The sequence below is a fragment of the Dermacentor andersoni genome, chromosome 8 (assembly GCF_023375885.2).
Source record: "Dermacentor andersoni chromosome 8, qqDerAnde1_hic_scaffold, whole genome shotgun sequence".
Classification (NCBI taxonomy): Eukaryota; Metazoa; Arthropoda; class Arachnida; order Ixodida; family Ixodidae; genus Dermacentor; species Dermacentor andersoni.
Window position 1 is genome coordinate 82,754,426 of NC_092821.1, and position 144,179 is coordinate 82,898,604.

Genomic DNA, 144,179 nt, shown 5'->3' on the forward strand with positions numbered 1-144,179 from the left:
GATTTTGATGAAGGCCGGACCTCGGCCGGAGGAACGTCAAAGGAACGTCAATAAATCGTTTCATACGCGCGTCTAGTTCACCATATATATATATATATATATATATATATATATATATATATATATATATATATATATATATATATATATATATATATATATATATATCACTTCTAAATGCTGGCAGCCCGCCTCATTTGGGACTTAATTTATGATTACGTGTAAGTTTTGAATAAGCATGACCCGCAACAGGGCGCTTTTTTTTAAAAAGGGAAAGACTACAACATAAGAAAAGTCACAGGCTTACCCGACACGTGCAGAATTGAGAATGAAATCCAGCCATTCATCTAATACACAAAGTGAGGCTCGTAGTGTTACGTGCGCTATATTTACAGCAAATATTTTCAGACTAAACAAACGCAATTTCATGCACCAGTAGTCACACATGACGCGAGTACAATCGATGGCGGGGAATATTCCCTTTACAACACTGGGATTCAAGGACAAAAACACACAAAAGGGCAAATAAAAGCTATTAACTTTGAAAGTGAGATGCACCCGCAGCCAAACTGCTTTGATATTGAGAACTGTACGGAAATTGGTATTTAATTGGATTTTATTTAACTTTCTTCTCTTTATCGATCCCTCATGATGACAATTGCCTGCAGTTCAAGCACTTGGAATGGATAGGCATCGCTAGCCAAATTAGAATTTTTTTTCTTGCTGTTAGTTCCCGCATCAAGGTCACAGGATCGCTCGTCCAATTGTTGTGAAGATCGCCGACAATTCTTGTCGCAAATAGGGAAGTAAATGCTCCTTAGTCCCCGCACTAATATCTGAACAGCAGAAAGAACGGTTCAATTTTTTTATTTCGCCGCTGCTTCTCAAAAACCGGCAGTTTAGACCTCAAGCCTTTTATGCCCATGTACAAATTATGTATGAGGAGTGCATTTCCTTGCAAAGAGAGACAGAAACTAGAGGCATGGATGGAAGCCTCTAGTTAAACTAGCAAAGTTTAACGACCCGGGCTCAGGTCTCCCATGAGGGGACTTCGATACCTTGTCTCGTCGCCGCCACTCGAGCCTGCTGGAACCTGGAAGTAACGCACGGTAGTTAACCAGATGCGCGTCCGATTTGGTTTCCTGTACCAGGGAAATGGCTCCGAGTTGAAAAGAAGGGAACAAGGAAAACAGCAGTTGCGCACACACTCACAGGAGCACACCGAGTCTACAAGTTGTTTAAAATACCTGGCGACTTCAACTATTGTAACACCTTCCTTGCTTTCTCCGCCAGTAAAGCGAACTGCCAAGATCCAAGGATCTTGACATTGAAAACGGTATTTAGCCTCGTGGGTTTAATGCTGTCTAGAAAACGTGGCGATCGACGTCATTTCGTGAACAAAAGCAGAGGCGGTGTTCAATATTTTCTCCAATGTTGCAGGAGTGACCACGCAGGCGTCTCATACATACCGATGCCGAACAACTATAGTTTCGCGAATGCAACAACGACCCAACGGCAGCTAAACGAGGTTGCATTAGAGCGGGGAACTCTTGATAGCAGTTGAAGGGAGGTTTAACGTTTCCTTGCAGATTCACATTAAGCTTAATGATGCGGTTCGTTATGCTGACCCAACAGGCCAGTTTGCAGGGCAAGTCGTGTCAGGGCAGCAGTAGCTCAGTGCGATCTGTCTTTGCAAGGAACTCTTTATTTATTCTCTAATTATAAAGAAATGAGACAGAATATTTTAGTGCAGTTCTGTTATCGCACTACTTGTAGCCTTTAGAAATGTACTGAACTGGTAGTGATTGAGCCTACGTCAGCTCATACCAATCCCACATATATCCCACAGAGTGCCTGCTCGTAAAGTTGGTGCAGCAAAAACACTGGTTTCGAGAATCCACCAATTTGAGAAGCTTTTGTAAAGTGAAGGTTTCTTTGCCTCTTTTTTCGACTTGCCTGCCAATGCGTGGTACAGTTTGCTTTCCTGCCGAATGGCCCTTGCCGAATACGTGGGTCATTCTGAAAGCAATATCATCACCGCACTAGCATTGTCATACCATTGTCTTTCCCGTTAGCTCCTGCCCTCATTCTCTGACCATTTGCTGGTACCGGGCTTTGTGCACGCAGACATGCGATATAGTGCAAAACAAGGAGGATCTTGCCGAAGGCGTGAACATACCGAAAGTTGTGTCACTACGCTGTCGTCATCGTGCCACTGTCATTCCTATTCGCTGCTGGCTACAGTGTAGCACGATTGGCTGGCACCGGGCGTATTGTACTCACACACCGGATAGAATGTGAATTAGGGCGGACCGATTAGCCGGCACCAGGTATAGTGCAAACACCGGGTATAATGTTAATGACGGTGTCCCACAGTACGTGTCATTCTGTTAACACATCATATAATGTGAAATAACCCAGCTTGATATGCCGGCACCACATATATACAGTCAACAAAAAACACCGTGAAACTTAGGGTGGTCCTACTGTACCGGACCTAGGAAAAATAAACAAAGGATATAGCTAGAATGAGGGCGGATGACTTGGAGGGTACCAAATATACTATCACAGCTGACTTTTCGCGTAATGGGCAAGACTGGTTTGATGGCCCGAGAATCGTCCACGCGACTTTTAAAGCCTTAAGTCAATCGCCAAGTCGCCTCACCTGTCTTATTATCAAAGTCCAGTGAGGGTTCGAACCGACAAGCATGACAACTTTGGATTTCACGAAGTTGTCAGAATCATCAGCTAACATTTCGTTCGTCTTGACACTGCTGGTTTAATGCTGGCTATAGTGATGACATCATTTTCTTTGAGATTAGATCAATCAACACCACCACTGTTCTGTTTTCTACTGTTCCCGTTGTGCACTCAGACACTGTGCAGATAATTTGTGCATAAACGTGTTTTATCAGGCTGATCAAGCTCGTGTTAGCAGAATTAATACTTTCTCGGAAAAGAAGAGAGCAACAGCAAATAAAATCAGTCAAGAGAAAAGGGGCTAACCTGAATGTAGGCAGAAGAAAATCAGATTTCAGGCTAACGTTCGCATACAAATATGCAGTTGTAGAAGAGAAAAATGCAGTAGCGTACATATAATAAATAAGACCATAAGTACAGGCGCCGACAAAAGTGGTATACTCCACGCAGATTACTACTGTAGCGGCGTCGCTCAGAATTTTGGCGAGCTGAAGCACGAAACATTGACAAGAGTCGAGCGACATGCCTGCAGGTAATAAAGGGCACCCATTGGCTGCCTCGATCCCAGATGCTGCCTGCAGATGGCGTTGCAATGCAGTTTGCCGTTTCTCCGGCTCCCGCTGCGTGGAGTACACCACTTTTGTCGGCGCCTGTACGTAAATTTCACGAAAGACAAGTTACCTTGAAGCTAAAGCATCCAGATCGTGAATAGGCAAGATCATCCAATTGACAATTGACCTAAACAAACAAAGGTCTAACAATTCAGTTTAATTGGCTGAGCTGTAAAAGTTTCAAGCAAGTAATATTAGAATTTACACTACCGCAAAAAATGAGATGCAATAACAAATAGGGACAGCATAAAACTTAGTAGAGAACACTGCTATCGGAGAGAGCGAGGTACATGCAAAAAAAGATAAGCATGCCAATGTACTCAGAGAGCTATACGAAAGACTACAGGCACCAGGCGAAGTCAATGCTGAACTTTACAGCACCTAGATCACACATGTAACATTGATTGGAATTAGTTAGGAGAAGTATGTAGAATGTCAATGTGTTATTAGCATAATAATAAAAGGGGCTTCGCAACTATGCTCCTGATGAAAGCGGCGGGGGAAGATATGATAAAAGTGGTTTATGAATGTTTACTTTCAAACACTGTTGTTTTGGTATGCAGGCTAGCCTCGTATATTTTTTTAGAAGCATCGAAACAACCCAAAGCAATCTCACGGAGTCACAGTGGTTTGCATTGTTATTTCAAATGGCCAACTACGTTGATGTGAGATGTTTTATACCATCTTCTCAGGGACATGTAATATCGGCCACCTAAATTTCTCAATTTATATAACTGCCAAGTAAAAGTGGAGTTAGCAAGCACGTCCCTGCTCTCTGTGGAAACAGCTAAGGTCACTTTTAAAAAAACACTTATTCATCAAAAAAGTCAAGCTCCTCAAGGACAGAACAATTCAATTGAAACTGAAGGTGGCGATAGCGAGCTTCCATATAGGATTGTTTTAAAATCACGGAGCTTCAACCATGCTTGTTGTGAAGCCACCTCCTTAATACGCCTCTAAATTCGGGCTACATTTACCAAATGAACACTACTTATTTTCTAAATTGTTCGGTGTTCTGAAAGGGAAGCGACCTTTCACTGCGTCGTAGATTATCGAGGATTGAAAATTTACTGCAAAAATGCTACCTCTTCTTCTCCCTAAAATTTCAGGCGCTGGGCGAAAACAAAACCCATATCTTCAACAGAGTTAACCAATATAAATATTTGGGAGTTCCTTTTTAACACGATACGTCTTCGTCTTCGCACATTCAACTAACTTGCAAAAAAGCTCTTCGACGCCTTGGTTATTTGCAGTGCACCCACCCATCCGAAACAAAACGCACTAGATTGTTAACTTACATACCCTATTACGTTCAATATTGGAGCACGCCTCTATCATATTGGATCCCCATCATAAAACAAGACGTCAAATTCTTAGACACACTACAGAAAAAAACCTGTCAGATTTATCTGTCGTCGTTATGATAGATAATTTTCACCCTCTTTCAACTTTTCAAACCTGAAGTTATTCACACTCCGGAAAAGTGACCACTTTGACTGCTTGAAGTTTGTGCACATTAATGTAAATTCACCACGTACTTCTTGGGATTATATTTCATTTTCAGCACCCTCAAATAATCGTCAATATCATCCACTAAATATTCTTCCTTTTAGTTCTTGTTCAGACTTGTTTTTGTAGAGTGCTTTTTTTCTTCGTACCATTCAGTGCCAGAATGTGTTGCCCGGGAATGTACGCGAATGCACTTTAGATGAATTTCTTACTGCTATTTATTAGTCGTAATGTATCTGTGAAATTCGTTGTTCTTTTCTTACTCCTGCAATAGCCATATGTTGGCGGCAGCATGTACAAATAAGTAAATAAGTAAATAAACACATAGGTATTCATTGTAATATTCCTCCGCGCTGTACGGTAATTTTATCGTCTTTTGTTTCTCCAATAAGTCTCATGGGCATGAACCTAGATTTTAGGGTACAAAAAGAAAAAGAAAAGCTGCCACAGAGATGTTTGTTCAGCCGTGAGGGAATGTATAATTGGTTCGGGGAGATTTTCTTTAGTTCTTCATAGGATATGTTTATTCATCTTATTCAGCCAATTTTACCAATTTTAATAATAATAGCAGTTACGGAATACTATCCTAATCTTAGCCGATCCCGCACCGTGGATGTGCGCCACCATTGAAGGAAAATGAAAGTTAATCCAAATCTTCGTGAGTGAAGTGCGATAGGCGTTATACTTCACCTTGATTTACTTTTTCTATTAGGCATTCCTCGTTCCCTTTGTACATTTCTCTTCAACCGCCGGATTTTCGCCAATTCCGCTTAGTGGGTAAGCGCCACCAATGAAGAACAACCAAGCAAGCAAGTGCCCGGCTATCAAAGGAGAAGAAGAAAAGCCACTAGTGCGCGAGGTCTGAGCCACGACGTTCGCTCAAGGTTCCTCCTTCTTCTGTCCTCTTTCCAATCGCTCAGGTGAATATTTGCGGTTCCGACGCCAAACATGGGTAAGTGAATGTTTAATTCAGAGTTTAGTTTGCTTCGTCTTGTAACCCACGACTGCCCGACAGGTACGAAATCGACCCATACCAGTGTCGTACTTGGCGTTGAGCTTTTAAAGGCACTGAGGCGCGCTGTGCTGGGCAAACAGGGGCTACAATACTTTCTTCCTTGCCCCCCCCCCCCCCCCTTCCCCTCCCAGTGCAATCACTACCAAAAAAAAAAGAGCAGTGAGATGTTTTCTGCAACACGGCTTGGCTAGTTTACGTTGAGGCCTACGCACGCGCACTGAACGCATGTCTTGCGCCGTACAATCAATTCCGCTTGTCCGCGAGCAACGATTGCAGCTCATGAACTAGAAACGGCTTCCTTATTGCGATACACTGAAATAAAGCTTGCCGGAGGAAGGAAACAGGTCGCGCCAAAAAAAATTTATCACAAGAGCTACCTTTAACCCAAAGACGATGGCAGCTATGGTGTTGCTGCTTTTAAAGGGTTCTTGAAGATCCGCTAATAATGAAAGAAAATGGGGCTCCAGTCCACGCTATGAAGGTGGTTGGCCAGAAGCTGTGGTATAACGTGATCCAATAGAACAATGGGACGTAGCCTTGAACTGGGTTCTGCCCCGCCTGAGCACGACACTGTTCTGCATACTGACATTGCTGTTTTTTCGTCACTCATGGTATTCGCGCTGCTCTTCGGGAGTCATGCAAAGCGCTTCCATAGCGTTATCACAACACAAATGAAATCAAATGCTAGGCGGGTTCTTTTTTCAAATATGAAAGTAGTAACGTCACCCTCTGCTTCCTGCGCTAAACTTGCCACTTCCTTCCAAGTTACTTGGAAGGCGCGGTCCTTGCTCTTTCACAAGGAACGCCGCGCTTGCGTTCCGCTGTAATTGGTTAAGTTCTTGGTGGCGTGGAGGAAGAAATCCCGGGATCCAAGTGATATGCGGCTTCCCTGGCTAAAAGGAATGGCGCACTCTTCTCCGAAATTTATTGGTTTCTCTCTTCACGCACCATGACTCCAACAAGGTGAAGCGTGTGAGGTCATCAAACCTTAAAGATGCCGAAGTTATCACATACAAGGGACATCACTTCCAATCCGCCTGCTAGCACACATTTAGCATACATTTCACACACCCACTTCTGTTCGTCGTCTAGCTTTGTCAAAATACTTTGTCACGTGTCCGAGCCGAGGCCAGTGAACTTGCCTCTCAACATCGGCTTCAACGCCAAACAATCCTGGTGGTTCTCTTCTGTGTAGTTTGGTGCCCTGAATACCTCGTTGCGGTCCTCCTCATGTTCGCGTCACCCTTGTTTTGTTTTTTAAATGCGAAGCTTTCTTTGCCTTTTCCTTCGACTTTCCCATTGCTGGTTCTGCTGCTGCTGCTGTTCGCCACGCCGCCAACGCCGGTCACGTCAGGACGTAGTTGAGACGCACGTCACTAACGCCGGCCGTGTCAGGACGTGGTCGAGACATGGCTGTGTCACAAAAAAAAACACAAAAGGCATGCGCTGTTCGTGTTTTGTTTCATGACATTTGTTTATGAGCTGTCATTCTCAAAATTCCGAGGAATAACTTCATAAAGAATGTAAATAGGGTATGCTCCAGATGGAGGGCCTGCACGGTTGTGGTTCAGAATGATTATTCGCCAAGCAATGCCCGCGGCGTCGACACGGAATATCCTGCGACACAGGGCCCTTCCCGCTATCGCGGTAAGATCGCCCCACATGCAGCGTTTTCCCGGCGCTTACTGGCTTTCGAGCGTAAGCCAATCAGAGCTGGTCCACCTGCCGCTCGTGCGGCTGGGCGCCTTCTGTGGTGGCGTACATGCGTCGACGCCGAGAGACGCAACGCCAGAAAACGCTGGTAAAAACGCTGAATGTGGCGCGGCCTTTAGTACATGCCAGTGGTGTGGCACAAAGTAAACACGACCAGAGAAGCTCATATCAAGATTTACACCGCGTCGCATTTGCACAACGCCTTCTGGACGCCTTCATAGGCGTGACCCCTCTCAAATGCTGTGCAGAAGCTGCCGCGCTTTTCTCCGTGCTCACCTGGAACAGCAATGGCATTAGAGGAGTAGAGTAGTGGGAAGAATGTTAGCCAGGAAATAGAGAGAGAGAGGGAGGAGGCAGTTTTGTAAGCGAAAACCCACAATGGTGCCGAAGCTAGCACTTAGTGCCGACCAGATGAAGGCTTGCATAAAGCGTCGAGCGGAGCAAGAACAACAAACACAAGCGTAGCAGGCATGGTAACAATTCACGTCCCGTGACGACTGTTGTATGCCGTCAATATATCACCGCCAAATAATGTCAATAATACCTACAGTGTGTGGGATCTGCGTCTTTTTTTCCGCTTCAGATAAGCCATTGAACTAGCACAACTGCAGATGGTAGGTAATAAAGCTGTCCACCTGGGAAATAAACGGCACGCTTTAACTATTCCTCTAGCTAAAAACAAAACGTCTAGCTAAAAAGAAACTTAAGGCCTCTGTGGTTTCAATTCACCATGTCACACCTTATATTTTTATCGTCCGACCAAACATCTGGTGCTGTGGATATCAGCACAGCCGTATGCTGCGACTCAAGGATTTCCATGCCACCATGTATTGCCCTTAATATACGAAGCAAGTTTACTGAATCGAGTCATGGCCTTCGAGACCACACGTGCTGCCAAATCTCGGAGGTGATGCTCAGACTATTCGCAGCCCACATTTGGAACAGTACCTTTACGTGCCAGTATTCAGGCCAATTTCCTGCTTTCGTGATCCTGTCGTGAATACAAGGCAGTCAGCAATGAAATGATCGCCAAGCCGACACCTAAGGATAAATGGAGATTAGTATTGAATATTTTGACACGTTTGATTTACGATCATGGAAAAATTGCATGTTTGCGTAATGTACATCAATATATATATATATATATATATATATATATATATATATATATATATATATATATATATATTGTAACGGATACGAAAGGCGCGCACATGAAGAGAGAAGGAAAGACGAAGAGAACGAAGAGCCGGAGAGGCCGGGCTGCGCTACGATCACGCTACGACCATCATCAATCGCCTGTAAATAAAACCATTTCTTCGCAACTCGTCGTAACAATATATATATATATATATATATATATATATACAGTTCTCATAAGGCTAAGGTGAACCTAGGAAACGTTTTACAAAAAGCTAAGGCAACGAGTTTTATGTGGTTCAGAAAAAGCTGGGCATGATAGCTGTTAACATCAACTGAACATTGCCAATGAATTATTGATGAGCTCTAAGAAATCGTCCTCAACCACTTCAGAGGAGCTTAAGGAGTTGCTCTCCCTGCAAATAAAAGAAGTAATTTTGCTTCTTCATTAAGAAAACCTATATTTACATATGAGGGCGAGTTAAAGTTAAAGTTACTTCCGTATGAAAAAGTACTAGATAAAATGTAAAAAACAACTGAATAAAGAATTTGGGGCTGGGTGCTGGACGCGGAATACATTGGAATGGTTTCCTGTTTTGTGTGTTCGGGGGGTCCTGCCGCTATCTGGTAAAATAAAAGCCTTACAGCTTGAACGTAGAAAATAGAACGCCTAAGAAAGATTAAGTGTTGGTACTGCTCCCGGCATTTAGATTAAACAGTGCAGCTGGCCAAATTCTCAACCAATGCTTCAAGATGTGTATAAAGCGCGAATCTATGATGTTTTACAATTCAGTAAATTTCCCGCTATTTCTTCCCTTTACAGGGGACGAAACTGAAAGTGGTAAGTTTTGTGCGTATGCAACGTAATATAAACCGGTACCACGCATTGTCAACAGAAATAGGGTTCTGTATTTCCAAACGCCTTCCCAAACTTATTCCACTGGGTTTTGTGCAGCATCAAGTATGTGCATTTGAAATCTGAGGTCGGGGAAATTACTTTCCAACTTCAATGATGACAATTTAAATGTAAATTTTTTAGAAAAATGTACAAAAATCTTTCGGCCTTAAATGCATTATTTACAAGCATCACGCAAAGTGTTTGCATATACTACTGTCCACGTCAGCCGCATTCCTTCCACCAGGTAATAGCGCAAATACGTCACTTTAGTTAGCTCACAAATGTGTGCTCAACACCTTAGGCGTTTCACTGTTCTCGCTAAGGAAACACGCATTAAAAGTTGTAATAAATTATAAACTCAGAATAAACAACGATTTGATTATTGGACACGCCGTAGCGGAGGGTTGCGGAATAATTTTGGCAACTCTGTGATCTATCAAATGTCTCCAATGCACGGGCCACGGGCGTTCTTGGATTTCGCCCCGGTCGAGTTGCAGCCGCCACGGCGGGGATTCCATCCCGCCACCTCGCACTTAGCAGCGCAACACCGCAGCCGCCAAGCCACGGCGGTGGGTGATTGAAAAGTTCCGTTAAGCCAGTGCATATATACTGGCTGATGCAGTTGTTCTAGCGCCAAACGAAGCTTCTCAGAAGCACGAGAGCCGGGAATCTTGTTAAAAATTCGCGAAATTAACGTGATTTTGTTTGGGGACATTTGTTTCTTTATATCATGCATGTCATACCTTTCAGCTGTTTATACAATGTGTTTCCCCCGTTTGAGAAAAAAAACTAGTTTTCTCACCGACGTAAATTCTACAACCACCATCATACTGAGCCTGAAGACGCATCAAGCACCATCTTGATTTTATTGTGGGAAGTGCTAGTGATTCCTGAATTGGTTGCCTTAAATTGCCCAGCTTCAGGCGTATTTTTCCGAAACATCGAACGATTTTTGCAAAGCAGTGTTTGTCCACGTTACCTGCTAGAAACGGAACTTCAGTGTTCATGCCAAGTCTGACGGCGGCTGCATATCTACGTTATGTAATTTCAGCCGCAGCGTTTTTTTTCTTGCGACACTATAAATCCTACCATGCGAAGAATTTTGTAGTATACGTATAAAGGAAAGAAAAATGATGATGATCACAAGCATAATAGTTTACGTTATCAAGATGAAGGGTGATCAAGAGGAAGGGTCCGACGGCAGTGCAGCAGCCATCATAAATTCTAGATTTCGTCTGAAACAGCTCGACCGCTTCAAGCAGAAAATCTTCAAAGCGTGCGAAAGACCGCTTTTAGGACGCAATGAGAGAGCTTGTGTTGATGCGCTATAGTGCATCAAGTCCGAGGACAGCCACACCGAGCTGTAGCCTGTATTCAGTGTGACAGAATTTCTTGTGGAGATGCACCCATTAGTTCGTTAAATCGCCGACGAATGTATACTCCGTTTTGAACAAAGAGCGCCACTTCTAACCTCGGGCCTGCGCAAAACAGTCTAGGCAAGAAAATGTGTCTTTTTAAAACTTATTTGTTTATTTTTCACAGTTGCAACAACTCATGAAAAGAATTCAGTGATCTATATTACTTTCTGCAACCGTAAAAAATTTCTGCAAATGCAGACACAAAATGTGAAAAGGCCTCGTGAGCTACTCGCAGGCATTTTTTTTTTAATGGGCACCTCAGCCAACATGGGGCGTTCTCCTTTGTACTTGGCTTTGAAAAGTGTACTTGGCTTCAGAAAAAGTGTCCACAATCGTTGACAATGGAAGTGAACACAAGGATTTGCGAAAACGTTTGCAGCAGTATTCTTTTTTTTAGCGGCCGCCCGGGCCATGTCATGGTGTTCCCCTTTGGAAGTTGAATACACTGTCGCCACGGATCAAGATAGCTGCGGGGGGAGTCAAACTCCACGCGCCAGCGCGCGTGAGCGGCGATTGAGCGTCACACATATGGCGAGGAGGAAGCAGGTTTCGAGCACCCTGCGATAAACAGCACGATGGTGATATCGGTCATATTGAGGCACCCTAGTCGAGCACCGCTCGCGGTGCAGTGCAAATGTCGTCCCCGAGGCAAGATATCGAGCGCTCCGCCACACGCCGTGTGCTCGCCTAGTCAGTTGCTCAGACACATTTGTTTGTCGAAGCGACACGGATAGTTATATTGTGCCGCGTTCGTCACCTCAGCGCTTTGCACATGATATTGACGAGCTTCGGCACGTGGGCTACGAAGCCCACCCGCGAGCGCGAAGCCCCGGTCTCTGAGACTGCGCTGTCGCACCAGGTATTCTCGGGAGCCTGACTGGAGTTGAATGCACAACGTTTTTAAATGCCTGCGACAAATACCGCATCCTGCAAGCCAGATCGCGGAGCGCGGGGCGTGTATTAATCGTGACGTCATCTGACCTTGAGGAACGGGAGAGTTTCCCCTCCGGACAGTGGCGTAGCCAGGGTGGGCCGACGGCACTTGAGCCACCCCCCCCCCCCCCCCAACCATACCGTTTTTCCGGCGTGCGCCCTGCTCACTTTTATCCCTGGCAAGTCGCTTCTGAACAAAGGCGCATATCCTTAGAACGCCCGCCCAGACAACTACAGGACGGTACACGTCTTCAGGCAGACCAGCGGCTCGCTCAACGTAATGCAACTAAATCTCGATCTAAAGAAACCCGATTTTATGAAGTTCCCGATCTTACGAAGAAATTTCCATTGCCCGGCAGGTACTCATGGGGTTCAGTGTTTCCATCAACCCGAATTAATGAAACAAACTTGGCCGAACTCGATATGAAGACGTTTCCCATGAAACAAATGTCTAAAAAAGCGGTGATTCCTTTCTAATTTCGACACAGACGGGTTCTTCTTCGAGCACGCGTTCTAAAGTTATCGCGTTAAAACATCTAGGGTGCCATGGTCACATCCCTAGCTTTAATTTGACGAGGCTGCGCGATGTGCCAATTCACGGAACCACCGACTCAACACCACCTTGGTAGGAGCACTGGTGGTTGCTTTCGTTATTTGATGGTTTGTGTGACAGATGGCTAGATTAGCGGCAAATGCGATTCCGCGATAGCCTTTTCGGGTGCGCTACGTTACAGTTTTAGATTTTGAGGGACCAAAAGTTCTTTCTCAATATTGCAAACTTCCTCATTTAATGAAATAATTCTTGCGAGGTCATCCCTTCGCTAATTCTAATTTCAACTGTAGTTGTATTATGATGCCCCATGAATGAGAAACATAATAGAGATTAATCGAACCCTATACCCTCCCTCAACCCCCCCCCAAGAAAAAGAAATAGTGCTGGCTACGAATCTGCCTCCTCCGTTATCTCGCTCCTTGACCATATTCCAGGCTAAATAAGGCGCGGGATTTTAATGAACCGCTAGTTTTCTCTCAAGAGTACCTGGCATTACAATAAGTATCAACAAATGTGGCCACTGGCACCAAAGTGGTTAAGAACACTGCAAAATAACGAGGAATCTTCTTTTATCGACACTCTATCGGGTAGTGCGAAGGTTTTTCCTTGCGTTAACGGCGGTAAATTGCATTATGCATCGTTGAATCTGAGACAAACAGGTTTCTCACAAAGAGTTATCAGTTTCATGTGAGTGGCTACATAATATTAACAATAGAACCTTTTCATAGTTCGCATGTGAACGTCTCGGTACCACATATTTGCGAAACAAGTGGCGGTATTTTTCATTGTCGAAATGATATCGATGTGTTAGATGCTCATCCTCGTACTTCTCACTTGCAAATGACTTGATGACGGGAGCCACGTCTTTATGTTGCCTGCCATAGCAGAGGCCAACTGTACTCGTATGTTGTACATGCAAAATTACTAGGCTGCCAATAGTTGTGCAAACTTGTCACAGGTAAGCTGGCTTTACTAATCTAAAATAAAGAAAGTATAAAGTACTCAGTAGACGTTCAGAGTTCTACTGTTACAATGTACTAATTACATTTGAAATCATGAAATAAGGTCACCCACGAAAAGGGAGCAGTGTCTGTTCAACCTGTTTCATAACTAGAACCAGGATGACTTCATTACACAAGAAGTAACTGTTCCCACCCACATAAACCCGGAGCGTTATGACGCGTTGTACGAAGTTGTCACATAAATCATCATCATCATCATCAGCCTAGTTACGCCCACTGCAGGGCAAAGGCCTCTCCCATACTTCTCCAACTACCCCGGTCATGTACTAATTATGGCCATGTTGTCCCTGCAAACGTCTTAATGTCATCCGCCCACCTAACTTTCTGCCGCCCCCTACTACACTTCCCTTTCCTTGGAATCCAGTCCGTAACCCTTAATGACCATCGGTTATCTTCCCTCCTCATTACATGTCCGGCCCATGCCCATTTCTTTTTCTTGATTTCAACTAAGATGTCATTTACCCGCGTTTGTTCCCTCACCCAATCTGCTCTTTTCTTATCCCTTAACGTTACACCTATCATTCTTCTTTCCATAGCTCGTTGCGTCGTCCTCAATTTCAGCAGAACCCTTTTCGTAAGCCTCCAGGTTTCTGCCCCGTAGGTGAGTACTGGTAAGACGCAGCTGTTATACACTTTCCTCTTGAGGGATAGTGGCAACCTGCTGTTCATGATTTGAGAATGCCTGCCAAAGGCACCCCAGCCCATTCTTATTCTTCTGGTTATTTCAGTCTCATGATCCGGATCCGTGGTCACTACCTGCCCTAAGTAGATGTATTCCCTTACCACTTCCAGTGCCTCGCTACCTATCGTAAACTGCTGTTCTCTCCCGAGACTGTTAAACATTACTTTAGTTTTCTGTAGATTAATTTTCAGACCCACCCTTCTGCTTTGCCTCTCCAGGTCAGTAAGCATGCATTGCAATTGGTCTCCTGAGTTACTAAGCAAGCCAATATCATCAGCGAATCGCAGGTTGCTAAGGTATTCTCCATCAACTTTTATCCCCAATTCTTCCCACTCCAGGTCTCTGAATACCTCCTGTAAACATGCTGTGAATAGCATTGGAGATATCGTATCTCCCTGTCTGACGCCTTTCTTTATTGGGATTTTGTTGCTTTTTTTGTGGAGGATTACAGTGGCTGTGGAACCGCTATAGATATCTTCCAGTATCTTTACATATGGCTCATCTACACCCTGATTCCGTAGTGCCTTCATGACTGCTGAGGTTTCGACTGAATCAAATGCTTTTTCGTAATCAATGAAGGCTATATATAAGGGTTGGTTATATTCCGCACATTTCTCTATCACCTGATTGATAGTGTGAATATGGTCTATTGTTGAGTAGCCTTTACGGAATCCTGCCTGGTCCTTTGGTTGACAGAAATCTAAGGTATTCCGGATTCTATTTGCGATTACCTTAGTAAACACTTTGTAGGCAACGGACAGTAAGCTGATCGGTCTATAATTTTTCAAGTCTTTGGCGTCCCCTTTCTTATGGATTAGGATTATGTTATCGTTCTTCCAAGATTCCGGTACGTTCGAGGTCATGAAGCATTGTGTATATAGGGCGGCCAATCTTTCTAGGACAGTGTTCCCACCATCCTTCAACAAATCTGCTGTTACCTGATCCTCCCCAGCTGCCTTCCCCCTTTGCATAGCTCCCAAGGCGTTCTTTACCTCTTCCGGTGTTACTTGTGGGATTTCAAGTTCCTCTAGCCTATTCTCTCTCACCTTATCGTCGTGGGTGTTACTGGTACTGTATAAATCTCTATAAAACTCTTCAGCCACTTGAACTATCTCATCCATATTAGTAACGATATTGCCGGCTTTGTCTCTTAACGCACACATCTGATTCTTACCTATTCCTAGTTTCTTCTTCACTGCTTCACTCCGTTCCTGAGAGCCTGTTCGATTCTATCCATATTATAGTTCCTTATGTCCGCTGTCTTACGCTTGCTGATTAACTTAGAAAGTTCTGCCAGTTCTATTCTAGCTCTAGGGTTAGAGGCTTTCATACATTGGCGTTTCTTGATCAGATCTTTCGTCTCCTGCGATATCTTACTGGTTTCCTGTTTAACGGCGTTACCACCGACTTCTATTGCGCACTCCTTAATGATGCCCATAAGATTGTCGTTCATTGCTTCAACACTATGGTCCTCTTCCTGGGTTAAAGCCGAATACCTGTTCTGTAGCTTGATCCGGAATTCCTCTAGTTTCCCTCTTACCGCTAACTCATTGATTGGCTTCTTATGTACCAGTTTCTTCCGTTCCCTCCTCAAGTCAAGGCTAATTCGAGTTCTTACCATCCTATGGTCATTGCAGCGCACCTCGCCGCGCACGTCTACATCTTGTATGACCCGCCGTGGTTGCTCAGTGGCTATGGTGTTAGGCTGCTGAGCACGAGGTCGCGGGATCGAATCCCGGCCACGGCGGCCGCATTTCGATGGGGGCGAAATGCGAAAACACTCGTGTACTTAGATTTAGGTGCACGTTAAAGAACCCCAGGTGGTCGAAATTTCCGGAGTCCTCCATTGCGGCGTGCCTCATAATCAGAAAGTGGTTTTGGCACGTAAAACCCCATAATTAAATTAAATTAAATTACATCTTGTATGATGCCAGGGTTCGCGCAGAGTATGAAGTTGATTTCATTTCTAGTCTCACCATTCGGGCTCCTCCACGTCCACTTTCGGCCAACCCGCTTGCGGAAAAAGGTTTTCATTATCCGCATATTATTCTGTTCTGCAAACTCTACTAATAACTCTCCTCTGCTATTCCTAGAGCCTATGCCATATTCCCGCGCTGACCTGTCTCCGGCCTGCTTCTTGCCTACCCTGGCATTGAAATCGCCTATCAGTATACTGTATTTTGTTTTGACTTTACCCATCGCCGATTCCACGTCTTCATAGAAGCTTTCGACTTCCTGGTCATCATGACTAGATGTAGGGGCGTAGGCCTGTACAACCTTCATTTTGTACCTCTTATTAATTTTCACAACAAGACATGCCACCCTCGCGTTAATGCTATGGAATTACTGTATGTTACCAGCTATGTACTTATTAATCAGGAATCCGACTCCTAGTTCTCGTCTCTCTGCTAAGCCCCGGTAGAACAGGACGTGCCCGCTTTTTTGCACTGTATATGCTTCCTTTGGCCTCCTAACTTCACTGAGCCCTATTATATCCCATTTACTGCCCTCTAATTCCTCCAATAGCACTGCTAGACTCGCCTCGCTAGATAACGTTCTAGCGTTAAACGTTGCCAGGTTCATATTCCAATGGCGGCCTGTCCGGAGCCAGGGATTCTTAGCACCCTCTGCAGCGTCGCAGGTCTGACCGCCGCCGTGGTCAGCTGCTTCGCAGCTGCTGGGGACTGAGGGCCGGGGTTTGATTGTTGTGTTCATATAGGAGGTTGTGGCCAAGTACTGCACCAGGGTGACCAATCCTGCTCTGGTGAGAGAGTGCGTTACCGGTTCTGGTCACCGGGATCAGGCCGCACTCCAGGCCTGTTTGTGCAATTTTCTCAACACACGGTATTTTTTTTTGTATTTTGCGGTGAAGAATTGTGCGGCACCGGGATTTGAATCACGGTCCTCTTGCACGGGAGGCGGATACTCTACCGTCCCCGCAGGAGTTAAATTAAAAATTAAATTATGGGGTTTTACGTGACAAAACCACTTTCTGATTATGAGGCACGCCGTAGTGGAGGACTCCGGAAATTTCGACCACCTGGGGTTCTTTAACGTGCACCTAAATCTAAGTACACGGGTGTTCTCGCATTTCGCCTCCATCGAAATGCGGCCGTTGTGGCCGGCATCCGATCCCGCGACCTCGTGCTCAGCAGTCTAACACCATAGCTACTGAGTAACCACGGCGGGTCCCGTAGGAGTTGTACGCCTCATTTAACCTACAGTGGTGCCCTATTTGATCAGTCAAGGTGGACCAATCTGAGCTCGGGTAAACCGCGCGGATGGCACTCGGCTAGAGAACCTGGTATTTATGACCTGCACATGTGTGGCCATACATAATTGAAGATATATATCTTTCTCCTTTTATTTTAGGAGGGTTCGGGTACAGTGATAAAATAAAGGAAAAGACATCAAAAAGAAAGAAAAAAAAGAAAGAAAAAGGAAAAAAAAGAAAAAGGAACATAACAGGTGATTTGAACTCGTGACCGTTGGATGTTGCCCGGAAAGATAGCTCAGTCGGTTGGTTCGTCAGGCCCCACATTACTTTAAAGCGCCATAGCTCCTGCTTCGAGCCTCATACTTACGTGTCGACTGGTTGGAAGGCATACATTCTTGGAAAAATGGCTGCCCGAGGAGAAGAGCGAACTCGAGCGGCTTTAGAGACTAGGAAAACTGCCTTAATATATTTAGACTTGAGGGAAAGCTTCGTTAACAAACTATAACACGGCAATCAGCACTCGAATACGACTAGAGAAATTATTGAGACGTGGAAAATTTCCTTGAAATAAATATGGTTTGCGAGACAAATGCTTGTAAGTATTGAACCTCTTAAAAGATGAGGGGGAAATATGCGCTCACCGAGAGGGCATCGTCTGCACGGGACCAACACCAGGCACCTTACTGAGATGGGGAGGGCTCTGCGGGCCGGACACAAAGCCTCCCCTCTCCGCCGGCCAAGAGGGGAAAACGCGCTTTGCGATCGCTCAAGGTTGCGCTGACATAGTATAACTCTAGCGTCTAGGAACAGCTTAACCAGGTGCGCGGGCGGCACGCATAGCGTGGGAAGCTAGCCGCCGGAATAACTATCTCAAGGACTGCTGCTGACGAGGGCGAAATACCTTCGTGTAATTATAATAACCCTAATAGGACTACGTTCGAAAGAAACAAAAGGAAACGGCCCAGAGGGCTATACTACGAGAGCTATGACTGATAATTCTCTCTCTCTCTCTCTCTCTCTCTATATATATATATATATATATATATATATATTTTCATCTCATCTATGGGATCGCATGCGCGCGCTGTTCCTTTGTCTCTGCGTGTAGTAGTTAAGAGAGCCAGTTTAAGGGCGGAGAAGAAGGAAGGAAAGGAAAGCAATATTGCAGCGCCGTGGTTTTAAAGCGCACCCGTGGTAGAGAAACGGAAGGCGATATAAGCGTGCGTGGCCATGATACGCACACGACAAACTGCCTTAAAACCTTTAGACTTGAGGGAAAGCTTCGTTAACAAACGATAGCACAGCATTCAGCACTCCAATATAATTATAACCCTAATATTAATTGTAAATATTCATCTCATCTATGGAATTAATGCGCGCGCTGTTGCTTTGTCTCTGCGTGTAGTAGTTGAGAGAGCCAGACTAAGGGCGGAGAAGAAGGAAGGAAAGGAAAGTCTCTGAAGCAAAATTGCAGCGCCGTGGTTTTAAAGCGCAACCGTGGTAGAGAAACTGAAGGCGATATAAGCGTGCGTGGCCATGATACGCTCACGATAAACTGCCTTAAAATATTTAGACTTGAGGGACAGCTTCGTTATCAAACGCTAGCACGGCATTCAGCACTCGAATACGACTAGCGAAATTATTGAGACGTGGAAAATTTCCTTGAAATAAATATGGTTTGTGAGACAAATGCTTGTAAGTATTGAACCTCTTAAAAGATGAGGGGGAAATATGCGGTCACCGAGAGGGCATCGTCTACACGGGACCACCACCAGGCACCTTACTGAGATGGGGTGGGCTCTGCGGGCCGGACACAAAGCCTTCCTTCTGCGCCGGCCAAGAGGGGAAAACGCGCTTTCCAATTGCTCAAGGTTGCGCAGACATAGTATAACTCTAGCGTCTAGGAACAGCTTAACCAGGTGCGCGGGCGGCACGCATAGCGTGGGAAGCTAGCCGCCAGAATAACTACTCAAGGACTGCTGCTGGCGAGGGCGAAATACCTTCGTGTAATTATAATAACCCTAATAGGACTACTAAATATATGCACATTAAAACTATGAAAGTGGCGTCCTCTTGTCAAGGAATTTTATTTCTTTTAATGAAAGGTCACCTTCCAAATTAGATGGTAATGAGGGGACAGGAAAGTACAAAGTTGGGATTTTTTTTTATACGGACAACGCACCCATAAAATGATTCTATAGACAACTATTACCATGAGCACGTACCATTTAAATATGGTTTCAACTCGAGCTTCGGAACCACACTTCTGCAAAGACGTACTAATCAAATAATGTACGACAACACCCTTGCATTGTATTACCTACATCAAATGGCGGCATGTTAGGGCAAAAGCCTTACGTGGCTCGTTACAATGACTCATACTCGAAAAAAGCGGCGTTTAGTCGAGTGATTCTGAAATACCATAAGCCATGAGCAATGGCTCATATCCGAAAAGGAAATCATAACCTGAAATGGCTCATTCCCCCTAAGCAAGCAGAGATGCAATGGCTAAATATGAAAGGACAAAAAAAAAAGAACGAAAGAAGGAACGAGAAAAGGAACTAAGTAAAGAATTAAAGAGCGATGAAAGAGCAAAGAAGGAGAAAACAATGAAAGAGAGAACGAAAGAAGGAATATAAAGTACCTTTAGTTAGTGTGTTATGTGCTCACAAGCGTTGTTGAGGAAATCAACCGACAGCACAATGCGTTTACTTCACACTGCAGCTCATTATGCCGTTCAACAATCTGACCTCTCCTATCGGATAACTTGATGCGTTACCACTTGTGCCAGCAGGGCTTCAGCTTCACGTGTTACAGGAGTGTAACATACTGGCGATTTTTGTAGACTGTGCAGCATGGTGTCTTGTAATTCATTTCGATATCGCAGTTCAGGCCAGAAACCCGGTATAAGCAAAAAGTATTTGCGCTTGAGGTATTAAAAACATTCTGTTCACCTAGTGAATTTCAGCAGCCGCTGTGTTCAAGCAATGTATGCACATTTATGTACGGGCCGTTGCTTGTAGAGAGGCATCATGCTGTTCCTTTTCATCAGCAACTCCGTAAAACCAGTTCAGTGTATGAACATGATACTATGATTTTGATCAGAGAGGCAACTAGACGCCCCGTGAATTGTCATTATTCCAGAAGCCTGCGTTTAGAAGGATGTTAATACTTTCGCAAACAACCTTTACATGAGATCTTAGATCTTTATATCAGTGTATTACATAATTTAATTTACCAGTTATACTAGTGAAAAGGTAAGCTTAATAAAAAAGAACTGAAATTTATATTTTCTTGACCTCTGTGCACTGAAATTCGCTGTAGTAAAATTTTCACCAAATATTGCAAGTTTATCTTCTCGCACTGGTTCTTTTGTTTAAATGGCTAGCCCGAACAGCGAACGTTTTTAGCCTGAGTTGCTTTCACTGGCTGCCTAAGCTTTTACCTTTCTTAAAAATGCTGGCTTCTATATATTTTATTTACCTACTACTTTATGTTAAATTTTAACATGCGTCCTAATTTCACGTTCCTTCCCGCTTCTTCCACCCCCCCCCCCCCCCCCCAAAAAAAAGAAATACGAAGGATCTGGTTTGTGCGCACAACAACCTAAGTATTAAAAATACGTGCCGCATTTTCAAGTTTATGGTGCGAGGCGGAACAACTACAATCAAAACAGAATTCGATGAAATGTGCGGAGTCTGGGTTTCTAACACCAGCTTATTGCGTAAGATGCACACCTGAGACACTTCGTTTTCATGGAAGCTTCGCACAGACCCTCGTGCAATACCTTTGCTTCAATTCCATGAATGAGACGCCGGATTTTAGTGGCAGAGTGAAGGCGTTGCTCGAGTTTGGTATTTCACATTTTTTCACTTTTTGCTGTTTGCCGTTTCAGAAGTCGCCTCAACTGTGGGTACAGGTGAGTCTCACTAGTAATTTTCGCAATTTCAGACACCCCACAACTTTACACCTAAGAATAGGTTAAGAAATGTTATACTTGCGTTCAAAAATTCTCAAGAGAATTGCTGACTGCAGCAAGACTAAGGCAATGTCCGCTTACTTCATACTGTAAACGTAAGCATTCGTGTAATATTTCCCCAACAAATGAAAACAAAGAGACAAGGTAGATACCTTCGAACTTCGATTTGTGATAAATCTCGTAATCCGTTATTTTGACGGTATTTTTCAAATGCTTTATCGAAGTTTTTCCTGTTATTATTACAGAAATAAAACGAAGGTAAGAACAACGCGCCTGCATTTATTCGTGTGCGTTACCTTATTATGCACGTCTTTTGATTCTAAAGAACAATAATTGCATCTGTGCCTCTCATCTCAACCTAACACCGTCGATTCCATTGAAGTGAAGCGCTGTTTCAATTAACGTATGCAAGCCCTACAACAAAATAATAAGCCTGTGGTATACCTATGCACCCAACGCTTAAGCTTTACTGTGGCACTGAAAATCCCGAAGTACGTTCTTCTGAAGTATATATATATATATATATGTAAACTGACTTTAATAATTTGGGTTTCCAACGGAACGCCCACTGATAGATTTTTATGGCTCACTGCGAAATATTCTAACGGTCGCTCTAAATACAGATTGAGCTTGGCGTTTCATTTTTGGGGTGCACTAAAGGATTCGGCGATAGAGACGAATCAAATTCCGTTTACTTTTGGGTGCTTGCACTCAAGGCCATGTGAGTACTCACGCATGCTTGAAACGAAAGGTCAATAGTACACGCAGACGTGTAAAAGCCCGGACCAAAGGAGACGAAAGAAAGACGACGGTCCTTAGTTGCTGGACATGATAAATGGGCTATAAAATACTTGCGTAAATCTGTTGCATGGATTACAAGGGCATTTCAAGTCCCGTATTTGAAAATTACAGGTAGAATTGAGGGTCGTGCATCTTAGCCAAATTTCGGTATGCTTTATATGTATCAATTGCTGTTGACGAAATTAGAATATTGCTTTTATTGGTGCTTTGGAGAGTTTGCAAAATTATATGTAAGGTTTGTTTTATTTTGCAACGATCTATTTATAAAAAAATAGTGCAATATATTCGTAACACCGTTCTTTAATGACTGTGAAGGAAAACCAGGCAGAAGCTGGTCTCTGCGTCCACGAATTATATTTTTAAACAAACCCCCTTTATCAGGCTGGAGCCTGATTCCGCCGATTCCACTGCTCGCACACAGTCATCGTGCTGGACGTGTCGTCATCGTCTTTAGTGACCGGACCATTCTGGCACGTACTAGTCCAGTACAACTGGACTAAGTTCCTTCTTCCTAATTCAACAAGTCTCATCAAATTTGGTGCACGAGTTGCGCGCGGAAAAAGTCATCGTTTTAAATTAATTTAGATGGAAGCTCCCAATATAAAACTTCCTCGTAATGGAAACAAATGCAATCCAATGGAAATGTTTTATGAAATCGCTTATTCGCGTTTCGGTTATCGCATATTACCGCGCATTGTTGGCGCGAATTTTAGAAAATCTGTTGCAATAGCGCAGAGAGAGAAATATATTAGTTGAATAGAGAGAGGCAAGCATGCAGAGCCTATTAATCCGAAGGAATATTTTGATGGGGCATTTGTCGTTCGCAGTGACGAAGCAGACGACACAGGCAAGAAAGTACTTCTGTTCTGCTGCGCCGTTTGCCTCATCGCACTGCTCATAGGTCTGTTTTTATGGACATCCAATTTGAGTCAGGGTGAGTGATGCTGTTTTGATCTGTATGAGTGTTTCTTATCTAAGGGCAATAAAATGCGATGAAATGTGGATAAGTGTTACCGTTAGGTCACAGGAAGCAGCGAATGGAAAACCAAGCTCTAGACGACAAATGCCCGGCCCTGCGCGGTTTCTATAAAGGTAACATTGCGGTTTGATGGTCCCATCCGACAATATTCTGCGAGTACGATAGGATGAATATTTAGACTCGTCAGAATAAATTTGTTTGCACTGATTTTGTTACGGCTGAATATTTCATAAATAAACTTTTACAAGGGCATAAACGCCGCGGTAATTGACGAAAGCATCATAAGTACTGTTGCCGCTTAGGATGTGAGTAGTCGTCATGTTTTACTCTAAATGTTGCTTAGCACAGAATTATTGCTCTTCTTAGAGCAGGGTACCAAGGCATCACTCATTTTCGCGCGAGCTAACCTTTAAAAGGGCACAGTTTTTTTTTAACTGCCACATTCCGTGTCGTCCGTTCACTCAGACGGTGGTTATGTCACCTGTTAGGGCACAAAAGACCAGCTGGTAGTGCGGAGAATTGATCCACAGAACATTGGGAGCGATCTAACCTTCCATGCGTGTAAACAAAAAAAAATGTGAAACCATTACAGGATTGCATAAAAATAACGTCGGCTCATACAAATATTGAAGAGCCCAGGTGTCGTAATGAAAACGTGGTTATATCAACGGCTTTATGTTTCTTTATGCATCGCATCAAATTTGCTTTTTCTCGACTACACCTGTTTTGTGGAAATGATTATGTGCCACCGAGTTCTCCGGCCTAAATAAGACGAAAGCTTGAAACATTTTTAATGCCAGTGAGACCTCCTTTCTTCTTTGTACTCAATTAACCCCTACGTGAAGCATGAAATATGAAGCACAATGTCTGTTTAAATGTATCTCTAATCCTCACCGATAATAAGATAAAATGGCGTATATGATATGCAATTATATGTACATATTGGCACGTGTACTTGTTTATCTTGTTCGGGTGACCGCATTTCACCGTCTAAACAAATGTTCTCACTCAGCGCAGAACGTGCCTGCATCTGCATGTATCGGAAGTTTCTGGAATAATGTTTTCGATGGTTCTATCCACTGTCTGGTGAGGGAGGGGGTTGCTAGCGAATATTGGGTAATATGATTATTACATGTATTAGCGAAGGGAATTGTGTAGAACTTTCTGGAACACACGCGGGCACTTGCGATTATTATGAAACCTGAATACTCTGGAATTCGAAGCTGGTGTGCATCTGTTGTCATTGTGAAGAAAAAGAACGGAACCCTGCGCGTCTGCGTCGATTAGCGTCGACTGAACAGTACAACAAAAAAGGGAGTGTACCCCCTACCACGGATAGACGACGCATTGGATCAGCACTGCAACGCTAAGTACTTCTCGTCGGTGGATGTCAAATTTGGCTACTGGCATATACTCGTCGACGAGTGGGATTGCGAAAAGACCGCCTTCGTTACGCCAGAGAGCCTCGATGAGTTCAAGGTCATGCCATTCGGACTGTGCTCTGTACCTGCAATGTTGCAGGCGCCGAGCACTCTTCAACACCGTGTTTGCATGGTTGAAGCGGCAGACTTGTTTTCTCTACTTAGATGAGTCGTCTTCTCCGGGAATTTCGACGATCACCTTAGGTGGCCAGGGACAGTACTAGAGGCCATCAAGTCACCAGGGCTCGCACTGAAGCCGGAAAAGTGCCGCTTTGCCAATGACGAGTAGTGTAGTAGTGGGGTCTGTGTGCCTCTTACTGGCGCCCCATCAAGTAGCTCTCACGCTTCACCTAGCCACTGACCCATCGCGCATAATCCGACGTCAAGTATAGCTGCAGTACGCCGCGAGCTAAAACATTTCAAGAACTCAAACGATGCCTCCATTCCCACCGATGCTTGCTCAAGTTTACGATGACGCCGATACGTAAGCCCGTACCAAAGCTAGTCGCGTCGGGCCCGTTGCAGTGCTTGTTCAGTAAAATGACGGACGAGAAAGGGTCGTTGTTCATGCTAGCAGAACGTTATCGAAACAGCAGGCCAAATATTCACCAATGTAAATAGAATGCCTTCCCATTTATTGAGCTACTGTAAAATTTGGCCAATATCTAAAGGGCAGGACTCCTCAAAATCGTAAGCCAACCTCACCCATGTGGCGGCTGGCAAACTGCAAGGATCCTTCAGAACACATTTGACAGAGGTGCTTGAAACTGCAAGAATGGGATACCACAGTGATTTAGCAGTTCGAATGTTAAAAGTTTCATGCTGGCTGCCTCTTTCGCGCCCCATCGAGCTGCCATTGCAAGACGAACAAGACAAACAAATTCCTATGAACAATACACGCAAAAGAACTCACCGAGCATCAACACGCTGAAGCGGAAATAAGAAGCCTTGTCGAGTACTTCGAAGACGTGACCGACTTCGCCGAACGGTGTGTAATCGTGGATTCTCATCGTTTCCAAGAAATTCGTAACACGGCCTCTTGCGAGAGGCCACGTTTGCGATGTCAACCGTTGTTACAGCACATGCCTCCGGGCCCTTGTACTCAAGGCACCCGCATGAGGCTGTTGTGCTGCTTGCCATCAACAATCACTTGTTCATTTTTATTCATGTAACGCTAATACACCCATTGTTCTACATTATATAATTGCAGCATACCCTACTTCACTCATTCTCATATTCTTTATTCCTTTTGTATTTTAAGCAATTGATTGCTTTTAGTTTTAGGCCTCTCTACAGCCACGTCACATCAGCCATTAGACCATTCCGTACTCATAACCACTGCCTTGGCGTTATTTTGCCACACTTGGCCCTTGCGCTATTAAACAGTACATATCATCATTCTTATCATTTGCACAGCAGAAATACGCCCTCGTATTTAAGATCTTCTCTGCAGTACATGCAAACTGCCTTCTCTTGGTGATCTCAACACTACGGCCACAAAAATCGCACGCCCTGCTTGATGATCACACAGCCGAGCCCCTATCTGTTCCCCTATGCTTGCGAGGATACAAAAGTTGCATTATCGGACACGCACCGCCAATTATGTTATTTGCTACTTCAGGACATGCCGAGACTGTCAGCGACGCAAGACGCCACTAACAGGACTAGCGAGATTGCTTCAGGCAGTCAAAGTGGGCCCTTGCTGAGATGAATTTATTGGCGCACTTTGTCACGTCAACATACGGAAATCAGTGGGTTGTCGTGCGGATGGACGACCTTACCTACTTCGCTGAAACGAAAACTCTGCCGACACGCAGTGCGACCGAATTGGTGAAAGTCTTCATCGAGGGCATACCAATGTAACATGGTGCCCCGGAAGTCCTCATGACCAAAATCATTGGCCTTTGCAGCAAAGCCCACCCAAGCCATTCTGCAATACAGCCAGACAAGCCACAGCAGGACAACTGCCTGCAACCCGAAGGCGAATTGTGCTGCAGGAATGCTAAACAGATCCTCACCGACATGTGAGCAATGTGTGTCGACGCCTAGCACAAGAGGGGGGATGCCGACCTTCCATACAGAACCTTCGCATGCAAAATTGCAGTGCAAGAAACAGCGCACATCACGCGGTTCAAGCTGGTTTACGGAAAGAACGCGACGACGACTCTGGGTGCCATCCGACTACGCATCACCGACGAAGAGAATCTCGACGTAGCCTCATTCTACAACGCACCGGAGCAGCACAACTCGCGCATCTACGCCTCAAAGCCAGCAAAACACGAGCAGTCGATACCACAATTCTCAGCAACGCTACATGGAATACCAGCCCGGTAACATTAGGACCCAAATGCCGATTAATACCCAGTGATCGACCCTATTTCAGGTCCTACCGGATCATCCGGCGTACTGACGCACTGGCGTATGAGGGGTTGCCACGTGACATCATGCAATACAGCTGCACAGCTCGTGGCCGGAAATCGTCGATTATTGGACCTTAAGCCTTTCTGACACTGCTAACGATGTGTAAGACTTTCTGTCTATTTTTGTCAATTGTTTTTGTCTTATACGGTTGATTAAGTTTTTTGTTCTCGTACTTGTAGTATTACGACGATGCTGTGGATAAGGGCGGCATTACCATGCGCACAAACTTCTCCTTGTTATGGGGGCTCCATCTGACCCACTTCCTACTTTATGTTATCGCTCGGAGTGCTAGCGTTGATCCTATCATTTGTGTAGGCTCTCAACGAATCTTGTGTGGTAAGATTGCAAAGCCGCCGCGAACACTGGTATACTTTCTGTAAAGTATTCGAGACTAGCGATTACTCTGCACAGTTTGACGAGTCATGCATAAATGTCGACGCGCGGATCTAGATTTTCGAAGATCGCCAACAGGGCTCGCCACTATTGTGTTGCTTTGAGTCTTACTCGCTTTTCATTTAGGAACCACACCAAAACAGAATGTTATGATATACAGTTTTGGTACTGTGCTTGTCACCGTCACCACAGGGTTACAAAGCAGTAATTATTCAAACTTAGTTTTACCAGGAATATAGGTCGGCCGCCACATACTGAAATTGTCAAGAGATAAGAACATGTAAATAGAATATAGGTCAACCCATATATCTTTAGAAAACATAAGAAAAACGTTAAGCATGGCACACTTTTATTACCATTAACCTCTGCTAGTTAAAATCACATGCGAACGCTACAAGCTACGTCCTCGCCAGAAATGCCAGAAGCGTAGCCCTGCTGGGAGGTTTCGCAGTTGTCCTCAGCTCCGAAATGACGTCGTCCTCAGTGCTGAAGGTGCGTCGGAAATCCAGCATTTCTTAAAGCCAGCGTAAACATTCTCGAAACTGATTTTACTGCAGGCGTAACGGAGAAATACTTTTGGCTCCGTGACTTGGCTGTATTTGTTCACGAAGATAGGTGGATATTCTGTTGTCACGAATGTATGCCGTTAGCTCATTGTTGGCAATATCTCCAAGAAAAAAGCCTGGCCGTATTCGAAAAATGCGCCACTAACAATACATTGAATGCAAGGCGGGTTGGCTGACATCAATAACATTGCAGTAAGTAATAAAACAAGGCGTGAAAGCCGTCGCATTCACTAAAAAGGTCGCAGTATCGCCCAAAGCTGAAGCATTGATAAGGAAAACAGATTATTAGGCAGCTACACAATAAAACGAATGCAGTTTTATCATCCGTATAAGCTCGTAAGCATTTCTTTGCAAAATAAATTAAGCATAGCGTCGCGTGTGCATAGGCAAGCATCAACACATCTCACTCGATGAGTGCGGACCCTCCCTGTCACAACGCTGTCGTGAGGAAGAGGGGCCGCAGTGAGCGGCATTGACCTCTCGCTTCAACCCGCACTAAGTGGCGGGAAGGCCGCGAGCACGAAGCTATCAGCCCTTGGTACTTCCACACTCTGTAATCATTGCAGCTCGCTTTCTAGGTAGTTGCGGCGCGGCCGCGCTCAATCGTGCTATACGCAGCCGCCGCCGGAGAAGACCCCCTCCAGGCCCCTGGCTTTGCGCGCGTGTGGAGGACGGCGCGCTTCCTCCACACCTATCGCCCTTGCGCGCGCGAGATGATGGCGCCGTACTCGGCTAACCCTCGCCCACTCTCACATGCACCTACAGCACATGCCGTGCGGTGTTGCCGCACGTGGATTTTACACAGAACATCACGGCTGCGCCGACGGTCGCAGCGGAAAGGCGCCCGTAGTGTCCACGTATTTCTTAATGCAATAAAAAAAAAAAGCCAACATATATAGGGGGGGAAGTAAACGACCCTTGGCACACTGTTAGCGAAAAAACACGCAGAAAGCTAGAAGAAATATGTTGTATAATATGTGACAGCGGCCGTCGCGCGATATCACCTTCTGTAGATTCACACAGCCAAATTGGCGTCTATAAGGCGACTAAACACTGGCAGAAGCACGAAAAAGCTCATGCGTGGGGTGACGTAAAAGGACAGATTTATATGCGAAGGTCAGAGCACAGTCGATGTATCCCGAACATCTACGTTATTTTTTGTGCTCATCTCTAAATATATCTACAGATTGACAGGCAACCGCCTCTGCAGGTGGTACATTCAATTATCGATTGGTTCGAGGGAAATATTGAATCCCTAAGCCTTGCGTTTTACAGTTGTACACTTTAATGTTTTATTCGCAATTTAATCGGGTGGCCCAACGGCTTCTAGGCTTATTGCAGCACTAAGCTATTCAAACGCGATACTTGAAGCTCATGGCTAAGGGCACTTTTCGTAGCACTGCAAAGCGCTAGGTGCCAAATGCAGTCACAATGCGCAACAATGACCACCGTTTTAATTGTATGACATAACGCATTAGCTCGGTGTACAGGCACACACCGGTGGCGTAAAAATTCCGCAGCCATGCTGTCCATGTATGTCATTTCAATCGCAGAGAATTTACATTTTCTTGTTTATGCACACCTACCATTCTATAGTGAGTGCGTGTGTTTTATTATGTTATATCGCCTTTGCTGCTCGGTATTCTGATATTGCAGCACCGCAGTGGATCCACATCTTATCGCCTTCCTATAAATTTTTGGAGCACTCTTAACTCACTGGAGTCATTATTCATTAGAACAGCGGTGGCGAAAGGCAGAGCATCTGCCTCGTATTCGGAAAGTACTTGGTTCAAATCCCTGCACCGCTGGAAATTCACTGGTGTTTGAATGGGTAGATATGTCCCATGGCCATGCGCTGAACTATTTGTTCAAATCTCGTAAAGGGGTCTCGTAGATACTTCAGCCCTGGTCTCTATGCACCCCTTGTCCAACCACAGACGACCTGGCTCCAGAGAATCTACCGTGCCTATCGCTCGATCATCATTAAAAGCCTTTTCTAAGTCCACTGAAGGACGAAAGCATCTCTAAGCAATCTGCTTTTACGCCTATCTTACGCCAGCTGATTCATGGTTAAGAGTGAAAACTGTCGTCAGACAACATAATTGTCTTGCAGTCTCGACTGCGTTTACGACAATTTGGCATCTTTTCTGTAACTATAAAACACGAGCCATTATCATACCCCACACATTACATGGCCTGCCCCACTGCATTGTTTTTCTTTTATTGTTAATGAAAACATTGGCTGCCCTTGCTTGCTCTAATCAACTGCGATATCATTTTCTCTATTAACTTTGCGACTAACATTTTACGTTCCATTTATCACCACGTGCAGCTTTTATCCATTCGGCGAAATTTCTATTGATAGAAGCAACGTCAAATAGGTTAAAGCCGATCAAGAATATTTAAGCCTAATGAAGATGACTTCACTCTAGTTATGAGTATTGACATGTACTTATTACTTTTCACCTGAATGAATAAATAATTAGTCATTTTTAAGAAATAATCAAAGAAACCGTGCAAACGTTTGCATCATACAACCAGGCTCATTCGGATGGTTCACAGAATATGCGTCCGAGATGAGCCACTGGAAGGTATTCTTACGCACTCTTTGATAAGTCCGACGAGGAAGTATTGGCAGTAATTTATTTGTGGTTCGCTAGGTTTCTCTCAGCATTGGAAAAATTTCTTGTGTAAAACGTATCGTAGTAATAGAAAAATGGCTGAGGATTTTTTCATGATGGTCTGCAATGTTCTCGTTGCTCATTTTGCTCTAAATATGCATTGGACCAGTTATAGACAGAATAATAAATAATTATGCAATAGGGCGAAATACATAAAGTAACCAGCATGATCAAAGTGACTGAAAACACAATTACCTTATTTCTGTCGAGCTACGTGGCACGTGCATATCTTTTATTTCTCGGACATGTTCATCTGTGCGAGATAAGATTATATTATCTCTCTATATATCTGTAAGTGGCTGCTATTTTCCGTAAGTGATTTCAGTGCACTTCTAAATGACATGACTTTGAACGGGGAATGTTTTCTGTGCCTAAGGAGAATCGATGCGCTGTACCTATTAGGCTGCTCACGTAGTAGCGTACAACTAATTGGTATGTATGACAACGGTGTATATCAGCAATTTCGCTACTACAGCGATATATCAATCGGTGCTCAATGACCATGAATTCGCAGAGGAGGACATCGATGGTAACGCCACCTACAAACCACCGAAACACAAAGGTCCAGAAGGCAGCGGCGCAGCAACTACAGCTCAGGACCTCGGAACAACTGCCGCGTTTACGACTAAAATACACGTTACAGTTCAGCCCCACAGATCTGAAGAGGTATGCTACATAACATAAACATTGTTAGATATGTGTAAATATACTTTTGATTTGTGCTGTTTCTAAAACGCAATTAGCGTACGTATCATCTGTATGTCCGCCGTGCAGGTTCTACTCGCGAAAGTCCATTATACGCAACTGTGCCACTTTTCTCAAGTACCCCTTCTTTGTTTTACGCTTCTATGGGACATCCATGACGCTTCAATTCACATATTTCAAGAATAATAAAATTTTATAAATACATGTTTCCATAACAGTAGCAATTCTGGTGTGTGTTTAATTTTGTGTTTATATGTATGCCTTTCTTGCTCATACCGTACGCTGATGTTCTAGAACGGAATTAAAAGGCACTGGAATAACGTGCAAAAATCTAATATTCAAGTGGCTTCATGCCTGCAGTGCAGGGGACGGACTAAATTTCAAGTACCTACCTACGCTACCATAGGTTTTTTTAAAGAGTGCTGGCAGCGCCATCACTAAATCAATCAGCACTATTAACATAGCTTATGTGTCCTCACACAGAGTGCCCTGCGATTGCGACACTAAAGAAATCGAAGTGTGATAGCACACTTTGTAGGTAACTTTACTTTAACCGGTCCAGAGCTGCTCGGAAATTTAAAGTGAGCTTATTATTTGAGTGACACTATATGGAGGCTCATATCTCGTTAGGATTAATTTACTCATGTTATTCGATTGGTTTGTCCAGTCAATCAAGATCTGCAATCTAGACTAAGCCCAAAGAAGTACAAATTTTCGACGACTGCTTTCTTTTAAGTGTTTTGTTGGTGGGCATACTTGTACAGATGAGTTCTGTGGCCTCAAAAACCACATTGAACGAGAGCCTTCGTCTATAGTATGGTATGGCGGGTTGTGCATCCGAAACTACGTTGCTACTCCATAAACACTCACAGTGTAGCGTGTGAATAACTCATAATGCTACACACATACGCTAACACGTATTTTTTATATAAATTGAAACCAACATGTTGCATAAACCTCTTTCTTCACGTGTAATACTTGATCTGGTACGCAGTGCTTCGACAATCAAATATACAGCTCAGATAACAAAGTAAAGTTCTAGAATTGGTAAATTTGAGAGCGCAGCTCACAGGCGCACATTTCTGCGGTGAGCGCTGGTGTGCCTCGGCGTCGTACTTCGGCGTAACCGAGTGAACAAGCACAGCCAAAGATGAAGGCCAACGCAGAGCGCAGCGGGGTAAGACGAGAGGAGGAAAGCGGGAAAGACGGGAGGAGGAAAGCGGAGAGAAGGGTGCAGCGGAAGCATGAGGTGGAAAGCGGCGGACGGTACGGCGAAAGCGTGAGCAGAAAAGCGTTGTGAGGTGACAGATGGCGCCAGAATAGCGCGCGTCGTGCGTGAGGTCTCTCGACACCGGCTCCTGTGAATCGCACCCACGCATCACCCACGCGTTGGCGGTCGCGATCTCCAGATTATCGAGGCAGTCGCGCCGCACTTCGCTGCATTTGCAACCTGCAGCAGGAGACAAATTGTCCGCTCCAGCGAATACATCGCGAAATGAAAACGCTCATAGACTTGTGTTGAAATGTTCGCATTAACTAGTGCCGTAATGGCCTGTGATTTTTTTATTCAGGTTAATTTGCATTATGTAACTGCTAATTTCATCATCGCGTGCCGGAATCTTAACTACCTCAAGGGAAAACTTCTCAGCAGGCGAGATCCCGAGTGCTCGTAGCCTAGGAAGCAGCCTTGTTTTTCATTTGAGACATCACTGATTTCTTCACAAGATCCCTCCTCGGTTATTCCATCAAAAATGATTGTATTCATGATCTGAAGGTCCAGAGTCTCACACCAGCCCATCTCAATATTTTTAATGTGTCAATAATACTGAAATCGTACCTGTCGCAAACCTGCAGCACAGCATGTGCCTTAGTAAGGGCCATGCAACACTTCTTATTATGGCAAATAAATTGGACTGCACTCGAGCAAATGCTTCGGTGAACACCTGAGCCGAGTATAAGTCCCATCAAAGCAGTGCAAGACACGTAAATTACCGCGTCAGCATGTCGGCAAGGGACCCATGTCGCAGAAAATGCGGCGCTGGCGCCCAGCACGGACCGCCTCTGGACGGGTAATTCATTCCGAACCACGCATACCCATGCACGCAGGCCCTCTGTGTTGGGCGAAGACGTGGCTGAACTAATTGGATTCAGGAGAGTAAAATGCGTCAAGGAAATCTTAAATACCACTTACACACAACCGACAGACATGATCCCAGCGGATTGTAATTTCAATGTACCAGAAAACGTGATATTTCTATGCGGAAACTCAATCATGAACCCATTTTCCAGCGTGTCTACCAATCACTGAGCGGCGCGCCGAGCTCGGTTCCTTTCACAGCCCCATGCAGATGGCGATCAGCTCCGCGCATTCGCAGCGCATGCATGAAGCCGTGTTTCTACGGGAAAGCTCGCCTTCGTGCATAGCGTTCGTCTCCAGCACTTCCCGGAAAACATTAGGTAACATAAGCGCCAGTTGCCGGGAAGCGTAACAAACGCAGATCTCTGAATGCTCTCGCGTTCCAGTCTAAAAGGCTAGCTTGAGCGCCCTCCATATTTTGTACTCTAAAGATAGGTCACACTTTCCTTCGGCTCCTTCCAAACCCTGTCCTTGGCACAGTATCACGTAAAGGCTACTGCGCATAACTGTTAGTGGAATTTCGTCAACTAATAATAAGTTTGTGAACATGCACAATATTATATCCAACACTTGAAATACTCGCAATGTTTTATGTATTAGGAAATCGCAAAATACTAGTGTGTTCGAACTGTTGATAAAAAGTTAGTTTCTTACCTGCGGCATTTCACGTGCTTTGTCTTTTCCACATTGGCCGGATCTTGCACGGCGTAAGATTGTGGCGTCGTTGAAGTTTGTTAAACGCTACCGATACCGCTATCTGCCCCTGCGTGTGAAAGCGTATCTTTGTTCTTATGCAGAATTTCTACGCACATTGACATTCATACCAACATAGCAACTCGGCATTTTCTATGATCGCAGAGCGCGAAACTGCGAGACTACTGTGCACTTCTGCAATGCAAAGTCAGTGACAACGTAAAAAAAAAATGTCGGTAAAAAAGTGAATGCAAAGTAATTCGCAACTGCACAAAGTAAGCTTCGTTGTTTTATAGGCCATATAAATTGCGGTACACATTTACTATATCAAGCTGGGAATCACGGTATCGCGCCCGCCTCGGAAATATAAACGGCTATCGCTCGATCACCACATATACTTTCTGTCACAACACTTCCGCGATTAAGAGTGCCAGCATCGGGGAGAGATTATTGCGGGGTCCCTGTCGCTTTAACGTGTGTCCTCGGTTGAGATAACGTAGACCCGTAGTGTAGGTGCGTCAGCAGACAGTTCACGCAGGGCGACCCGCTCTCTCGGCTGGAACTGCCATCTGCGGGAAGCGCTATCTGGAAGTGTTTCAACGAAGCGGGCGCGCTGTTCCCTGGACTCCGAGATACGTACGCACCGGCGTCCGCATGTGGCGTCCGCCCTTTGAGCGAATGCGGTCTATGCATTGTAGAAACGCGGTAAGAGGTGTTTGATTTTTTGCTCAACAGAACATTTAAATTACAATCTGAGACCTGTCATGTCTGTAGGTTGTGTGTAAGTCGTAATTTACGATTTTGCCACGTATTTTAGCTTGAGAAATTCAATTAGTTGAATGAACGCCTGAGTATGTGTGGTCCGAAACCCTTTGACGCCGACGCCGGACAGCTGACGCCGGATTTTCTGCGACACGGGCTCCTTAACGATGTCGCGTTCAAATGCTCACCGCGGTGATGTTCTGTGGGCGGAGCTTTGTGCCCACCTCTCCGCTCCAACCATTGCCTCCACAATGGAATCTTTTGAAGAAGGAGCGGGAGCACCACGAAGCGAATGAAGAGGGAGCTTTCATTGCTGATAACTCCGATTCTAATGAATATTTCAAATATTTCTAGAAAAGCACACTTTACATTCAAATGCATTTCACGACTCCGATTAACTGTGTTAGTGCCCTTTCAAAGTCGATATCGTGGTAAGATTGCGAAACATGGTAACTAACCACCTGAGTAATGAGTCTCGTCAAGGCGATGGTCTGATCACTCGCAGTGGTCTACTTAAACACCTCTGCTACGTGGGTCGGAGGGTTAATAACAAAGAAGGTTTTGATTCAAGAAATGTCTGTGGGATTTGTTTTACATTTATGCTAAATATATGTACTTCTACAGGATTCAACCCAGAGTGTAACGGAATCATCAGAAATGAACACAGCAGCCACTATTATAGCTACTTCCAGTTCACCTGAGCCAGCATCAAGCACCGAGACCCCGACTAAAGCAATAGCTACGACCCCGACTAAAGCAATAGCAACGACCCTGACTGTGACGACAACACCGGCCACGACCATATCAACGTTACCACGTGAGTGCCTCCAGGATTAGCAGCTGGTATTCATGATGAGGCCGTTTTTTTTCTCATGTCATATGTTGGAACTGAAGAGCGCGTAGTACGGGGTCCGGGGCAGTTATCTCTTATTGTCCATTATAATAGGTGCTAAATAGGCGACAATTGAAGACGCGTGCGTAGGATTATATCTATAATGTTATATTATGTAGACATGCATGGAATAAGAGATAATGGATGAGAGAATGAAAATGCATTGGATCGCATACGGCAGACATTGCCAGCTCTTGACTGCAAGCTTACCATTATCATTGAAAAGGAAGGCGTACAATTAGTGCATTTTGCCAGTGCTGACATATGGGGCAGAGGTTTGGAGACTGACAAAGAAGCTTGAGAACAAGTTAAACACAGTGCAAATAGCGATGGAACGAAGATTGCTAGGCATAAAGTTAAGAGACAGAAAGAGAGTGGTTGGGATAAGAGAGCAAACTGATATAGACGGTATTGTAATTGACATCAACATGAAATAATGAAGCTGGGCAGGTGATATAATGCGCCGGTTAGATAACTGTTCGTCCATTAGGGTTACAGAATGGGTATCAAGAGAAGGAAAACGCAATCGAGGACGACAAAGACAATAGACGTACTCGCTATGGACTATAGACTTACTATGATAATATACTTACTGGCTAGGAACTAGGAAATGTGTTTAGAGGTCTGGTGCTCCATTTTCACGAATGCTTCACAATGACATTGCAAATGGTCCTTCGCCTTCTCTTTCAAGCCATCGTTTACAGACCCCCGACCTTGTACTCTGTAGTGTGCACCGTGGACTGCAACATCAGGATGGTGGTCCCGCCGGACGGTGTTTGCGACTTTATATTTTTCGACTCTCTATATGTGACTTGCGGTGGCGGAGTCGGCGACGCGCAAACGACGCCCAAGTTACAGCGTTTCTTCGACCTGGCCGCTCAAGGCAACGACACGCAGTTTGGATGCTCCATCGACGCATTGTAAGTTGTGAGATGCACTGTGCCGAGTTCATAAGTTTGGGCGAGCGACAAAATATAGCACACGTATGTCATAATAATCCAAAAATATGTCACTGGCTCATGCAAGTTTATACTAGTAAAATTATGAGAGAGTTGGCCCGAACTGATAACTGGTAGCTAGTTAACTTTGTTCTTGTTTCCAGTTACGTGACTTTGAATTGAAGGGAATTAGCCTCCCGGCCTCCTGTAAGCTGGTGACAATCTTAAACCGTAAGGAGTGGTAGGCACTCTCAGAGGCAGCCACGAGTACTCCTCGAAAGAGCGGTATTCTAAGCTGCAAAATTGGTTGTGTGGAAACTAAATCAAGGTACTGTATGGCAATAGGCTTGCATGAGGGTAAAGGCGAATTCGTTATCGCTGAAGCGATCTCAATCATAACCTTGTAGGCTTCCTAATTTGCACAAATTAGCAAAATGTCATCTTATTGACCTTGCACACACAAAAAAATTTCTCGTTTTTTTCGTTTTCGTGGTACGACCTGCGAGAATGATGTATATCAAGCGATAATAACCAAAGTCGCTGCATCTCAAACAACATGGGCCACTCATTTTCATGGCTTTAAAATAAGTCATGAAGACTGCAGATGTATTATTTTGTTCTGTATCTTGGGCGCTGCCCGGTCCTCGAAATAATGGCTCTGCTATATTGTTTCCTTGTTCGCAGACAGCTTGGCGAGTTTGTCACTGACATCGGGAAATCAGATTCCCTGAAATGGGCTCAGGAGAAACTGTGGGCAAACAACGTGTACCACTGGGGCGTCATGAATATCTATCACGTTCTATTTTTTCAAGACCCGGATATCGTGAAGAAAGCGCTCGAGGCCTTGAAGGTAAATTCATGACATTTGATGTGCTGTCTAAAACTTCACTTCAGCTTGAATGTTTAACGAGATGCTTCGACTCCAATGGCAGGTTACTAGGCGGTGACTTGAGGTAAGGGCGCTACATTCATACACCAATACAAAACTCTACAATGTCAAACGCCTTTTTGACAGTGCGGTGGCGGCCTTCAACTTCTACGAACTTCATAGTTAATATAAAGATTGCGCGCTCGATCGGGAATAATGAAAGCATATTCACCAAACCAAAGGAATTGTTTAATAAGTAGGCGCAGTTTTACCAGAAATGTGGAGCCTTCGATTGCGATAACAAATTAGTTGACAGGTGTACCAAGTAGGGAGAGTAGTACTCTCAACTGTACAAAATTACAGCCATTCGCTCAATTACCAATATAACAAGCATGTTGTCGCGCGCGCACAAGCAAACATGAACACATCTCACTCGATGACAGCTGAAACGAGCTGCCGAAATGTTCGAGTGGGGAAGCGCGGCAGCGGCAGCGAGCGAATTGACCTTCGCGCTGCCTATAGCTTGAAGACGAACTAAGCGGCGAAAACAACGCGGACAAAGCTATCAGCACTCGGCGCCACTCTTTCATCACAGATCGCGTTCAACATGAATGCCGGAGCAGCCACGCGATACGCTTCAGCCGCTGGAGTAGAAGACCCCTCTCTCCCTGCGCACGGTGCCTTTTGTGCTTGAGATTGAGCCGCCTTTGTCGGCACAGAACCTTTCGCACACTGTCAGCGCGCAAACCTTTCATGCTGTCCCGCGGGATGTGCCGACCAGGGCAAGCTGGAATAGGCGACATTGTTTCGAGTTCCCATTGGATTTGTGCAATAACAGCTGCTGCACCCACCAGCTTTTTGGCTGTGCTTCTTGTTCACAGCGTTCACCCATACTTTGTTTTCGCGGCCTTTTCGGTATATTTACCGCTGCTGCGGACCACGTGCATAGACCACTGCATCTAGTGCCTGTTTGATTTTTTAGGCAGCAGCCATGAAACTACCGCCCGTCAGAGCTTTCGGCCTTTCCGCCGCCAGTATTTTGTTTTCTTTCGTTCCATTGAAGTGTGTTCGCGGTTTTTATGCCTTCTGAACAGTCCTTCGTCTACAGCCCGGTGTTTCCTCGGCTGTCAAACAGGGCTTCATATTCACATCTCCTCCCATTACCAACTGATGATGAGTTAGTTGCTGAATGCGACAACTGTTCGGCCAGGTTTAGCCGTTGTTGAACGCCGGTATTACCTGCTTGTATTGCAAAAACTCAGTCCTGTACAAATGGTTATATTACCAGCTTGTACAGAACATTTCAGTGTTGTTCTCAAAGTGGAAGACCTTTATTTGTAGGGAGATTATAATATTACATCCGTAGGCAAAAATTAACGGCGAAAAGCCTGCCGAGGTCTTGCCCGCTCACAAAAGATACCGCCCGTAGCATTGCCTAAAAGAGAAAGAAAAAAATATGAATGGAAAGTAACTATAAGAAATTTCCATTGAATAAATGCACATAGCGCGTGCTTGTCTTCAAGTGCTATCACATTCAGAAATCTACACCCACTCAGGACGTACAAATATCGTCGAACAAATCTGTTTTGAAACAGAAAAAGAGCACATGCCGTAGTTTGTACACCCGTCCACCAAATATTGCGGACCATGAAATCACAGAAAGAGCTGAATGTCTCCGCAACCTCACAATGAAGGCTGGTATTTGTATTTCGGGCCTCGGCTAGAATTTGCTAACAACATTGTCGCTTACAGTTTTACTGGCTACTGCTACAGTCTGCTCGGGGATTGAACGTTTTCTGAGATCCCGTGGTCTGTAAACTTTTGTGGCCGCGTGTACATGAGCATAAAGTGCTTTGAGAAATAATTCTGGTATGTAATGAATAAACAGTTGAACAACGAGAAAAACTATTGAAAAAAGGCTGAATTTTAGTTCAGTTAATGCAAGTGTTTACGGATATGCTATGAAGTTAGTAGAAAGAGGGAACGATTGTTAATCCCGTTTCAATGGCTTACTGTTTAGTGTACAATCAACACTCAATTCAAGAGAGCTTAATAATTCGACAACCTTGTACTGAATAGCTTGCTTTCCATACCTAGTGCGGATTTTCTTTGCTTTCCGAATGGAGCTTCTGGAGCCATGTCTCGTGCAGACGGTGTATCGGTAGGCCGTCTGTAACATAAGGTCAATGGTATGCTCTGTCAGATTGGAATTGTACACTTTTCCATGGGCTAAAATTTCACATTTAATAAGAAAGGAACGGGTTCAGCGGCTACCTTTACAGCATCCTCATTATTTTCTAGGATACAAAGTAATCTATTTTGCAAAATTATCATCCTGGCCTAATTGGCTTCAGTTGTGGTTTCCCGTGCCAACATATAAAAGTTTAGCTTAAAACAACGTATAATGCATTAATTTAGGTAACCACACAGGAAGCAAAAAGCTGTATTACTCAAACATCCTACAGAAGAAGCTAAATCAATTACGAGGTGATTCACATGCGGCGTTCACGAAATGAGTTCATTGAACCACACCTTCAAGAACTTCTGCGTGTACACTTGCAAAGTTCAAGCCGGTTGTCCCCATGATAAGTTCGCATGATTTTACATTCTAGCGGGTATGCTCCTTATTAACCTGAAGAAAAAAACAAGTCCAGCTTTTTATTCAGTTTTATTGGTTAGTTGTCAGGCAGCCAGAAATGTATTTAGCCGTATAATTTTGCTGATGCTTCTACTTTCCGCATTGTGTAACCTGTAAATTTATTTACAGATATTTTAGGCCCTCGCCGTGCCCAAGCAGGAGTGGGTACTTCAATAAACATGAGAGTGGTACAAACTATAAATATTAATAAAGGCAAACTCAGTGATTGTTGAAAGGCAAACGTCATAGAAATAGTATTTTTTACAACGAAGAAACGAGAGAGAGAAAAAACTCAGGTAATCGGGCATGTAAACAATTAAACCTCGGAAAATGTCATTCTCCCTGTTTTTTTACTAATCAGTCAAGTGTCGTGCAACTCACTACAGTGCTCTGTAATTTGTTCCATAAAATATGGCCTGGTGGAAGGACAATTATTTTGGGAGTTTACCCTGTTAAATGGATGGCGGATGGTTTTACAGTTGTTAGATCACATATACCACGTTCGCACGTTCACGGACATAGATCAGCAGCTCGACAAGTTATGACATATCGCATCGTTTGCCTTGTCAGTGCATTAAGACCATATGAACTTTCTTGAAAATTGTAGCAGCCCATTTTTACATAGAGCTGCTACCTCCTCCAGAAACTATGGGTTTAGAAGCGTAGACTGTTGGGCCGGTTGGTGCATCCTGTAGTGTGGTTGAGCAGAAATTCGGGTGGGAAGAAGCAGAGTGGTCAGAACAGACGCTCCAATGAGCGTGTATACCACGAGCGTCTGTCCTGTCCGCACCATTTCTTCCCACCCGTATCTCCGCCTAATGACACTACACCAAACAATAGCTTGATCGCTTCAAACTTTCGAGCTCTAAAGTCATCGTTGTAGTAAATGTCCTTGCACCTAACCAACTGTTGCTTGGCTTTAAAGAGAGCGTAGAAAAAAATTTTAGTTTTTCGCTAACCCTCTCACGAAGTACGACTGATAATGGATATCAAAAAGTAATATAGCTCAATTTTAACGTATAAGAACGAATCATGGCTATACCTTCTTCGGACTCGTTGCAATGGCCTTCACGAAAACGTCACTGTTGAGACCGATATAGTTTACCATTCAAGACACTGATGACGACATATATTCGCACCGGCAGGACGTCCCTTTGCCGAAACACAGCAGGCAGTCACGGGAGCGCAACCGGCGTCGACGAACGTGGGCGCACGTGTGAAATTCAGTAGACGGACAAGTTTACTGCGGTCAACGCAGTGGTGGTTCACGTGAGCTCCGTGACCTTGGCCAGTCCCGTGGGCACTCATGATTTGCATCATTCAAGCATTATTCTCCTTTACCGGCGGGAATTTAGTAATCTGGAATTGTGCGATGCAAGCCGTAATGAATTGCGTGGGACACGATTGCGCAATAGGCGGTCGTTTTATTGACCTCTAAATATCCGGACAGGCCGCCATTGGAATATGAACCTGGCAATGTTTAACGCTAGAACATTATCTAGTGAGGCGAGTCTAGCAGTGCTATTGGAAGAATTAGAGGGCAGTAAATGGGATATAATAGGGCTCAGTGAAGTTAGGCGGCCAAAAGAAGCATATCATCATCATCAGCCTGATTACGCCCACTGCAGGGCAAAGGCCTCTCCCATACTTCTCCAACTACCCCGGTCACGTACTAATTGTGGCCATGTTGACCCTCCAAACTTCCTAATCTCATCTGCCCACCTAACTTTCTGTCGCCCCCTGCTACGCTTCCCTTCCCTCGGAATCCAGTCTGTAACCCTTAATGACCATCGGTTATCTTCCCTCCTCATTACATGTCCTGCCCATGCCCATTTCTTTTTCTTGATTTCAACTAAGATGTCATTAACGCGCGTTTGTTCCCTCACCCAATCTGCTCTTTTCTTATCCCTTAACGTTACACCTATCATTCTTCTTTCCATAGCTCGTTGCGTCGTCCTCAATTTAAGTAGAACCCTTTTCGTAAGCCTCCAGGTTTCTGCTCCGTACGTAAGTACTGGTAAGACACAGCTGTTATACACTTTTCTCTTGAGGGATAATGGCAACCTGCTGTTCATGATCTGCGAATGCCTGCCAAACGCACCCCAGCCCATTCTTATTCTTCTGATTATTTCACTCTCATGATCTGGATCAGCAGTCACTACTTGTCCTAAGTAGATATATTCTCTTACCATTTCCAGTGCCTCGCTACCTATCGTAAACTGCTGTTCCCTTCCGAGACTGTTAAACATTACTTTAGTTTTCTGCAGATTCATTTTTAGTCCCACCCTTCTGCTCTGCCTCTCCAGATCAGTGAGCATGCATTGCAGTTGGTCCCCTGAGTTACTAAGCAAGGCAATATCATCAGCGAAGCGCAAGTTACTAAGGTATTCTCCATCAACTTTTATCCCCAATTCTTCCCACTCCAGGCCTCTGAATACCTCCTGTAAACATGCTGTGAATAGCATTGGAGATATCGTATCTCCCTGTCTGACGCCTTTCTTTATAGGGATTTTGTTGCTTTCTTTGTGGAGGACTACGGTGGCTGTGGAGCCGCTATAGATATCTTCCAGTATTTTTACATATGGCTCATCTACACCCTGATTCCGTAATGCCTCCATGACTGCTGAGGTTTCGACTGAATCAAACGCTTTCTCGTAATCAATGAAAGCTATATATAATGGTTGGTTATATTCCGCACATTTCTCTATCACCTGATTGATAGTGTGAATGTGATCTATTGTTGAGTAGCCTTTACGGAATCCTGCCTGGTCCTTTGGTTGACGGAAGTCTAAGGTGTTCCGGATTCTATTTGCAATTACCTTAGTAAATACTTTGTAGGCAACGGACAGTAAGCTGATCGGTCTATAATTTTTCAAGTCTTTGGCGTCGCCTTTCTTATGGATTAGGATTATGTTAGCGTTCTTCCAAGATTCTGGTACGGTCGAGGTCTTGAGGCATTGTGTATACAGGGTGGCCAGTTTTTCTAGAACAATCTGCCCACCATCCTTCAGCAAATCTGCTGTTACCTGATCCTCCCCAGCTGCCTTCCCCCTTTGCATAGCTCCCAAGGCTTTCTTTACTTCTTCCGGCGTTACTTCTGGGATATCGAATTCCTCTAGATTATTCTCTCTTCCATTATCATCGTGGGTGCCACTTGTACTGTATAAATCTCTATAGAACTCCTCAGCCACTTGAACTATCTCATCCATATTAGTAATGATATTGCCGGCTTTGTCTCTTAACGCATACATCTGATTCTTGCCAATTCCTAGTTTCTTCTTCACTGCTTTTAGGCTTCCTCCGTTCCTGAGTGTTTGTTCAATTCTATCCATGTTATACTTCCTTATGTCCGCTGTCTTACGCTTGTTGATTAACTTCGAAAGTTCTGCCAGTTCTATTCTAGCTGTAGGGTTAGAGGCTTTCATACATTGGCGTTTCTTGATCAGATCTTTCGTCTCCTGCGATAGCTTACTGGTATCCTGTCTAACGGAGTTACCACCGACTTCTATTGCACACTCCTTAATGATGCCCACAATATTGTCGTTCATTGCTTCAACACTAAGGTCCATATACTAAGAAGCATATACTGAGAAGCATATACTGTGTTAAGAAGCGGGCACGTCCTGTGCTACAGGGGCTTAGCGGAGAGACGAGAACTAGGAGTCGGATTCCTGATTAATAAGAATATAGCTGGTAACATACAGGAATTCTATAGCATTAACGAGACGGTGGCTTGTCTTTTTGTGAAACTTAATAAGAGGTACAAAATGAAGGTTGTACAGGTCTACGCCCCTACATCCAGTCATGATGACCAGGAAGTCGAAAGCTTCTATGAAGACGTCGAATTGGCGATGGATAGAGTGAAAACAAAATACACTATACTAATGGGCGATTTCAATGCCAAGGTAGGCAAGAAGCAGCCTGGAGACAAGGCAGTGGGGGAATATGGCATAGGCACTAGGAATAGCAGGGGAGAGTTATTAGTAGAGTTTGCGGAACAGAATAATATGCGGATAATGAATACCTTCTTCCGCAAGCGGAATAGCCGAAAGTGGACATGGAGGAGCCCGAACGGCGAGACTAGAAATGAAATAGACTTCATACTCTGCGCTAACCCTGGCATCATACAAGATGTGGACGTGCTCGGTAAGGTGCGCTGCAGTGACCACAGGATGCTAAGAGCTCGAATTAGCCTAGACCTGAGGAGGGAACGGAAGAAACTGGTACATAAGAAGCCGATCAATAAGTTAGCGGTAAGAGGGAAAATAGAGGAATTCCAGATCAAGCTACAGAACAGGTATTCGGCTTTAAGTCACGAAGAGGACCTTAGTGTTGAAACAATGAACGACAATCTTGTGGGCATCATTAAGGAGTGTGCAACAGAAGTCGGTGGTAACTCCGTTAGACAGGATACCAGTAAGCTATCGCAGGAGACGAAAGATTTGATAAAGAAATGCCAATGTATGAAAGCCTCTAACCCTACAGCTAGAATAGAACTGGCTGAACTTTCGAAGTTAATCAACAAGCGTAAGACAGCTGACATAAGGAAGTAGAATATGGATAGAATTGAACAAGCTCTCAGGAACGGAGGAAGCCTAAAAGCAGTGAAGAAGAAACTAGGAATTGGCAAGAATCAGATGTATCCGTTAAGAGACAAAGCCGGCAATATCATTACTAATATGGATGAGATAGTTCAAGTGGCTGAGGAGTTCTATAGAGATTTATACAGTAGGAGTGGCACCCACGATGATAATGGAAGAGAGAATTGTCTAGAGGAATTCGATATCCCACCAGTAACGCCGGAAGAAGTAAAGAAAGCCTTGGGAGCTATGCAAAGGGGGAAGGCAGCTGGGGAGGATGAGGTAACAGCAGATTTGTTGAAGGATGGTGGGCAGATTGTTCTAGAAAAACTGGCCACCCTGTATACTCAATGCCTCAAGACCTCAAGCGTACCGGAATCTTGGAAGAACGCTAACATAATCCTAATCCATAAGAAAGGCGACGCCAAAGACTTGAAAAATTATAGACCGATCAGCTTACTGTCCGTTGCCTACAAAGTATTTACTAAGGTAATTGCAAATAGAATCCGGAATGCCTTAGACTTCCGTCAACCAAAGGACCAGGCAGGATTCCGGAAAGGCTACTCAACAATAGATCATATTCACACTATCAATCAGGTGATAGAGAAATGTGCGGAATATAACCAACCATTATATATAGCTTTCATTGATTAAGAGAAAGCGTTTGATTCAGTCGAAACCTCAGCAGTCATGGAGGCATTGCGGAATCAGGGTGTAGACGAGCCGTATGTAAAAATACTGAAAGATATCTATAGCGGCTCCACAGCCACTGTAGTCCTCCATAAAGAAAGCAAGAAAATCCGAATAAAGAAAGGCGTCAGGCAGGGAGATACGATCTCTCCAATGCTATTCACAGCGTGTTTACAGGAGGTATTCAGAGACCGGGACTGGGAAGAATTGGGGATAAGAGTAAATGGAGAATACCTTAGTAACTTGCGCTTCGCTGATGATATTGCCTTGCTTAGTAACTCAGGGGACGAACTGCAATGCATGCTCACTGACCTGGAGAGGCAGAGCAGAAGGGTGGGACTAAAAATTAATCTGCAGAAAACTAAAGTAATGTTTAACAGTCTAGGAAGGGAACAGCAGTTTACCATAGGTAGCGAGGCACTGGAAGTGGTAAGAGAATAAATCTACTTAGGACAAGTAGTGACTGCTGATCCGGATCATGAGAGTGAAATAATCAGAAGAATAAGAATGGGCTGGGGTGCGTTTGGCAGGCATTCGCAGATCATGAACAGCAGGTTGTCATTATTCCTCAAGAGAAAAGTGTATAACAGCTGTGTCTTACCGGTACTCACGTACGGGGCAGAAACCTGGAGGCTTACGAAAACGGTTCTACTTAAATTGAGGACGACGCAACGAGCTATGGAAAGAAGAATGATAGGTGCAACGTTAAGGGATAAGAAAAGAGCAGATTGGGTGAGGGAACAAACGCGCCTTAATGACATCTTAGTTGAAATCAAGAAAAAGAAATGGGCATGGGCAGGACATGTAATGAGGAGGGAAGATAACCGATGGTCATTAAGGGTTATGGACTGGATTCCGAGGCAAGGGAAGCGTAGCAGGGGGCGACAGAAAGTTAGGTGGGCAGATGAGATTAGGAAGTTTGGAGGGTCAACATGGCCACAATTAGTACATGACCGGGGTAGTTGGAGAAGTATGGGAGAGGCCTTTGCCCTGCAGTGGGCGTAATCAGGCTGATGATGATGATGATGAAGATGATGGTGATGATGATGATGAAATATCGCTCATTATGCAGGAGTGACGAAATCGCTGTCCGAGAATTTCGTGGGTGCACTTGTTTTGAGGACGTTTTTAAAAATGTTGATTTATTTCTTTCATGCAATTCCGAGTTTAGATCATTGCCACACCTTGTGAACAACGTTAGTGCGTCAATTTACTACAACGTCCTCCTGAGACTAGAATGAAACTTGGTTACACAGTGACTTTCGAAGTCTGTTTTCATCGCTGACTGGTATGTTAGCAGTGTGAAGGACCCGATTTTATTTTCTTTACCGGATGTTGTTACACTACAGGAGCAGCATCTCCGTCAACTAGGGCGAAGTAACCATCTCTTCATTTTATGGCATGGCTGAAAATGCTTTTGTTGCCATGAACCCAAAGACAAAGATGCAGCACATTGTTGCTATAGTTGACATCCTTGTGAATTCTGATTTAGTTTCGTTTAATCGAAAAGCCCTCATTCTTTGCTTCTAATCGCCATTGATGACAGTGTCCCATTTCACATCAGGGCCACTTTCCTATAATGCTTATGGCAAGAACACGAAATAACTACAATTATACCGTTTGATATACATTAAACGTAATATCCACGAAGAATATTTTATTTAATCTATTTATAGTTACTTTTGAGAAAAGTAGAAAACATTGCATACTGTTATGGAAGGGGTTTAACATGCAGCTGAATAAGACACTGCCCAATTTGAAGGATCTTGCCGGAGTAGAACATTCTTTTATATATATCTATATATATATCTTGCAGGCAGCGGCCCAGTTCTCCCAGCCTTCCTCAGTAAAAAGGGTGGCATCGTATACATTTCTCGGAATATATGCCTTATGGGGTCATAAAGCCTGTGAAACTATCGGCCTCCAAACGAAGTAAGTGCCGCAGTCTTACGTCATGAATTAAAATTACAGGTGCCGTTCTTACATCCTGCAAAGTGCACATTATGTTAGGAACTCTTAACAGGAATTCTGACGATAACGGGCATTAGCCGACACATAAGGAATAAAATATTATGTTGTTATGCACCGCCCAGAGTACGGCATGTACTACACCGCTGTGCTAATATGTTCAAAGTGAATGAGTAAACTCACGTAAAATCTGTGACACAGACACTCGGGAAATTCATTGGCTGGCCGAGGTACTGCCACGCAACAACTGACATCAATTAGGCTTAAATCCTTTGTCTACCGCTTATTGCCACTTTTGCGATTATATACATTTTGAGCATCTTAATCATAATGCACAGGATCATCAAAAATAAAATGTTCAAAGCGAAATTTCGGCGAACGTGCCAAAGTCATTTTTTTTTAAATTTAACATCAACTGAATGAAGTTCTTTTTTCGGATGTTTGATTTTTAAAAGCCGTGTGAGTATGCCCGTAATTTAATTTAAGACAAGTTTAGTGCATCACTTGGGATGAGCTAGAACATTTGCAGCTTACTGCATCAATGAAATGGGGGTGCCTAATCTTGGCGTCAAGCTGCACATCGATGACGTAAAGATATCAGGTAGAAGCTTATCTACAAAATCAAGTAGTTGAGTGAAGGCGTACGCTTACTACGCACTGAAATATGAGATTGCCCTTCGGTCATTCACTGTAGACCTATTTCTTGCACTTCATTGTGATTCCTTGCAGAAGTTACAGAATAACAAACGGTTAAAAGCTTTGGAGGCCGTTGGACAGTTCACAATACTAATAATGCACCAGTGTGGGAGAAAGATATGAATAATTGGAGATACTTTTGCAAAGATCTGTCTGGCGAGAATCCTTGGTAAAAGTACTACGTGGGTTATGTAAAGCAGAAGCGGTGTTTTCGTTCCTTTAGATGAGCCACGAGTTTAGGGTTATTGTTGATAATACTATACCATGAATGCGTCTGGTCTCTGCATAGCAGATGATGTAAAATGGAGAACATGAAATGTTTTTGTTAACCTCATGAGTAACTTTTTTCTTAGCTGCATTCCTTGGCGTTGATTATGCCTGCCCCACAGAAAGGATTTTGTAATATTCTGTACCGCAAGTTTTGTTTCTTTGTAATGGCTTCAAGCTTTTATTTTCAAACAAAGTTGGCACGAATGCAGTGAAATAAATCACTCCAGGCTCTCAATATTCTTCTTTAATTTTTATTACAGCAAGCTGAATAAAAATAGAGTGCTTCTTGAAAAAAAAGCGTTGTTATGGCATCCACCTGGAGAAACAAAATGAATGGAAAACTCAACTACAATTGACGTCTACGTAATGCGAATCTTTGTGGGAATTGTTGCAGTGGGCGAAGGCCTATGCGGGTCTGGCTCGTGGGACCAAAGATGCGTTTTGCCGTTATCTCAACGCATAGTGTTTTAAGGCGCACTATTAGGTTTAGCATATTTGAAGGCTCCTTTTACAGAACTAGCTAAGCCAGGACGATGCTCGTCCTCGTCTGTTGCTCCATCTGACGCGCTATCGACACAAAGAGCTCGTTGAAAAAGGAGATCCTTGCAGAATGCTTCGCGTGCGTGCGATCAACTTACACTCACTGCGCATGATCTGCCAGCGAGACATCAAGCGTCACGTCAGTAAGAATAGGAGTGCCCGGCCTATGACGCACGGCAGCTTCTCAAAAGCCATATTGATCTCTACAATTATTTCGCGGTCACAGGCACTTTCTCCCGCGGCAGAAAGCTTTTATTTTATTTCAAGGGGAGGTGATGCACGATAACTATCCAAACCACGGTTCCTTTCTTTTTTTAGTTCGCGGCATTTTGCTTGGCAAAAAAATTGCGCTAAGAACGCTAGATGGATGACCAAACCTCGTTTTACTCAGGGAGCAATTTGCCCATTTTTATTGCACAAGTTTTTGAACACAATTTTCCAGATTCGACAAAAACTAATGGTGACGATGGCCGAAGCAGTAGAAAGCATCAAAGAATATGTTCAATCACCAAAAAAGAACAAGAACACGAATGCAACGCGACAGCAGAGCACAAGCGCGCGGCTCGTCCCCGGGAAACAATGCGCAAAGTGTAATCTGGACAAGCACGACTCGGCTTTTGCAACATCGGTACTGAAAACTGCGGCGAGTGCAGCTGATGCTTGCTAGTTTAAAGGTTAGAATGCGGCATTCCAAACAGAGTACCACTATCGTTGCTTGAATGCTATTTTGGCAGAACACTTAAGATACCACGTAGTCTTTTGCATCCTGTCCCATGGCCTGTACACTAAGCTTCCCACGATATAACACTCTCATGTAAGACGCGCTTCTCGGACGTAAGTAAGAGGGTTACCATAGGTTCCTCAGAAATAAAAAAAGGAAACAAAGAACGAAGTGATGGTTAGCGATTTGTTCGCAAATCGCCACTGCACTTCAACTGTTTATTTGCGGACCAATAAGCAAATTAATCCACGTACTAGGTATATGTGCTTACGTTTTGACGCGTTTCGAATTACATTAAAAATATTACTAAACGTCATCGCCGCTGGGAGGTTGGTCTTATTTTTTTTTGAGGGCCTCGCAATTATCAAATTGTGTTTCTTTTCTTTTGAAATCGGGCGTTGCATTGAATTTGGAATTGAGCGTGTGACTTTCACTTCTGTAAATAGTTGATAAGTAGCTGCTACAAAAATGATCAACAATTTCCAATGGCAACTAATACCATACTCTCCTGCTCGTTTAAAGGTCTGTCTTCTCACCGGACATGATTGTCGTGCTTGGACATCTTTCGTACCAAGAGAACAAGTTCAAAGGATTCGCCTACCAATGCTATGTATTTGCGCCCAATCTGCTTAATTTGGACGCGAGTCTGTTGTATAACAGTAACAAGCCCGCCCCCTACTATCATACACTCGTAAGTACATAGCATGTAACACCTACCAATTGCAGAGAATGTTGGCGCAAAATAAAAGTGCGCGGTAACCACCAACCATAATTAGCAATGTTAGGCAATACCCTAAAGAAATATACTTGGCTATAGAAAAAATGCTCTTCATTTTTGTTGCAGTGAGCATATCAAGCTGGCGTTTCTTATTAATTTAATACATGCTAGTGAATAGTGGCGGTGTTCCCAAACAGCGGTTGCGCTATATTATTTCGCCAGAGTGAATTGCCACCAATCAATATGTGGTCAGAAAAGGCGGCCAGCCGAAGGCATAGAGCCGCTACGCATGCCAAGCTTTGTAAGTGAGGTCCCTGAGCCGTGGACAGGCACGCCGTTAGTGATACTATAACGGATTGTACATTTAGGCAAGGTAGTGTTTTGACAAAAACTGCGCGAGTGGCAGCGTGGAAGCCGACGGCTATTCTCCTTTCTTGTCACCGCCCCAGAGGACGGTGGCAAGGACGGTGAATGCTCCGTGGGATAATCAAAGGTAGAGATCGCTTAGGTATTCATTATTCGCATATTATTCTGTTCTGCAAACTCTGCTAATAACTCTCCTCTGCTATTCCTAGAGCCTATGCCATATTCCCCCACTGACTTGTCTCCGGCCTGCTTCTTGCCTACCCTGGCATTGAAATCGCCCATCAGTATACTGTATCTTGTTTTGACTTTACCCATCGCCGATTCCACGTCTTCATAGAAGCTTTCGACTTCCTGGTCATCATGACTAGATGTAGGGGCGTAGACCTGTACAACCTTAATTTTGTACCTCTTATTAGGTTCACAACAAGACATGTCACCCTCTCGTTAATGCTATAGAATTCCTGCATGTTACCACCTATGTTCTTATTAATCAGGAATCCGACTCCTAGTTATCGTCTCTCTGCTAAGCCCCGGTAGCACAGGACGTGCCTGCTTTTTAGCACTGTATATGCTTCTTTTGGCCTCCTAACTTCACTGAGCCCTATTATATCCCCTTTACTGCCCTTTAATTCCTCCAATAGCACTGCTAGACTCGCCTCACTAGATAACGTTCTAACGTTAAACGTTGCCAGGTTCATATTCCAATGGCGGCCTGTCCGACCACCAACCTTCAATCAAACACAAAAATGGCTCGAAGAGCCAAAGAAATAGTATTGCATTCAGACCGAGGCAACAAAAGTTTCCCTTAAATAAGTACGCTGAGGATATGGCGGGAATGTTGGCGCAAGGACTCAGGCAAGGCAACTGCCGTTTCCCAGCTGGAACAACACTTTGTCGCTATAGGCGTCTTGAAACACTCGCTCGACGAGAACCGCCGTAAGTGGTAATGCAGCCAGCGCACATAGATAGTGCTGGATATGAGGCGGAAGGAAAACCGTCGTTCTTTGAAAACATAAAGCTGCTCTGGACCATCTCTGGGGCTTGGTGCAAAAATAGATTTTGCTGATATCACACCCTGCGCTGAGTATATCAGCCAAATTGTGCACACTGCCGTGGCACCTGGCGCTCACAACGGGAGCACGAAATCACCTTTTTCTCTAAAACGGCCTCTCTTAAACAGAAGCCTCTCCTCACACTTTTTCGGCTGTCATATATTGTCAAATAACAGATTCCGATACTCGGCTGCTGTTGACAAAAAGCTGCCGCCATTCAAGAACCTTTTTTTGGATGAGTGCGCTTCTTCGTATTGTTCCTATGTCATTTAATAACTCGACAGAACTCTACAGCTTGAAGGAACCCATGTCGCGAAAAATGCGGCACCGGCGTCCCTCGTCCTGCGTCTGGCGTCGCTCGTCGTTCCCCCTGAAAGATTTTCGAACCAGCCATACCCATGCTCTCCATGCGGAGCAAGGCAGCTGCTGAAATAACTGAATTGCTCAAGCAAAAATACGTATAAAAATTGTAAAGTATGACGTACACACAACCTGTGGACATGATAGCGTCAGGCTGTAATTTTACTATGCGAGAAAATGTAATTTTGTTGTGCCAAAACTCGTAGAAACCCGATTGCTGGACAGGCCACAGCATCCGCCATTTCCGCGCGCCGGTGCGTGAGTATTTCGGGGGCCACAGAGCGGCGCGCCTGGTTCCTAGCAACACACCCAGGTGGCGTTCGCCTCCGTCGCATTGCGGCAAACGTCAGATGCTGTGTTTCTACCAGAAAGCCCGCCTTCGTGCACAGCGTTCGCGGCCAGCGTTTCCGGGTTAACTTTACGTTTGCATCTGCTCCAGAGTCTGGGAAGCGTGCGAAGCAATCAGGGATCTTTGAATGCTATCGCGTTCTCCCTTTAATGGCGAAGCTTAAGCGTCCACAACCATTTTGACGCCCCTAATAAGAAATTAAAAATAAGCGATAACCTGCGTTTCGACTTTCAGTTAGAAATACGTAGTTGCGGAAGACATCGATTATCGTCAGCTCACGTTCGGCCGGGGCCGCCCGTTGAGTGGCTAAACGTCTACCAGACTGCTTATTGGTGTCGTAGACACCGGTCTCTCTCGTGTATATCGGTTTTGAACACTCAACTAGCCTCGAACCACAGCGAACCTAAAGGTAGACCACACGTGCGCTTGCCGGGGCGCGCTCACGCCTTGTAGCCCCGGGTGAGACGCCGTGACAGACGTCGCTTTGTATGGAGTGATTGATAGCGCTTCAGATCGGTTAGGCTTGTGCAGCAGGAGCGCGAGGGCGCACACGATCCCTGTCGTGCCCAAAACGAACTTGCTACATTTGCACGTGGCTGCCTCTGCTGCGTAGCGTAGATAACTCGGTCGCCACGGCGTATCGCGACTAGCCTGATGGTGCTGCTCTGTTCTGCTTGCTGAGGAAAACCGCGCTCTCTGATTGGTCTCTGCGGCTGACGTGGCTCCAGGCGTGCGGCTAGCCTGCCCTAGCGCGATCATCTGACTGGAACAGGTCGTCTGCTTCCGGAGCTGTACACCTTCTAGGCAAGGTCAGAATCGTAGCTCGTTGCGAGAGAACGTAACGATGACATTTCGTTCGAGTGTCGGAAATTGCGCGCTTGCCGTGGAGTTCAGTGCGAAAGTGTGTCTCCTACTTCTCAGTCGCCACAAGAAAAATGCGTGTAGCTATATAGTACACTGTAGCTGAGCAACCGGAAGAGAGGCCGCGAACTCCACCGTAAGTAGAGGAGCGCACCGTGTCGGTTTCGACCGGCGGTGGCGTGGTAGTCGTTTCTGGTCTTCAGCGGTGACGCACGGCACACCATTTTTGATTTGGCGGCGGTGGCGCCGCCGGCGTGGAAACGGGCACCAAAAATTTTCAAAATTCGCGAAATTATTTTAAGCTAAACTGCTCTAAATTCTGGGCGTTTCATACTGAAGGTAGAGAGGACCCGATAGAGATGTGTTCAAAGTTGTAGAAATAGAAAACGTTTGGAATTGTTTTAGCCAATATATTTAAAAAAGAATTGGCCACAGATTCAAACGTGTTCATGTTGGGTGTGTTTGTGTATTTCTTCCTCCATAGATATGCGGAACCTTGCTTGTTTTTTGGGTCATAGTCGCAACTGTTTGTATTTTGCTGTGCCTCAGTTGATATAAAACATTTTTTCATTGAGCTAAGAGTCAGCGAATCCGTACAGAATAGATAATTCAGCACCAGCGCAAGTGACACTCTCTAGATATATTACCCATGCTTCCGCTTGTTGACATTGAGACTGCATTTATACAATAGGCTTTACGTAAACAAAATAAAGACCTCTTCTGTGAGCAGCTTTTGCTGGGTTCATTCTTTAAGCTGTTAACCACTCAGCTGATGGGATAACACCCACTGCCGACAGGACACTAAGTGAAAGCACTTGGTCTCTGTATTGCTACGGAACAGTATTTGCGATGACGAAGAGGCGATCAGTGTGAAGACGACGACGACGATTAGAGGCTAGCGCGGGCTGTTGCCTCTTGGCGAAGTGCGGCGTATTTCCTTGTAAATATGCTTGCATATAGCTTTTCGTCTGCGTCTTCCTACGTAACATATCTGGTGGAGGTGGATGTTCCCTGTACCTCGTCACAGAGCTTCGCAGTGGACGGTACGTCGAGCCTTCCGTCGTGGCTCCCGGCGACGACCACTCGACTCAGCCGGCTCCGACTCCTGCTGCCACTTCGACGACCTACATCGCTCTCCCCGCTCCCTGTGATCCTGGCATATTCTCGGGCAAAGATTGGGAAGACGTCGACGATTGTATCAGCCTGTACGAACACGTCAGCCGCAACAACCGGTGGGACCCTACTATCATGCTCGCCAACGTAGTCTTTTACCTCGGTGGCACATCTCGAGTTTGGTTTCGGACGCCCGAAGATGAGCTCACCAGTTAGAATTCGCTTAAGCTAAAGCTTCGAGACTTGTTCTGCAACACCTACGGTCACCAACTTGTCGAGCAGAAAGCGTTGTCCGGCCGTGTGCAGACGTCAACAGAGCCCTACGTCACGTAAATTCAGGACGTCTTGGCTCTGTGCCGCAAAGCTGACGCACACATGACCGAGTCAGACAAGATTTCCCACATCCTCAAAGGCATTGTCAATGACGCCTTCAACTTCCTCATTTTCAACAACGTGGCGACGGTGGATGCAGTTATAAAAAAGTGCCGCCGCCTGGAACTCGCTAAAAGCCGACGTATCGACCAGCAGTTTGCCCGTCTGCCCAACAACCCCGCGGCACCTTCCTGTGCCGACGCTCCTCATCCCAACAACACTGGCGATGTTACCAGGATCGTCCGGCTTCAGATCGAGGCCGCTTATTCGTCTGCCTTCGACTCCAGCTACCTCAACGCACCTGCTGGGTATGATGCTGTAGAAACCAAATTTGCTCAATTTCTTAACTCGTCATCACCAAGTTGAATGAAAGAAGTACGGATTCATAGAAATACAGGCAGTCCTCGGATGCAAAATTATTTCCACAAAGCAAGAATTATTTTTCAACGTTCACGTCGAATCTGTTTTACAGTTCAGTGCAGCTACCGCTCAGTTGCATTGAATTTTTTCAAAATGAATGTTACAAAGAAATAGTATCACGCACTAGACATTCAGAAATGTTTTTTTTAATTTTTGTACCTGTAGACATGTGGAAAAACACCTTGGAATGCAACGTATCACGCGCAAGCGCATGAGTGCTATAGCGCACACGGCGCTATCGGGCCTCGGTGCGCCAGGACGCTTACAGTGTCCGCATCGCTAATAGTATTCAAGGCAGGGCTCGCGCAGCCGCACCGTATGCAGCAGCCACAGGAACGGGCGGCACATTTGTAAACATTTGCTTAATACGTAAGTTACCTAGCATGGTGTCAGCGCGCGCAGGCAAACATGAACACTTCACACTCAATGACTGCGGACACTCCCTGTCAAAACGCTGGCCTGAGTAATCGCGGCAGAAGTAGAGAGCAAAGTGACCTTCGTGCTGTCTGTTGTTTCAACACAAACTGAGCGGTGAGAACGCGGCGCACGCAAAGCTTCTAGCCGTCGGCCCGCATAGACTGTGCCACCAAAGCAAGTCGCTGTGAAGATGAAGCCCGGGCGGCCGTGGGACATTATGGTGGCACCGACGCCGCGCATTTTGTTTCTCCCGGTGCCCACCACGGTGGCACCACAGCACAATAAAAAAGGCAGATTGGAAAGATGGCTGGCAGCGGTCTTCGTCCTGTATTGGACATATATATATATATATATATATATATATATATATATATATATATATATATATATATATATATATTGTAAGGAAGAAGAAGTGCGCCGTGCAGAGTGCCGCAGCCGGATCGCCAATGGCACTGAAGTGGGGCTCGGGCTAGACGCTGTTCCTGGTGTGCCTGGCTAAGCCTACGCTGTTGCATCTCCTTGTCCGCGTCCATCGTGCCGTCCACAGCCGTGTCGTAGTTCTTTGCCATAATTGGTGGAGGTTTGCTGGGTCTCCTGTCATCCTGGAATTGCGCAGCCGGACTCTTCCTGCCATCATGAGACCACCGCAAGCGCCACGAGCTTACCACTACCTGCTCCCCAGTCCTCCGTATGCCCCGGCACACTCCGTCAGCGGGACCCTCCCATCTTCAGCGGCACTGACGACCACGACGTTCATGACTGGCTCTCATCATACGAACGCGTCAGTCTGAACAACAAATGGGATGACATCACGAAACTGACCACCGTCCCTTTTCACCTCACCGGAATTGCCCACTTCTGGTTTCGGAACCACGAAAGCGAAGTCCCTAGCTGGACGGTGTTCAAAACAAAGTTCAGCGAGGTCTTCGGCCGCCCTGCTGTTCAAAAGCTTCGTGCCGAACAGCGCTTGCAGTCGCGCTCTCAGCAGCCCGGTGAGACTTTTACCAGCTACATCGAAGATGTCATCGATCCCTGTAAACGCGTCGGTGCATCCATGAATCAGGGCAATAAAATCAAGCATATAATGAAGGGTATCGATGAGGACGCATTTCAGATGCTCATTTCAAAGAGCTCCTCTACTGTTGCACAAGTTATTGAACTGTGCCAAAGCTATGACGAGCTCCGCCGTGAAGGCATCCTCACTCGCCATCCTGTTCCCCATCACGAATCGTTGTCCGGCTTGACCTCCCCTATTCAAGATTCCACCCCCCTCTCGCAGATCAAGGCTTTCGTCCGGGAAGAAGTAGCTCGCCAGCTCTCCCTCATCTCCAACCCGCCGGACTCAAGTTCGTCCCTCAGTCCGACCCTACGAAATGCTATAGAAGAGCAAGTGTCCGAGGTCCTTCCTCTGGAACGGGCGCCTCAACTCACCGCCCCATTGACTTACGCCGACGCCGTCGCACGGCCTCGACCGCCGACTTTCCGGGCTCCGCCTCCGATGCCTAGCCCTGTTTTTACTCCCACGCCGCCACGACGTCCAGCCCGTCGAGTAATTAATCCCTGGCGCACACCGGACAATCGGCCCATCTGCTATTCGTGCGGTATTCCCGGGCACGTTGCACGCCTGTGCCGCCGCCGTCCACTTCATCCACGTGACGACCTATGCACAGTCGCGTACGACCATCCTTTGTCTAACGCTCCAGACCGCAATTTACCCCTTCCCCACCCAAGCCTTCGCCCAGTTTCCAACCGCCGTTCTCCTCCTTGTCGTTGCTTGCTCTCCCCGATGCGTCGACGTCCCTCTACCGCTGACACAGAAAACTAAGTGGCGCAGTTCCCGAGGCAAGAACTGCGTCATCGTCACAACGCTCAAGCCCTCTTCTTTCGCCGCCACACGTTATTGATGTCGCTGTTGAAGGTGTCTCTGTGCTTGCCCTCATTGACACAGGTGCCGCCATATCTGTAATTGCCGAAAGACTATGCTGCTCAATACGAAAAGTCACGAAGCCTTTCTTCGGTTCTTTACTCCGCACAGGCACAGCACAGCACGTCCAGCCGGTGGCTGCGTGCACCGCCAGACTTGAAATTCAAGGAGTCGTCTACACAGTCGAGTTCGTCGTTCTTCCCCACTGTTCCCACGATATAATTTTAGGTTGGGACTTTCTCTCCCGTCACCAAGCTGTTATTCACTGCTCTTGTGCAGAAGTCGCCTTCTCTTCGCTTGGCAATGCCATATCTGATGACGTTTCGCTTTCCTGCACCAAGTTGTCCCTCACTGACGACATCCATATACCTCTGCACGCATCCGTTCTGGCACCTGTATCCTGTTCCGTGGCCTCCGACTCTACCGTACTCTTCACGCCTTCGACTGCTTTCGTTCACCGCCACCTCTCACCACTCCCAACTGCGCTGCTTAGCCATCAAGCTGGTGCTACTCACCTTCCTATACACCACTTCCCATTCTCGATTGCGTTGCTTCGCGGTGAATCTCTCGGCACTGTGGAGCCTTACAACACCATTACCACGTCGGAACTTCCTGTTGGATCGTCAGAGGTCAACACCCTCTACTGTAGTCCCGCACCTGCCGCATCGCCTGAAGACGTTTTCAGCCACGTCATCGACAACGGCTTAAGCCCCACACAATGCCATGACCTTCTCCGTCTCCTCGAGAAATTTCACCCTGCTTTTGACAGTCATAGCACTTCTCTGGGCCGAACGGCGACTGTATGTCACCGTATTGACACCGGTTCTCACTCATCGCTACGGCAGCGACCCTAACGCGTCTCGTCGACAGAACGACGCGTCATTGATGAGCAAGTAGGTCACATGCTAAAGCGTGGTGTCATTGAACCGTCCGACAGCCCATGGGCATCGCCAGTTGTTTTAGTTAAAAAGAAGGATGGCTCCATCCGATTTTGCGTGGATTACCGCCGCCTAAACAAAATAACCCGAAAGGATGTTTATCCATTGCCGCGGATTGACGACGCCCTCGACAGCTTACAAGGCGCAGAGTTCTTTTCCTCCCTCGATCTACGCTCTGGTTATTGGCAGGTGCCTATGGCTGCAGAAGATAAGCCTAAAACTGCTTTCATCACACCAGATGGCTTATACGAATTTCGTGTAATGCCATTCGGACTTTGCAACGCGCCCGCGACTTTAGAGCGGATGATGGACACTATTCTTCGAGGCCTCAAATGGAACACGTGCTTGTGTTACTTGGATGATGTTGTAGTGTTCGCACCAGATTTTCCTACTCACCTTCATCGCTTGTAGCAGGTTTTACGCTGTCTCAGTGACGCTGGCCTCCAACTAAATTTGAAAAAATGTCACTTTGGGGCACGCAAGCTGACAATTCTCGGACATGTCGTGTCGAAGGACGGCATTCTCCCTGATGCCGCTAAGCTCCGTGCTGTTAAAGAATTCCCGAGGCCAACGTCTCTAAAAGACTTGCGCAGTTTCATTGGCCTCTGCTCGTACTTCCGCCGCTTTATTCGAAATTTCGCTTCGATTATGGCACCTCTGACCGAGATGTTTCGGGGAGACCCCAATCTTTCCGTGGTGTGCCCGACTTGCGATGATGCCTTCGCAACGCTACGTCGCCTGCTCACAACACCACCGATACTGTGCCATTTCAATCCAGCTGTTCCCACGGAAATCCATACGGATGCTTGCAGTGTTGGTCTTGGCGCTGTGCTCGCCCAGCGAAAGCCCGGCTGCCAAGAATATGTTGTTGCTTACGCGAGCCGCACTCTGACGAAAGCTGAAGGGAACTATTCCGTCACGGAAAAAGAATGACTCGCGATCATCTGGGCCACCACAAAATTTCGCCCATACCTGTACGGCCGGTCCTTCCATGTCGTTACCGATCACCACGCACTTTGCTGGTTGTCGACTCTCAAGGATCCCGGCGGCCGCCTAGCCCGGTGGGCACTGAGGCTCCAAGAGAACGATATCCGGGTTGTCTATCGCTCAGGCAAGAAGCACGCCGATGCCGATGCTCCTTCGCGCTCGCCTGTCCACGCCGACATTGTCAGTGTGTCCGTCCTAGACGACCCACTTCCATTCACTTCTGTCGACATGACTTTGGAGCAGCGCAAGGACTCCTGGATTTTATCTTTGATAGATTACATCTCCAATTCACCTACACGCCCACCATCCCGAGCGTTACGCCGACAAGCTTCGCACTTCGCCGTCTTCGACGGAATTGTCTATCGCCGTAACTACAGTTCCGACGGCCGCAAATGGGTGCTTGTAATACCCCCGCAGCTCCGCACTGATGTATGCGCCGCTTTCCACGCCGACCCTCAGTGCGCACACGCTGGTCTCTTTAAGACCTACACCAGACTACGTCATAGGTTTTATTGGCGTGGTATGTACACATTTGTGCAAAAGTACAGTCGCTCTTGCACAGAATGTCAACGACGGAAGCCTGATCCTTGCCGCCCTTCTGGACCAATGCAACCTTTGCCGTGCCCTTCGCGACCCTTTGACCGGGTTGGGATAGACCTCTACGGGCCTCTGCCATACACAGCTGCTGGCAATCGCTGGGTCATTCTAGCTGTTGACCACCTCTCGAGATATGCAGAAACGGCCGCTCTGCCAGCAGCGACGGCTCGTGACGTTGCCTCCTTCCTCCTTCAACGCTTCGTCCTACGTCACGGCGCGCCCCGCGAACTCCTGAGCGACCGTGGCCGCGTCTTTCTCGCCGATGTCATTCAAGAACTTCTCGCTGAATGCCGCATTATTCATCGCTGTACCACTGCATATCACCCGCAAACAAACGGATTTACAGAACGCTTTTACCGAACTCTCGGCGACATGCTTTCGATGTATGTCGCCTCCAACCACGCCAACTGGGACATCATCCTTCCCTATGTCATGTACGCCTGCAATACGGCACCCCAGTCAACTACGGGCTTTTCTCCCTTCTTTCTTCTATATGGCCGCGAACCACCATTTCCCATTGACAATATTCTTCCTTACCGTCCCGACTTATCAGAGGGTACACCTGTTTCCGAAGCCGCCCGGTATGCAGAAGATTGTCGGCAACTAGCTCGCTCCCTTACACGCAAGAACAAACCCTACAGAAATTTCGTCATGACGACGGGCGGCCCCACCACCAGTTTTCGCCTGACGCTCTCGTTTGGTTGTGGGTGCCTCCTACTTCGACACCAGGCCTCTCTTCCAAGTTTGTATCCCGATACCATGTGCCCTACCGGGTTCTACAGCAAAGTTCTCCGGTGAACTACGTCATCGAACCTCTGACGCCCCCTACGGACCTGCGTCGCCGAGGCCGCGAAACTGTGCACGTAGATCGGCTCAAGCCGTATCACGAGCCCTTCGTCCTCACGACGCCTTAGGCCTCCTGTGCGGCTCCGTCTTCAGCGAGGGCGGAAGTTGTAAGGAAGTGCGCCGTGCAGAGCGCCGCAGCCGTATCGCCAATGCTACTGAAGTGGGGCTCGGGCTAGACGCTGTTCCTGGTGTGACGGGCTAAGCCTACGCTGTTGCGTCTTCTTGTCCGCGTCCATCGTGCCGTCCACAGCCGTGTCGTAGTTCTTTGCCATAATATATATATATATATATAGCGGCATATTGTATCAGTGAGTATGTGTATGTTTGTGCGTGTTTCAAGGAGGCAATTATTTGGATCATGTGTTTAATAAACTAATACAACTGCAGGCGCATCTAAAAAAGGCAAAAGATAAGATTTAATTGATAAGATTGACAAGATCAGATTTAATTGATAAGATTGATAACATAAGATTTAAGTTTCTGTTGTTGTTTGTTTGAATATTCGACAAATTTTGTGGGCCCACAAACAGAAGCAATACACCCCCACTTTGTTATTTCACACCAGTACTGTAATCCCCACCAACCTATGAGTTCCGGGAACTGCCTTTCATTGCATTCCTTGCACAGATGGTTCCCATTGTGCTTGTGGGTAAACTGTTTTCTATACGAAGTCTTTCCATGTATTTAAATAATTGATAAATGACGCATTTATGCGACAAAGGGAAGTAATTAACGTCATCATAACAGAACAACGAGAAGCATCTGTAATAAAACGAGAGGAAATATTCATATACATTTATAAACATGCTATATATAACCCCCCATACCATGCATAACTGTTCTAAAATGCATAAAAAGACAGGAAATGTAGTCGTATTTATTGGTGGACGAAATATGTCGGCATTCCTGGAAACCTCTCTCTTGCTTGTTGATAATACATGTCACTCTCGACATGTACAGTCGCGGACAGAATAAAATCGACCACGGGATCTCCGAAAACGTTCAATTCCCGAGCAGCCTGTAGCAGTAACCAGTAAAACTGCCCATGACAACGTTGTTAGCATATTCTAGTCGAGGTCCAAAATGCAAATACCAGATTTCGTTGTGAGGTTGCGGAGATATTCCGCTTTTTCTTAGATTTCATGGTCCATAATATTCTGTCCGCGACTGTACATTAAGGCAGTTCAGCAGAAGTTAATGTCGGAGATTAGATAGAAAATGCCCTGCCACAGAAACATCACCCAAAAAGAAAAATTCAAGGAGCAGCAGCTCCCAGTGGCCATCTAGGCCGCTCCAGGCCCGGGCAACCCAGTCGCCAGATTCCAAATAAAGTTATCTCGCTCTCTAACTTTCTTATCCGTACGCGATGAAAGTGAAAGCACTGCGACCACCGCGCGATGCTTAGACATTATGGCAAGACATAAGGTCGGCTTGTTGGACTGCAACCAAAGAGCGAGCCTTTGACTCCCCGCAGAGGTTGTGGGTTCAGTACCTTAATCAACTATACCTTAATTCACTGCGCCTCGACACCAATTGTCCTAGGGTCGATGACAACTAAAGGTCGTGGGTTATAGTACCTTCATTAATTATATCCTAATTAACTGTACCTTAATGAAATTCGTCTTAACACGAAATGTCATGGGTTCGTCTCACACCAAAGGTGATTTGTTTCGGTGTATTAAATCTATTGCAATCTGCTGTGCCGTACTTAACCTAGCTATATCCTACACCTTACGTCGTGAGTTCGGCTACCACCCATGGTCGTGGGTGCGAGTGGATTAACTCTGTATTCTATAACTGTGGCTTCATTAACTTCGCTCTTGCTAGCCCCAATGGTTCTGGGTTTGACTTCCTCTAAAGGTGGACATTCGTAGCCTTCATTATCACCAAAGGTCGTGGGTTCAACTCCCCCCAAGGTTGAGGGTTCGTTGCCTTTTTGGGCTATCATTTGTCACGCCGAGAAGGTAGAATTTTCCGCCTCATGACCCTTTAATACTTTCGCATTATACAGAATTAAGAAACCTCAAAGTTAGCAGACACATATGAAGTTATAAGCCGGTGGATGAAGGAGGCGCCATTGTATTTATACATACCAAGGGCGACCTAAACGAAGCCGATCGCCAGCTAGAGAACACCATGTTTTCGAAACGGGTAGACATAGCTGGCACTTCCGCATTTAAAGAAGTCGCTCGGAGGACCCTCAGTAAGCTTCTAAAAGAAAACAGGATCCGTGAGGTCATTGCCAAATCCCTGCTTTGTCTGAGCCATAGCACAAACAAGTTTTATCTTTTACCAAACGTAAAACCAAGAAAAGTAATCTGGGTCGACCTAGTGTGGTATAGGAACTGTACAAAACTTGCGAGACGCGAAGAAACCGGTCAAAGAGCTACTCATTGTTCCAACTTCTTCTCTTCCCAGTGCCCTGCCTCCTCCGTTTATTCGTCTTTTTCTACATACTCCCGCCCCCGAGTAGCGTTGTCCAATTCAAGTTTTGCCATTCCTGCACTGGTCTTCCTATAAGCTTGCCCTCTTGAGCTTTCACATGGCAGGCTCGGATTATGCCACTTGACCAGGGAAGACGTCCACGACTCGTCCCAGTCACCAAATACCTCTAGAGATGTTAGATTCCTCGATGAGTACTACATCATCTACTTGCAGACTGCTACTAGAATGCGATGGGTAGAGGTGAAGTGCGCGCAGCTCGAGGAAGTATTCTTTCTTCCATCGGATCCACAGGTAGCACACGAGCTCCTGGTGGTATCGCAACTTCATGCTGATGTCACGTCGCGTAGCCTGTGCACTTCGAGCTTCGTCGTCACAATGGCTTTGCTCTGGAGAGGCAAGCAATGAGCTCCCGACCAGAAAGTGAGCAAGACATAGTGGAGAGGGCTCTCTAGCTTCCGTGTACCTATAGGTTAGGGGTGTTGAATTGATAACCGCCTCCACCTGCAGCAGTACAGTCTCGGTTTGTTCACTATTGAGCTTGCTCTGTCCCAGCACTTTGCGTAAAAATGACTTGACTGATCGGATAAGTCTCTCCCACCAGCCGACCCACCAAGGTGCACCTGGCGTAATAAATTTCCATTCTGTGCGATGCGTCAAGATCGAAGATGCAAAAGGAGAGCTCTTCATGGTGTTCCAAATGTCCCATACGTCTCGCGATGCTCTCTTAAATGCGAGAGTATTATCAGAGTACAGTGTTGCAGGCACTCCTCTGCGAGCCAAAAACCTACGCAACGCTACTAAGAAGGAGCATGTAGAGATTCCATTCGTCAATTCAAGGTGTACAGCTATCGTGGTCGCACATGTGAACAACATAATATAAGCTTTGTATGTAACTCCATCAGTCTCCACCAGTTTACCTTCTTGTCGAGTTTCCGCTGTAGTATCTTTCTGTAGTTCGCGTCACACATACTCGAGGCGCGTCTTCCGTGACAAGCTGATCATGTGAGTTTGACATGACAGCACCGTGCCTGGTGACCTCGTTATGTACATCTATAACAGCGGTTATCCTTAGCTAGCTTCTCTTTTTTGGAAGCAATTGATAGGTTGACGTCGCAGGCGCGTGTACTATCCTTCTTAGATCGACAGAAGAAACACTCGCCCCAGCTGTATGATGCACTGTGCAGTATGGAAGCGGTGCTGCTTCCTCGAGTTCTTTCAGCACGGTCATCGAATGATCGCCGTGACAATGTGTTGCACTGCTCTCTGCTTTCTAACTCTAAACGTGTGAACATGAACAGCTCTTTTAACTCCGCTTCCGATGTTGCAGCTGCCAGTGCTGGCTCCGACAGTTTCTTATCAGGCCCATGTTGACGTGAAGTGTGAGTCCGCTTTCGTGGCGTATATGCAAGAACGATCCCGTATGGCAATGCCTTCTGTAGAACATCTATGAGCATTGCAGAGAAACTGAGAGTGGGTACTTGTAGTGCAGCCAGACAGCGGATATTTAGTTGCGCGGCATCATGCAGCTGCATGAGGCCGCGTACGTCGCTTCCAGACATGAAGTGGATGGCGAAGGACTGTCAGGTGGAGCTGCACTATCCTTTCACGATCACCAAAACGTTCTTTGAGAAGTTCCACAGCGTCTGAGTAGCAAGCTTCAGAAGTCGGTAAAACGGCAATGGCCACTGCCGCTTACCCGGCAAGTTAATGCCATAAAAAGAAAAACTTCTTCGTAGTAGATATAGCGTTGTTGACATGAACAGTCTGCTCGAACTGCTTCTAGAGGAAGCCCATTTGTGAATGTCCCCTTTAAATGTCGGCATATCAAGATTCGGTAGCCTTGGACCAATTCTGGGCATAGCATCAGGAACTGTCGGCGTTGCATTCTGAGGATCAGACTCCACTGTACTGTCCACGCGTCCCAAAGCGTTGATCTTGCACTCAATCTAGGCAAGCATGCTGATAGCTGGATCGTTATATTGTGCAGCAGTTACTTATCCTGCTTCGAGCTCTTCGTCGGCGATGTCCTGTTCGAGTGCATCGTTAGGTTTCGAGAGCCCGTTGTTTTTAGCAGATAGACGGTCAAAAATACCTGAAAGCTTGCGCTTGTCCATGGTAGGATCTGTAAGTCGCAATTGTGCTTCCTGCAGAATCTTCGTATTCTGTGCTCGTCCAGCCGACCGCTTGGTCTTGATGCGATCCATCCGATTAGCTCTTGATAGATCTCTGGTCTCCACGCCGATCATGAACGATGCGTTATCCAGTCATTCCTCGCCGCGTGCAGCGCGAAGCGGTGGAGTAGAAGGCCCTTGGAGACGTGCGATGAAGGTAACGAGTCCGCACGGAGGTTTTCGGCACCAAAATGTATAAAACTTACGAGACGCGAAGAAACCAGACAGAGGTGTTCATTGTTCAAACTTCTTCTCTTCGCTGTGCCCACCTCTTCCGTTTATTCGTCTTTTTCTACAGGAACTATCAGAGAAAAAAATCACGAAAGACACCTCTCGTAGTTGTTAAAGGATACTTAAGCATTTTGCCACTAGCTTATCTGCATGCAGCCCGGTGTCATTATCAATTTTGTCACACTTGTTCCGACCAGTATAAACCCTTATCGGTCGTTATCAACCTCGTAAGAATAATTATGACCATCATAAATCGTAATCGGTTGTTTTCGACCTTGCCGGAGTTGATCAGAGTCTTATAAACTCTAATGGGGCGGTAGCAGCCTTATCGTGCTCGAGCCGATTGTTAGCAATTTTAACCAACATTATCAGCATAAGTTGACCAGGCCCGACTTTTACCGAACCTCAATGACAGTTTTCGGTGTTAACGAATTCATCCGACCCTTACTGTAATTGTTTTGGCCTGCGTAAGCCATTATCTATCTTTAGCACCGTATCCATGTGCGTCGAACCATTGTCAATAGCGATTAGACCCGTATAACCCGTCATAACTCCTTATTACCCTCATGAACTCATAGACTGCATATCTGTGCGTGTTGCGCGACGTGAAGTAGACGAACCATTATAGATGGGGGCATGTCGGTCAATGCCGCAACGTTCGTGTGCTTTGGATATATTTGCCTTGCGCAAGTGTGGGTGTATGGCCCAACGAACAACTCCGCTTCTGAGCGGGGCGTCGATACGTTCGAAACTCACCACAACCAACGTTTTCCTTTTCGAAATCATTTTGTTTGATACAGTCACTTTGTTATAGCGATTCCTGCTACGTGACGGATGGGTGGCCGCGTTTGCTCGTTGGGTAGGCATAGAAATGCTTGCGCTTTTAAAATTTCGAGTTACGTAGCTGGCCTCATTAGATGAATTCCGTCTTGAATATCTTCTTCCATAAAAGACACAACTTCCTTCCTATCCCAGACAATTGTTCTTTGTATGCCCACAGGCAGCCCTTTAGTGACCCTGGACGGTGTATCCACATGTACAAATCAACAGCATCCCGATTGTATTAGCGCAGTAGTGCATGCCATTTCAAAGTCGTTGTTTGAGGAATCGATTTATTGTCACTGACTTCATATTACTATATTGGCAATAAAACTGACATATAAAATTGGTATTCACGGTAAATAATTTTGAATTTAATCGGAAGCACTTTGGGCATGTCAACCGCAGATCAGTGGGCGCTAAAATAAGTCGCTATTGCGCCAACATGTCCTTGAACATACTGGAGTCAGAGTTTATCGAGAGCTGTGTTTGACTGTGTTATACCAATACTGTCCTAAACCAATGTGTTACTAATGACTCATAGACGACGTATTCGTAATCTGGTACTATAGCGAGGAAGAGTCATTGAAATTCATTTCTAGTTCAATGCAGACCATCCTATCATGTAATTTCCACTACGTGTTTGGCTACCGCAGTCACCTCTTTGGGTGTTGCTATAAGTCTGCACAACAACAAGGTTGTCATGTCAGTTTACAAAAAAAACCTTTCAGATACTCACATTTTCACAGAAACTATGTAAAATTTTGTAGAACCGCAATGTCGTAAAATCAAGCTCATTGTTTCAAGTCGATATACACTAAAAAGGTGGCTTTGCATCGAATTCTGAACAACATGCAAACTACTTACCAGACCATGCAGTGTTATCCTCCTCCTTTTATGAATGACGCCATTCAAAAAGTAGACAACTTTGATGATCATGCACTTATGAACAGCAAACCAGCTCCTCTAGGTTCACAGGATAGCCTTGTCCTCAGGTATTCAGCTCAACACCGAACATAAATCGTATCCTACGCAATCATCATACCACACTCTTACACAGCGACAAAATGCGCCAGATTGTTTTCCAACCTCGGCGAGTGGTACAGAGACGGGACACCACCATAATAGATAATGTCACGTCCTCCGTAATTAACTCAGCTAACTTCAAAGGTTGCTCGTCATGCGGAATACTTCGATGCAAGTTGTGCCCAATATAAGTACCGCCAAAGTTGAGGCCTTGGCTAAAGGCTTTGAGGGTAAATAAATGAAATGGAAAGGAAGAGCATTAGAGCAGAAACACTTGTAACGTTCAATATATCCTAGAATGACCAATCGGCATCTCACCATGGGACAAATAGAAACACCTTTCACGCTACGCTTTATTAATGAGACATCACATGTAATATCTGTACCGCAGCTCCCCTTCCTCCGTCATTTGAACGCACTAAACTCTAAAAACAGTTGCACCCTTTGAAGAGTATATTTGCCACACAACAATAATCGTCAGCTGCCTTGCCCGCATTTCCTTTCTTTAACTCTTCCAGCCCGGTACTTCCAATTCAAGAATGGTATTCGCGTTATGAGCATGACGAGAATTCTCCGCAGGAAAGTGACGAGCGCAGCGTTTTCAAGAAAGGAAGGGCACGCAAGAGAGATGACGAATATCGTTATGTGGAAACTATGCACCCCAAAGAATGCGACTGTTTTAGAGTGTGGCGACTGTGCGATAGCCTATCAAAACATTTAGGACTATTTCAATGAAATCAGGATTCCCCCCCCCTTCCTCCTCGATGTTTTTCAAGCATTTCTTCTGACTGCAGGAACGAAGCCCACAATGTGTAAACGAACAAAAAAGTCGCGCATGGTGGCAACAACTCCAGCCACCCCAGCAGACAAGATACAGTACAGCGTGTACTGACTCTGTTCACACTTTCACCTGGAACCGCTTCTTGTGTTGCGTCTGCTCGCTTATGATGTCCCTGTCCGACGGCCAAGCTTAAGCATAGGAGGCAACTGTTCATATGTGCTGGGGGGGGGGGGGGGGTGCAGGGGCTGGACCAGCTTCCTAAGTCCCCCTCTCCCCCCATATATATATATACATTTATATATATGGGGGAGAGGGGGACTTAGGAAGCTGGTCCAGCCCCTAATATATATATATATATATATATATATATATATATATATATATATATTCATGCGAACCTGTAACAACCCTCCCGATCGCCAATTTTTTTTTAATATAATGTCGATTACTCACGTGTGCAAGATCCTTACAGCAGCTATGTGTCCTGGCAGTGGTTAAGCGCATGGGGTGGCACCCTATGCCATGTACGTATTTAAACAGGCCTTGACGTTGCGTGTACTCTCTGATGAAGGCCGGACCCCGGTCGAAATGTCGGAAACAAAGCATCGTAAGTTTCGTAGGTGCATTCCCACCCTACCAATGCCGGGTTGTAAATATATATATATATGAGGTCCGGACAGGCCGCCATGGGAACCTGAACCTGGCAACGCTTAACGCCAGAACGTTATCTAGTCAGGCGAGTCTAGCAGTGCTATTGGAGGAATTAGCGGGCGGTAAATGGGATATGATAGGGCTCAGTGAACTTAGGAGGACAAATGGAGCATATACAGTGCTAAAAAGCGGGCACGTCCTTTCCTACCTAGGTTTAGCGGAGAGACGAGAACTAGGAGTCGGATTCCTGATTAATAAGAATATAGCTGGGCACATACAGGAATTCTATAACATTAAAGAGAGGGTGGCAGGTCTTGTTGTGAAACTTTATAAGAGGTACGAATTATAGGTCGTACAGGTCTACTCCCCTACATTCCGTCATGATGACCAGGAAGTCGAAAGCTTCTATGAAGACGTGGAATCGGCAATGGTTAAAGTCAAAACAAAATGCACTATACTGATGGGCGACTTCAATACCACTATAGGCAAGAAGCAGGCAGGAGACAAGTCAGTAGGGGAATATGGCATAGGCTCTAGGAATAGCTGGGGAGAGTTATTAGTAGACTTTGCAGAACAGAATAACATGCGGATAATGAATACCTGCTTCCGCAAGCGGGATAGGTGAAAGCGGATGTGGAGGAGCCCGAATAACGAGACTAGAAATGAAATTTATATACTCGGCGCTAACCCTGGCATCATCCAATATGTGGACGTGCTCTGCAAGGTGCAATGCAGTGACCATAGGATGGTAAGAACTCGAATTAGCCTAGACTTGAGGAGCGAACGGAAGAAACTGGTACATAAGAAGCCGCTCAATGAGTTCGCGGTAAGAAGGAAAATGGAGGAATTCTGGATCAAGCTGCAGAGCAGGTAATCGGATTTAACTCAGGAAGATGACCTTAGTGTTGAAACAATGAACAACAATCCTATGGGCATCATTAAGGAGTGTGCAAGAGAAGTCGGCGGTAACTCCGTTAGACAGGATACCAGTACGCTATCGCACGAGACCAAAGATCTGATTAAGAAACGCCAATGTATGAAAGCCTCTAACCCAGATCTACAATAGAAGTGGCCGAACTTTCGAAGATAATCAACAAGTGTAAGACAGCTGACATAGGGAAGTATAATATTGTTACGGTGAAGAGAAGGAAGTTCAATTAGACTAGAGGAAGACGAAGTCTGCCCGTTGCCTGACCGCCATATACCTCAGTTGTAAATGTACATTATTTTACTTTCGTGGGCCTGCTTTCTTCCTGCAACATTTTGGTGGAAGGTGCGGTATACAATCGCGGAACTTTGCAGCGGACGTCATCTACCTGCCACCACAATGGCAAATCAACCGACACAAGCGACAACCCCTGAGCAGCCCGTGCCGAGGGTCATCCTCACTTATTGGTGGGACCCAGGGACATTTTGTGGCACGGACAACGCCTACGTCAAGGACTGGCTTACAATGTACGAGCGAGTGTGTGACAACAGGTGGGATCCAACAATGATGCTAGCAAACGTGATATTTTATCTTAGAGGAACTGCGAAGCAATGGTACGACACACACGAAGCTGACCTAACGAGCTGGGATGTCTGCAAAGAAAAAAAATGCGAGACCTGTTTGGCAGAACTGTCGGTCGTCAGCTGGCAGCAAAAAATGAACTTGCGTGCCGCGCTCCGACGTCCACAGAATCATATGCCATGTACATACAGGATGCGTTGGCCCTCTATCGCAAGGCTGATAACAACATGACCGAGGCAGACAACATTCCTCACATACTGAACGGTATTGCAGACGATGCCTTCAATCTACTGATGTGTAAGTATTGTGCCACTGTGGATGCAATTATAAAGGAGTAAAGACGCAAAGCTTTCCGCCACTCCGTCGCAACCCAACTGACTGGTGCACAGCGGATGATAAACCCATCTGTTTTAATTGCTCCGGTATGACAGATCGCCCGTCATTGCCGCAACCACTGGTCGTCGCCTGCTCGGTGGTTGTCTCCGAGTCACTACCGCCAAGTACCAGACAATCGCACTTTGTCGCCGTATACGACGACTAGGAACATCAATGCTGACAGTGCTCCACCAAGATCCAGCCGGTCCCCGTCTCCGCAAGGTCGTAGGTCCCGTTCGCCTCTCGTTCACCGCTCTTCGTCCCCTTCTGCAACCGGTCGTTCGCTTCGGGAAACTAGGCGGTGCAGCTCCCGGAGGTGAAGCTGCAACTCCGACCCGGCCCACAAACCCTCTGTTGACCCTGCCTTCAAATGGAAACCAACTGGACATTGAAGTTGACGGCGTTCCTGTTAGATTTCTCGTTGATACAGGAGCGCAGCTTTCAGTTATGAGCGCTGCTCTCCGCCGAAGGCTCTAAAAGGTTCTGACACCTGCCGCACCGGGTACTGTGCGAGTCGCCGATGGGAGTACTTAACCTGCCCTTGGAATGTGCACAGCACGTGTGACAATTGGGGGCCATTACACCATTGTTCTCTTTATCGTCCTTGAACACTCTCCGCACGACCTAAATCTCGGCCTCGACTTCCTTTTGAAAAACTCTGCCCAAATTGACTGCTCCGCAGGTGTTGTACAGTTGGATCTGCCGCTTCCTGCCGACACAACTCGTGCTTCATACCGCTTATATTCTGCTGAGTTTGCAAGGCTGTCTCCACAAGTAGCTACAAATGTCCTCCTGACGCCCTCTCCTCCTGTGCCCGATGTCGAGTACGTCGTGTCGCCGCTTACTGACGTGGCTGTGTCGCGCAATATTGCCCTGCCGAGCACCCTACTCTGGGTCTGCGAAAACTGCACTCGCGTGCCCATCCTCAATTTTGTATTTTCATCGCACGTGCTGTCACACGGTATCGCTATAGCGCATATCACTCTTTTGGAAGAGTGTGAGGTTTTTTCTTTGTCCTCTGAATCCTTTCTTAGTACCAACGGACCTTTGTTACCCAGTCCTCCGTACTCGACCCCTGCGGACGATGTTTCTATGATCGCCCCTGACCTTCCTTCCGAGCAAACAGCAGCGCTTCGTCACCTGCTGTCATCTTATCGGGGCATGTTCGATTTGGACGACTGTCCACTTGGCCAGACATCTGTTGTCACGCATCGCATCAACACCGGTGACGCCAGCCCCATTCATAGGCGGCCATATCGTGTCTCCGCGACAGAAAGAGCCATCATACAGAAAGAGATACACAGGATGATGGACAAGGACGTCATTGAACCTTCCAGTAGCCCGTGGGCATCACCGGTTGTCTTAGTAAAGAAAAAAGGGAACTCGTGGCGCTTCTGCGTTGACTACCGTCACCTCAACAGGATAACAAAGAAGGATGTTTATCCCCTCCCTGCATTGATGACGCTCTTGACTGCATTCACGGATCCCCATACTTTTCATCAATTGACCTCCGCTCCGGCTATTGGCGGATTAGCGTCAATGAGATGGACCGCGAGAAAAGCGCCTTCGTCACACAGGACGGCCTGTACCAACTTAAAGTCATGCCCTTTGGAATATGCAATGCGCCAGCTACATTTTAGCGCATGATGGACTCTCTCTTGCGCGGCTTGAAGTGGCCTACATGCCTCTGTTACCTCGACGATGTGATTGTGTTTTCGCCAAAATTTGAGAGCCACCTGCAGCGCCTAACAACCATACTCTCCGGGTTTCGCAGGGCTGGCCTTCAGTTAAACTCCTCCAAGTGCCATTTCAGTCGCCGTGAAATTGACATGCTCGGCCACCTCGTAAACCCCGCCGGAATTCAACCTGATGCACAGAAAGTTCACACTGTGCGAAAATTTCCTGTACCTTGTTCAACAAACGATGTCCGTAGTTTTCTGGGCTTATGCTCTTATTTCCGGCGATTTGTGAAAAATTTTCCCGCCATCGCTCGCCCTCTCACTGACCTTCTTAAGAAAGACGTCTCTTTCTCTTGGGGACCACTGTAGGAGAAAGACTTCTCTACCCTGATTGAGCGGCTTACAACTTCCCCAATTCCGTCACACGTTGACCATTTTGCGCCCATTGAAGTACGAACTGACGCGAGTGGTCATGTCATCGGCGCTGTCCTCGCTCAGCCTCAACAGGGCCAAGACTGTGTCATCGCTTACGCTAGCCGCCTTCTTTCCACGCCCGAGCGAAATTACTCCATTACTGAGAGAGAATGTCTCGCGCTCGTATGGGCGTTCGCGAAATTTCGGCCGTACCTTTTCGGTCGGAGTTTCTGCGTCGTAACCGATCATCACGCCCTCTGCTGGCTCTCCTCTTTGAAAGACCCAACTGGACGACTTGCATGTTGGGCATTGCGTCTACAAGAATATACATTTTATATTATGTCAGGGCGCCTGCATAAGGACGCTGACTGCCTGTGCCACAATCCCGTGGGTCAACCAGACGATACCGATGCAGACTCGGACATCAGCGTTCTATCCCTCTACGGCTTCCTCCATGTTGGCGACGAACAGCGCAAAGATCCGGTTCTTCGAACAGTTATGGAACGCCTAAGCTCCTCGCCCAATGACCCGTCCCTCCGGATGTTCACCTTGCGCGATGGAACTTTATACCTTCGTATCGTTCGTCCTGACCGCCCGGAGCTCCTTCTAGTCGTTCCCAAGCACCTTCGACTCGCTGTGCACCAGCAACTTCACGACGCTCCTACTGCCGGCCATCTGGGCATCACTCGTACGTACGACCGCCTGCGGCTCCGCTTCTTCTTGCCCGGCATTTATCGCTCTGTGCGCCGTTACGTCGCTTCTTATGGCCTGTGCCCACGCCGCAAGACGCCTGCTATGCCTTCCGCTGGTTTCCTGCAACCAGTTGATATCCCTACAGAGCCCTTCTTCCGTGTGCGCCTAGACCTCCTTGGCCCCTTTCCAATTTCCATCAAAGGAAACAAATCGATTGCTGTAGCAACCGATTATGCCACGAGATAGAGCATCGCACGAGCGCTACCAACGAGCTGCGCTACAGATGTCGCCGACTTCTTACTATACGACGTCATCCTGCACCACGGCACCCCTCGCCAGTTGCTGATGGATCGCGGCCACTACTTTCCATCGAAGATTGTCGATGACCTGCTCCGCTCCTGTTCTACAGAACACCAGATTGCTACCGCGTACCACCCTCAAACGAACGGCTTCACCGAGCGACTCAACCGCACGCTAACTGAAATGCTGGCCATGTACGTTTCCGACGATCACCGCGACTGGGACGTCACTTTACCATACATCACTTTCGCATACAACTCGTCCCGTCACGACACTGCCAGATTTTCATCATTTCACCTGTTGTATGGCCGCGACCCCACCTTGCCCTTTGAAACGTTGCTACCTTCCACAGTACAGTCAACCAGCACTGGTGACGCTCGCGATGCTATTGACTTAGCGGCCCAGGCGCGAGAAGTCAGCCGTCATCGCCTCAGAGTATCGCAAGCTTCTCAAAAGCCACACTACGACCTTCGGCACCGAGACTCCCATTTTCCACCTGGTTCCCTTGTCCTTCTATGGATGCCTTCACGTCGCGTCGGCTTCTCGGAAAAACAACTTTCCCGTTATTCTGGTCCGTACCAGATCTTACGCCAACTGTCCGACGTGACATACGAGATCGCCCCAGTCGGTCAGTCTTCCTTGTGTCCTAACGAAACCAGCGATGTTGTTCACGTCGTCAGGCTTAAGCCCTATGTCCCCCCATTAAGTGAGGCTCTGTAACTAGCACCGGGACACAGCTACTCTGCCGGGACGGTGAGGTTATGGTGAAGAGAAGGAAGTTGAATTAGACTAGAGGAAGGCAAAGTCTGGCAGTTGCCTGAGCTCCATATACCTCAGTTGCAAATATACATTATTTTACACTCGTAGGCCTGCTTTCTTCCTGCAACAATACGGATAGAGTTGAACGTGCTCTCAGGAACGCAGGAAGCCTAAAAGCAGTGAAGAAACTAGGAATTCGCAAAAATCAGACGTATGCGTTAAGAGACAAAGCCGGCAATATTATTACTAATATGGATGAGATAGTTCAAGTGGCTGAGGAGTTCTATAGAGATTTATACAGTATCAGTGGCGCCCACGACGATAATGGAAGAAAGAATAGTCTAGAGGAACTCGAAATCCCATAGGTAATGCCGGAAGAAGTAAAGAAAGCCTTGGGAGCTATGCAAAGGGGGAAGGCAGCTGGGGAAGATCAGGTAACAGCAGTTTTGTTGAAGGACGGTGGGCAGATTGTTCTAGAAAAACTGGCCACCTTGTATACACAATGCCTCATGACCTCGAGCGTACCGGAATCCTGGAAGAACGCTAACATAATCCTAATCCATAAGAAAGGGGACTCCAAGGACTTGAAAAATTATGGACCGATCAGCTTACTGTCCGTTGCCTACATAGTATTTACTAAGGTAATCGCAAATAGAATCAGGAACACCATAGACTTCTGACAACCAAACGACCAGGCAGTATTCCGTAAAGGCTACTCAGCAATAGACCATGTTCACACAATCAGTCAGGTGATAGAGAAATGTGCGGAGTATAACCAACCCTTCTATATAGCTTTCATCGATTATGGAAAGCGTTTAATTCAGTCGAAACCTCAGCAGCCATGGAGGCATTACAGACACATGGTGTAGACGAGCCGTATGTAAAAATATTAAAAAATGTCTATAGCGGCTCTACAGCCACCGTAGTCCTCCATAAAGAAAGCAACAAAATCCCAATAAAGAAAGGCGTCAGGCAGGGAAATACGATCCCTCCAATGCGATTCACAGCGTGCTTACAGGAGGTATTCAGAGACCTGGAATGGGAAGAATTGGAGATAAGAGTGAATAGAGAATACCTTAGTACCTTGCGATTCGCTGATGATATTGCCTTGCTTAGCAACTCAGGGGACCAATTGCAATGCATGCTAACAGACCAGATCATTAATCCAGATCATGGCAGTGAAATAATGAGAATAAGAATGGGCTGGTGTGCGTTTGGCAGGCATTCCCAAATCATGAACAGCAAATTGCCATTATCCTTCAAGAGAAAAGTGTATAATAGTTGTGTGTTACCAGTACTCACGTATGGGGCAGAAACCTCGAGGCTTACGAAATGGGTTCTACTCAAATTGAGGACGGCGGAACGAGCGATGGAAAGAAGAATGATGGGTCTAACGTTAACCCATTAAGGACCAGCGTGACCATATAGTCACGTTAGTCTTCACAGTGGATTTCAATGAAATAAGATTAACAAAGCGGCGCCAAAATCGTCTTTGACGTGCCGTTTGACAGATTACAGTTCCCTTTATGGATACCAAGTGGCAGCAGCTGTCAGTCGTTCTGTGGGAGCCCCTCGCAAAGGCGGGAATAAGTGTTGCTCTGCGAGTAGCGTTGCCATGCATCGCTCCAAGGGATAATTGTGTTTTTTTTCACTTATTGTTTAAGCAATAGTCAGATATCCTTACCTCCGTACTGACCTTTGAATATGTGACCTTCGATGAGCATTTGTAAAAGATTAATGTTTGATTTATCCATGAACGAACGTGTTATCTTGCGCGTTGCCATATAGTTATGCTGGGCCTTTAGGCTACCGAACTTTTTATTTAACTTCATTCTCATCTCTTGCACGTCTGCTGCCACGTTCTCGCAGTGGTTATTTTTTATTTTATTGTCTGAATAGGCTGATGTTGGAAAAGATAGCGAAGATAGTCGTAGAGGATGATGACGTCGTGTCAGTGATTTATATCGAGCCGCCAGAGGCTAGCACCTATTCAGATGAAGACTCGGTCGATGAAGACTCAGTTGGGCTCATTGACAATCTAAGCAGGTGGCAGCTATGAGCCGGCGCTGAAATGCGGAAAGCCTATCCGCTTCGGGTATAAAGTATGGTGCCTAAATGCCAAGAACAGATACCTTGCAAACTTGAAAGTGTATCAAGGCAAGCAGCTAGGGGAGATCCCAGCACATCTCAAAAATATGAAAAGGACTTCGGAAGAGCAGCGGCGCGACTTCTTCAAATGGTGGAAGAACTCGAAGCAGAGACGCAAGACTTTAGTTTCTTTTTCAATTTTGATAATTTATTCACAAGCATGAAGCTACTCAGGCATCTCAAGGCACAGGGCTACGAAGGCACGAGCACAGTGAAGCAGAACCGTGTTCCCAAAGAGTGCCCTATCGCTTGACCAGAATATGTTAAGTGCCAACCTCACGGGCACGAAGATCCCGCGCTGAGTGACCACGGGATAATTGCGGTCTACTGGATGGACGATTCTTTAGTAACGATCGTAAGCACCATTCACGGCGTAGAGCCAATGTCATCTGCAGACAGGTACTCTCGTGTTGATAAGAGGCGAATGAAGGTGGCCCGTCCAAACACTGTTGCTCAGTACAAGCTTTATAGGAGGTACGGACCAGATGGATGCAAATGTACGCGTCTATAGGATTGCAATCCATGGCAAAAAGTGTTGGTGGCCGATTTTCATATGACTTTGTAATCTATCAGCAACGCTTGGGCGCTGATTCGTAGCACAGGGCTCAACGTCACGCAGGTGGAATTCCGCAGGCAAATTGCACAAAGCAACCTGATGCGATGGGACAATAAGCCTAGAGGACCTGGTCAACGAAGAATCCCAAAGACTGGTGATGTCTTGAATGGTACACGGTATAACCAAGCGGCCCACTTTGTTGCAACAATACCTAATGGCAAGAGGTGGAGGTGTGCATGAGATAATTGCAACAGCGCGGTGCACACACACTACACAAAGTATGATGTCGGCATGTGTATTCCATGATTTAAACCATATCGCACTAGATAAGTGCTCGGCTATTCGCTATGTATGTTTTTTTTTGTGATGTTTCATGGCTTGAACTAAATGTTTTAACTTTGCGTATTTTGCTGTAGCGTAAGGGCCCAGTGTGACCATATGGTCACGGGCTATATTTCAAAAACTAATTAGCCAAGAGTAATAAATCCTTGCATGTGAATTATTAGTACAAAGGTAAGCTAATATATTAGATTTATTTCAATATAGCAAGAAAAAAAAGAAACCGGTCCCTAATGGGTTAATGGATAAGAAAAGAGTAGATTGGGTGAGGGAACGAACGAAGGTTAATGACATCTTAGTAGAAATCAACAAAAAGTAATGGGCATGGGCAGGACATGTAATGAGGAGGGAAGATAACCGATGGTCATTAAGGGTTACGGACTGGAATCCAAGGGAAGGGAAGCGTAGCAGGGGGCGGCAGAAAGTTAGCAGGGCGGATGAGAATAAGAAGTTTGCAGGGACGACATGGCCACAATTAGTACATGACCGGGGTAGTCGGAGAAGTATGGGAGAGGCCTCCGCCCTGCAGTGTTCGTAACCAGGCTGATGATATATATATATATATATATATATATATATATATATATATAATGAAGGCCTTGCATCAGTATTTACAAGGCCTGATCATAGGAGGCAGATCAGTTTCACAGCATAAGCCTTCAAGCACCACCAAGCATTTGGCGTCTTTCGATGAAGCAAACTTTCTTCGTGAAATTGTCGGACAAATCGGTATCGCTACTACTGCTTCTCCTTTCTGCAGAAACTGCAGTGTTTCACTCTATATATCTTTTTTTAACGTGAGTGCGAGTATAAGTGCTGCTGCGCATGACTGCTGTTGATTCCGATTTCGAGGGAATTCGGCTTGGCCTCATTTCCTTTATTGAGTGAATTGGACAGGGTGCCCCAACTATCATGCACCACGTATTAAAAAAATTGGAATTGCGTTACACGAAGAAAGCCTACTGCACATGGTTTCCAGAACAATGGAGTAGCCGCCAGTACTCTCCCAATCAAGAAAGTGTCCATGAGGCATTTGCAGGCACAGCCAAGGGACATCTAACTGGCTATTTTCAGCGACGTACGCGGAGAAAACCTAGTGCACATGGTATCCAGTACAGTGGAGTAGCCGGGAGTACTCTCCTAATTATGAAAGTTTCACTGAAATATTTGCAGGCAGGGCGAAGGGACATCTAACTGCGCTATTTGCAGCGACGTACTGGAAGAAAACATAGGGCACATGGTATCCAGTACATTGGAGAAGCGGCGAGTACTCTTTGAATTATAAAATTGCCAAAGCGGCATTTGCAGGCACAGACAAGGGACATCTAACTACGGCATTTTCAGCAACGTACTCGAAGAAAACCTAGTGCACATGGTATCCAGTACAGTGGAGCAGCCGCGAGTACTATCCTAATTATAAAATATCACGGAGACATTTTGCAGGCACACACAAGGGACATCTAACTGCGGTATTTTCAGCGACGTACGCGGAGAAAACCTAGTGCATATGGTATCCAGCACAGTGGAGTAGCCGGGAGTACTCTCCTAATTATGAAAGTTTCACTGAAATATTTGCAGGCAGAGCGAAGGGACATCTAACTGCGGTATTTTTGGCGAAGTACTGGTGGCGTACCAAATTTTCTGACTGGTAAAGAAAGCCGACGATAAAAAGTAAAACGCGACTTCGCTCCACCCGCATCACCAATCAGCGCCCTCAAATTAGCTGCGTGGTGTTCACACAGAAATTTAAAACCATATTGAAGTGATAAAGTACCGATGAGCCAGCCGCCGCTTGTGCTTTTAGTGCGCTTGTCATCCTATTGTCAGGATTTTCAGAAAGAAAGCGAAATTCTCAAAATAGGAGCCATGCATCACCACGCCAGTAATGATGCAGTGAGCTATTAGCTCCAATAGAAGTTTAGGTGAGAAAGCTCAAATTATTAGGGCGACAAAACTCTGGTAACGAACTTTAGGTGGGGTGGGGCGGAGTAGGCTTCGGCATCGCCGAAGGGGGCAGCATCCTCCCCGGAAAACTCCGGAGGGGACTCGGGCTTACCCCTTCCCCCGTAGTCGGCGCCGGTGAGCCTAAGTGCACTTTGAGCTAGCGCACTTCGCTGCTAGTGTCATTCGCAGGCTGCCTCACGGGGAGCCTTAGCGACACTCACTGCAGGGTGAGTGTGCTGGGCGAACAGATTTCGCGGCGGCCAATTTTATAGCCTCGTTAGTAATGCGTAAAAGATAACTAAACTAATATTGAAAGCTGAATGAGGAGTAACTTTTAGTAACTGATGTTTAGGTCGCTAACGTTACAAGGTAATAAAATGGGCACACTGAAAAAACAAAACAAAAAAAACCCCTAAGACGTGAATACCGCTCTCGGGCTGCTTACAGCCGCACCTTGTAATGGCCAGCAGTTGTTTCGCGGGACACTTTGTTTGGACCGGTACAGGTTAAGTCTTGCTGTCTTGTCTTGGCTCGTGATGAATAATGTTGTTATCGAGGTTGCAATAAATTACTTCGCTTGTTATGAAGTTGATTCTAAATGCTGTTTCTAACAATAACAAGCACTTTTTGTGCACCCATTTATAAGTTAACATATGTATCGCCACCAATTCAAGAAAAAACTTTTCCTTCTCGTGACGCTCAGCGCGCTCAATTGCACTTGCTCAAAGTGCACTCTAGCTGGTCCGTGTGACAGGGTTATTGGCCTGTTTGGTGGCCTTCGTAAATCGCGCACTCGTTGAAGTGAGCCACTGTTACGCAATCTGTTCAGGGTCCATTGGCATAAATACTTTTGCAATTCGCTTTCACACTTTTCTTCTTTGTTTGTTTCTTTCTTTCCTTTTTTTCTTTTTCTTTTTACCTCTTAAGCTGTAAAAGTGGCATAATGACAGACTTGGTTTTCGGTTTTTTGAAAGGCCGGTCTGTGGCCGAAAACTCGTAATAAATAGTTTTTTAAGAAGTGCGGCAGACTATTTAGTTAATAAGCTTCGGGCACGCATAGGTACCTCCGCCCTGACATCACATATATGCTTCTGAGGCCCGCAGTGAGTATTGTGTCTCGCTCATATTTCATTTCTTCTTTTTTGCTTACAGAATATGTTTTTTTTTTGGCTGCCAATTATGCATCAGAAAAGCACTCTTTATTGTGTTTCGAATTGTTGCTAGTGAGCATTGCAGTGTCCAATGTATTGAATATTGGTATTTAAGGCAGTCCACATCACCTATAAAAAATGAATGGTTGTATCTTTAAGAGGTAACAAAAAATTTACCAAGCAGTGTAAAAATACTTTATTTCTGCCCGTATGCAATGTATTAAAAAAATTAAAACAATATTTTGCGTTGATGGGTGATAGATCGCAAAAGTAGTTTTCAGATTTTGAAAGCGTACTAACAGCTATTTATGGCGGAGTTCTTCATTTTGCAGCAAATAGCATTTGGCGAGCCAGCAAATTGAGCAATTGGCAAATTCTTATAGGCCTGCCTGGCTTCAAGACAAGTCAGGGAATTACGCTTTCTTGTATCACTAAACCGTTATCTGTTCTCTAGAAAGAAAATGTAGCGACAATGCTATTGTACTCAATTTCAAAAGTCGTTTGCAGCACTACTGAAGATATGAGGCATACGCAGATAATATCCTTGCGGGCCGGAATACAATTCTGGACACACCTGTTGAATATTGGCGGTTGAAAAATTTAGAGTTCGCGATACGTTACATGACCTTTGTACATGCGCATTCGATACCGGGAATGACATTGCGGGAGAGCATACGAAGCGGAGCACATAACTGAGCACATATCGAGGGTCTTTCGCATTTACTACTGGCTCTGAGATCTACAGCTTCTCCAACGGGGCAAAGACATTTAAGTTGGAGTTTAGTACAGCGAAAGACTCAGCCTTCGCTTTTTTTACACTGTAAGTACAACATACTTCAAACTTATTTTGTCAAGGTTTTGTTGTCGTTCATATCGAAAGTAAAATACATTGAACATTACAAAAAACACATGGCTTACAAGAAAGCTAATGCGCTCGCCACAAATATATTCATATTCAAACAGTCACCCAATCATCGCGACCAGTAATTGATACTTAAAACCATGGTGTCGAAAACATTAAGCAACCAAATGTTCAGTTTTGCTCTGCGATGAGCCTGGTACAAAAAAAAAAATCTAGCGCTAAATTCCGCCATTTTGATCGCTCTATCTTTGGCAGCAAAGAACCGTACATCGATCAAACTTTACACATAGAGAGGTTCAGAAGAAACCTAGGAACGGCTTTTCGCTGGCTCAGCTGTTTTTATCGGCCCGCTGCGCGTAGCTTTCGTCTGTCCAATATGTTAAAGAAATTCTCCATTAGTCTGCCTAAAAAAAAAATATATATACATATATATATATATATATATATATATATATATATATATATATATATATATATATATATATATGTGTGTGTGTGTGTGTGTGTGTGTGTGTACCAGCTGTTGATCTTTTCGTCAGGGAGATGCGGCGGTCCTTGCAAACTGTCTTCGTCAGGATCAAGACATCCAAAGTCCCCTTGCAATTTCTTTTACACTAAAAGCCCGGATGTATCAGCCTGAAGTAGTACAGTCCATCGACGAAACGATGTACAAGAAATGCATTCCAGGAAATTTTTCGCAAGACGTGGATCCCCTTGAGGTATGTTGCACGGCCACACCAATCGTCGCTACGCTTCCTCAGCAAAGCGGTTATTTAGTTGTTTTTTGTATTCGTCTCGTGAATCTTCACAAAAAGTATATATATATATAAATATATATATATATATTCATTCACAGCTGTTTTTATTGGCCCGCTGCACCTAGCTTTCGTCTGTCCAATATGCTAACGAAATACTCCATTACTCGGCCTGCGAAGATACATATTATATATATATATATATATATATATATATATATATATATATATATATAATCAGCTAGCGCGATTGCAATACGACGCTACGTATGCATGAATTCACCAGAATGGTATCACTGTATCAAAGCTGCACTGATAGCAATTGCAGTGGTCAGAATTTCACATCAGCTTTTTATACGGTGTCGTAGTTCTACGTGTAGTCAACATGGCACGACGCTGCACGCGAGACAACCAGTAGTACACAGTAGCACTGGCACCCTGCTGTCACCAGGCGTGTCACAAAATTGGCGCAGGGAAGAACGCAGCCAATGGCGTTACTGGCGTTACTCTACGGACGACAAGATGAGGATTACGGGGAAACCTTCGGAGTTTGCCACCGTTGATCAAATGATCAGGTAGATTTAGCTTGACAGTTACGCTCCGTTTAGTTCAAACCTGGTGCCGTGTAACGTAAAACTGTTCCAATATGTTGTTATTCCTTTCTCCTGGCGTAAGCTTTAGGTCGCCACCGAAGGAAGCAACGGGCAGTAATCAGCAGCATTCTTTTACGAGTTCAGTCAAATGATATCGACGTTCATGGGAGCTCACATCCACTAGCCTTTCACACAGCTTAGGATTGCCTACTTTCAGCGATGTTAATTACCTAAGTGGCCGTCGTAGAGGCGAGGAGCACGCTCAAGTGCATTCGTTTTCGGTAGGGCCGAAGCAGCGAAGTGAAAGTAGATTCCCGGATGAGGAAGGCGGCGCCCTCGTCTGCGATTGGTCCGCTCTCCCGTACTTAGTTTGTGGTTCCTGGTCAACAATCGCGCCTCCGTGATTGAAGTTTAAAAATGGAACTAAAACGAATGTTAATCGGACGACAGTTGGTCAGTGCGTTGTTGTATACTTTCGCAAAGAGCTGTGCTACGTTATATGCAACGCGACAAAGTTTACTACACGCAAATATGCTCTCCGGCAGCTCCTAGCAGTCCGTGCCAAAGCAATCGGGGCCCAACCGCCTTCTATTCTTTTAGAAACCAGGCATTCTTACGCTATTAAAAAAATCTGTTTTGTCCGGCGTATTAATGCATCTTTAACGCGTACACGTCACTTTCAGGCGGTGAGTTCTCGCGGTTTTGTGAGGTCGCGTGACAGACTGGTGAAGTAAGCGCCATCCGCAAGCCTATCGTCAATGCAGAGGGCTAACGGCAAAGAAGGCGCCGAATCGGAAATAACTACTTTTGTATTGTCCACTGATGCATAATTACAATCTAGACGGCATTGCAAATGGGGAATCATCGTGGTTCTCTGGCCTCGCATGACTGATAGGCTACATGTAGGCGGGCCAACAATGCTTTCACTAATCGTGGAGGGCCAAATAAAGACTTGAAATGGAAAGAGCTCTGAATACTTCGCGTTATACCACCACTGTAATCGTAGTAGGGAGTGGTATTCACGCCGCTCGTAAGCACAGACCTTGGCTGTGTGCGCAAAGTTCTTGCTTGTTGCGGAAACAAAACATTGAGCTGTTGCTACGGAAGCGAGAAAACCTTGCTATGCGGTACGTCCTGCAATCTTATATAATTTTCTAACCATTCACGAGCTGGTTGCGCACGCGCTGTCAATAACGAGAAAGCACGATGGTGGCGGCGCCAATATGGCGCGGATTGCGTGTCGTATGCTCACGCAGTTGACATCGCAATAAACATTGGTTCAGTTCATTCAGGCGGAGAAGGTCAATCTGGTATCTTTTCCGAGAGGATAAAGCAAGGAGTTCAATAAATCGCAATGGTGAGTTAGTAAGTGAGCGATCCTGTCACAACCGGATGTAGTTCCAACTCATTTTCGATGACATTAATGGAAATACGATAATTTGTTACCGCAGTCAATTCATAGCTCTTCATGCGAAACTGCCAGTTTTTATTGTGATGACAAATTTTCATGCACAGTACTTTCTTTTCTGCAATACCCCGCTATCTTACTAGCACAAACATCCAATCAAATATTTCCTCTCACTTATCGGTAAAGAAATAATTGCATTTTACTCTACCGCGATTGCTATATTAAGCTCAAGTGCTTCTGTATTGCAATAGGTTTGTTGCATATTTTAGCGTAGCGCGAAAACTCTTGCACACCTTTTCAATATGTGGTCAAAAATCATGAAGCTCCTAAATGTAATTGAATTATGGGGTTTTACATGCCAAAACCACTGTCTGATTACGAGGCACGCCGTAGTGGAGGACTCCGGAAATTTAGACCACCTGGCGTTCTTTAACGTGCACCTAAATCTAAGTACACGGGTGTTTTCGAAATTTCGCCCCCATCGAAATGCCGCCGCCGTGGCCGGGATTCGATCCCGCGACCTCGTGCTCAGCAGCCCAACACCATAGCCACTGAGCAACCACGGCGGGTAAGCTCCTAAAAGTAAGATTTAGGAGATTTACATACACTGTCATGATGCAATATGTCCCATGGAGGCATCACTCATATGTACTTCAGTAGAAAATAGTACCTGCGTATAATTATCGCCACACGGACGTAAAATTACGTGACTGGCGTTATGCAAACCACATGGTGTGGGCAGAGTCTGCCCTCATTCATCCCTAGAGTCAGGTACCAGTACCATTAAGCTTCACAGCGTTGTTGTCCCATATTTCCCAAGGAAGGTCTCGTGGCAACATTGTTCGAAATAGTATAACACTCGAAACCGTTCTTAAAAGGGTTGCGCCAACCTAGACATTTCTGTCCAGCGATGGTATTTCGGAGTCACAGAACTTCGCCGTCACAGTGTGTGAGTGAGTAAATACTTCATTCGAATCTAATGTTGACCTTGAGTTGGCGCGGCCGCGTGACCCTGGACCCTGACAACTTTTTCAGCTCTCTTGATTACCTTTACTTGCTGGTAAGGGTGGGGGCACTGCAACACGGCCTTCCACTGCTAACTATTACTTATATCGTGATTCGTGTGGTCTCGTAATGTGGACGGCCACATAATATTGAACTGATCTGGTTTTTGCTTGCACTGGTACAGGTATTAAGGTATTAGTACGGATTTTAGTAGACATAGTCTACGGGGTTGGGATAAGTCAAAAGGGAAAAAAAATGGGTGAGTTGGTATGAAAGAATGGCTAAATTCTGAGCGCGAACTACTGCGACGCAAGCTAAGGCACAAGAAAAGACAGGGCACGGCGTTACTTGCAACTGAAAGTTTATTCGGAAGGTCACAGGTTATGTAAACCTGACATGTGGCTATGTCATCAAGCGTCAGGGTGATGGCATAAAAACAGAAAAAAATAAAAAACAAACGAAAAAACAACAAACAAAAATGTCTGTTTGTCATTGTTTGTTATCGATCTTAGGGATAGGTACTGGTCTGGCCGCAAGATTTTGTGGCCACACAAATGCAGGTATGTATCTGTATCGGAAATGTGAAAAAAAAAGGCGGGTGTGTATCTGGCAGGTGACATTTGTTTTCTGCATTTTATTATATACACAACGTCCATAACTTGAAGCGTAATATAACTGGTGCATTTTGTCGGCAGTACAGCACCCCCGGATAGCTTAGAGAATCTATTCATTACCTTATCGGTGTAGAAACTTGATCAGTACTGCGACGCTGTTATAGGCGATAAACTACACGACGTTTACAGTTCATCGCAGATGCCTGTGAAGAGCTGAGCAGACCCAATATTGTTTAGTCAGTTGAGGAAAAATATTTCTTCCAGTCAGACTCACTTGGCGTCACGATCTAGGATGTATATTAGCACCACAGGCATATCCGCAGTTTAGGAATACTTCAAGTATGGCCGAGACCACGAGCCAGATCGCGTTAACTTCAGCAGAGACGCCGACCATAGGGACGTGCTGGCTCTTCGCCGTAGGCAAAGGCAAACGAGTTCTGCAGAGGCCAGTGCGGTGGAGCGAGAGTCAAGAAAAAGGCAATTGTCGTCCATCCCACTGTAGCACGAAGCTAGGGAATAAAGCAGTGGGTTTCTCAAAAGCTTCATAGTTTCCTTTCAAGCTTTGTGCTACAATTGCCTGGATGACAATCTTCTCTATTAGACTCGCAAATAAAGACTGCTCAATATCACAGCAGATCCCAAGGCCTTAAGTTTTACTGAGGGTCGGTGCTATCAACGGCACAACGGGCCATGCTAAAATCACAAAAGAAGTGCAGGTAGCCATAGGCTTGGCGTTTTTGGAGGCGAAGCGCTGAGCAAAACTGGTTTTCAAAAAAATGTGAGTTCCGTGGTTGAAAAGAAACGAGCGTCTAAAATTTACAAAAAGCTGCACCTGAAAAACCAGAAAAAAAGTCGAGGACCACACCCAAGGTAATTGGAAGTTAAATTAGATGGCCCGGTTTAATCATTAGAAGGCAAAAGAAGAAGCGACAGCAAGTAAGGTATAAAGTTTGGGCACAAGAATGTTCATATATGTTTACCTTGCAAAACAAAAATCTAAACAAACACCGTGACCGAATACATTGACCGTGTCTTGCTATTCGAGTCTTGTAAAACAATGCCAAGATAATAATCAATCTAACATCTTAGGAAACGGCCCCATGCAGAAACGCGAGTATTCAAAGCTATTAGGAGCGTTAACAGGGCGTGGGCGGTTGGGAGCGGGCTTTCAGGATGAACAAAAATGTTTGGCCTAATGGTGGAAGAATTGTGGCAAGCGATAGGGCGAAGTCTTCACTGTACAAGATAGCTTGATACCAGAGAGAGAGAACTATTTTTAGCTGCGGTTTGTCAAACCGCAATGCTCTCCAGGGCGTGAAAATGAATCTGTCGTGTTCCTGCTTCGTATATCTGTTTCTGGGGTGGGGGGAGGGGGGTGTTTCTGGGCAAATGGCCATCGCGGTTTCGTTGCCTAGTTTTCGCCGCAACAGTTTCAGTGATGTTGCGTGCTCAACCTGCGGATAATTGTCGCTGCAAGTGTAGCAGGTGGTTGTGATGCGCTGACGGCTCTTTCGGAATTTGTTCGATAGTAAGCTATACCCAGGAGCTACCTCGGTTCGAAAATGAGCAAATAAGTGCTTCGCTTTGAATTGTTCCTTCGACATACGAATCTTCCTCACATAGCGGTTTATACGAACAAGCTGCAGCTGGGCGCTAGTTTGTGATACGATTTGGTGTCGACTGTAGCTCGAACAGTCATCACACAAGCTAGAGTAAAGAATTTTTCATGCACGATTCGCGGCAGCCGCCTACACGCAGCGTCTATACCAGAGGCGCAGCAGCTTAATGGGATCTTCTGTCGTCGTTGCAGCTGTTGTTGTTGCGCAGAACGCGCGAAGAGCACTGAAAAAGACCTTCGGGCACATGCTTATAAGAGTAGCTAAATTATTATTATTATTTTGTATTTTATTTCTGAGAAGTTTCAGATAGCTGCTTTAAGAATGTGGTCAGCTTGATTAGCCTAAAATGCCCTGAACATCGGACCATGCAGCTTTCCTCAAAGAGTCTAAAGGTATGCGTGCCTTCAGCACTGCCTCATTTTTTTTTCTCCTAGTTCTGCGATTTCCCCAAGAAAGGCTCCATCATTGGGCCGTCCTTCGTGAATGCTGACAAAACGATCATTGCTTTCGTAACAACACCGGAAAGGACCACAGTCGTCTACTTCGACAGTAAGGACACGCTTCGTATAAAGGTGAGTCGTGCTGCCAATGGTGAATATAGTATGAGCCAAAGGCTCTCTGGCCACGTGCAAATGCACGTGAAGTATAGGTGTAGTACACAGAGGTCATACATGTACTCTCTGACAAATTTCAATTTGGCACTGCATTCGAAAAGAATCTGTTTTGACATTTAAGAAGCTCAACTTCCTTGGCAACTTTCCCGAGCATGCTTCGAACATTGGAGGCGCAGTTACGCATCTTTGACCTATATATTATATTGACCTATTGTAATATTATATATATTACACAAAGCAAGAAGTACTTCTTCAACGCTTCAAAACATGAACTAAAAGCCGTTTACGCGTCTCTCAATTCTTTCAGTTCGGTGCATATGCGCGCACTGTTGTGATAAAACATGGTGATTTCCTTTTTATTGAGTTTTTGCCAAAGATGCGCGCGTCCTAGACTTCTTAATTTTACCAAATTAGTATGGTAATGTTCTGATAGAAAAACAGCCTATTTATATTTTCGCTTTTATTTTATATAATAACATTTCGCACTAACTACGGCATTGTTTCGCTTCAGATCTGTCAATTGAAATACCAAGCACTGGATCTCACCGTAAGCCTAGCTCCATACGACGTGAATTACGACTTTGATTCATTCTATTGCAACAGCGTCAGCAACTTTTCAAGGACTGTGCACATCGCGACGACTGTTTTAGACTTTATTAAGAACCGTTTCACTGACGACTCAAAAAAAAAGGGTTGCATTGCTCTTGGAAAAACTATTTTTGGCCGATAAATTCGACCTTACTTTGGTGTCCTGTCATCATATCTTGTTGCTGTTGCTGGGTACAGCATTGCAAATTCTAAATGTTAGTGAACTGTGTGTTCGTGATTGTTACCACCATGCCGCTGTCGTCTTTGACTATGCATTATCACGCGGGCACCGTACAACTCCGCCATAATCGTACTCACGCCAAATACCGGGCGTGGTAACATCACACACAGTACCTTCATTCATAAAACTGAGATACGTTTGCGTGACAAGGTAGCCATCCTTGTTTTTTGTCCTTTCTTCAACTTCTCCCAACCTTTCCTATTCTCCCTTACACTCTTCCTCCTTTAAGTATCGCCCCTCCTGCGGTTACACGGAAATACCCGTACAAAAATGACTGTTGATTAACCATTGATATGTTGTTGGGCAATTGTTGAAACAACGAATTTCAACAAATTTTCAAAAGCAATTGAGTTCACTCAACCCTTGCACAACAATATTACCGTTGAGTGTTCTCAACGTTGTTTTTATTGTTGTGTAGCAGTTGAGTCCAGTATACAATAATTAGGACTCGCATATGAAGACATTCCAAAAATTTATTGCGATGTGTTCCAACCTCATTCCTGTAACTTTGCGGCAGGTAGGTTCTTCTTTCGCCTCGCTTTGTGTGACCGATTGGGAGGAATCGAACGTCGGCCGTCAAGCCCGGTACTCTAACCAATAGGCCACGAGCGCGCGCATACTCCTCTCATTCGAAAACCAGTAAGCTCTGAACGCGTACAAGAAAATTATTGAGAAGGCATTGAATTAATATTGGTGAATGTTGAGTGTTTCATTGAGGAATTGTGGAAATTTTGTTGAATTGTTGGGCTGACTGTTGAGTGGTCTTGAATATTGGACACTGAAATTTAATTGAAACACCATTGGGTGTCTCAATGTTCAATAATTGTTAAGTTGCCATTGAAATTCTATATCGCGTAAACGGCTCATTGTGTTCATTTTGTGGAACGGTTGTTGGGTTACCTTTGATGCTGTATTGAACTGACGTGGTAGTTTTGTTGACCTGTTGTTGAGTTATTGTTGTCACAGCCCTGAAAAATATATTGTGGCCCAGTTGAGATGGCATTGAGATTTCAGAAATGGCCATTGAGATATGATTGACATTTCGTTGGGCTAGTGGATTTTTATTCATATATTGAAATTGCTTTGCTATTCACACTTGCATGCCCCGGTACCTGCTCATAACTTTCACAAACACAAACAAAAGCAAAAGAGAGACTGAGCAATTTGAAGTAACTTTATTTACACTAAACATGCGTGCCCATGAAACATTATTACAGTACATAAGGCACCACTAAATTGAACCTGGAGACATCGGCTAGTACGTACAGCACTTTTAACAGTGTAAATACGTCTGAAAAAACCTATACATATGACTTAAATCAAAACGATCATTCTGGTCTTTCCTTGCGACTTAAGTTTTGACTAGAAGCCAAAGCGACTCAAAAGGCAGAGCTTAAGCATACCTTTTTAACAACCAACTTTGAACACATGAACACTTGAAGCTGCTTTCGTGTGAATACACACAAGACATCTGAATACGTTACATTAAAATGTTTCGCACACTAACCCATCACAGGAACAGTTACGGCTGACTGTGAGAAGGCAAAATAACAGGCTTGAAACAAATGACTTCACGTAAATATATACAACCTTTAGCACACGTCTTTCCACGCGATGAAAATTTAATGAAGTACCAAAGTAGACTTGTCTGAGCTTTTTGTCTTCGAGATATATCTATTTTCAAGTTGTCCAATTATTTATAAAATAGGATCACTTAGCTTAGCTGTTAATTGATGAGACATCATTTAGAAAGTTGTTGGGCATGGTGAACACCTGAATCATGTTTCTGACGAGCCAAGTTTACAACAGTACACCATATGTATATGTTAATTGAGGTACAGAAGACTTTGTTGGTGATATTTCCTCAATTTAGTGAGCTCATTTTTAGTTAATTTTTCTTGACGTACACAAAGCTAATTAGAGCACTTTTTGGGGCCTTTTTCACTATACCCAGCAACTAAGTGGTACCTCAGTCAATAAAGAGATAAGGCAAGGCTAATACCTTAAACGATAAGAGAAAACATAATTATTCAGGACAGAAAATTGGTAGTAACACATAGCTAACACAATTCCAAAGAGCCAAATAGATGGTCACCTGCACTTGCAATATCAAGTACCCCAGAAATCGCCATAAAGGATGGGAAAAGGTTTCAATTACTGGACAGCCAGATTGGTGAGACAGTGAAAATACAAATAAATGCATATACGAAAAACCAATGACCTCAATTGCGCAGGTAAAATGTTATTAAAATGCTACCAAAATTTTATTGCATAATATACATAAAAGTTGCATAAAAATTGGGAAAATCAGTAACAAAGACCGAGGCAGATACAGCACCCGTGTTGAAAAAAACTTACAACTGATATACATGCATATTTAAGTTGAAGACAATTTTTTCTCCAACATATACAAAATGAACCCATGCACTGACGGCATAAAAGAAGGTTCCTGCGCCTGGAGAATGCAGCACAGTACAAAGCAGCGTCATGAGAACCGAAAACTAGAGCTTATTATGTTTAAGAAGTACGATTACTTGCATACCTACAAGCATGTGACATGTCATGCCTTGAATGCATGAAATTCATAAATCTCACACAAATGAAGTTACCATCACTCTTATTGGCTTCCTCAGGGGACTCCTTGAAGTTGACTAGAAAAGTGTACATCAGTGTTAAAAACAGAGAAGACAAGGCTCTATAGCGTTCTTGCTGAAATAAACAGCGCAAATGTTTGATGTATGAATTCTATAGACACTTCGCCAATTCGGTGTACATTTATTATTGGCAACCACCCAAGCAGAGACGAGAAGGATGAATTAAGGTAGGAACACACATGAACGCTGACTCCACTAGAAGTTTATTCGTGAAGACAAAGATTTTAAACGCATTGGCCAACTTCACAAAGAAAAAGCTATGGATGTGCAGGAGAAACAGCCCGGCACAACAAAAAAGGACCGAAAGACATGTCCTGTAGAACAAACATGTGCGTCAAAAACAAAAACACATGAAAACTGAAAGGTTTGTCCTGTAAGTGATATTAACGAGAAATACTGCAGCAACTCTTTCCCACTGTGGGTCACAGAAAGCTTGCTTATGCATTTCTCTTCGTGATCAATAAATAATTATTCCATAAGTCCTCTTGTGTTCTGGTCTTTGTGATGAAACAACCGTTCTTTCTGCTCTATACCTCAACACCAGAGGAGTTCCAGAAGCAATATTTATTGATCAAAACAAGTGCATAACCACGTTATCTGTTGCCCTTAGTGAGAAAGACTTGCAGTTCTCAAGTGTATTTCTCGTTGGGTAGTATCACTCATCCGACAAATATTTCGCTTTTTCGAAAGATTTGTCCGATAGTTCTCGTTTTTCACGCACGTTTATTCTACATGACATGGCTTTTTCATATTTTTTTTTCTTGTCGCTCGTGACTGTTTCTGCCACGCATGCACGGCCCTTTACCTTTGTCAAGTTGACCAGCGTCTTTAATACCTCTGTCTTCAAAAATAAGCTTGCGCTCGTGTGTGCTCCTATCTATTTCGTCGTCCGTCGTCCGCCTCTGTTCGCGTTGCTGTTTCCAGTTCGCACGTATCACTTGGTTAGGCTGGTAAACATTCTCGCAAGCAAAAGGAAATACCTCCCCTCAAAAGGTAGCCCATCCTTCACTACTAAAAGCCAGAGCAAATCGAAAGTAAGCCTTCACAGCGTCCATGCGGCAGCAAGTACACCAAAGAGCAGCACAAAAAATAGCTAAAAATAGTCGTCTGCTACACGCGCACCGCTTCAAGAGCGGTAACAATGTTGAACTTGAAATTACATACCGCACGATGTATGAATAAACTTGAAATTATGGGATCTTTTGCCAACGTTCCTAAGATCATTGTTGGACTGTAGCTAAGCTATTGCGACGCATGCGTATTATACTGGTGGGCGTAACAGTGACCACCCCTGTGTTCGAGGAAGGTATATATTCGTTCACATTACCGCATTCATCAGAGCAACTGCTTAACGTCAGGATGGCCCGTGTTCCTGAAGACGAGAGGTGGAAAATAGTAGAACTAGTAGGAAGGAAGGAAGGAAGGAAATAGTAGGAAGGAAGGCCGCATTTCTGACGCCCCACATAGGCGTCGGGCAAGGGTAACGACAGATGAAGATGCGCTTATGGTAGCTGCGGTAGTGCAGAATCCCTTTCAGTCGGCGAGGGAAGTGCGGGAGCTGCTCGATGTGGACGCTTCCGTTGTTACCATACGGCGACGCCTCAGGAGCGCTGGATTGGGAAGTTATGTGGCTGCGCAGAAGCCCGCTCTCACCGCTTCGAACAAGGTGTCACGCCTGCAATTTGCCGAAGCTCACGCCTTGTGGACTTCCGATGACTGGGGCCGAGTAATCTTCTCGGACGAGTCGACTTTTTCGACACGCCAAGACCAACGCGTGCGGCTGTGGCGCGCAAGAGGAACGCGGTAAGAAAATGTTTCTTAACGGACTTTATTTTGTGTGAAGAACTGAATTTAATACAATTTCCATGCAGTTACGAGCCAACCAATCTGCAGGGAGTCGCGGCGAGCGGACGCACCTGCGTGAACGTGTGGGGCGCGGTGTCAAGACATGGTCTCGGGCCTCTATGCCGCATCGGGGGCACTCTTACTTCGCAGCGCTATTGCAGCGAAATCTTGGACAATGTGCTCCTTCCTTACGCCCACGCCACTTTCCTCGATGCTGATTTTGTGTTCCAGCATGACCTTGCGCCGGTGCACACCGCGAAAATTCTGAAAGAGCACCTACAAACTCGTGGGGTCCATCTGCTCTCCTGGCCGGCCGAGGGCGCTGACATGAACATCTGTGAAAACATATGGGGCCGCATAAAAGCAGCCATGGTGCGACACCCTATTCATTCGGCAACTACGGACGAGCTGTGGGTAGCTGTTTCCCAAGAGTGGGAGCATCTTAGAGCAAGTAACTTTGTTCCTGCCCTGTACTCTTCCCTACCGTCTAGAATGGCTGCCGTTGTCGCTGCAAAAGGGAATATGACAAACTATTAAAGTGAAACAGTGATTAATTCCAGGTTGCAGCTGTTACTTTTCCGAGTCTTTCATTATTTTGTGAAAAATGGACAAAATAAAGGTTTTGGCGTTTGCGTTTGTTAGCTTGTTTTCTGCATTGTGTGCCTACAAAAACCCGGCAGAAAAGTAGGTAACGATTTCCAGGCAATTAGGGTAACGCTATGAATAAGGAACACACCATTTATAATGGAAACATCTCGATATCGCTTACAGTGATAATTCGGTCATCGCCGAGGAAACAAAAAAGCAGCTAGCAGACAAGCGAGCGCTCCGATGACGTGATGCGCGCGAAGGGACGCTACTCTTGCCGCGCATGCGCACAGAAATTGTGAGGCGCCACTAAACTTCGGTGGTAGTATCATAAGCCACGCGCTCCCGTGTTCACGCTCAAAAAGATTGCGACTGTACGTGCGAAGCTCGCGTGCTCGGCGACCCGCCTGTTTTGGATATAGCCCATTTTTGGGGGCTCCCGGCCTTCTCTATGCTTCTGTTGCGTATCGTCTGCATTTCGACACGGCACCACTGCACTATACTGGACTTCGGCAAGGTGAGAAATTGTGTTTGACAGCGTGCGGCACATTTTAAGCACATTAAGCTTAGTGCGAGTGGCGCAGTTAGCGAAAAACAGCTCCGCCGTCCTGGCGCAGTTAATTTGAGGTAATGCCTCGTCCTGGGAGATGTTTGCGACGCTTTCTATGAGCCCCTACATTACTCTAACTTATTTCGGTAGTTTTGGGGCACGCTTGCCGCGCCCGGCTTATTGACGCAGTAAGCGAAAACTGGCTCGGCCGTGTGACGCATTTGCGCGTGTACATGAGTGTACTACGTCGTAGCGCCTAAGACAGACAAGTTTTCGCGCATTCTGTGGCCCCAAACATTATTGTAACTAACGTCGTTATATTTGGGGTAGTTTAGAAGCACGGTTGCCGCGCCCGGCTTATTGACGCAGTTAGCGAAAAGCAGCTCGGCTGTGTGTCGCAGTTTCGCGTGTACTGAATCTTACTGGTAGAAGTTCGTGACGCATTCTCTGACCCGTAAAAGTATTGTAATTTATTTGATAACTTTTTGGGATATCTTGAGGCTTGCTCGCCGCGCCTGGGGTTGTGAAGCTGTTAGCAAAAAAGCAAGCCGGCCATATTGAGTTAGTTTTGCGTGTACGGAATTTTAGTGGGACAAGTTTGTGACGCATTTTAGAGCCCTGCAACAACATATACCTTATTTCGGTACTCACGCTTCTCGAAAACGCGACGAGCGATTGCCAAGAGTGATAACACGGGAGTGTTGCATGCGCCGGCAGGACGCGTAGAAGATAACACGGAGGAGCTCAAGAACATGACATTTATGTATTCTGAGCGACTGAAAACAGGCTTTGCACCCACGAGTCTGACTTGAGTGCGATTAGAAGGCATTCTGCGAGCGTGTAACATGGTCTGGCTGAGCCTGTGTTGTAGCCACCTTTGTGTACTTGGCGTACCATCGTGTCGACTGAGGACAAGTTGTTTTGGAAACGCGCAATCACCCGTGTATTTCTGCACTTCAAAGTGCAGGAAATAATGCATGGGAAAGGAGGGGTGCTTGAAAATCGTATGTTCAGATTTTATGGCATTGTCTTTGCCGCGAAATGTACGTAAAAGTGAATTTATCTGTAATGCCGCTCATTCACCACTTACGCACGTTTCGCCTCTACACGCAATACTCCTGTTAGGTCAATATACCGAAATGATACATGCTTGTAATTTACTTTCTTTCAGCTGATGGCATCCTGTAGAGCATCGTACGGCAACGACTGCTGCTTACCTGGTGCCACAACTTTGGATGAATGCAGAAGGAGCCCGGAACGAGCATTTATAAAGAGCAAAATAAACATTTCATCATTTCAGAAGACGTCTTTCGTTTTCTTTATGAAATTGCACCTGACAGATTCGGCGCAGTCTTGTAAAGGTCAATCGCAATCATTTCTACTTGTTAATGAAACGATTCCACGCCAAGGCCACGCGAGGTTCAGCAGAAGCGAAAAAAAAATGAATGCCGCGCCGAGCAGCTGGTACCAACTGGTGTTCAAAACGCGCGCGCCCAATACCGAAACCGGGAGGAGTCAACAACAACCGCTTGGTGTGCTACAGTCAATTCGGCCGCAGGGCTCTATGGGAGTGTCCGCTCTTGTTGAAATTTCTTTCACTATGGCTAGCCGCTGCGTCGTGTCTCCGATCATCCCACGCGATTTGTGCGAAGAACGTCGCGTACACGCCCTTGCGCGTTTTGCACGGTAGCGTCTGCGCAGTGAGCTAGCTTCATGCACGCGTCATTCTTCACCGCGCAAACGGTGCTCAAGGCGACAACGCGCCGAGTGGCTCTCCTTTCGCTTCTGCAAGCAACGCACATTCGTATCGGCCCAGCTCAAAGAGGCTACAGAGAACGGTGGCATGTTTCGGTTATCGCCAATTAAAATTGTACAGTACGTCTTCAACAGATACGCGCCGCGCTACATAAAGATGCTTACTGCGGTAGTTTTGGTAGTGATAGGCGATAAGACGAGCGCGTCGGCGGCTGTGTTTACCGACGTTGTCACCACACCTCTGTTCATTTGCGCTGTGTATCCGTGTACAGTCACCGGGCGGAAGCTGCGACTTATCGGTTGGCCGTTCTCCGCAAATCCCAAAGAGGCGAAATGTATTTTGCGGTGCGCCGCACCATTAGGCGCAACCTAAATCGAGCGTGCTGTAAACAACAGCACGAACAGAGGCGGACGCCGGACGACGAAATAGGTAGGAGCACACACGATCGCAAGCTCTACTAAAAGTTTACTTTTCATGACAGAGGTATTAAAGGCACTGGTCAACTTGACAAAGGTAAAAATCCGTGCATGCGTGGCAGAAACAGCCACGTGCGACAAGAAAAAAATATGAAAAAGCCATGTCATGTAGAATAAACGTGCGTGAAAAACGAGAGCTATCGGACAAATCTTTCGAAAAAGCGAAAGATTTGTCCGATAAGTGATACTACCCAACGAGAAATACTCTTTTGAGAACTGCAACATTTTCCCCAAAAGGGCAACAGATTACTTGGTTATGCAATTGTTTCGTTTGTGATCAATAAATATTGCTTCTGGAACTCCTGTGGTGTTGCGGTATAGAGCAGAAAGAACGATTGTTTCATCACAAAGACCAGAACACAAGAGGGTTTATGGAATCATTATTTATTGATCACGAAGAAATATTAATAAGGAAGATTTCTGTGACACTTAGTGCCAAAGAGTTGCTGCAGTACTTCTAGTTAATATCAATTACAGGACAAACCTCTCAGTTTTCATGTGTTTGTTAGTTTTTGACGCACATGTTTATGCTACAGGGCATATTTCGGCCCTTTTTTGTTGTGCCGGGCTGTATCTGCTGCGCATCCATGGCTTTTTCTTTGAGAAGTCAGCCAGTGTGTTTAAAATCTTTGTCTTCAGGAATAAACTTCTAGTTGAGTCAGCGTTCATGTGTGTTCCTACCTTAATTCATCCTTCTCGTCTCTGTTTGGGTGGTTGTCAAATATAAATGTACACCGAATTGGCGAAGTGTCAATAGAATGGATACATGAAGTTATTTGCGCTGTTTATTTCAGGAAGAACGCTATAGGGTCTTTTCTTCTCTTTGTTTTTAAAACTGAGTACTTTTTTCTAGTTCAACTTAAAGGAGTCCCCTGACGAAGCCAATAAGAGTGGTGGTAACTTTCTTTGTGTGTAAGATTTATAAATTTCGTCCATTCAAGGCATGACATGGCACATGCCTGATTGTAGGTCGCAAGCATTCGTAGTAAGATCTACTTTTCGGTTCTCATGACGCTTCTTTGTACTGTGCTGCATTCTGCAGGCACATGAACCTTTTTTATGGTCTAAGTGCATGCGATGTTTTTCTATATGTTCGAGCGAAAATTCTGAGCTTAAATATTCATGTATTTCATTTTCCTTGTAATTTTTTTCAACACGAGTGCTGTAGCTCCCTCCGTCTTTCAGTTACTGCTTAGTACCAATTTTTATGCAACGTTTATGTATTTTATGCAGCAAAATTCTGGTGCTATTTTAATAGCATTTTACCTCCGAAATTGAGGTAATTGGTGTTTCCTATATGCATGTTTTGCGTTTTTCACTGTCTCACCAATCTGGCTGTCGAGTCATTGGAACCTTTTCTCATCCTTTATGACTATTTTTGGGGTACTTGATACTGAAAGTGCAGGTAACCATTTATTTGGCTGTTTGGAATTGTGTTAGCCGTGTGTTACTACCAATTTGTTGTGCTAAATAATTATTTTTTGTCTTATCGTTCAAGGTATTAGCCTTGCATTATCTCTTTATTGACTGAGGTACCACCTAATTGCTGGACATAGGGAAAAAGGCCCCAAAAAGTGCTCTAATGAGCTTTGTGCAAGTCCAGAAAAATTACCTGAAAATGAGCTCACTAAATTGAGCAAATGCCACCAACAAACTCTCTGTACCCCAAATTAACATAATCAAATTGTGTACTGTTTGTTCTTAACTTGTGCCAGGGAGATAAGCTGCATTAATTACACAAAAGTTTTACAAGTTTATTTCCGAAGAAAGCAAACCTGGCACGTGAGAAACATATGATTCAGGTGTTCACCATGCCCGACAACTTTCTAAATGATGTCTCGTCAATTAAGAGATGTTGAGTGATGTTATTTTATAAAATAATTGGACAACATGAAAATATATACATCTCGAAGACAAAGCTCAGGCAAGTCTACTTTGGTACTTCATTAAATTTTAATCGTGGTGAAAGACGTGTGCTAAAGCTTGTATATATTTAGGTGAAGTCATTTGTTTTAAGTCTGTTATTTCGCCTTCTCACAGTCAGCCGTAGCTCTTCCTGTGATGTGTTAGTGTGTGAAACATTTTGATGTAACATATTCAGATGTCTTCTGTGTATTCACACGCAAGCAGCTCAAAGTGTTCATGTGTTCAAAGTTAGTTGTTACAAGGGTATGCTTAAGCCCTGCCTTTTGAGTCGCTTTGCCTTCTAGTCATAAACTTAAGTCGAAAGTGAAGACCACAATGATCGTTTTGATTGAATTCATAGGTGTAGGTTTTTTCAGATGTATATACACTGCTAGAGTGCTGTAGGTACTAGCCGATGTCTCCAGGTTCGATGTAGTGGTGCCTTATGTACTGTAATAATGTTTCACGTGCACGCATCTTTACTGTAAATGAAGGTACTTCAAGTTTATCAGTCTCTCCTTTGGATTTTGTTTGTGTTTGGGAAAGTTATGAGCAGGCACCGGGGCATGCAAATGTGAACAGCAAAGCCATTTCAACATATGAATAAAAATCCACTAGCCCAACTAAACGTCAATCATATATCAATGTCGACTTCTGAAATCTCAATGCCATCTCAACTGTGCCACAATGTGCTTTTTAGTGCTGCGGCAACAATAACGCAACAACAGTTCAACAGAGCTACCACAACGTCAGCTCAGCACAGAATCAATGGCAACTCAACAACCATTCAACAAAACGAACACAACGGGCCGTCTAAGCACAATGGACTTTCAACGGTAGCAATTAACATTGAGATACCCAACGGTGTTTCAATTAAACTTAAGCGGGCAATACTCAAGTTTCCTCAACACTCAACCCTACAATTCTCCAACAAACTCTCAATTGTTCCCAATAAAGAACTCAACTTTGACCAACGATATTTCAATGCCTTCTCAATATTTTTTTGTACGGGTACGTTGCTCACAGCTAAAGCCGATACAGCTGCGCATGCGTAAATTGACAAACTTTTTAGTGGAGAAACTGCGCAAGTTCTGTACTCGTAAACTGCACTTAAATCGGATTAGAATCTCGCTGTTTTACAAGCACAAGAAACAGGCTTAGCTTTCAAAAAGAAATTGCCACGTAAACTTCTTGATGTTACAAAAATAAATAATCACATTGGTAACTGTCGTAGGTAGAGAAAACAAGATCGCTTGTTTTGATTTCATGTTGCCCATGAGTTGCGATCGTGACACCAGTGTTGATCGTATTTTTGTTCTCGGAGGCGAGCCTTACACCACAACATAGTGATGTCAGCGTTAAGAAACGGGAAAGGAACATGCATTTATTTACGCTCAAGGTTAACTAGGCGCTCAAATATTGAGCGTGCCTAAAACGTCTCCTCTGTTTCAAATCATAGTGCCGTTTTCCCCTTCGCGACCATACTCCACGATCACCTCTCCGGAAAAGTGGTGCGGTTGCTCGCATCTTAAGCACTTGGGTGATTGATGAAACTCCACCGCGCCCTCGTAGATGCAATTGTCGTTCACTGCCCGGGTTGCTGCCTTGCTTTGCGAACGAGCCGTTTCCGGTCTTCGTGGAATTGGGCCGACGCATTCGAAGAATATTGGTTAGTTTGTCGATGCCGAGCTTTCATGAAATTTTGTTGACGGGCCTGAGACTATTCCGGGCCAATATCCCGCGTGGTCTCTGCGAACACCTTCCTTCACTGCTGTAGAATTATCCACCAGAAACGCCACCCCATCACCGCCCACGTGACCACTCAGGTGCTGGAAATGGCGCTCACAATGGCGCGCAGCAGACGGCGCTGAAGGGCGTCAAGCACAATGCTAAACATGGTTTCGAGGAATACCAGTTCGTAATTAAGCGCCCCGTCACTCTAGTCCGGTGGAAATATAATTAAAAGAATCGAATGGCAAGCTGTCACAACAACATGCATTTGTGTCATTTGAATTATAAATTGAGCATTCATCGCTACTCTGCTGTATTCATATTTTACTGCGCTTGCTTCAGCTCAACTATTATATTTTCTTCTATGTACAATCTGGCGGAAAAATTCCTGCACCTTTCTAATGCATACATCTTGCACAACCCTGACAACGGTAATGCAAATGGAATGCATTTTCACTGGCACTAATTGAGAGGCCAGAGGATGTGTGCACTGCCACTTTGTTTAATTATAGTTATTGCTGAAGAATATAAGATCATAAAGCGCTCTCATGGAAAGAATTTTGTTTGTGAGTGATACCTAGACCATCTTCAAAAGAGACCATACTCACAACTGCGCGGTCACTTATTGGGATTTACCACATGAAGTATTTATTGGTCAGTCAATGACATGAATGAGCGTATGACGTGAATTAGGACAAGTAGACGTTCCTTTGCTACCAGCTCTCCGATGTCAGCAACTTTATATGGACAATGCGCATGAAGAATGTTCTCCAGTTTCTGAAAGACGACTTTGACGATACTTCAAAAAAGTTCCCTTCCGTAGAACTCGAGCGATTTCCCATCGATTCTAATTCAGGTTAAGTGAAAGTTGCTCCAAGTCAGAGTGGGCACATACCCAATTCACTCATCTCGCTGGTCGCTAAATTGTTTCCGTGAAAGGCGTTCATTGAAAAGCGCCACCTACCCAATGTATTTGTAGTGCAGCTTGCGAAAGCGTCGGAGTGCTGTCATTGAGGAGGCCTTGTGACATGGATTCGATTACGCGCGCCACCGGAGATATTTAATGGATTTTTAAGCGTTAGCAGGCTTAGGGTCTTCGCGCATTGTCTGTGGGCTGTCTGCCTATTTATCCATAGTCAACCCGCTATGTATGTTACTAAGTGTGCTTAACACTGTTTTCCCGCCTGCTTGGCTGCGCAACAAAGAGATTGGTTACGTTCGGCTATTCATCGAACACCTTTCATGCCAACGTTTTCGAAAGCTGTGCAAAGAGTAAATACACTAGCTATCTTCCGCTTTTCAATGAGCCTCTCGAGAACATGGGTTACTGAGTACGTGGCACAAAGTGCACGGCAAGCAGCAGAAGAATTATCAGCGTTGCCAGGCCCCGGAGCACTTCAGTTTTAAGGTTTAAGGGCCCCGTGTCACAGAGAATCTGGTGTCGGCTTCCAGCATAGGAAGTCGTTCCCTCATAACCAGGCCGTCCAACTAGCGCAATGAAGTTACTTAACCAATTGTATTTCTCAAGCTAGAAGACGTAGAAAAATCGTAAAGTGCGACATACGCACAACCTACAGACATGAAAGCCCTCGGACTGTAATTTGAATGTAAGAGAAAACACATTCTGTTACGCGAAAACTCACACCGCTTTTACTTCGTTTTAACCATTCGTAGACCAGCGACGGCGCGTTAATATCTAGGAGTCCACGGAACGACGTGCCCGCTTCCTCGAAAACCTTCTAGATGGCGCTCGCTTCCACCGGAATGCGGATGACACAAGAGGCCACGTTTCTACCAGAAAGCCCGCCTTCGTGCATATCATTTGCCGCGGCCGTTTCCGGTAAACATCACGGTTGGACACGCTGCCATTTTGACCGAAAGCGTGAGAAGCAGTCAGAGATATTTGAATGCTTTCGCGTTCCACTCCTAAACGCCATGCTCAAGCGGCCTCCTAATTGTTTCGTCTGGGACGGCACGCGTGGATTTATCGGCAACGTCACTGGATGGAGTAGCGTGGCCACAAGACGGAACGAGAGAAGAGCCTAATTTACGCTCGGCGCATTTTTCCGCATTCGCACGCAGCGGCGTTTCCATGCACCTTGGAGCCCACGCACAGGCGTCGCGACGGCTGCGCTAGATTGCGCCCAGTGTGATTAGCGAAGCGCGAGTCCCGTTGTAGTAAACGCCTCACAGGCAACTGTTTTCGACAGTGGAGACAGGTTGTGTTGCTATATTGATCCAATGCTAACCCGTTACCGCCGACAGTCATCGCGAGATGGGCTCTGCCACAATTCTTTTATATTCCTTTCTTCAGTTGAATCTACGCTCTCAAAGTACAAAATTTTAGTATGTTTAGCACTCGCCCTATAGCGTAGCTATTGTAGTGTTCTCCTTTACCACTACCTAATCCATCTGCCGTCGAATACCAATTTGCAAGGTTTACGACATGAGCTGAATTGGGGTGAGCAAGAAGCGGTAACTGTAACTATGGAACAATAACGCCATCGCAAAGTCTCAGTCGTAACTCCGTCAACGTCCGTTGTCATCCTTCACGCTTCTTGGCACTCTCGTTTTTACGGCAAGTTTGATGGCGCATATCTCCAATATTGCGTCATTCTGTCTGGCGATTCATTCCAAGTGGACACGCCCCACAAACTCACCGGCTATAATTCGCAAATTGATATATAATAAATATTAGTTCAGAATATAATTAGTGACGTTTTGTTAATTACTTGACTCCGTGTTCTGATATTCTTCCCAGTAATGTCCACTTCTCTGAATAATTAAAATCAAGGACTAGAATTATGTTATCTGCAGGCGGGTTATTTTTATCAGTTCCGTAAAACTTAAAAATGATGGCCCTGCAGAAATGGGCACACCATATATGCATGCAATCGAAATCAGCCCCCCTATTCAAGCCTGCACCACTATCACAAATATTTCCCATCCGGTAGCCTCCTTTCTTGTAAAGTATTATTGAGATGTTCGTGTAGCTGTGGCTAGGTATATAGTTGTATAAGGACGATTTCTGTGATACGTTCTGAAGATTTTCCATGACCATTCATTTTAGCTACTAAAAATTTCTGTATAGTGCGTCTTTTTAGACGCATAAAATTAATTTCTTAACTCACCCGATATTGTGCCAATTCCCAATGGTTGCTTTATTCACTATTAGAGCACAGTTTCAACGGCACGTTCAGCTACTTCAGGTCAATTGTCATTAGGGAAAATTTATTATAGTGGCTCTCAGAATTTACAGTTTCCGCAATCTTGCAAGGCCAGATGTTCATGTTGGGGTGCATTATTGCAATTCGGGTGTAATTGGTGTCACATGCTGAAGCTATTGGCACTTTCCTTCTAGCTCCAAATGTTTTGTATATAATATACTTAAAATTATTATATAATATATTTTATCGTCTTTTGTTTCTCCAATAAGTTTCACGGGCATGAGCCAAGAGTTTAGGCAACAAAAATAAGTAGAAAGAATTAAAGCTGCCACAGAGATGTTTGCTCAGCCGTGCAGGAATTTATAGATGGTTCCGGAGGGTTTTCTGAAGTTGTTGATAGGTTATTTTTATTCATTTGATCTGGACCATTTGACTAATTTGAGAATAATAGAAGTGGCCTAGTACCATCCAAATCTTGGCCAATTCCCCGCAGTAGGTGTATGCATTCATTGAAGAAAAACCAAACTAAACCCACGTCAGTGATCTACGACAGGGGTTTTACCTCACCGCGATTTGCTTTCTCGTTTCGGTTTTTTCTCGCTCCCCCTATCCTTTAACTATTACCTGCCGGCTTCTTTACCAATCGCCTGTAGTGAGTAAGCGCCACAAATGAGGAACAACTAAGCAAGCAAGCGACCTGCGATCAAAGGAGAAGAAAAAGAAGCCAGTACTCAGCGAGGTCTCAGGCACGTGGTCACGGTTGCACGTGGTCACAGTTGCATACGCCACAAGTTGTATTTGTGCAAGCACAATTAACACCTTTAAATGTTAGCCTTAGAGAAATATTTCCGTTTCATAGCTCTACAGGATCGCTCAAAATTGAATTTGCAGACATTTTTTCTTAACAATGCAAAATTTCTGCCCACAACATATCTGAATGACCGTTTACAAGAATATTTGGCCCGTTTCAAAATAAATGTAATAGCGACTGATGCTTCTTCGTGTGAAGAGAAGGCAGGCGTGGGTATCTACTCACCATCCCTCGATTGGTCTTTTTCACTTCGCCTAACAGATTACACATAAATTTTTCATGCCGAACTTCTGGCAATAATTCTTACCTTGAGGAAATTACCCGTTGATAATACACGAATTATTATCGTCACAGATTCTCTATCTGTATGCAGCGCACTTACTGCGTGTTCAAAATCGACCACATTGAACACGTTTTATTCATTAGCTCCGCCTCATTTAAGTTTAGTTCATATGGTATGGGTCCCAGGCCACCGAGACATTCATTTTAATGAAATAGCCGATTCCTTGGGCCGAGCTTCTTTAACAGGCTCTGTGCTATCTGTGCTGCCGGCAACGGCGCACGTCACTGCAGCCAGGTATAGACAATTTTCCTTGAGCGAAGACAAAAAATCCCTGTCATTAGCAAAATGTACAAATTTTTCTCACCTAAATTATTCTTGGAACCGGAAATGGTGTCCTAACCGGAAATTCGAAGTTTCATTTACTAGGCTGCGTTGCTGTACTCCAACACTTAATTTTTACTTGTACATGTGTGGTCTCGCGGTATCCCCTCTATGCTACCTCTACAATGAACCGGAATCTATAGATCATTTTTTATTATCTTGTCGGCGATTTTCTGTTCATCGAAAACTATGTCTAGAAATCCCACTTCAAAATTTAAGATTGCCTTTAAACAGCACTACTATGCTCTCCCTTGGAGCAACAGTATTGGGATACAGCCACAGGAACGTACGCCTAGCCATTTATAATTTTCTATGTGGCACAAAAAGAATGCGTTGTTAATAGTTTTTAGTTTCCACAATTGATTTACTTCTACTTCAGTCTAAGAAATTCAAAAATATAAAAGCACAAATACACAGTTTAAATCCTTCTAGTATTGTTATTGAAAAATTTATCTTACGCAAGTTTAAGTATATGTTTTTTTAAAAATTATTATTATTTTTTTTAGTATTCCTATCAAAGCAAGGTTTACTATAGTATTGATCACTAGTTTTACTCATGTATTCACAGTTTATTTTTCATCTTGGATTATATATTTATTTTACTTTTTGTGTTAGTTATTCATTAACCAAATCCTTTTATTCATTCAATCATATTACCATCCGATTCGTGGCCTATCTCCCATAGTGGGTTTGTGCCCTTTATTGAGGATTCATCGTCATCATCATCAGCCACGGCATTAGCTCAAGGTTACTGCAGAATTTGGCCTCTTTCCAGCCACTCGAGTGAATCTTCGTGATTGCGGCACCAGAGATGGGTAAGTGAACTTTAATTATAGAGCTCAGTGTGCTTCCTCTTGTAACCAACGACGCCCCGACACGTGTGACATTAACCCATACCGGTGTCGTGCTTAGCGTTGTGCTTTTAAAGGCACTGAGGCACGCTGTGCTGAGCATACACCACCGACAATACTTCCTTACTTCCAGTGCAATCAATATGACAAAAAAAAAAGAGCAGTGACATGTTTGTTCACAACACGGCTTAGCTAGTTTGCGTTGAGGCCATAGCACGCGCTCTGAACGCTGATTCTACGCCGAGCTATCAATTCCGTTTGTGCGTGAAGAGCCATTGCAGCTCATGAACTAGAAACACATTCTTTATTGCGATACACTGAAGTAAAGCTTGCGGGAGGAAGGGAACCGGTCGGGTCAAAAATATTGGTCACAAGAAGAGCCATCTTTAACCCAAAAACGCTTTCAGCTATGGTGTGGCTGCTCTTCAAGGGCTCTTAAACATCCACTGATAATGAAAGAAAATGGGGCTCCCACGCTGTGAAGGTGGTTGGCTAGCGAAGCTGTGGCATCACGTGATCATATGGAACAATGTGACGTCGCCTTGAACTGGGTCCTGTCGAGTCTGAGCGCGACGCTGTTGTGCATACTGACGTGGCTGTTCCTTACTTCGCTCATCGTATTCGCGCTGCTCTTCGGGAGTCCTAACTATGCATGGCTCTTCCATAGCGCTCTCACAAGGTTTTCTGTTTTTTTACATATGAAAGTGCAGTGACGTCACTCTCTGCTTTCTATGCTACATTTGCCGCTTCTCTGCAACTGCCTTCTAAGGAACTTGGAAGGCAGTTGTTTGAGTTTTCGGCTGCGGAAGGGAAGAAATTCCCGGACGCCAGTCGTATACAGCTCCGCTGTTTAAGAGGAATTGCGCGCAGCTCTCCGGACTATATCGGCTTTTTCTTCACGCGCCGTGACCCTAACAGTGCCAAGTGTGTGATGTCACCAAACCTTGAAGATAGCAAAGAAACCATTTACAAGGGACATTTCCCATCCGCCTGCTAGCACACTATTACCATGCACTCATACGCCGCCCCTGTTCGTCTCTCTCGCTTTCTTGTTGTGCCCAATCTACTGTTGTCAACTTGTGTTGTCTGTTTTGAACCGCTCGTGTGGCATCTAAAGCGTGTAGCCAAAACGCGCGAGTCCTGATGAGTGGAAGTGAATTGTTTGGTCAATCAAGAAGGATTGACAGGGTGACGTTCAATGCTGACGTAATGAGCACGTGTCTTCTAGATGAATGCAATGGTAGCGGAAGATAGCGTCCGTGGGGGACGTGATGAATGCGACACAGAAATCAATCGCCCGCCTTCGGGATTCGAGTGGGTTAGGGGCCCTTTAACAACAACGGGAGCCAATGAGGGGCTTAAGGGAATGTGCTCTTTTTGCTCGGGCGCGAAACAGTGCTGTCAAGATTTTAAGTGCGACTTCGCTTCGCTTCAATAGGACGCCAGACGCTTGGTGACGTGTCGACCGGGAGCACTGCATTACTCATAATCACCAATAGCCAATGTGTAAGGAGCAATCACGCAGTGTTTTCCAGCAGTTCCGTGAATATTTTCTTTGAGTTACATATAGGGGCTTCCACATGAGCTCGCTTTAGTTAATGTAAACAACATAGAGGTGCTTTGAAATTTGGGTATTTTTCTAAAAGGGGGCTAAGAAACTTCTCGACATTTTTCACAAGCCGACTACACTATTAAGAATGTTTGCACCTTTTGAGGCGTATCTTCATTCACAACCATAATCATCAGCCTTGCTTGCGTTTCCTTCCGAAAAAAATGTGCGGTGTCTACTCCGTTTTCGAGAATGCTATCTCATGCTGGGGGGGGGGGGGGCAACGCACATGCCATTCGTGACCTATCAATACCGGGCCCGCACCATTAAAGAATGAAAACGCGCAAGCAAGGCTGGTGGAGATTATTGTTATGGGAGAAGACAGACCCAAAGGGTGTAAATACTTTTAACCGCGTATTCTCCAGCCTAATCCACCTTCTTTTAATTTGTACCAACCTTAATCTACCATAACAGGGCATGGTTATTTCACCGACCTTGTTTAATATAGCTATGCATCGGGTACCAAAGCACATTGTGGACGTACCGGTCCCGAAACACGCGGTGAACGGCGGCGACGTCACACAGTGACGTCACCAGTGCGTGACGTCACCCTCATACACCTTGACCCGTACGAAACATCACGGTGACGACGACGGCACAACTCCGCCTGCAGTGTCCATATAATTGATGTCGCAAAAAACAAATGTCTTCTAGGCACAACCTTAAGAGCGCTGTGGTTTCATTTCGCAGTGTTACGCCTTGTATATTTATCGTGAGACCAAACATATGCTGCGCTGGATGTGAGCACAGCCGCATGCTGCGACTCGAGTTTATCCACGCCATCCTGAACTGCCCTTAATATACGAAAGAAGTATACCGAATCAAATCATGCCCTCCGATACCACACCAACTGCCAAATCTCGGAGCTGGTCCTCATACTATGCCCAGCCTGCATTTGGAACACTGCCCCTTTACGTGTCAGTTTTCTGCCCGATGTACATCAACTGCTTTTGCCATGTCACAGTTTCGTTTCTTGCGATAATGTGACAGGTGAGCCCTTTAAATACCTTATATATATATATATATATATATATATATATATATATATTATCATTAGCCCAACATACACATACTAAGCGTTTCACAAAAAGCCAAGGCAATGGGTTTTATGTAGCTTAAAAACAGCTGTGCATTACCGCTCGTAACATCAACTGAATATTGTCAATGCATTTTTGACGGGCTCTATGAAAGCGTCCTCAACCTGTTCACAGGATCTTAACAAGTTGCTTTGCCATCAAACGAAAGGAATGATTTTGCTTTGTAAGTAAGAAACATCAGCGCCTTACAGTTGAGGGCCAATGCAATTTGAAAATCACTTCCATATGAAGAACTACCAGATTAAAGCGTAGAAAAATAAAACAAGAGGATAAGAAAATTCGCCTGGCTGCTGAATGCGCTATACACTGGCTTCGTGTCCTGTTTCCTATGTTGGGGGCTGTCCTGCCGCATTCTAGTAAGAATAAAGGACATACAGCTTGAACGTAGAAAATAGGCTACCAAAGAAAGATTACGTATTGGCACAGCTCCCGGCTTAGATTACGCAGTGAAGCCGGCCAAATTCTCAACCAATGCTTCAAGAAATGCATAAAGCGTGAATCTATATTATTTTACAATTGAGCAAATTTTTTTCTATTTTTTCACTTTACAGGGGACGCAACGGAATAAACACGGGAAAGTGGTAAGTTTATGCATAGATAACATGATATCCATCCTGCACCACGCGTGGTCGACAAAAGGAGGGTTCTGGATTTCCAAACGCTTTTCCATACTTTGTCCACTGGGTTTCGTGCAGCGCCAAGTACCTCCAATTGAAATCTAAAGTCTGGGACATTGGCGTTCCCAACTTGAATGATCACAATCTAAACGCAATTTTTTTAGAAATATGTGCAAAAATATTCTGGCCATAAAGGCAATAATTACGAAGATCACGGACATTGATCACATGTTCTCACGACAGTGTGCCCGTCTGCCACATTCTTCCCACTGAGTATAGCGCAAATACGTGTCCTTAGTTTGCTTACAAATGTGTGCGCAACACCTTAAGCGAATCTGTTCCCGCTAAGGAAACACGCAATAAATGTTTTAATAAAATATGCCGTTCTTTGTGCCAAAACCAGGATTTTATTATAATGCACGCCGAAGTGAGGCACGATAGATTAACTTTGACAACTATGTTATCTATGACCTGTCGCGGATGCGTGGGACACGGACGGTTTTGCATTTCGCCCCCATCGGGATGAAGCCGCCGCCGCGGGAGAGATTTGACGCCGCCACCCACCTCCCGCTTAGCCATCACAGCGGCTGATCCAAAATTCCCATTTAAGATATATATATATATATATACATATATATGTAGATATATATATATATATTGTCGCGAAGCACTTTGAGCAGTAAGCGTTCGCCACTAGAACGTTGGAGCAGCGAGAGGTAGTGTAGCCGACCGAGCACCGAAACAAGGTTGTTCTTTCTCGTCGTCGTTGTCTCTCTCCTAGCCACAGCCCCACTGCTCCCTATTTTACAGTACAGTTATCTCTCCCGCGGAAAAGGAAGCCGTCCCGGCGACCTACGGGTAGGACAGCACAGGCGGATCATAGTAGGGTTTGAGACGCTGGGCATGCACAATTTCGCGTCTACGATGGCGATGATCCAAATGTAACTCGAGGGGTTCCACAATATTGTTGACTGGAGACGTTTGGTTGATCACGCGGTATGGGCCTTGGTACTTCGACGCGAGTTTCGGTGACAGTCCAGTGGTAGAGGCTGGAAGCCAAATCCACACTAGCGAGCAGGAGCATAGGATACAGGAGAATTGGAATTTTGTCGATGGTGCTTCTGGCGTTGCTGGTCTTCTGACGTAAATATACGGGAAAGCTTGCGACACTCTTCTGCCTGGGCAGCAGCTTCGTATAGGGTAGTTGTTTCCGTGGAGTGAGAGCGGTACGGAAAGATAGTACCTATTGTGGAAAACGGTTCGCGTCCGTACAAGAGAAAGAAGGGCGAAAATCCCGTGGTAGTCTGCGTGGCGGTGTTGTAAGCATAGGTCAGAAAAGGTAGAACATGGTCCCATTGGGTTTGGTCGGATGCAACGTACATGGCCAGCATGTCACCAAGAGTGCGATTAAAGCGCTCGGTCATGCCATTAATCTGCGGATGATACGCAGTAGTGGTGCGATGAATGATGCGGCATTGTTTAAGGAAAGCCTCGATGACGTCGGAGAGGAAGACGCGGCCTCTGTCACTGAGTAATTCCCGGGGAGCTCCGTGGCGAAGGATGATGTGGCGCAGGAGAAACCAGGCGACGTCACGTGCAGAAGCGCTGGACAAAGGGGAAGTTTCCGCATAGCGCGTAAGATGGTCGATGGCCACGATTACCCAGCGATTGCCATCTGATGTGGTTGGCAGAGGTCCATAAATGTCGATGCCTACTCGATCAAAAGCACCTGCAGGGCAAGGCAAAGGCTGCAATGGGGCGGTTGAACGACGAGGGGGATCTTTACGGCGTTGGCAAACCATACAGGAGCGGACATAATGATGGATGAATCGATACATCCCCCGCCAGTAGTAACGAAGGCGTAGACGCGCGTATGTCTTCAGTACCCCTGCATGCGCGTACTGCGAACGCAGGTGTCGCGGGATGAGAAGCAATCATTTGCGACCGTCCGGGAGGTAGTTGCGACGGTACAAGAGCCCGTCGCGAATGGAGAAGTGATGTGCTTCGCGACGTAATGCGCGATTGGTAGTGGGTGTGGATAGGCTGGACAAGAAACGCAGCATGGACACAATCCATGGGTCTTTCTTCTGCTCCAGAAGAATGTCCGTGGCCGCAATGGAAGACTAGGACAATGAGGCCTTCGGGAAGCTAGCCTCGTCTGTTAGTGGCGAACGAGACAAGGCATCCGCATCCGAATGTTTTCGGCCAGAACGATACAGCACGCGAATTTCGTACTCCTGCAGTCGAAGGGACCATCGAGCAAGACGACCGGACGGTTCTTTTAAGGACGACAGCCAGCACAGCGAATGGTGGTCAATTATGACGTCAAACGGGCGGCCATAAAGATACGGACGGAATTTGGTTATGGCCCAAATTATAGCCAGGCATTCCTTTATGTGACAGAATAGTTTGATTCAGGTTTAGTGAGTGCACGACTGGTGAAGGCAACGACGTACTCATCGAAGCCAGCCTTTCTCTGAGCGAGAACGGCCCCAAGGCCAACGCCACTGGCATCCGTGTGTATTTCGATTGGAGCACTTGGGTCGAAATGGCGCAGGATTGGTGGTGACGTCAAGAGACGACGCAATTGTGTGAAGGCGGCATCGCAATCCGGTGACCAGGTTGAAAGGTTATGGCCACCATGAAGAAGCTGCGTTAAAGGTGCTATTAGAGTGGCAAAATTGCGGATGAAACGGCGAAAGTATGACGCTAATCCAATGAAGCTGCGCAGTTCTTTCAAAGTCGTTGGTCGGGGAAACTGGGCAACAGCTTGTAGTTTCGCCGGATCAGTGAGTACACCTTCTTTCGATACGACATGGCCGAGGATGACCAGCTACCAGGCAACGAAGTGACACTTCTTCAAGTTAAGCTGGAGACCAGCATCGGCGATGCACTTTAGGACGCGTTCAAGTCGAAGTAAGTGGGAAGGAAAGTCCGGTTAAAAGATTACGATGTCGTCCAGATAACACAGGCATATCTGCCATTTGAGGCCGCGCAAGATGTTGTCCATCATTCTTTCAAATGTGGCAGGCGCATTACACAGGCCACATGGTCATCACGGTGAATTCAAATAAACCGTCAGGTGTGATGAAGGCCGTTTTCGGACGGTCTGACTCAGCCACTGGCACTTGCCAGTACCCGGATCATAAGTCTAAGGATGAGTAGAATTCGGCGCCTTGGAGGCAGTCTAGCGCGTCGTCAATACGGGGTAGCGGATAAACGTCCTTGCGTGTGATCTTATTAAGTAGCCGGTAGTCCACGCAAGAGCGAATTGTGCCATCTCTCTTTTTTACCAGCACTACAGGAGAAGCCCAGGGACTGTGCGAAGGTTGTATGACACCGCGTTGGAGCATGTCTGCAACTTGCTCAGCGATCATGCTACGCTCCGTGGCGGATACACGATACGGCCTGTGGCGTAAAGGCGCATGGTTGCCGGTGTCGATGTGATAGACAACAGTGGAAGTACAGCCTAAGCGAGATTGTTGTAGGTCGAATGACGTGTGAAAGCGGTCTAGAAGATGGACGATCTGGGCGTGTTGCGCTGAAGTGAGGTTGGGATCAATACACTGGTAAAATGTTGGGTCACACGGCAGCGTGGGAGGAGAAACTTGAAGGGCCCGAGCGTCAACTGGAGGAGAAGGCGGGTCGTCAGGCACATCGTAAAGGAAGCTTGGCTCGATTTCGTCAGCATAACCAAAACACTCAATGTGGAGCAGCCTAGCAGGGCAAGGAAACAGGTTCAATACAGAAAGTGCGCTCGAACCTTGTCGAATGGCAAGAAGGGCAAAGGGAAGCAAGAAAGGATGGCGGCGAGCAACAAGCTTAGACGGCGTGAAAAGAACTGTGGAGTCGAAAAACCGAACGAAGGAAACGGGTACAAGTGCGGCAGAATATGGAGGAATCTCGGTGTCGGCGTTGACGAACACACGCCCGGAAGTGTCATCACTATCTTCAAAAACGTTGGTGCCAAATGGCGACAGCGCAAGTTCAGCACGGGCACACTCTATAACGGCATGATGAGAGGACAGAAAGTCCCATCCTAAAATCATGGCATGGGAGCAGCGAGGCAGAACAACGAACTCAATAAGGTATAAAGCGCCGCTTATAACAACACACACTGTACACTTCTCTAAGGGTTCAATCGGCGCAGCGCTTGCTGCACGTAATGAAATGGCTGAATAAGTCGTCGGGACTTTTCTAAGGGTAAGACGAAGTTGGTCCGAAATGACTGATATTGCTGCTTCCGTGTCTACAAGCGCATGAACGGCAATGTCTTCTGCATAAACTTCAAGGACGTTCGCAGGAAATAAATGAGGTCTTGAGGAGTTCGCAGTTCTTGCCTCCGGAACTGCGGTCCTTAGTTTTCCTCTCGGATAGCTTCAGGACGACGGATAAGCGGGGACAGAGAACGCCGACGGGGAGAAGGATACCGACGGGTATCGTAGGGTCGGGAAAGCGGAGACGAGGCTTCGAAGGGCTGAGCGGCAGTAGCAGAACGGGACGGAGAGTCGAAACCGTTACTTTGTGCCCTCGGAGAATCCGAAGGATACCATCCACGCCGGCGGCATAGCCGTGCTACATGCCCAGGTAGGCCGCACGAATAACAGATTGGCCGATTGCCATGGGTGCGCCATGGATTGAGAACGGCGGGCGGAGACTGTCTGAAATATTGGCGAGGTGGGCGCACGGGCTGCTGTGGCGGCCAGTAGCTGCTTGGGGAGGCAGGACAATATGTTGCAGCGGCTTTCGGAGTTGAGGGAAAGGCGCTGGTAAGTCTGGATTGAGAACCTGCAGAAGGAGGCCTTGGATTAGCGACAACGGCAGCGTACGTAAGTGGCACAGGCGTAGGAGGCGGTTGATGAGCAAGTGGTACTGCGTTAGCGGCTTGTTCTTGTATCATGTGACGGAGATCTGGAGACAAGCACGGCTCTGAGGCTGGAGCGACTGGCAGAAGAGAGAGTTGGCATGCCACTTCTCGTACAAATTGCTTGATTCTGTCGAAAATTTCTGAACTGCAAGGAGTAGAAGTGACACCATCACTCAGAGCTGAATGTGCGACGTCCGGAGCGAGTGCTTGGCAGGTGGAAAGCCGTTGTTTGCGCAGCTCCTCATAGCTCTGGCAAGGCGTTATGAGGTCGTTGACTGTCTGAGGATTCCATGCCAAGAGCATTTGGAAGGCGGCATCTTCTATGCCTTTCAATATGTTCTTGACCTTGTCATCTTCGGTCATATCTGGGTCGATACGCCGGCAGGTGTCAACTACATCTTCAATGTAGCTCGTAAAAGTTTCGCCCTTTTGTTGGGCACGACAGCGAAGCTGTTGTTCAGCCCGAAGTTTGCGCACAGCAGGGCGACCGAACACTTCTTGAAGTGCCGTCCGGAATGCTGTCCAGGTGAAAAAGTCAGCCTCATGGTTGCGGAACCAAAGATGGGTGACCCCGGAAAGGTAGAATGGTACGTAACAAAGCTTGTCAGCTTCAGGCCATTTGTTGTGGGCACTCACTCGGTTGTATGATGACAGCCAGTTCTCTACATCATCATCGTCAGTGCCATTGAATTTGGGAGGATCCCGCTGGCGTGGCGCACCAGGACAGACGACTGGAGGTGGTGCCATGGGTGGCGCAGTAAGAGTAGTCTCCTCAGGCATGGGAGATGTGACAGGGATCGCCCAGCTTCGGAGTTCCAGGTTCGCAATAAGTCCAGCACCTTCCACCAAATGTTGCGAAGCACTTTGAGCAGAAAGCGTTCGCGACTAGAACGTTGGAGCAGCGAGAGGTATTGTAGCCGACCGAGCACCGAAACAAGGTTGTTCTTTCTCGTCGTCGTTGTCTCTCTCCTAGCCACAGCCCCACTGCTCCCTATTTTACAGTACAATATATATATATATATATATATATTGGCTGATTCCGTAGTTCCAGCGCCCAACGCTCGGCATCATTGAGATTTTTTGGGGCCATTTAGACTTGCCCGATTGTTTCTCTTTGTCATGCTTGAAGAGTGCTGTCACATCTTTCGCTTTTTATACAATATCTTTCCGCCGTTCGTATAAACGCGTTACCTCGCGGAAGTAAATTTCACAGCCGCAATCATGAGCCCGATGACGCATCAAGCGCCTTTTTTATTTTACTGAGGGACGTGCTCGTAGTCTCTGGATTGGTGGCGTTATGTAGCCCAGCTTGAGGCGTATTCTTTCCAAAAAATCTAATGTTTTTTTAAGCGCAGTCTTTATCCACGTTAATCTACTGGAAATGGGTCTTCAGTGTCAATACCAAATCTGACGGTAGCTGTACATCTACATTATGTGATTTCAACTGCTGTGCTTTCTTTTTTCAGCACTAGAAGTCCTACCAAGAGAAGAAGGGCACACTGAATAAAGTAAAATAAATAATGATGATGACAACCATAATAGTTTACGTTGTCAATATGCATGGTGATGAAGAGGAAGGTCCCGACAGCAGTGCAGTAGCCATCACAACTTGTAGACATCGTCAGAAACCGCTGGAACGCTTCAAGTAGAGAATCTTTTATGACGCGCTGAGCGAGCTTGTGCTGATGAGCGATAGTGCAACAATTCTGAATACAGCCGCACCGAGCTGCAGCCTGTGGGTAGTGTGAGAGAATTTCTTGTGGAGATGGGCCCATTAGCTCGTTAAATCGCCGAAGAATCTACACTCTGTTTAGAACAGACAGTTATTCCCTACCGAAAACACTGTTGGCAAGAAAATGAGTGTTTCGAAAAGCTTTTTGGTTTATTTAGTGCTATTGGAAGACCTGAGCGATAAAAAAAATCAGCGATCTATACAACGTTATGAAACCATAATGTCTTTCCCGCATGGGTGTGGACACAAGCTGCCTGTATGCCTCATGAGCTGCTCGCAGGCATTCATTTAGTGGCCAGCTGAGCTAACATATGGTGTCCTCCTTTGTACTTACCTTTGAAAAGTGTAATTGGTTTTATAAAAAGTGTCCACAAACGTGGAATATGGAAGCGAACAGGAAGATTTGCAAAACGCGCTTGCAGCCATGTTCTTTCTTTAACTGCCGCCCCGGTCGCGATCTGGTGCCCCCCTTCGGAAGTTCAATACATTGTGGCCACGGATCAAGATAGCTGCGGAGTCGAGTCAAACTTCACGAGCCAGCGTGCGTGAGCGGCCATTGTGCGTCACACACATGGCGAGGAGGAAACCGGTTTCGAGCACCCTGCGATAGATGGCACACTTGGTGATTTCGATCTAAAGCCCCTGAAACTTCGTAAATTAGCGACACTCTCCTCCTCTGCCTTCACTCCTCCTCGTTTCTCCTCTCTTTCACGCTCTCTCCTCGACCGTCGCACCACCTACACTGCTCGAGCGTAGCAACGGCCTCAACATGCGCTCCTCGCCATTCCGTAAACCCTTCTCGAGCAAACATGAAGCTGAAGCAAGGCGTGTGGGCCCACGTGATGCTATTAGGCCAATAACGACGCGGTGGCGGCCTCGGCCAGAGCGCGCGTGGAGGAGGCGGCATTATTCAAAGCGCGGCACTGGTTTACGAAGTTTGAGGGGCTTTATGTGGATCATAAAGTCCCTCTATAATTTTTGAGGTAGCGACAGCTGCCGCGCACTCACCTAGGAAGTTCCTATAGCAGACGGCGCCCACGTGAAACCACGGCGCAGCGACATTCACGAGGTGAAAAACTATCTGCATAAACGCGGATATAAAACCTACTGGTGCCTGACTGCGATGAAAAACAAAAGAAGGGTCCTAACTGCTAAAAGTAGCCTTCTCATTTGCAATGAGCGCTGAAAGAAAAACGTTTGAGAGCGGAACGAATGCTTGATCGCCTCGATTCCGCATCTTGACATTTCGTTCATTTGCGCTCGAATTAAATTACATTACATTTTCACAGCGTAAATTATCTTCATCTAGTTAAGAAGAGCGGAAAGTGTTGACTTACTTGCATTTCATAAAAGAGTCGAAGCACTTGACAATGAACAGCACGGAGTCCGAGCCGAAGACAACGCGAGACGTGTTTCGTGTCTGTCTGCGCGAGCCTTGGTGATCGCTTGCGCTTGATTCTCTTTGCTCTGTGACTTCTTTTGCTTGCAAGTTGGCGGCGTACGGATAGCCGGTACTTTTAACGAAGAATCCGTGTAGAAAAGAAAGCTGACAGTAGTTCGGGCCGAAAAACTTTCGACATATCGCCGCTGAAACGTGCTATGCTCACGGCAACTAAACAACATCCTGTGTGTGTGTCGAAACGAGTGCGCGACCAGACTTCTTGTCGCTGACTGTGTCTGTCGTGTAGCGATTACTGGACGACTGCTGTGTTTTGTGGATCAGTGCTGCGAGCCAGTGCAACTGTCGTGGCATTCTAAAGCGGCGGTATCGATCGTGCCAGCGAGTCTCCTCGGTCGTGTTCAGGCTGCCAGCGCGCGATCCAATCTCCCGGCACACCAACATAGAGCGTAGTGTGCGCGCATGCGTGAATGCGGTTCACCGTTCTCGTAAACCGTGCGACGTCGTCACGTAAACTTGAATCATGACGCGCTTTGTTGTCTTTATGCCGCTTCACCACCGTGCACCGCTAAAGCCCCGTAAGAATTACAGGAACCTTTTACGAAACTTACGTGGATTGGCCTGGCTATATTGCAGTTTGTTTTGCTGGCAATCCGTGCATCGTTTCTGGCATCTTTCTTATGTTAACTTGCAGTTGTGTGTTTTTCATCAGTAAAATGGCATCGTCGGTTACTGAACCACCTTCGATTGTAGGGGAAGGTTGGAAGGAACGAGCTCACAGCTGAATGTCATGTACTTTGATTTGTTGCATTCTATTTTTATTATCTGATGTCCAGTGGCAGAGGCTATACAGTATTTGGTTTTAAAAGCAGAGCATTGCAGGCACTTAGGAATATATTCATTCACATGTGCAATGCACAAAATACGATTAGAATATGCAGAATGTGAAATGACTTTTTGGACACATTGTAAAGCGCAGTTAACAACGCGCGCACAAACACACGAGAGCCTAAAAGTAGAATTCACTGCTGAAATTGACGAATGTTTATCGCGCGTAACGCAATGCGGTTATTTGTCAGCGAGTTAATGCGCTTATGCCACACTATTTGCTTGCTTGTTAATTCAACGAATGCATGTGCTAAGTCAACGGGCTCAAAGTGCACTACATCAATAATCTCCACACACCTCGGCCGTCAACATTCACGCGCGCCAATGAAATACTACCACAGCTCTACACACACGTGTGCACTTTTTCTGGACCCTTTGCATAGCTTTACTGGCACAGCCGTGTTGTTATCGACGCTTCAAGGTCTTTCGGTCCAATTCAGTGCAACCATACTTTTCTTCCGCTTAGGTTCTGTTTGCCTGCGGGACACAAAATAACTTCTTGCTGTCCTCCGTCCAGTTTCGGCACCCACGCGCACCATAACAAGGCATTTTGGCCCTCCCGGAAGGAAATTATCGCAGCAAAGTGAATTGCACAACAGGCGAAACGCGCGCTCTTCGCCCGGCGAGCAGGAACTTTCACGGCGGGAAAGGGGCGGAGCCAGGTCACATGTCACCGATCAGCGTATTGCTGGCGTAGTCGACCGTACTTTAAACATGTTTGAGGGATTTTAGTCGATAAGCGCTCGCGGTGCAGTGTAACCCCATTGTTCGCGTCCCAGAGGCAAGATATCGAGCGCTCCGCCGCACGTCGTGTGCTCACCTAGTCAGTTGTTCAAGCACAGTTGTGTGTGGAAGCCACGCGGATAGTTATTTTGTGCCACGTCCTTATGCTATCCTTGACAAAAAAGAAAGAAGCTGCATGTACAGCAGCACCTGCTATGTCCAGCACTTTTCCAAGTTTGGCGATGAATAAATCAAACACACCATACAGCTGACAAAAGACTACAACACGTACGTGTTCGCAGAAACATTCTTAGCAAAATGGCGTACCCAGGAGCTCTGGGCGTTTGGGATTTATATATTTACAAGTGCAAATGGTACTTTACTTTTACAACTACGCTGGGTGCTAATGCGTCAATGTACGAGCCATTGCTTATGGTGATAGTTATTGTACCTCTAGTCAATCTTTTTTTGTATCACTGGACCAGACGCCGATTTTCTTTTTCGGATAGGAGACATTTGCAGCGAGCCTCTCAAGGCTTTTGTCTTGATAAAAAGAAATTGTCAGTTCCCTTGTTGCTATCCTCAGAAAAAGCGTAGGTATGGCGTACTATTTCAAGCAAAAAAATGATGGTGCAAATACTCGCAGCCAGCAACATTTTTATTGAGAAGTACCATGGCAAAAATATTAAATGCAGATCTCATATTTGCCATGAGCATTGCAGGGAGGTTTACAGAGCCGCGCCAGAATGAAGAACCGAAAAACCACTTGTGTCCTAATTTCGCTGTAAAAGGCAAGAGCAAATATAGGCATCTCACGCAAGCCGCATCTACAAAACATACTTTTTTGGGCTAGACAGATGGCTCGAGTGCTTTCTTTAAAAGGAAACTATGCAAATGGCCTTAGCTTAGACCAATATTCCTTCATCCACCCAAATACAGCTGCAATAGGCTTGAATAGCCTTATTGTTCTAATAAACTCTTCAGCGTACGTAATGGATATGTTTTGTTTTTAACTAGAAACCACTTCTTTATTTTAGCAGAACGATAGGTACAAGGTAAAAATTTTCCCAAAACCAAATCAAAGCAATCCATAGATAAACATTATGAAACATCGTTCTAGCGCACAATTGAACACGGACGAGAAGAGAAAGACAACACGAACGCCGGACTTCAACTGAATTTTATTCATGAACAGGGCTTTATGTACACAGGGTGAGGGAGTGGGGAGCTGCTAGTGCGCAGGACCACTCAAAAATATTTCCTTGGTCTAGGCAACAGTCATCAGAAGTGTCGAACCAAAATAAGAAAGCAATGAAAGGAAAAAGTGAGAGAAGGTGAAAAAAAACCTTTCCCTCCCTTTTTTACATCACTCAGTAGAATGTTGCTCATCTCCCGCCCTACCTAGCTGACTCGACACACCCGTTTGCCCTGAGATAATCAAGTTCTTTTTTCCCGAGTACAACAGAAGGAGCACTGACACAGTAATCGTTTTCATTGGAGATACAAAACCCTTCAAAAATTTCCCGGATTTTCTGATTGCTATATTTGCGCAACACACGTGTTCGTTCACAAAACGCCTTGCATGCTGGCTTTTGCGAGCAACCGCGAATGTGGTCGGCTAAATGACCAGCGCCACTTAGTGAAGTAGCATTCCTGCGATGCTCTAGCAAGCGTTCATTCAGACAGCGCCCGGTTTGGCCAATATAGCATTTCCCACAGGCGAGGGGAATACTGTACACAACACCGACGTCACATTCAACCAGGGCTTCGGTGTGCTTTATTTTGCAGGCTGGCTTCTTCTGGGATTCGTTTACTAGGCGACACATTCGTCCCAGCTTTTCCGGTGCTGAAAACACAACACGCACCCCGCACCTGTCGCCAACCTTCTTGAGGTGGTGAGAAACCTGGTGCCAATAGGGCACTACGACAGGACGCTTTAGCGAGCGTGCGTCTTTTTTCAGCCTGCGCTTGCCACCAACCTTTACTTCGCGAATCTGGCTCTGCCACCGAGGCCACGATTTCTCCGTGGAACCCAGCCTTCTCCGGAAGCCTTAGCTGGGCGTCGACGCTGCCACTAGCTTCATGTTCGCCTGACTTCTCTAGAGCAGAGCGGATGCAGTTTTTTGCTACAGCTCTTTTTACGAGCTTATAGTGGGCCGATTGATAAGTAGGAATTTGCCTTTGGAATGAAGTTCACGCATGAACTGCCGCAAGATAGTCGCATCCAGTACCTCGACTTGTGTCTTATTTTTCATGGAGCGCGCGTGTGCTGGCAGTACAAGCCACGGTCAAAAAAAAAAAAAAAAACAAATTCCTAATTACCAATGCGATGTGGCATTATTGTGACATTTGTCATTATTTGCCATTATTTCGAAAGTTACGGAAACCTATTTACTGTCTAAAGTTGTTATGTGTGGATTTTAAATGCGTTTTTTGAACCCATTAAACCCATTACTGATGAAAGCCCATTACTCGTCGCATCGCCATTAGAAGAGCCCCAGCAACGCCTCGCGCATGGCGATACAGCGCGTGTCTCCCGTGCACGCGCTCACGGCAGCGCCTGAGCCTGCCGTCCACTGAGAAGCCACGGCGTGGCTCTTGGCCTTCGGGGCGCGTGAAAAGTGCGTTCGGCGGAGAGACGCGGTTGACTGTGGAATAGGCTCCTGCTAACTCTTCTTTTAAAAGTGTGTGAATGCTTAATATGCAGTTTCCGGGCACAAGTTCGCCCCCAATAAACCAGTGTGTTTAGTGTACTTCATTGAAGAGGGCTACAATATATATATTGCAAAAATCATAATATGCGTAAGCTAAGTAAAAATATTGCTGCTATGATTCACAATGATCACAATAACAAGACCGAGAAGGTCAGTAATATAAGTTAAAACACGGTTGTCAAAATCAAACGAGAAACTGCATATTTAGTTATCTTTTCGTAGTGCAAGATTTATCTATGCTTGAGGATGTTGAGTAGCTCGTGTGCAGTAATTCAGTTATAAATTGTGGGACAGCCATGTTTTTGTCGCCAAAACGGAACCGTTCGTCTAGTCTTATAGCGTAAGTTGTATCAGCTTTCTGTTGCATTTGTCCAATTGCAAAGTGTGAAGAGTTCTGGGTAATCAAACTGTCTGAAAATTTCTGCTAGCCAAGCATTTCTTCTAATATATACACTGAAAGCTATACTGAATGTGTGAAGGTGCATTACAGGACACGGGTTCAATATGGCGAGGCGCTTTTCTTAGTTGCACAAAAGAGCATTGTTGTGATGCTGAATGTATGACTGGCTACCCTAGTCGGACGCTTGGCCACACACTGGAAAACATTGGTGAAGTACCAAAGCACACATGATTACCGTAGTAGTAATATGAAGTGTGTGTAATCCACGCACATCTTGCGGCATTTCCAGGGGTGGTTCACGCTGCTCGCATGAATGAACTACCGCTGAGCATTTGACATATAAATAAAGGCGTGAGAGGTTTCTGGATGTGCGCCAAACAATGACACAAATTCCAGTAGTTTCGAATCAAAATTTTAGACAGCTCAGAACATGCCACACGAACCAGGCTGACTGCCACCACGGCCCCTTATGACCATTGTCGCGTCGCATAGCTTTATTGGGACGGGCCAGCCTTGAAAGAAAGAGACCATGAATTTAACAACCGGGGGACAATGATGCAAAGCTGAATAACATCTGTTTCTATCAGAATGACGCTATGAATTTATTGTTTAAAAGTACGAACGCTGATGAAAGTAAAAAGCAACACCGGCTAAAAACTAGACGGGACGGGCGTTGACATTGAACTGACGATTTAGATTTACTTAGGTTGTATATACCGGTATTTATTGCGTGTTTGTCGTTTAAAGTCTTACACTGACACAATTCAAAGTCCGAGACAACCGGATACCCTTTTCAGCAACTCGACCACACAGGGTCGCGCCACTTTTGTATGCCACCGCAACGAATTCTACGCAGAACTACTGACGCTAACGTCCTTTAAAAGACCAAGCCGATTCCTCGCAACTACCCTTTCCATCACCCCAAAACTCTGCGTCGGAATCTTAACACCTGGAAAATTACCCGACACATTGCTATCATGCTTCTCAAGTCAGTCATTTAACTCATGCCCTCTTGTTACTCGCGCACTGACCGACTGACCCTCTCTTCTAAAACCCAAACGCACGCCGCCTACGAAACATCTGAAGGCTGCCTAACCTGCACTCTACCAACGCTACACCATCCTATGTCCTTCTCTTGTTCTATTTTCTTTGCTTTGAAGAAGCCGTAAAGAGCTCCGAAGCCGTATCACCGGCCCTACGCAAGTAGGGCTCGGGCTAGACGTTGTTCCTGGTGTGACTTGCTAAGCCTACGCGGTTGCGCCTTCCAGTCGGTGTCATTAGTGTTGTCCACAGCCATGTTAGAGTTCTTTATCATAGAGAGAGAAAGCAAGGGCAGGAAAAGCAGGGAGGTCCACTAGAAGAGCACCCGGTTTGATACCCTAAACTGGGGGGGGGGGGGATGGGAATAGAAGGATCGAGGAAAGAAGGGTGGTGGAATAATTGGTGGAATGCCCGTATGGTGGAATGCCTGTAATGCTGGAATTGCACAACCGGACTCTCCCTGCCATCATGACCACAGAAACCACCACGAGCTGACCACCCCCATCTCCCAGTCAAACGTATGCCCTGGCACTCTCCTTCAGCGGGACCCACCTATATTCAGCGGCACTGACGACCACATTGTTGACGACTGGCTCTCATCTTATGAACGCGTCAGCGTGAACAACAAATGCGATGACATCATTAAATAAAACCCTGTCCTTGTTACCTCACCGGAATTGCGCACTTGTCGTTTCGGAACCACGAAAGCGATATCCCAAGCGGGACTGTGTTAAAACAGTTCAGCGAGGTCCTCGGCCGCACTGCTGTTGAAAAGCTTCTTGCCGAACAGCGTCTGCCGTCGTGCTCTCAGAAACCTGGTGATACCTTTACCAGCTATATCGAAGATCTTGTCGACCTCTGTGAACAGGTAGATTCGTCAATGTCCGAGGGCAGTAAAATCAAGCGTATATTAAACGGTACTGACTAGGACGCGTTTAAGATGTTGACTTGGAACAGCCCTTCTATGGTTGCCCAAGCTATTGAGCTGTGCCAAAGCTATGACGAGCTTCGGCGACAACGCCTCGCCACCCGCCGCCCCGTTAAATATAAGGAATGGTGGTCTGGCTTAACCCCACCTCTTCAATATCTCACCCTTCTCTCGCGGATCAAGGCTTTCGCGTCGGAAGAAATTGCTCGCCAGCTCTCCCCCACCTCCAATCCGCTGGGGTCAAGTTCGTCTCTCAGGCCGAACCTACGACACGTTATACAAGAACGAGCGTCCGAGGTCCTTCCACAGGGGTGGGCGCCTCAGGTCACCGCCCCATTGACTTACGATGACGCCGTCGCACGACCACGACCACCGACGCTCCGGGCTCCACCTCCGACGCCTAGCCCTGTTTTCATCTCCATGCCGCCACGACCTCCAGGTCATCGAATAATTATAATCGCTGGCGCACAGCGGACCATCGCCCCATCTGCTATTTCTGTGGTCTTCCCGAACCCGTTCCACGCCTGTGCCACCGCCATCCACTTAATCCACGTGACGACCTATGCACAGCTGCCTGCGACCATCCGTTGTCTTACGCTAGAGACCGCGAATCACAACTTCCACACTGAGGCCTTGCACCTGTTTCTGACCGCCTTCCTCCTGCTCCCCCCCATTGCTTCCTTTCCCCGATGCATCGACGTCCCTCTGCCACTGACTTGGAAAAGTAAGCGGCGAACTTACCGGGACAAGAACTGCGTCATCCTCACCAAGCTCAAGCCCCCTTCTTTCGCTGCCACACATAATTGATGTCGCTGTTGAAGGTGTCTCTGTGCTTGCCCCCATCGACACAGCTGCTGCCATATCTGTAATTGCCGAAAAACTATGCCGCTCAATACGAAAAGTCACCACGCCTTTTTTCGGCCCATTACTACGCACGGCCGCAGCATAGCACGTCTAGCCGGTGGCTGCCTGTACCACCAGACTTGAAATTCAGAGAGCGCTCTACATAGTCGAGTTCGTCCTTCTTCCCCACCGCTCCCACGGTGTTATTTTAGGTTGGGATTTTGTCTACCGCTTATTTTATGTCTGCACTACTGCGTGGTGTTGTACGTGACGCGATATCTTGCGATGCCAATCATTGCCCTGTATAACCAGCTGAAGATAAAATGAATTAATTGATAGTGACGCTGGCTTCGAGTGTACGTCGTAGTCAAATATAACAGCGTTTTCGGAAACCCTTTTTATTCGACTGTGTTTTTGTACTGGGGAACAGGTGAAGATTTGTGCGGACAGTCACGGAGGAAATGAATATGGGACACTCCAGTGCCCCACAGAAGAAAGAAAACGTACATTAGCCGCTTTCTCGGATCCCTGTGAATGCGACATAGCAGAACAGCGGAGGCCTTCTGCGCAGTCACGAACATAATAAGATAGGTTTGTAGTTAATAATGTGTGAAACATTAAAAAAAAGTTCCAGTAAATGTGCCTTGTGCTGAAATTCCAGACATGCATTCAGCAAGAGAAACTAATATGTGTACGGAAAGGTGGCCATCTGCTGCAAAGTCCGCGTTTTAAATTTGCATACCCGCAAAACAAAGAAAAATTATAATGCTTTCGCATTCTGTACATGCAGCTTGTTCAGATTAGCGGCCTTTACTGTTTTACGAAAATATGTCGAGAAAGGCAACAATAACGGAATTTAGCAAATAACAAGTATTACCAGGGGTGTTAGATTATTAGAAATGTTCGAACTACGAACGGAATTTTGTCCTACGCGATTCGGGCTTCAAATCGAATAGTCGCCTTTCGTAAGTGCGAATAGTTTTGGAATACACTTCGAATATGGGAAAACGTCAGCTGCATCGAAATAAACACGAAATTAACGCAAAAATATGGCAAATGTTCATCCCAGAGCACATATTATAGCAATAAAACATAACAACTTGCTTAGTGGAGCGGGCTACGTCGCTAAGGTAGCCTTACTTTACAGGCCATACAGCTATGATTTTCGCCCTCTCAATAGTCCAGTGCACGCAACAAAACAACTCGTTTGCTCCGATTGCTCCATTGCTGCTTTTATTACAGAAAGCTTCGTTACGTACTATGCGATGACGGAAATTAGTTAACTTTAAGAATACTGGGATGTGAGCACCGTTTCATGTTAATGGTGATAACGTCTAAGCATATTTCCAAAACTATTGGATATGTATTTGATGTTCGATTCTATTTGATTCCTTTTTAGCATTATTCCATTCGTATTCGATTTCTTTTCAAGAAACACTACTTACACACAAATGAATGTTTCAAATGATTCTACTTTTCTTCCGGCGTGTAAGGGTTACCTTTCTGATTTAATATATACTTTTAGACGATGGTAGGACAGTGTGCTTTATGAAATTTCGCATAAATTTACGCAAAAATGACAAATCATTACTAATTCTATGTTCAGTACTTTGCACTGAAATTCCTATTTGGAAAATTAGCTACTCTCCATTCCAGATAGAGCTGGAGCTATAAAAAAAAAAAGAAAAAGCTAAGAACTAAGGTAATCAATTAGAGGCCACTATTTTTTTTATTATATTTTATGAAAAGGAAACTATCAACAATGCACGTATTTCCACCAAGACGGTTCCCGGGCAATATTATTGTCTGCGGGTTAACTTGAAACGTGTTTTTTGGCTCACGCACTTCATGCCTTTTTTCTGAAGTGAAGACATTGCTCTTATAAAACACCTTTGCGGCTATAGAAAGGTGCTGCGTGAAAACTTATGGTCTATAACATTATCTTTGCAAATGCGCCTATTTACATGAGAATGTAGTGAAGTTGTTATTACAAATAAACCTGCAAGAATACCAAAAAGACGTGTTTACGTGTGAAAAAGACTCGCATGAGTCAAGACACAATGCACAAAGGAGCTACTTTTTCAAGAACGAAGTGTGCCACTGTCCTGAAAATTCGAGACAATGTGTACATCGGTTACATGACCAGTCCTTCAGCTGGTTCACTCGAAGAGGCAGACATTATTTGCGCAAGAAATTGAAATGCATAATGGATTAATCAGCAAACATAAACTACTTAACTTCTCAATGAATTACCTTACAGCAAATGTTGCAATTTACATATTCTAGCAGGTGCCTTCTCAAGGGGAAACCACTTCGAACCAATACTCAGTATGACACCAGTTTTGAGATATTAGTTCCCGAAATTTTCAGATCAATTCATTGGCGTTGCAGTTGCTTTTGTGCTTCTTGCATAAAACGACGTATTGCTAACAAAGTAATAGGTATGAGAGCGCATTTTTATCGCAAATTTTGATGGCGCATATCTCGTAAGTGGAGTCTACCACAGAATTGTATTCAAGTGAACATTTAAAGTGGATATGCCTTTTAGTCTTACGAGCCAGAATTTTTGAATTGCAATATATGCCATTGGGTATTAGAAAAAAAAACAAAATTCATGAATGTTTGTTAATTAGAAAATTATAACTTTCAATTTATTGGGCGAGAAATGTCTCGATCTTTCAGTAGACCAACTTTTGGAATGGAATTGTGATATTTGCCACAGGGCATAAGAAAAAGAAGTTGATAGTATTCGCTAGAACTCCCTTTATATTTTGGCCCTAATAATTTAGCGTAGAGGCAAGAACACAAAGCTAAAACACACGGTTCACCAGCTCCAACCTTCGAGAGGAGGAGGAGGAGGAATAAACTTTATTTGTGCACAGCAGATTTGAGACCTAGGCCTCTACCTAAATGACGGCCTCGAGCCCTTGGGCCCTGGCGGCATCTTCGGCCTGCTGGATTGCCTTGAGTTGGTCTTCCGGTGCACAGCTGAGCAACGCGGTCTCCCACTGCTCTCTGGTCTTAATTATTTTATTCTGTATGGGTGTACGAGGACAAGCCCAAACAATATGTTGTAGGTCCGCCCTTTCTTCACAGAATCTACATCTATCCGTGTAAAGGTCCGGGTAGTAGCGGTGGTAGGCCGCCGGGTTCGGATATGTATCTGTTTGTAAGAGGCGCCATGCCGTCGCTTGCCGTCTATTTAACGAGGAGTGTGCCGGGGGGAAATGGACCCTTCCCAATTTATAGTGTTTGGTGATCTCGTTAAAGCTGGTCATCCGGTCTCTCTCCGTTCCCAGTATTTGTTGCGTGTCACCTGCTCGGCCTGTCAGTTCTCGAGCCAGGTTGTGCGCTATTTCGTTCCCGGGAAGGGAGGAGTGTGCGGGTGCCCAAATAATGTGGATGTCGCGATCTTCACGAAAGTTGTTTAAAATTCTCAGTGCTTCCGGCGAGATTCTTCCCTTTGCATAGTTCTTGACGGCTGTCTTGCAGTCGCTTACTACGATGTTAGCTTCCGTGGAGGCTATTGCCAGTGCTAAGGCAGCTTCCTCCGCCACCTCTGCCTTCCATGTTTTTACCGTCCCACTAACTCTGCAGTCACCCTCTAGACTCGTAGCAACTATGGACATACTATGTCCATTTGCGTACTCCGCCGCGTCCACATAGACCACGTCCCTGGCACTACGGAATCTTTTTTGGAGAGCTCTCGCTCGTGCGTTTCTTCGATCTTGGTGAAACTCCGGGTGCATGTTTCTGGGGAGTGGGGGTATTGATAGATGTTCCCTTATTTTCCTTGGGATGTCTCTCCGCACTCCGTGCTGTGCTTCGTAGGTTATTCCGATGTCATCTAAGATGTGTCTCCCCGTCAAACTCTGTGTAAGCCTTTCATACTGCGCTACTCTCTGGGCCTCAATAAGTTCGTCTAATGTGTTGTGCACGCCGAGCGCCAAGAATTTCTCGTTTGACGTATTTGCCGGAAGTCCCAAGGCTTGCTTATACGCCCTTCTAATAATGCAGTCTATCTTGGTTTTCTCCGCAGCGTAGAGCTTGAGGTAAGGAACCACATATACAATGCGACTGATTACGAATGTTTCTATTAATCGGATGAGATTGTGCTCTTTCATGCCATAGTGCCTGTTGGATATCCGCTTTATTAGTCTGATTGTTTGTTGAACACTATTGTCAAGTAGTCTAATGGTTTCTCCGTTATGGCCGTTTTCGGATATGCGGAGTCCCAGTATTCTCAGGCTCTCCACTATCGGTATCGTGGTGCCTTCTACTGTGACCACAATGCCCGGCCTTTCCCTAATGCTTTTTCGACCCCGGCATGTGGGCCTATAGAGCAGAAGTTCTGATTTTTGTGAGGAGCATCTCAGTCCCTTGTCTTTGATGTAGTCTTCCACCGTGTTTACTGCTGTTTGAAGGATCTCTTCCACATGCCCATCGCTTCCACCCGCCACCCAAAGGGTGATGTCGTCCGCGTAGAGGCTGTGTCCGAGTCCTTCTATCTTGTCAAGTCTCGCAGGAAGACCGATCATTGCCACGTTGAATAGAAAGGGAGATAGGACTGAACCCTGCGGGGTACCCCTATTACCTAGCTTGAGCGCGTCCGATTTGGATTCTCCAATTGAAATCTTTGCGGTACGATCTGTCAAGAAGTCTTTGATGTACGCGTATGTTTTACGTCCTACATCCAGCTTTTGGAGATTTTGTAGTATGGCCTTGTGCGTGACGGTGTCAAAGGCCTTAGTTAGATCGAGACCTAGTATTGCCTTAGTGTCTAGACTTTTCTCACCCGCATCTATGATCTGATGTTTTAGTTTGAGCATAACATCCTGCGTCGATAACTTTGGTCGAAATCCAACCATGGTATGTGGGTAAAGTCCTCCATCATCCATGTATCTCGTGAGACGTGTGAGAACCACATGTTCCATGAGTTTACCGACGCAGGATGTCAGTGATATCGGCCTTAAGTTCGTCAGTTGTGGTTTCTTTCCAGGCTTTGGTATAAAAATGATTTGGGCTGATTTCCATTGACTTGGAATGCTGCCTTGCTCCCAGCAGTTATTCATGTAGTCCGTGAGAGCTCGGATGGATACATCGTCGAGGTTCCTGAGTGTTTTGTTGCTTATCCCATCAGGTCCTGGTGCAGATTTCGAGTTGAGCCTGGTGAGTTCATATCTGACTTCTGCCTCCGTAATAGGGGTATCAAGATCAGGATTCTCGTTACCTAGGTAATCCGGAAGTAGTTCTCTCTCCGCATCTCCAACGTACATCTTTTGGAGCTCTCGAAAGAGCTCTTCTTCTGTACCGTTGTAGCTGTGTATAACCTTCTGTAGATTGTGTCTTTGTATGGTTTTTGTACTTCCGGGGTCCAAGAGACATCGGAGAATGTTCCAGGTCTTGGACATTCCTATCTGCCTTTCCATCAAGTCGCACGTGGCTTCCCACTTCTGTTGGGTTAACCTGTTTGCATATATCTCGATTTCCTTGTTTAATTCCACAATTCTCTTCCTTAATTTCCGATTATGTTTTTGCTTTTTCCATCTTTTCAGCATGCTACCTTTCGCTTCCCACATGTGCAATAATCTGCTATCAATCTCCTCTATACCTGCCTCCTCTGGAACAGTTTTGGTAGCTCGTTTAATGTTTTCTTGCAGTTTCTCTGCCCATTTCTCAATGTCCGTTATAGTGTCTTCCGCATCATCTTGTCGGATTTTGCGGAAAGAGTCCCATTCTACTAGCTTGAGTTCTCTCCCCCTCTTTTTCCTTGGGCCTGCTTGTACCGTTGTGACGACGATGTAGTGGTCACTACCTAAGCTTTCCTGCATGTTTGTCCATTGAGAAACTGCTAGATTCTTCGTAAATGTTAGATCTGGTGTCGTGTCGTTGGTTACGCTGTTTCCTATTCTGGTTAGTGACTGAGGGTCAGTTATGAGCGTTAGTCCTTCGTGCTGAGCGTCTGCCCATAGGCTTCGGCCCTTAATGTTCTCTATCCTGTATCCCCAAGCCGCGTGTGGCGCGTTAAAATCGCCGACCACGACTAGTGCCTGCTTCTGCGCTACGCTCAATACTTTGCGGAAGAGTGGGCCGAATTTGGGCTTGTGCCGGGGTGGACTATATATGTTCAGAATAAATAGACTTCCCTCTTCTTTACGGGAGGGGATTATTTCAATCAGGACGTGGTCTATGCCGCGCATACCGGTATCGTGCTCGACAGCCGAGAGGTTTCTGTGTATCAGCGTCGTGACGGTTGCCTTCTCGCCGGAAGCACTGTACGATTTATACCCCGATAATTTTGCGATCCCCCCGGTTTCCTGCAGGGCAATGACATCTGGCGCCTCCTTACTTGTTACGAACTGCTGCAGGTTTCCTCGCTTGCGACGATACCCGCGGCAGTTCCATTGCCAAATCGCGTATTGGTTACGCGGCGCCATGTTGATTTATCTGTTCTTCCCCGGTGGCCTTGCTATTTTCTACCGCATTCGGCCTGCTATACGGTTTGCTTTTAACCGGTCCTGCGCCTGCCGGCCTAATATCCTTTGGTGTGCTTTCTAGTGCCGCTACTCTATTCTCTAATCCATCGAATCGTTGTTTAATCTCTACATACATGTTTGTGATTTGTTGCTGTAAACCATCGAACATTCCTTTAAACGTTCCCATAACCTCGCTGATTGCAAATACACTCTTTTCTTCAGCCGTTTCTTGCGCCCTCCTTTTGTGTGGTGGTGCTTCTCCGTTCGCTTGCGTGGGAACGGGCGTTGGAGCCCGACTACACGTCGACGTCGTACTGGCGGAGGGTGCGTTGACATTCTTTTGTTGCTGAAGCTTCGCGTTTTCTGCCCTAAGCTGCTTGATCTCATCTTTAAGCGTTGCATTCTCTCGGGTAATCTGTTCTAACATGTTTCTAATCTGTGTCATTTCCTGTTCTAGGGCGGACCCTTTAACTTTAGGCGATTGAGTAGCAGTGCCGGAGACCGCGCTTGCCCAGCTCACCTGTGCTTTGCTCCCGTCTCCCCCTCGATTAGTTCTCGAACCGGACCTCGACCTTGATCTCGTCCACGATCTGGTCCTGGACCTGGACCTGGAGCGTTCGCGACCGGCTTCCCCTGGCAGTCTCGGGAAGGAACCAGAGCGGTGTCTTCCATAGTTTTTCCTGCTTGTTTCTTCTCTGTCGGTTGAGGGCTGCTTGCTCGCTACAGTCTTATGATTATTGTTGTTGCTCCCTCTGGTTTCTTTGTAGTTGTGGTAGGAGTACTCTTCCTCTTCGGCCTCTTCTTCTTCCCTCCTCCGTCGCTCCCAGCGGCGTCTCCTGACCAGGTACGGTATCTTGTATCTTGCTTGGCACTTCTTGTCTCCCGTGAGGTGGTCTTTGCCGCACAGTTGGCACTCCGCGTCGCAGTTGTGATCCTGCTGAGGATTCTTGCACCCACACCCCCGGCAAATCTTGTCTTCAGGGTTGGGGCACACGTCAGCCCTGTGCCCTGTTCTTCCGCATCCATAGCATATGTCGATGTGTTTTTTATACAAGGAGCATTGGATAAGCATCGCTCCATACCTCACATATCTGGGGACGTGAAAACCTTCAAATAAAATGATCACGTTGTCTGTGTTACCCATTCTCTTGGCGTGCAAGACTCCAGGATTGCGTGGCGTGACCAGACTGGTCACTATGTCCTCCGGACTCTCCTCCTGGGATATTCCTCTGATGAGACCCTTGGATGTATTATCAGGAGCTGCTCTGTAAGCACTTGCTTCAAATTCTTGTTCTCCAAGGCGTAGCTTATTGATAGCCCCATATTTCCTGGCCCGTTCCTCGGAAGGTGTGCTGAGCACCACTATATTTTGTTTGCTGTTTATGCATATGCTGTCTTCCTCCGCTGTCTCTCGGCCGACCCCGGCAGCGTTGCGCAGACAGTAGTAAATGCGATCCAGCTTGTAGTCTGATACCTTAAGTCCGCCACGCGGACGCACGATAACCCTGTAGTCTTCTTTTGGCAGGTTAGGCAGCCTACTTGCTTTGATGATTTGTCGCACCTTGCGTTCGTTCTTCCATTTGTTTCTATTTTTTGCTTCCCCGACGAAGGTTCTTCCCTGCTGCTCGTGTCCCGCCGATCCGGCCCCACCGCTGCATCGCTTCTTTGTGCCTCTTCTAACTTCGCACCAACCTGATTCTTTTCCGAACTCCTCCAGTTGCATTTCTTCGCCTTCCACGCTCACGACTTCCATAATGGAGCAGGGCCTGGGTATCTCCGTCGGTAGGCCGACCTCTCTCAGCCACCGCTGCGGCAGAGCCGTTCGAGGTGTCGAGGCGTTCTAGTTAGGTGTAGATCTCCCGCCACGCGTAGCGAGAGGAAGGAACGATTGACGGCCGAAAAACGGGCCCACCTGGTAGAGAATGGTGTCCTTGGACTCCTTGGCACCTGTTCTTGTGAAGATCAATGGATTTCTCCACAAAATGCGATTTTCCGCCGAGAATCATAAGAAAATGCGGAGCTGACGCGATGTGCATCCGCACTCCACGGCTTCCCAACCTTCGAGAATAAAAATGCTTTCTTACTCGTCAACTTGCATGCACCACGGCATATCGCATGAGCTAGAATATGGAAGGAACATGTCCAACACAGAAAAAGCAATGAATTGCAAATGTAGAAAATTGCGGCTTTCTCACGATCACTCTCGACAGTAATGCGTTAGCATCAAATCTACATAGGAATACAACGTATTGCTTCTCGTGGAAAGAATTTTGTAAGAGGCATGTGCGGCAGCGGGAATATCCTTTCGCACTTCACTCAGAAACACTCAGCGCCATCTAGGGCGGCCACCCCGAACCACGTGGTTAGCATGGCGTGCCAAACCATCATGCGTCATGCCGCACGCGCTCCTCTCTCACGCTTCTTTCTGAACACACTGCACCATCTAGTAGCACTGTTCTTTGTCTATAGAGATATTTGAGAACGGTTTATTGACGCGGTGAGAGCAGACCTCGAAGTCACGTAAGCTTCGTGCCTGGCCGGCGGCAGAAAAACGAAAGGAAGTAGAGTTCGTGATCTCGGCCATGACAGCAAATACCCTACCAATCTTCCAACATAAAAAAGTTCACCATGGTCGAAAATTCAGCTATACATGCGCAGGGAGTAGTTGCATTATAAAGCTTTAAACCACCGAAACTGCAATAAGCACAGTTCTCTTCTCTTGCTTTTCAAACTGCAAATATTATGTTCATGCGTTCTTTGCTCATGCTGTCATGGCGACTTATTTAGCAAAGCTTTGCCCAGACAATCGTTTATGAAAATAGTAATAAATGAGCGACGTATCAATGCACATAAGATGAAATAAAAAATTGGAGGACGCTTAAGCTCAACACCCTCTCAATATTCAGAGGGTGTTGTTAAGCTTCGCCTTCAAGAGTGGAACGCAACAGCGTTCCCGTCGACCCGCCAAGGGGTGTAAGACAATGGGCTACGGCGCAGTGATCACTTACGAGGCGCCCCGCATCGGACGCGGTGAGCGTCGAACAACGGAGCGTTCGGCGCGGCAACGAAACGTGCGCCTGAGCAAGCGGAACGAACCAAAGAACTCGGTGTCTCGGAGCCCCGGGGAAACGATGCACGCCAGCCAAACGTCGTGATCGGCACGGGCAAAGAGATAGACAGATAGTGATCTAAAGAGTGGAAGGACGCTTGATTCTGCAACCCGTGAGGGAGCAAGGAGCAACGTCGTCAGGGGAGAGGGAGCCCGGAACGCGACATGCCTCGCACCTGTCCCCGCACAACCCCAATGCGCGCGTGGCGCGCCACCTGTCGGGGCAGCGCCGTACATTGAGAGGAGGGGGTCTGCTGTGTTTGCCGCAAGATGGCTCTTTGTGTGCGGAAAGCGCTGAAGAAATGTAGCGGAAACTCACTTCACTACTTGTGTAACTGCGACTTCTGTAAGTTACATGTTCATAATTACCGAAATACACCACAGTATAACTTTCTACGGCTTGTTTCTAAGGCAACACCGCATTCACTAGAGGCGCTTTCGCACCGCTTGGAAGCATCGAACGACAGATTGTTTTTCGTTTTGTCTTCTTGCGAGATCAAAGTGATTCATTCTTGCGTACGATGATCCAGATCCGTTTGAAAAGCGTTTTGCCTGAATTTATTGTGTCTAGTGCACAGCCTGTACACTATCGGCTTAAAGGCTACTTGCGAGAGGTAGTCGACTCCTTTCGAATATTAAAAGCTCCGTTTTCTCTTCAGTACCTGAGCACAGTAACAAGAAAGAAACTTTACAAGGATTTAGTTGAAGTTATGATGCCAGTGCCATTGTACCGAATGAAATACTATGGAGGCCCAGGACAAGATGTTTTAAAAAGAGTTAAAAGGATGCCAGTGAGAGCAAGCCTAAAGTCGTTCTTCTTTAAATTGCATACATCTACCCTTCCGGTCAAAACATGGATAGCCGACAAATGAATATTTGTACCATGGACGACAAACTGTGCGCTATGTAACAAGCCGGAGACCATTGAGCACGCTTTCATTGAGTGCTGGGATGCAATTTTTTATTGGGACGTCTTGCAAAGAACTCTTAAAAAGGAACTGCCGATAACAGCACAGGGTATACGTTTCCTGCCGGTAGACAGCCATCAGGGCTTTCCGTAAGACATGATAATGCTCCTGGGCCTCCATATTCTTTGGAAGACACGGATGGCGGTAACGCACGCCGATGTGAATGCGCGCTCAGCACGAGAAAATTTTGTTGAAAGCATTATTTTCATACGTGAGATATATCGTGTACAGGCAGATCCGCCTGACTGGTTGGGTATTCTTGATGAATTAGTGAATTTCAAGAAATTTTAGCTTGTCACGTTGGTCCAAGTAGGCCAACGTGTTTTTATGTATGTATGTCATTTTGTGAATAAAGAAAAAGAAACTCGTGGCTGAGTGGTAACGTCTCCGTCTCACACTCCGGAGTCCCTGGTTCGATTCCCACCCAGCCCATCTTGCAAGTTGTTTTTTTCTTCATGAAGTGCCTGCCTGGATTTATCGCTCACGGTCAACGCCGCGGACGCCGACACCGACGCCAACGACACCGGCTTTTCTGCGACACGAGCTCCTTAACGCTATGGCGTTAATATGTTTTTTAATAGGGCATACTTGCCGAATGGCGTCTTGTACGGCAAGCTGCAGGCTTTGGTCGGTGGAGCCAAATCGAAATTGCTCTAACTGATGGAATTCTAATAAAAGCTGCTTGGTTAAGCGTTCCGGGCAGTCATCAAAATTGTAATGATCATCGTCCTCTTCAGTCTCCCACCTTGTAAATGCATATGCCTTTTTCACTCATGAAGCGTTGTCTGTGGCCACGCGAAGAACCTGGAAAATGAAATGAAAACACTTAACGGAGGCAAAATTGTACGCAAATACATATTTCACCTTGTCAGCGATGTTCCACTGCAGCAATACTGCGTAGTATTCGGAGCGGATCCGAGCAGCTGTATGGCTCCCCGTCAAGCGAGTGAAACTGAGGAGGTACGTGTGAGCCGTGCAGTCGCTCTCCACGAATGTTGCTTCGACAGCCAGGAAGCCCATCCTAGACCTCGACGTCCGCACGTCTAGTGCGATACAGACGTACTCCACTCCCGTCAAAGACGATCATAATTTGGTCTGCAGCGTTGATGCCTACCCGTGCAGGAACTTCTCTCTGAGGTCATCCTGCGAAGGCAACTTGTAGCCCGAGACGGCAACCTGAATTTGAAAGAATACAAAGCAGTTACATTGATGAAAGGTGGCTTATAATATGGTCAAACTTACCATTACGAATCGTTTGAATCCCTCCCACTCGACAACATGAAAGGGGGCTCCATGTAAGTGAAAATCACGTTGCTTATGGCGTCGTCAAGAGCAGCCTTTCGATGAACAGGCACAGAGCTGCAACCAGCGGTGAAGGCCGACGTTATCTTCGGCTGGCTTGCCAGCCCTGTTTCTTGTTGGGCGTGCTCACGTCCGTGTCTTACTTTTTAGGTGCCGAATCAAATCTATAGCTTCGGAGCAAAGCTTGCCGCGTGAAGCTTGTTTGTTTTCTTGTCGCGTAGTTTCCAAATAATCGTTTACAATGTGCCATGTTGGCGGACCTACTGCGCGCGTGAACCGCTGGGCGCAGGAGCCAGTGTGGCAGTGCATTCGGTAAGCGCTTTTCATTTGCAATAGAACAGAGCTCCCTGGAAGAGAGCCAACGTGGGTTGTTTTTTTTTTTTTTTGCGCGAATCGTCACATAGTGGTTCGGGGAAGCGCCGCCGTGGCCACAGTTACGTGGGTTCTCCTGCTTCGGGTGGCTTCGCGAACCAATGCTTTCAAAAGTTTATTCTCTCTCTCTCTCTGTATGGAGCAAGAGGGCGCACAGTTCATCGTGCATGCGTCTGAGTCGCCGACGGCGACAGAAGCAAAAACAAAGAAATGAAGGGTGGGGAGACAGCAGGCGGCCACGGCGAAGCCGCTGAGGTAAAAAAAAAAAAAGCGGCTCAGGGAGGCTTTCAAGTCCTTTAAAGAAAGGTCCGAAACACCCCGTAGTCAGATGGAGACAACGGCTCCAAAACCCTTGGCCGGCAAACCTAAACGTAAAGCCCCCCACCCCGTTCCCATTAGCGAAACAGAGGAGGAAGATTTAAAAACCTCTGAGGCAGAGGAGATGGGAGAGAGTGAGGCACCCCCCAAACACAAGAAAGTCGGAATAGCCGCAAGTTTAGCCACAATAGACAGGACGCTGGCGAAAATCATGGAGCTCATCACTAATCTATATGCTCGAGTGGGTCAACTAGAAAGGCCCAAAGTTAAGGCAAAGCCAAGCGCAGCGGATGCATCGGCAGTCCACGGAGGCACAAACAGTAGCCTGAGCGCGGACTCTAGGGGTTCGGGTAGTCAACCAGTGGTATCATAATGGCTTCAAACGACAACAATAACATTAAAATATGGCAGTGGAATTGTGCGAGTTTCCGAAGGCGCAAGGCTCCCCTGCAGCAGCTCATTAGATCGGCCAAAGTTAAGCCGCACGTTATTCTCTTACAGGAAACACTAGCTAAGGAGGATATCTCTCTACCGGGTTACAACTCCGAAACCTTGACCATTCCAGGGGGTCGGGGAATAGCGACTGTGGTTCGAAAGGGTACCCTCCTATGAAACTCACGAGCTTCCCAAGTACAAGGTTGGTCTAGAAGCACAAATGATCGAACTCATCCTGAAGAACAAAAAAGCAGCTAGCGTGTATATAGCTAACGTTTATAGCTCTCCGCAAGATAGGAAAAGAGATTTTAAGACCCTCTTGGGCCGCATTTCCAGTAAGGCAGATACAGCCCCACTCGTAGTGGCTGGGGACTTAAATGCTCCCAACAACGAATGGGGCTATGGTCATCAGAGCGTCAAGGGTACTAATTTAGCAACCACGGCAAGTGAATTAAAATTTGCTCTTACTACAGATGCTAACTTCACACGAGAACTGGTACCTCCACTACCAGAGATACAACCCCCGATCTTACATTCCTTCGGGGAATTGAAGGCTCATGGGACAATCTGCAGGAGAATTCAGGAAGTGATCACTACATAATTGAAGTCATCTTACAGACGCAACCACCACCACTAAGGAAATATGAATACGTGGACTACCCGCCGTGGTTGCTCAGTGGCTATGGTGTTAGGCTGCTGAGCACGAGGTCGCGGGATCGAATCCTGGCCACGGCGGCCGCATTTCGATGGGGGCGAAATGCGAAAACACCCGTGTACTTAGATTTAGGTGCACGTTAAAGAACCCCAGGTGGTCAAAATTTCCGGAGTCCTCCACTACGGCGTGCCTCATAATCAGAAAGTGGTTTTGGCACGTAAAACCCCATAATTTAATTTTTTTTTTAATACGTGGACTGGTATCTCTTCCGTAAGCTGCGTAAGGAAACCAGCATAAATGACAAATCTTATGAGGAGCTTTTAGATCAACTAAAGGCAACGATTAAGAAAGCTACTAAAGTAGTCTCAACAGAAATCGAAGTCCCAAAAATGGACTCCAAGCTAGCTCACATGCTGGAAGCGAAAAATGCCCTTCTAACCAGATGGAAGAGTCACAGACTCAATAGAAGACTTAGAGCCAAGGTCGCCCAAGTTAATCGTGATATCGAAACATACGTGGCTCAACTTTCACGTCAACAATGGGACGGAACTTGCTTAGAAACAGACGGCAGATTGCGCAGAGGAGGCAAATGGAACCTATTGAAGAGCCTACTTAATGACAAGCTCTCCAGAGGTACTACAAACCTCGCCATAAACAGGCTCATCAATAAACAGATAACTATATGGCGGACAGCAACAGAGGTCGCAAACGACCTCGCACACATGTACCTGCCACTTAAAAATGAATATGAAAACGAAGAAGAAATAAGCGAACCTTACTCCGGAATATCGCAACCGGACTTGGACAGTGACTTCACTGCAGCTGAGATAAGGCATGTACTTTTTAATTTAAATGGGAGATCTGCCCCGGGTCCGGATGGCATCACAAATAAACTTTTGCGGAACCTGGATGATGATGCCATATACATAATCATGGTCAAAATTAATAGTCACTGGAGATCCGGCACTGTCCCACCGGAATGGAGGGAGGCCAAGGTGACGTTTATACCGAAACCCGGCAAACCACTAACAAAGGAGAACCTCAGGCCCATATCACTTACATCCTGTATTGGCAAAGTAGCCGAACATGCTATTCATAACAGGATGATAGAACACATAGAAAACCAGGAGCTTTTCAGACACAATCTGATAGGCTTTCGGAAGGCATTATCCACACAGGACGCCATGCTCATGATCAAACGCGCTATTATTGACGACCCTAGCAGGGACGTAAAGGGCCTCCTGGGTCTGGATCTTAACAAAGCATTTGATACGGTTGCACATAAACATATCCTACATGAAATCTCAACCTTGAACCTGGGAAGCAATTTTTACAATCATGTGAGGTCCTTTCTAGATAATCGGACAGCTCGGGTCAAACTCGGGACAGTCACAGGCGGTCCATACAATTTAGGCAACAACGGCCCAACACAAGGTTCAGTATTGTCCCCACTCCTCTTTAACATTGCCATGCACAGGCTCTCGGAGGAATTGTCCAAAATCCCGAGCTTGGGGCCCATCATATACGCTGACGATATCACAGTGTGGGTCCCAAGGGGGTCACTCGCAGCACTAGAGCAGACACTACAGGCAGCGGTAGACACCACAGAATCCTTCCTTAAGGGCACCGGACTCAGGCTATCACCTAGTAAATCTGAGCTGCTGCTCTTCAGACAGGGGAGACAAGGTGTTAGAAACCTTGTGCCTTTAGAAACTCTGCCAATAAAAATCACAGACAACACAGGACGGGTCATACCCAGAGTAGAGCAAATAAAAATTCTGGGTCTTCTCATTGACGCAAGGAACTGTAACGCTACAGCCCTAAACAGTCTCCCAGGTCAGGCCAACAGTACTTTAAAGCTTCTGGGCAGGGTCTCAAACCGAAATGCAGGCCTCAAGGAGGACAATCTCATCAGAGCATATCATGCATTTTTCATCAGTCGTGTGACGTACATTGCATCATACCTGGACTGCGGGAAGGGAGAGAAGGCTAAGCTAAACGCACTTATACGCTCCGGACTCAAAATGGCTCTGGGACTCCCGCACGGAACGAGTACCGAACTCCTCAACAAGTTAGGACTTCATAACACTATAGATGAGCTCATTGAGGCACATTGGATGTCACAAATTGCAAGACTCTCCAACACTAAGCCAGGGTGTTAAATTCTAGATGAAGTCGGAATACTGCCTCGAGGAGGAGACGTCTCTAAGTTCAGAATACCCAAGGAGGTGAAGACACAATTAGTTGTAGACCCCATACCTAGAAATATTCATCCTGTGTACAACAAGGGCAGAAGGGACGCCAGGGCCAAATGCATTCTGGGTAAAGTGCACCAACAACACAGCTCAGCTCTTTTTGTCGATGCAACTAGTTATGGATCGGGCAACCGCTACGCTATTGCCGTGGTCGATGAGAGCGGTAAGTTAATAAACGCGGCGTCACTAAGAATGAGCTCCATTCATGCCGCCGAAGAAGCAAGCATAGCACTTGCAATTACAATGAGGAGAGGCTCCACGATTTTCTCCGATTCCCGTACAGCTATTAGGAGTTACTCAGCCGGCTTCGTCTCAGTGGAAGCACACAAGTTACTTATACACAGTATTATTACTCATAATTACGACCAACTGGATAGCTCACACCAAGTCTGGTTTGCGGTTCATCAGGGCCACTCGGTCAGCCCCAGTGGCTGCAATCCTAACGAGCAAGCTCACTCTGCTGTGCGAGATCTCACATGCCGCGCATCAGATCAGGAACTGCTCCAGGATGACTGCGACTCCTACAAAGACCCACTTACTACTTTTCACGAGATCACCTCACACTATAGGGACGGCAGGAGGTTTTTTCATCCCCCCCATCAGAAGCTCAACCGAGCTCAGGCAATCACATTAAGAATGATTAAAACTAAATCTTATCTCACACCTTTTGTGCTTAACAAAATCGACCGGGATTTTCCCGCGGAATGTAAAAGTTGTGGACACACTCCGTGTCTATTTGATCATATGTTCTGGCTGTGCCCCAACCAAAGGGCTTCGGATCTCAACAGTGAGGAGGACTGGAGTCGGCGCATATCCAGCGAAGTCCTCCAAGATCAACTCCTGGCCGTCCGGAGAGCTCACGACATCGGGAAAGCCTTTGGCCTACCGGTGCATACGTGGGCGGAGCCACCGACTTAGCCTGGGGGCTTGTGCCCTCGGACGCTAGTTTCTCTGGACTAAAATAAAGTTCTTGCCATGCCATGCCATGGCCGTGGCTTAGCTTGGTTAAGCCTGGTGAGTGCGAAGCAATAGTAGCGCCCCCGGTGAGAGGAGCGGGAGTTAGGCGGCCGTTGGTGGCTACCACCTCGCCTCGCGACGGCGTGAGATGGGGCCCCGTTTATACACAGCTGGTGTGACGTCACTCTAGGTCACGTGGTGTGACGTCACGCAGCGAGGTCACGCTAAAGGTCAATGGTGCCTACCACCGCCTCGCCAGGGAACGGGCTGAAGTGCGACCTAAAGTAGTGTTGCTTCGCAATAAAAAAAGATCACGAGGCTTTAGGGGAGGGCGGGGGGGTGAGGCGTATGCCACCGCCGCAGTTCCGCACGACGGATACTAGCGGCATAGAACCGCGGTTACATGAAAAATCGAGACAAACTTCGGAGGAACTCAGTCTATATCGACATGATTGCAGTAACCGTGTTTCTTATAAATGTACCGTGCTTGTAACCCGCTAAGCGATTTTAACAATACTGCTGTATTGTTAAATTCCAGGTTCTGACTTATTAATGTTTCAACGTGGACTGGTTCGTTCTTCGGCATATTTTCACAAAAACAAGGCGTACATAGAAAGCGCTCTATTTCCGGAAAAGACGTAATTCCATTCCTATCCCAATCGGGGCAAAATGCGCTCCATTCCATTCCCATTGTACGACGGGGTCGTGAAAATGTGGAATTATTCCGGAGTCATTCCAATTCCGTTCATTTTTGCATAATAAACAGATTTTTACATAAACAAATTTTTTTTATTCCTGTGATCTTCCTGCTATATTTCAGAGACAGCCTTACTCATTTCCAGCCTACAGAAAGTGACGAAATTCATTTACATTTAACGGGCTAACTATTTGTGATCCATTTGAAATTTCAAAATTGTTTAACAGCATTTCAAATGAACTTTTACTTGAGATAATATTGAGGCTGCCCCTTTTGATTGCGTTGCAGATACTTCCATAGATGACATAGAAGTGAGCGAGTAAGGTGCTTTAAATCTTGATTCAAAAAAGAATCCAAGCCCTGATGACATTCCAAACATTTAGGGCGCAAAAAGAAAAAGAAAAGCTGCCACAGAGATGTTTGTTCCACCGTGAGGGAATGTATATTTGGTTCAGGGAGATTTTCTTAAGTTCTTCATACGTTATGGTTATTCATTCTATTCAGACAATTTTACCAATTTTAGTAATAATAGAAGGTACGGAATACTATCCTAATCTTGGCCGATCCCGCACCGTGGATGTGCGCCACCATTGAAGGAAAATGAAAGTTAACCCAAATCTTCGTGAGTGAAGTGCGATAGGCGTTATACTTCACCTTGATTTACTTTTTCTATTAGGCATTCCTCGTTCCACTTGTACTTTTCTCTTGAACCGCCGAATTTTTGCCAATTCCCCTTAGTGGGTAAGCGCCACCAATGAAGAACAACCAAGCAAGCAAGTGCCCGGCTATCAAAGAAGAAGAAGAAAAGGCAGTATTGCGCGAGGTCTGAGCCACGACGTTCGCTCAAGGTTCCTCCTTCTTCTGTCCTCTTTCCAGTCACTCAGGTGAATATTTGCGGTTCGGGCGCCAAACATGGGTAAGTGAATGTTTAATTCAGAGTTTAGTTTGCTTCGTCTTGTAACCCACGACTGCCCGGCAGGTACAAAATCGACCCATACCGGTGTCGTACTTGGCGTTGAGCTTTTAAAGGCCCTGAGGCGTTCTGTGCTGAGCAAACGCGGACTACAATACTTTCTTCCTTGCAGTGCAGTCACTACCAAAAAAAAAAGAGCAGTGAGATGTTTTCTGCGAAACGGCTTGGCTAGTTTGCGTTGAGGCCTAGGCACGCGCACTGAACGCATGTCTTGCGCCGTACAATCAATTCCGCTTGTACGCGAGCAACGATTGCAGCTCATGAACTAGAAACGGCTTCCTTATTGGGGCAAGCTGAAATAAAGCTTGCGGGAGGAAGGAAACAGGTCGCGCCAAAAGAAATTTGTCACAAGAAGAGCTACCTTTAACCCAAAGACGATGGCAGCTATGGTGTTGCCGCTTTTAAAGGCTTCTTGAAGATCCGCTAATAATGAAAGAAAATG

At 45.8% G+C, this 144,179-nt stretch overlaps 1 protein-coding gene across 6 annotated transcripts; it reads left to right on the forward strand.

Moving 5' to 3' along the window:
- The first annotated feature begins 21,162 nt into the window (after positions 1 to 21,162).
- Positions 21,163 to 116,091, forward strand: LOC129386736 (uncharacterized). 6 transcript variants are annotated; one of them, XR_008614039.2, is made up of 15 exons: positions 21,163 to 21,330; positions 21,636 to 21,648; positions 23,019 to 23,125; positions 31,167 to 31,318; positions 35,574 to 35,766; positions 36,533 to 36,761; positions 37,464 to 37,629; positions 47,372 to 47,487; positions 50,273 to 50,441; positions 82,467 to 82,646; positions 88,356 to 88,493; positions 89,047 to 89,082; positions 106,287 to 106,326; positions 109,620 to 109,649; positions 116,019 to 116,074. XR_008614039.2 is itself a non-coding variant. In XM_055074903.2 (14 exons), exons 5-14 carry the CDS (start codon positions 35,607 to 35,609, stop codon positions 116,022 to 116,024), a joined length of 1,230 nt encoding a protein of 409 aa, XP_054930878.1. In that variant the 5' UTR covers positions 21,163 to 21,330; positions 21,636 to 21,648; positions 23,019 to 23,125; positions 31,167 to 31,318; positions 35,574 to 35,606; the 3' UTR covers positions 116,025 to 116,091. The 6 variants fall into 6 exon arrangements, 5 of the variants coding, with proteins under 5 accessions (XP_054930878.1, XP_054930879.1, XP_054930875.1 ...); XM_055074903.2 differs by lacking the exon at positions 106,287 to 106,326 and having other exon boundaries at positions 116,019 to 116,091; XM_055074900.2 differs by lacking the exons at positions 106,287 to 106,326; positions 109,620 to 109,649; positions 116,019 to 116,074 and having other exon boundaries at positions 21,164 to 21,330; positions 89,047 to 89,297.
- Positions 116,092 to 144,179: the final 28,088 nt, after the last annotated feature.

Bases quoted from the DNA above. Each gene is read 5' to 3' on its own strand.
- LOC129386736 (XM_055074900.2), top strand. From the start codon at position 35,607: ATGAACACAGCAGCCACTATTATAGCTACTTCCAGTTCACCTGAGCCA. The intron at 35,767-36,532 runs GTGAGTGCCTCC...TTCTCTTTCAAG, and splicing joins GACCATATCAACGTTACCAC to CCATCGTTTACAGACCCCCG. The intron at 36,762-37,463 runs GTAAGTTGTGAG...CCTTGTTCGCAG, and splicing joins GGATGCTCCATCGACGCATT to ACAGCTTGGCGAGTTTGTCA.